Here is a 131,964-nt window from a genome sequence, read left to right on the forward strand (position 1 = left end):
GACATTATTTTGATTGCACCTCTAACAGCTACTGATTATGAGCATTTTATTTTTCACTTGTTGCTTGGCCATTCGAATGCCCTCTTTGGTGAAATGTCATTGTGACAGATTTTATATCAACTTGAACTTGTGTAGGGGGAGAGTCCAACCTGGCAATCAGGTCATAGTCTGATGATGCCTCCTGGGAGGTTTAGCCTTGATATAAGAGAGATGTGGTAGGTCCCTCCCCTCTCTCTACCATGTTTCCTTCTTGCTTGCTGGGACTCTGTGCTCATCTCCAGGAGCCAACCACATGGGCCACCTAACCCTGAGATCACTGACCTTCGGTCCACGCCACTCTGAACCCACCAGCTTATGATCTTCCTGCATCCCACGTCACAATTCTGCGTCATCAGCCTGCAACCTGCAGCTATGAGAGTCTAGGGAGGGCTCCAGCTAGCATCAGACCCATGAACTTCAGTTGTACTGAGCTGGACTGCCTTCTTGAGATAAAGTTCTTTCTTAGACAAATCTAGGAATGCCAGAAATCCCTACGCAGATGAGGAAGACAAGGATCCTTGATGGTAGTGAAGGAGGCAGAGCAGGGTGTCAGCCTCAACTCTCTGGTCAGGCTCCCTACAGAGACACCCTTTGTGGGATTCCGGTACATGCAGGGTCTGCTCCTCGGGTGGGCGGAGGAGCTGCAGTGTCTGCTCCTCGGGTGGGGGGAGGAGTTCCAGGCCCTATACAACAGCAGCCAGGGCACAAACTACGATCACTACCGCCTGGGCGCGAGTCTGTCCTCCTTCAGGCAGAACTTGAAGCTCCACCTGGATACTGCCACCTTGCCTAAGGAAGAGAGGCAGGTGGTCTCTGAGCTGGCCAACTGTGTCTAGGACTTCCTGCAGAAAACCAGCCAAGTGCTAAAGATCCAGGGCCCAGAGAAAGACATCGCGGCCTTGATCATCCTGGCCGTCATCAGGCAGAAGATGGAAGTGTGCTATGCTTTAACATCCGAGATGCAGTGGGCCTTCTCAGATGAGTGGCTCCCCTGCCTGATTAACAACTAGGAGCTCTTTTGAGACTCCAGGCTTGGTGCTAAAGCTGCTGTAAACCATGACAGACGTCATTACCTCCAACAGGGCCATTCCTGAGGCAAGGTACAGATCAAACAAGTGGTTGACTTGATCCTGGAATGTGATATGGAACTCTCACTGCCAGATAAGAATAAGGTCTTAAATACCCTTTGCCTCCTAGTTCTTTCCTCTATTTCCTTGTACTTTCCTCTTGTCCCACTCGCATGCTCAGCCTTGGTTTGGGTTTCAGCAATTCCTCTCTGTTACAATGCCCTTGATCCAGCCCTACCAGGCCTCTTATTCCATCCTCACCACTGGTTTTTGATCACTTGTTCCCTTCTCCGTGGGCTTGTTAACACCACTTCCTTTCCCCCACCTCCCCCCTCTTCCATGTCCCACTGGAACCATCGGTTCGATTGTTTTCTCCTCAACATTGTTTATCCAGACAGTCTTATCTAGATAGACCTGAAGAGATAATAACATGTACAAAAAACAAGACAGAGCAAAATGAAGCAACAAAAGAAAAGAAAACAACAACAAAACCCCACTGTAAATACATTTATATTCAAGGATGGAGAAATAGATCTACACACATATATTTACAGGCTTAGTATTAAGGTAACAGATGGACATTGGGCTTCTACGCAAGTACTCCCTCAATGCAAGAACACTTTGTTCTATGAAATTGGCATTCCATGATGCTAACCTTACCAACAGGATCGCTGAAGACAAATAGGTGCATAAGCAAATGAAGAAAGCTGATGGTGCCTGCCTATCAAAAGAGATAGCATCTGGAGTCTTAAAGGCTTGAAGGTAAATAAGTGGCCATCTAGCTGAGAAGCAAGAAAGCCCACATGGAGGAAGCACACCAGCCTGTGTGATCACTAGGTGTTGATGAGATCAGGTATCAGGCATTAAAGAACAAAAAATATCATATCATTGTGAATGAGGGGGAGGGAAAATTGGGGACCCAAAGCCCATCTGTAGGCAACTGGACATCCACTTACAGAAGGGTGGCGGGGAGGAGAGGAGCCTGTCAGGGTACAATGTAGCAATGATGAAACATACTACTTTCCTCTAGTTCTTAAATGCTTTCTCCCCAACACTATCATGATCCCAATTTTACCTTACAAATCTGGCTAGACAAGAGGATGTACACTGGTACAGATAGGAACTGGAAACATAGGGAATCCAGGACAGATAAACCCTTCAGGACCATTGGTTAGAGCAGCGATACCAGGAGGATGGAGGGAAGGTGGGGTAGAAAGGGGGAACTTATTACAAGGATGAACATATAACCTCCTTCCTGTGGGACTGACAACAGAAGAGTGGATGAGGGGAGACATCAGTCAGTGTAAGACATGGAAAAATAATGAGTTATAAATTACTAGGGGACAGGGAGAAAGGAAGGGAGGGGGAAATGAGGAGCTGATACCAGGGGCTTAAGTCTAAAGTAAATGTTTTGAGAATGATGAGGGCAACAAATGTACAAATGTGCTTGACACAGGGAAGAATGTCTGGATTGTGATAAGAGTTGTTTGAGCCCCCAATAAAATGATTTTAAAAAATAATAATAAGACCCTAGAGGACAAACACATGGATGACTTGATCTTGGAATGTGACACCAACCTCTCACAGCCAGATCAGAATGAGGTCTTAGAGGACAAACAAGTGGTTGGCTTGATCCTCTCACAGCCAGAGAAGAATGCGCTCCTGGGGGCAGAAGGGCCTCTCAGAGAAGCTGCTGGGTCCTTGTAGGGTTTCCCAGACAGTCTCGAAACCACTTTCAATAGCTCACCCAGAGTGCCTCATTGGAATAGGGCCTGGCCAACAATGTGGGCTCCGTGGCCCGGCTACTGACTCTGCACCCTGAAATCACACTGAAGATGTGTATGGGGTATGGCTGTCCTCCACCTGGGCACCCGCAAATTCCTGGCTCAGATCTCCAGTGCCTTCCCCGCCCTCAGGCTCACCTTCATGGTGGCCTGCCTTCAAGAAACCATCTGGGGGAAGTTCTTGACCCCTAAGGAAGAAAAGCCATCCTTGAAGTTCCTGAGCTGCCTGATGTGTCCTGTGAAGCCCCAAGGGATCCCCTCTACTGGAGTCAGAGGGGCTGAAGGAGTTCGTCTTGCCTTTCTTTCTTTTCAAAATACTTTTACTGGGGGCTCTTACATCTCTTATCACAATCCATACATTCTTCCAATGTGTCAAGCACATTTGTTCATATGCCGCCATCATCATTTTCAAAGCATTCTCTTCCCACTTGAGCCCCTGATATCGGCTCCCCATTTCTTCTCCTTCCTTCCCCTGCTTGCTTTCCCTCACGAACCTTTGATAAGTTATAGATTATTACTTTCATATATTTAAAAAATGCTTTTATTGGGGGCTCTTACATCTCTTATCACAATCCATACATTCTTCCAATGTGTCAAGCACATTTGCATATATGCCACCATCATCATTTTCAAAGCATTCTCTTCCCACTTGAGCCCCCGATTACCGTCCCCCCCGACTTTTTGGTTACTCGTCCCCCTGGGAAGGGGTTCTAGTTTGATCCTTGTGATGGGTGCCCCCCTTACCACCCCCCCCTTTCCTCTAATCCTCCTGGTATCTCTACTCTCAGGCTATAGCTCTTCACCCAGACTCTCCACTTGGGCCTGGAGGAGTCCGGGCTGCAGACCTGCTTCCCGTTCCCCGACATCTTCAGCTCTATTGCTTCAGCAAGTACTAGCAGCTCCACTGGGAGAATTGGCACCTCCCTCTGGACAGGAAAGACACCCTCTACCCCCACCCCACCACCCACCCTCCCACACCTGGACCAAGTCCCCATCCTGGCTCCACCAGAAGCTGGAGAGGCTGGATTGGACTGTAGGCCTGAGACTCAAGCATTTCTTCAAGGGCCACTTCAAGTGTGAGGTGCCAGCCACCCTTTTTGAGCCCTGTACGCTTTCCCGGGTCTGGGCCAGGCACAGGGCAGTTGGCCTGGATAAAGTGCTGCTGTGTCTCCCCCAGCCATCTGCTCGCAGATGCTCACCTTCCTGGTGGTGGACAGGAGCAATCCAGAGGAGGTCAGCCGGTTCAGCAAGGGCTTTCAGGTGACCCTGGTGCAAGCCATGCCTTGGTGCAGTCCGCAGGATTGGCAGTGCCTCCGCCAGATGGCCAGGAGACTGTTGGAGATGCAGCTCCTCCACTTCCCTGTACAGTCTGCAGTACATCCAGTTGGTGCCCCTGCTCAACCTGAAGCCTTTTGTCCAGGAGCTCCAGCTCTCCGTCCTCTTCCTGAGCATCTTCCAGTTTCTCTGCAGCCAGAGCTGTCGTAATTGGCTTCCTCTCGCTGGCTGGAGCCATGTGGTCAAGCTCCTGGGTAAACAGTCTGCCGAACCTCCTGGGCTCAGTTAGATTGATACAGTCTGTGGGCCCTTGGCACCAAGGGCAAGACAGGACCTGACCCAGGAAGCGCTGTTTGTGCTCACCCAGATCCTCCGTTGTGTTCTGCACATCACGGCCCTGCTCCTCTCTATGTCCTGGTCTTGGGAATCCTCCCCTGCTAGGAAACCCTGAGCAAGGCCAATTCTCCTGTGAGCTCCTTGCTCCAGAAGGTGAGCCAAGAGCATCACCCGAGAGGAGTGGCCCCACGCCGTGCTGCAGCAGATCAGCTGCTTCTGCTCTCTACCGACTCGAAACAGGCTGCACCTGGGCAGGGTGGGCCTTGTAGGGGCGAGAGTCGAGAAGCACAAACTCTTACTACACAACTTTGCAGACAAGATATATATATATATGGTTAGTAGTGTAAAGGAAATAATTTCTTGTAAACATATGAATTGTAATAAAATTCTCAAGTTTCAAAAAACAAAGTATTACAATGAAATATGCAAGGAACTGGACTCACAAAATCATAAGGAAGAAGATGTTCAGCCTGGTAGTTTTTGTGTGTTAGCTTAGCTGGACTAAGATTCTCAGGTCTGGCAGTTAAGGCTAAGCACGATGTGCGCTAATTCAATATAAACAACTCTTTAGTAAGAACTGCTCCGAGCTGCCATCAATACTAAAAGGATTAGGGTGGAATGTAGCCGGTTTCCTCAAGTCACAGACCAGATACAATGGAAGAAATTTTGCTCTGGGGTGTGATCCACTTCCTATATAAAAGAGCATGTGGAAAAGCTTCATGCTTTTTCTGGGGCTGGATTCTGCATCTGGCCCATTGAGCGCTGGTTCTTAGGTGACAGCGAACATCTGCAATATTGCCTGCGGGTGCCAAACGCCGTCTGTGCCCTGCTATGTGATCTGCCATCTGACGTACTGGCCTTGAGTTTACTTGTTTCTTTTGCTACCAGCCTGGCCTACTGACCATGGATGCCGCCCGCTCTACAGCCATCAGCCTGTGATCTTCCCGCCAGTCTTGGTTTCTTCATTTCCCCAAACTATGCAAGTCAGTAGAAGTTTCCATTCTAACATATGGTCTACAGACTTGGAACTTAACGCTGATGCAGCTTACTAACTCTTAAAACTGTTCCAGCCATTTTCCTGTTATAAATCTCTCTGTCTCGCTTTCTTTTTCTAATGAGTCTAACCCTAATATATTCAGTATTCCTCAAACCGAAAGCACTGTATAAACAATGGACCCCTCAAGTTATAATATTGAGAGATTCTATGAGCAAAGTATTGAGCAACAGAGAAATCTCGAAAGGAACGTGGAAGGGATAGACGGCGGCATTGCACCAGTAAGAACTGGTATTAAGTCCAGCCATTTCAGGGTGTAGCATATGATCGAGAGCCGACGGTACTGAAGGAAAAGGTTCAAGCTGCCCTATATGCTTTGGTGAAAGTAAAGCGCCAGGAATTGAGAAAATACAAATGAAAATGCTTCAGTTAATGTAATACTGGAAGCAATCACTCATCTATGCCAAGAATTTGGAGGACAATTATCTGGGCAGCCAACTAGAAGAGATCTCTCTGTGTCATCCATTCAAAGAAAGATGATACAGCACAATGTAGAGATTATCTAACAATATCATTAGTATGACATGCAAGCAGATTTTGCTGGAGAGAACAAAAACCAATAATTATTGAAAAACAGAGTTTCCAGAAATTCAAGCTAAGAAAAGGATGTGGAGCCAGAGATGTCATTGCTGATGTGAAGAGCGAGATGATGAATCTTGAACACATAGGATATTAGCAATATGGCTATGTTTTATTAACTGTGCATTCCATTGTGGGATTATATGAATTTTGGATAGCATTATGCATACCAAGAATCCTAAAAGATGTAATTTGCTCACATTGAGCATGTAAATAGAACAAAAGGACATTGTTCAACTAGTACGAGGACATGGCATACTTTAAAATCAGGAAAGGTGTGCACCAGCGCTAGAGTCCTTACTTCTTAAAGCTGTGTGCTGAGTAAATAACCTCAGAATGGATCTATACCAAGAAGAACGTGACATCAGAATTGAAAGAAGTGCACTTACAACATGCAGTATGTAGATTCAGGGACAATCTGTGTCCCTGAAAACCAAGAGGGTGGGGTTAAAAAAGAAATCCAAGAGGACCGGAAGCACTTGCTGATGAAGATGAAAATGGTAACGCTCGAGTTCTATTACAACTCCATATAAAGAACACAGAAACCCTCACACCCGGACCAATCCGCAATACAAGGATAACAGAGAAACTAGTGACATGAGTACGGACTTCATTTCACTTGGATGAAATGAAGCAATGGCAGGGGGTGTTGTCCAGAAAGCCCACAATGATTATATTGGGCACGTCTGAGGCCAAAGAACAGGAGCCCGGCTCCCATACAGAGCTGCAGCCAGACCCACCAGGTCAGCTGTCCTCTGTCTAGAGTCGCTCTCAGTCAGCATCCACTCCATGGCAGCAAGTGTAGTTTTAAGTTGTTTGGGCTGCAAAGGATGTCTTTAAAATGTTAAAGAGTAAAGTCACTTGTAATACTAAGGTGTGCCTGACTGACGCCATGGTATTTTCAATTGCCTCCCAACTTTGTGAAATTTGGAGAGATAATAAACAAGATCAATAAAAACAAACAAACAAATAGGAGCATCACTGGTCTCCTTTCTCTAGACAACACAGCCTAACACAGTCTGTTCCTGTCCTCTGCCCACTTGTAATTCAATCATTTGTTTCTTAGCTTTGAGCTGTTGAAATTTTCTATAAACTTTAGAGATTCGTTCTTTATCCAATATGTCATTGCCAGAAATATTTCCCCAGGCTGTTGACGTTGTTTTTATTCTTTTGGTGAAATTTTTCAATGTGCCCGAGTGTTTAATGTTTAGGAAGGCCAAGTCATCTAGTTTGTCTTCTGCTTCTCATTTATTTTCAGTTATATTTGGTACTGCATTTATGTCATGTAGTAGGGACCCTAAGTTTGTCCCTATTTTTTCTTTTACGGTTTTTGTCGTTTTCACTTTTACATTTAAGTCTTTGATCTATCTTCAGTTAGTTTTCTTACACAATGTAAGATATAGGTTCTGTTTCTTTTTTCCACACGTGGATACCCAGTTTTGCCAGTGTCTTTTGTTAAAGAGACAAACTCTTCCCCCACTTAATCCCTTTTGGTCCTTTACCAAGGATCAGCTGTCCGTGGGTGAATGGATTAACTTCTAGGTCCTCAATTCTGTCCCATGGGTCTATGTGTCTGACATTGTGCCTATCCCAGCCTGCTTAGAGGATGGTGGCTATATAGAATGCTTTAATATAGGCAAGTATAAGGACACATATTGGATTTTCTTTTTCTATAGTGCTTTGCTTACCCAGGGTCTCTTTTCTTTGTATATTAAATTGGTGATGAGTGTTTCTATATTTTTAAAGAACAATGATGGAATCTGGATTAGGATTGCAATATATCTGTAGATCATTTTGAATAGTATTGATATTTTCACCATTTAAGTCTTCCTAAACATAAGCATGATATAATAAATTAATTTATATCAGTATATAGTAATATTAATTTTATTAATGCTAATATTAATTTATATCAGTAGATATGTAGATTAGTCTACTGAAATGAGTTAATTTATATAAATTGCTTGTCATAGTGTTTGTAGTTTTCTTTGTAAAGACCTTTTGCTTCTCTGGTTAGATTTATTCCTAAGTATTTCATCTTTTGGGTAGATATTGTCAGTGCTTGGGAGTTTGTTTTTTTTTGCCTGATTTGCTTTTCAAAGTTCTGACTGAGGTTGCCTTTTCCCTCTGAAACATTGTGGGTGATGCTTCTGCCAACCAAGGGAGCGGCGGGGGCAGAACACCCACAATGGGTTGGTGTGCTCTCCCTGTTGAGGAGGACACAGGGTGTGGAGGACAGGCTTCTTAGTCCTAGAGCGAGTTCCTAATGACTCAGAAATGGAGCAGAGTCACGCCACGTGGTCCCAGAGTACCTGCCAGTTCCCAGTGTGGCTGTGGGCACGGTACCTGGCCCTGGCTGGGGGCAGAGGACCATCTCTACAACATGTTCTGCTTGCTGGCCCTAGGGGGACAGGAGGGTCAGAGAGGGTGCTTCCCAACGCAAGGGGAGATTGCACCTGATGCCCGGTCCACAAAAGCACACCTCTGACCTCTGGCGAGGTGAGCGGGAAGGGGGGTTGTCACTAGCAACCAGGTAGGTAAAGGGGGGAAAGACACACTTCTGGTGACTGAGCAAGGGGAAGACCACACCTTGCTGATTACCAGCCACCAGTGTGGCCCGCTGTTTGGCCCTGGGGGAGGAGGGTGGGTTATCAGGCTGTTTGGGGACAGGCCCGCTGAAATTCACTGTTTTGCTTATCTCCCTGTTTGCTGTGTTGGCTCCGTTTCTTCTCCCAGTCAGAATTTGGTCCACTTCTCTAAGCCTTTGCTCGGAAGCTCGGGGTTCCAGGATGATCACCGTCTCTGCTTCATGCAGTTTGCTGTGTCTTTCTTTTTTTTTTTTTAGTTTTTTTTTTAAAACAATTTATTAGGGTCTCATACAACTCTTATCACAGTCCATACATATACATACGTCAATTGTATAAAGCACATCTGTACATTCTTTGTCCTAATCATTTTCTTTTTTTTCCTCCTCTTTTCTTTTTTTACATTTTATTAGGGACTCATACAACTCTTATCACAATCCATACATATACATACATCAATTGTATAAAGCACATCCATACATTCCCTGCCCCAATCATTCTCAAAGCACTTGCTCTCCACTTAAGCCCTTTGCATCAGGTCCTCTTTTTTTTCCCCCTCCCTCCCCGCTCCCCCCTCCCTCATGTGCCCTTGGTAATTTATACATCGTTATTTTGTCATATCTTGCCCTATCCAGAGTCTCCCTTCTCCCCCTTCTCTGCCATCCCTCTCCCAGGGAGGAGGTCACATGTGGATCCTTGTAATCAGTTCCCCCTTTCCAACCCACTCACCCTCCACTCTCCCAGCATCACCCCTCAAAGCCTGGCAGCTTGCCCGCCATCTTACCCAAAGTGCCAGAACTAGCATTGTGGGGGTTTGTCTTCTGTTTTACATTCACAGAGGTGCTTAATTGATTATTCTTTCTCTATATCTCGATTATAAAAGGCTGGCTCATGCTGTGTGATCGCTAGCCAAAATGCTTCTCTTAATGGTTGGCTCCAAGAAAATTAGATGCTTCTGACTGGGATTGGAACCCAGTAGTTGGGTCACCTAATTCCCTAAACCCATAACCCAATTTCTTCGTATTAGAGGACTTTGGTTGTTTCTTTCTCAACGAGCTTTATTACCCCTAGGAGTTTACTCTACAGACTGGAGCTCTTACCAATGATTTTATAGCTTTGAAAATACCATCTCTGTCTTTTCAAGAGAACACAGCATCCACACACTGGGATTTCAAGCAGGAACGGTACCCTCAGCTCTCCAAGAAGCCCAGGATAGAGCTGATTATTATAATTTCAAATCAGCAACCCCTTCTTTAAATAGGAGTGATCAGCTGGTTGAAAACGCAGTGTGCTTTTCCTCTCTCTGACCTGGTCTTACTTACTTGTTTATATAAGTGCTTTGTGCATATTTGGTTTGCAAGCTCCTGTCTATCTACAGTCTTGCTTTAGAGCTGCACACTTCACTACATGCATTTCAGCAATGTCAGAAGGGTCACATGGAAAAATGGAACATGGGGGGGGGTTCAAAAATTTGGGAAAATATCATTGTCTTTCACTTCAGTTTTCCATGAACTTTTCGAAGTCCCCTTATTTTGTCCTGAATTACCTTTGACTTAAGAGCTCTTTGTCATAGCGGAAAGCAAAGGAGTTAAACATAAAGAAAACCACTCGGCAAATATCCACGAGTTCCTTTAAAATGCATAACTCTGGAAAACAGCTCCAAAACAGTATGTACCCACGGCTTGTTGCTGCAAACCTCGTTTCAGCTTTGTACACAAATGACAACGGTGGTTTTGTGGGCTCTGCCTATGCTGTCGTGACCTAATTTATCCGGTCAAAGGCTACATGGATGCAAAAGACAGGGCGAGTTAAAGTTTAACTCCCAGGAATTGTAAACCGAACCTAAAGCCACTGAACCTTTGGAGTTTGATATGATGATTAGAATATAACCAGAGTGACACGTTGAACTCGCCATAATCAAAGACACCTTTTCCGGGCGAGGATCTCTGAAATCACTCAGGTATGGGCCATGTGTTTTGCTTCTTCTACTTTGATTCTGTGAACCTGTGCATTGTGGTGGCCGTGGGGACGCAGTGTTCTATTACAGACCCTAAGCCACGGAATCGTCAGCTTGGCCCGTAGAGTAATGAAGTAACTTGGAAATTAAGTAAAAGGAATGGTCAGATCATCTCAAGAGAAGAAGATGGTCATGGATTTGATTCAGTAAATGTCTGAAGCGAATGTCAGCTAGTTTTACCCTGGCAGGCTTAAGAGGGCCACGAGTGCTTTGAGAAGTGTATCTAGCTCTAGCCAGAGAGCAGGGAGGGCGTTGTTTGGCTGCCTGTCCTAGATCTCAGAAAGAGAAAATGTAATGAATGAGAGAAATGGCCTTATCCTCGCGCGCAGGCTCTGACTTCTCTGTGTGGATCATAATTCCTACCTTTCTTTATGCTTCCTGTAGTCAATATTTCTCTCCTCTCTCTCCTTTATCCTGCACCCCCATCCCACCATGTCCCCTGAAAAGCACCATCATGGTGAAGACTTGCTATGTTCTCTATCAGTATTCGGCCAACTTAAAAAATATATCAGTCCTAAAGCTATTGCATTCGACTCTAGGGGCTAAAAGGGAAGAAAGAGAGGTGGGGAAATGGGGAGAAGAGAAATGAAGTTAAGACAGGTGTGGAAATGACTGGTTTGGAGTGTGTTAACTCTCAGATCTTTTCCTTGCGGAGTGGTTTGGGTAAGTGTTGCAGTAGATTTGCTTTTACATGATCATTTTGCTTGCTTCATAAAGATCATTCACAAGCAGAATATAATGGTATTTTAATGAATCAGGACACTTAACAAGAATATCCTCTTTTCACAAGAAATCACCTAATCTCTCAAAATGTAAGACTTTTGTTCCATGATTACAAAAGTGCGATCTTAGAAGGATTAGTTCCAAGGTAAACAGCTTTCTTTGCTAAAGTTTTGTTCAGAATACAGCGTGAGTTGTGCACCATATAGGGTTCGTGTTCTGTAAAACATGCACTGGTAAACTTGATGCTAATTATAATTTAGGAGCATCAAGCATGGGCTCTTTGAATCATCCTTTATTTGTGCTGAGAATGCAGTGGCATTAAGTCCGGAAAGAAAAATGAGGTCAAATTAAAAGTGAGACTTCTCCCCTAAATATTAACTCTGATTCATTTTCGGTGCAATATTCTCTGGAATAAGATTAAGACTGCCCATTTTAGACTAGTCTCACATATTTTGCTGGCCCAACTTATTATTTATTAAGTGTAAGGGGAGGAAGAAGATAGCTGACAAGAAAAATAAATGTATTGTTATGGGAAGACATCGTAAAATGATATACTGTTGTTGTAGGTACTTTTCAGTCTGCTTGGGCTCACAGTGACCCCACATGATGAAGTAAATCTGCCCTGTGGTTGGTTTGTTTCGAAGTTTACTTATCTTTTCCTCAAAATTAGCGTTCTCAACCTTGTCACTACTGACACGTTGTGTCAGGAAAAAATCTGGTTGTAGGGTCTGTCCTGTGCACTGTAAATCTGTAACCTTTCATTGTGGTTTGAGTGAAGGTTTACAGAGCAAGTTGGTTTTCAACTCAGAAATCCCTGCCCATTTAGTTTCGTGACACGGACTGTAGGACCCACAGTGCACCAGTATACTTTCCAGTCCTTTGCTGTTCAAACCTATTTCCATGCAGCCTTCTTTCTGATCCCTTCCTGCCTTCTGAGGTTTATCCAAAGGCAACGGATGCCCTTTTGATTTTGCATTGCTGGCTGCTCTAAGCGTGCGCACCGCCCTGCATTACTGCTCACCATAGAGCACTGTCTCTGTATCGCTGGCTTGTAGGTTGAACACGGGGCTGCACAGAGATCATGGGCCACAGTCTCCAGGGTTTCACCAGTCTTGGCCTTTTTTGTTTATTTTTTTTTATCATTTGAAGCCCTCCCCCCCCCCCCGAGGTTTTCTGGACATTCCATTATGATTTCCAATCGTGCTAATCCACGCGTTGGTTGATGTCCTTTTAAACATCAACATTTCCTGCACTGCGTTCGATGATGTCGATGCAGTTGGACAAGAGAGACGAGTTTAGGCAGGTTTTGACACTGCGTGAGTGCTTTGTCGGAGAAGAACCATAACAGACATTTACTGAGCACGTATTGTGCTCTACTTGGCCAAGTCCTGTTCAAAAACAGTGCATGAATTATCACATGCTATTCTCAAGACGACCCCATGAGGTAGACACTAATACTGTAATAGTAAACAAGGGAGAATACCAAGACATAGATAGGCTACCAAACAGGCTCACCACCCCCAGTTAGCAAGTGGCAGAACCACAGCCTGATCCTTTGACTCCAGAGCCCTGCTGGACAACCATGTTACTGTGCTCACACATGCTGGGGAGTAGTTCTCTGTGTGGCTGTGTTCTTTCAATTGCAGATAGTCAAGAACCTAGCAATGTTTTGTTTCCCAGGCTTACATCCCAACAGAACATCTTCTTCAGGAACATCTATTAGCGTCTCTCAGAACTGTTCTTCCTCAGAGCCCAGTTTAGGAACAAACAACTCATCGGTGTAGCCCAAGGCCAGCACGTGTAACAAGCAAGATCATCACCTTAACATGTAGGTGTCTTTATAGTCTAGTTATTTTCCATCTAAAAGGTCTCGCTTTGTGTTCGAGAGTTTTAAACTTAATTATAGGGAAAAGCCACCAGACCTCTCTGGACAGTGCTGGCTTGGCGGGCCTGTTTCAAGGCTCCCTGGGCTCATGACCTTAGGCGTATAGTCTAACTTCTTGGAACCTCAGATTCTTCACTGGTGAAATGTTAATCTGCCTTGCAGAGTTGCTGGATTAAAGGAGATTATAAGGCCGAAGTGTCCAGTACGTCCCCGGGGCACAGTGGGAACACAGATGGTAATGTAATGCCATCTTTCCATTTCCATTTTCCTACCCATCACAACCTCCAATACCGCTCCCAGGGTTCACACTGGCACCTGATCTCCTCTTTGTCAGGAACGAACAAACCCAAGCCAGATACTTTATTTTAAAGTATGAAGTTTTCTTAGTCATAGATATGAAGCCTATTCTATTTATTTTTAAGGGCATACTTTTGTTTTAGAGACGTTACTGAGGGAAAATATTTGTTAAAAGTCCAGAAGGTAATCTTTCATGGTGTGTGTTCATTTCACCACAGACTAGGTTGATGTGAAAGATGTGTTTCAATAATTGTCCTTCAGAATATTACCATCCCTTTAGATAGCTGGGTAGGACTTTGGGTACAATTGCTTAATCGTTTTCATTACCTGGTATGTCTCTAAATGACTCAATCCGTTCAAACAAGACACTATTGATCAACGGAGGATAAACACCATTTTATCGTATTCATGGAAACAGTAACCAGGCTCCTCTCAAGTGCTGTTCTAACAGCCCAAACTGTCCCCAGGAAAGGCATCCGTAACGAGCAGTCTACCTCAGGGACATCCTGCATTAGAAACCTAAATCCCATCTGTTCCTGGACCTGACACCGCAATAGCCAGACAATTGTTGTCAATAAATGTATGCTGCGGATTATATCAGAAAGGCCCATTTGTCACTTTATTCCATCAAAACCAACCCAACATGCTTGAAAAACTGTTTAGGAAATTTTATTTAATAAATGACAATATGACAAGGAATATTTTTATTGATCTCCTTAAAGATAAAAATATTTCCTTTTGAAAAACAAAAAGACTGTCTTGACTAAAGATATTCTGGAATTTTGAGCTTGTTCAATTGTTTTATTAAGATGTGTTCATCAAGATTGTTTTCATTTTTTTCTATGTGCATACATATATGAAAATATATATAAATATTCATAACCATGTGGAAAATGTTTTCCTACTTTGTTTATTCCAATAGGGCTCAGTCCCTTTATAATATTAAAAGAGAAGTAGTAATAAGATATAAAAATCCTTTGCAAAGTTATGTATATCATTCCGACTAGCCAATATTATGATCAAAGAGAATTAACACGTGAATATTTGTCACAAAAGAATGGCTAAGTGAGCAGAATAGTTTGAGATGCTATAAAAAGCCTACCTACAAAACACCTGCCTCCAATATAAAGTAATACCTTCCCTTCTGCCAACAAATAACAAATATATGTGTGTGATTTGGAATTTCCCATCAATTTATAAAACACTCGATTTAAGCAACAGAAATGCTTCCTCTAGTGGTTTACTTCCATAGAACGTTCTAATTTACAGATCATTTGATTCAGAGCACTTGATCTAAGAAAATTATTTTCTTTCATAGTCAATTATATAGACTTAATTTCTTCAAGGTAATTGAGATTTAATTCATCATTCTAATTATACAAAGCTCATTATTTGAAAGATCCATTGGCATGGATTTATAAGTCGAATCTTGCTATGGACCATGTTCTTGTTGTCGTCAGGAACTGTTGAGTCAATTCGGACTCACAGTGGCCTTTGGTATAAGAGAACAAAACACTGCCTGGTCTTTGCCATCCTCACGCTCTTTTCTTGGAAGTCACAGTTACAGCCACTGTGTCGTTACATCTTGAGAGTCTTCCTCTGCTTAGACCACCCTCTACACTACAATGCACCATGTCCTTAGGTGTTCTATTGGTCCCTACGGTGGCATTACCAAAGTTTTGCCATCCTTCCTTGTGAGAAGCATACTTCCTGTATTTCTCCAAAGACAGACTTGTCTGTTCATCTGGCAGCCCATGGTATATTCCGTGTTCTTTGTCAACAACATCATTCAAATGTATCAGCTTTTCTCCAGTCTCCCCTACTTATGGTCTATATTTTCTAAGTACGTGAAGTCATTGAAAATGCCATGACTTGGGGCAGATGCACCTTAGTCCTCAAGGTAACATTTTTGTTTTTTAATACTTTAAAAAGACCTTCCAGCAAATTTGCCAAATGTAATACATCATTTTATTTCTTTTTTTCTCAAACATTCTATGGTAAATTAAGTGGGGATATAAATATCAGGTCATCATTTATGCATTGAACAAATTAAACCACATATCACAACTGCTAATGGCTCGATCTATTTCCCACACAACCCCCTGTTTCTTATTGCACTCTTGTAGGGTAGTCCTTCTTTGCAATCTTGACTGCTGCCTCCATGGATGTTGATTGTGGCTTCTTAGAAAATGAACTCTTTGACAACTTGACAACTTCCGTCTTTGCACTGGGCATCATGATGTTATTTACTGATTCAATATGAGCATTTTTGTTTTCTTTACATTGAAGTAAAATACTGGATGCTATAGTCTTTCTTCTTCATCAGTAAGAACTTCAAGTCTTCTATGCCTTCGACAAGCAAGATTATGGCATCTGCATATTGCAAGTTGTTAATGAGTCTCCCTTTGATCCTGATGCTCCATATTTCTTTATGTAGGTCAGTTTCTCAGATGATCTGTTTAGCACAAAAATTGTTTCAGTATGAAGTAAGGATATGATGCTGATGCACAACTTCTTTAATTTTATTGTTATTTTGTCCAATTGATATTTCTCTTTTAATGGCCCTGTGCGATAGAGTAGAACTGTACCTAAGGTGTTTCTCTCAGTTGTGTTATTTATAAACAAAGATCAACATGTCTTTCATACTGCTGCTGCTGCTGGATTTCAACCTCCACCTTCTCATTTGCCAGTCAAATGCTTAGTCGTTGTGATAGCTGGGCTCTTTATGTAGCTCAGGGCTGATAATATCGTAATTAAGAATGATAATTCCATTACTATATGTACACTAACTGATTTCTCTCATTCACTTCCATCGAGTCAACTCTAATTCATAACAACTCTATAGGGCAGTAGCAGTGTCTCTGTGGGTTTCCCAGAATGTCAATTTTTACATTTACATTTCAAACGTCTAAGCTCAACTGATGTGTTGATCAGTTAATAAAGAGAAAAGGTGAGATAATAAAAAGGGGACGTAAGATCCACATGGAAGATAAGAAGAAGACCAATCTTATGCAGGCTGCAGAAAACAGCCCTACGACATTTAAGCCTGTTTAGGTACTATAACTAATATAGTGAAAGAAAGAAATGAAAGAGTGAGCTATAAAGTCTCTGAGCCGAATCCCATAAGAAACAGTACAGCAGGGCATTGGCAGAGTATTGTGTACAAATACGATTAGCGTTTCTTACTAATAACACATCTTTAGAATTAGTCTACCCAGAGCTTCCGCTGGGATGGTGGTTAGTGCTTATCTATCCAGCTGGGGCCTTCTGCATGAAGTAAATCTATTTATTAGAGCTATTGAAACCCTAATGCCTATGATTACTTGCTGGGAAGTCAGAAATCAGAATTTAATATCCTGAGGGAGAAAATCCCTTGGAATGTACAGGTGACAATTTGAAGAATCATCTTTTCAATTTCCCTCCCTGAAAATTCCTAACAGTGTCTCACACTTCAGACATTTACCACCAACCTATTAAAATCAGTCCCTTGTGAGACTAATGATGGTATAAATAGTAGTTCCTTCTCTTATATGAGAGCACCCCGAGTGGTACAAATGTTTAACACACTCTGCTGCTAACTGAAAATTTCCCGTTTCGAGTCCCCAGAATCATTTCCAGTAGCCTGGTGACTTACTTCCCCAAAGTTGTTGTTGTGTGACGCCATCAAGCCAGTTCAAACTCATAGCGACCCTCTGCACAACGGAACACAACACGGCCTGGCCCTGCCCCACCCTCACAATTGTTCTTCTGTTTGAGCCCATTGCGTCCATCCTTTCCTAGGGTCTGCGTCCATCCTTTCCTAGGGTCTGCCTTTGTTATGCTGCCTTCTATGTTGCATAGCACCACCTTCTCCAGGCACTGGTCTCTCACGTCCAGAAAATGCCAGGTGGGGTCTCACCAGCCTTGCCCCTAAGGAGCACTCTGGCTGCACTTTTCAAAGACAGATTTGCTGTTCTTTTGGCAGTTCATAGTACCTTCAGTATTCTTTATCAGCAACATAACGCAAGGGCATGGATTCTCCTTTCACCTCCCTATTCCGTGTCCAACATTCACATGCATATGAAGTGATTTAACAATACCATGGCTCGCAGGAAACCCTGTGTAACACAGTGCTACTTGGACACACATGTGGTCACCCAGGGTCAAAGCAATTCAGTGGCAAGTGGCTTGGTTCTGTTTTTCTGCATACTCTCTAGCTCCTATCCTGTGCCAAGCACACAGACGAACTCCGTTCATTTTCACCATGATTCTGTGGGGTAATGGCTATTCCAATGTCATTTTTCTGGTAAAGATACAGGCATCGAGCGTTGTAGCTAATAAGTGGTAGAAGCAGGAGTCCATTGGGCAGTGCAGTACTCACACCCCTGCAGGCAGAGCAGAAAGGGAATACAGAGAAACATTGGATTTTATAACTAGAAGACACCTTTGAGATTGTTTACAGAAAAGCTAGAGTTTCCCCAGGATACGATTGCTGTGTGCCTCAAGTGAGTCCCAACTCATAGCGACCTTTCGACAGCCTAGCACTGCCCCACAGAGGTTCCTAGGTAGTAATCTTTATAGAAGCAGATCGCCGGGATCTTTTCTTCTGAGGAGCTAGAACCACCGAGCTTTCGATGAGCAGCCAAGTGTTCAACCATCATACCAGTAGACATTTTCCCCAATCCCTAGAGTAAGACCCTTTTCTTTTAGGGTATACACCAGGTAGAAGACTGCCCTCAGGCAGGCCCTTTCCACGAAACTACTTTCCATTAGGCAGCATTTCTAACCAACTCAGCCTGGGTTTTTTTGTTTGTTTTGCACAAATTCTGGGAAGCAGATTCCCAGGACCTCTATGGTTAACGGGAATATTCCTTCCACTCTGGGTCCCATTCTCACTGCTCTGCCCAGGCGTCCAGAGCGATGTGACTGAAGATTCAGGAACTCTTTGGTGGAGAGATGCTCCTTTGTGACTTTAAGAGAACGCCCAGCCCAGATCACAGAGGACACGTGTACAGACACCATGAGCTAGTGACAGGATCAGTCATGGAAGCATCACTGAAAATATAAAGCCATTTTCCTGAATGACCTGACACCCAAATCTGTCAGAGACTGAGAAGGACACACCTGTCTCCCGATGGAAAGAGTAATTGGGCTGCTAGGTCTATGCCTCCCAAGGGAGTCCCATATTTAAACCAACCTACTTTGGAATTTTAAATTGAGAGCTAGATGCTCCCAAATAGCAGCTCCATCAGCCTGAACAGTTATTCAAGTAGGATCATAAGAATATGCTTCCCAAAATTCCTTATTAAAATACCAATTATTTGGGCTGCAGAGTGTGGGTGATTTCAACCAGGATCATGCACGAGCACTTCAGCCTAACCTCATTAAGCAGATCAGCTAGCCTGTCGAAGTCTGAGGATGGGTGACCAGAACAACTAAATTTCGAATTCGGGGAATCAGAGGTGCAGCGGATTGACAGAGGATTTGGGGAATCAGAGTCATGAGTAGCTGGAGGGGAAGAAAGGGGTTGTGAATGGCAGGCATTTAGCTGACTTTTTTTGAAGAAGAATTTATTTAATGTATTAAATGATGTTGATTTGATATTAAAGTAATTTGAGCATCCTGTTTACCAAATTCTCATTCCTCTATGACCCTTCTCATTATAAACCATTGTTGTTGAGTCAGTTCCCCCTCATAGCAAACCCATGTGTGTCAAGATGAAACGGTCTCCAGAGGGCTTCCAGTGGCTATATCCCCATGATGGATAGTCAAGTTCTCCTCCAGCTGTATCTCTGCACAGACTGCTGGCACCTCTAACCCGTAGGTTGAAAGTCACCTTGTTAATATTTGCAGCACCTGCCACAGGAAAACAAAATCAAACTCACTGCCATGGAACTGATTCTGACTCACGGTGCCCCTATAGGACAGAGGAGAACTGTAGGAATGACACTGAGTCTCCAAGACTGAACTGTTTCCAGGAGTAAAGTCCCGTATTTCCACCGAGGAGAGACCGGTGGTTCCAAACCTCTGGCCTTGCAGTTAGCAGCCAAACAGGTAACCACTCAGCCACCAGGACTCCGCTACCCCAGGAAGGGCCTACGAACTCAGTCTGAGTAGAATAATTTGAAGAAACATGGGTAATTAGCCGCAACAACCAAAAGAGAATAAAACCAGTGTCCTTGCCCCCGAATATACACCTCTCAAGTTTTGTCACGCTCACAGTCACAATGGGAAAGATGCAGATGAAAGACTAGGACAGAAACCAAGCACGAGAGGGAATCGCCTGCCTCCTGCCTGCGTCTGCCAGCAGACTCTCAGAAGAAAATCGCTAATGGAGCTGTCTAGGGTTTTGGTATGCAGTGTCGGGGGTCAGGACTTATTTGAAAGGAAAAGGACACTAAGAAGATTATTTCACAAGAGAAAAACGCTGCTTCCTCCACCCATAAAGACGCAGAGCCTTGGCAGCCCACGGGGCCAGTTCTACGCTCTCCGACAGGGTCACTGGCAGTGAGAACCGAGGCGCTGGCAGTGAGTCAGTCTGAGAAATGTCAGGTTGAGTGCCTCAGGCTGGGCCTAAAAGTATATGTCCTTGGACAGTTTCTGGGACTTTCTTTCTTTTTTAAAAATATATGTCCTTGGACAGTTTCTGGGACTTTCTTTTTTAAAAATACTTTTATTGGGGGCTTTTACATCTCTTATCACAATCCATACATTCATCCAGTGTGTCAAGCACATTTGCACATATGCCGCCATCATCATTTTCAAAGCATTGTCTTCCCACTTGAGCCCCTGATTTAAGTTCTCCATTTCTTCCCCCTCCCTACCTTGCTCACTCCCCGACTCATGAGCCCTTGCTAAGTTATAGATTATTTTTCCATATCGTATGTCATCTCCGTCACCCCTCTCCCACTTTTTCACCTACTGAATAATGGATCCTTATGATCGGTTCCCCCTTTCTCTCTGGGCCTTTCTTTCTTCATTCTCTTCACTACAGTAATGTTCTGTCCTTCTTTTGTTGTCCTGTCTCTTCAGCTTTTAAGCTGAAGGATATTTGAATTGTGTAGTGCGATAACCAATTTATCTGTCAACTTAAATATTAAACATACACGCAAAGAAATTCTGTTCTTGTTCAATTTTATTATTCCAGGATTTTCTAAATTCTTCAACTATCTTTGCCAGGCATGTTAGGAAAGTTGGAGATGGAGGAAGGGCTGGTTATCACGACGGATTGAGGATCGCACGATATCGAGCTGCAACCACATCCTACGAGCTCTAGTAACCTCACAGCCCAGAGAGCTGGGGCTCTCCTTTGGGAGGGTGGCTTATTGGATGGCTCTCCCTTTGCTCCCTCACTCCCAACCCCGACACATGCACAGTCTCTACTCATAAAACGTTCTCAAATTCCTTTTGGATTAAAAACACTTTTTATTATTCATCTCTGAATCGCCAGTGGTATCATGCACCGGCCACATAAATGGATTCCCATTTCAAAGTCTCAGATAGCTCTGTTCTTGTTGCAACCTGGTTGGAAGCTTTGTGAGGAAGTATTATTGATCGTGTTTGTTATGAAAGTAAAAGTCTGCAATGTAAGGCGTTAAGTACAGTATTACTACTAACTTTGGCTACCAGAAGAAGTTTATTTGCCCCTGTATTTAGAGACACATTCATGTTTACACATGAATACACACTTACATGCATGTTTCTAAACAAGCATGAATTCATCTTATCTTTGGGCTTAAGTGGAGAGCAAATGCTTTGAAAATGATGAGGGCAAAGAATTTATAGATGTGCTTTACACAATTGATGTATGTATGGATTGTGATAAGAGCTGTATGAGCCCCTAATAAAATGTTTTTTAAAAAACCCTCATCTTATCTTTGGAACTTGTGGAAGCAAGAATAGGACCACAGCTATGAGGAATGTGAGAAACAAGGTTAAATCACCTTAGACGTAAGAATCGGATTTCTAGAATACTTCATTGTGCTCATGTGGAACTTATATATTGATCAAGAAGGAGTTGTGCGAACAGAACAAGGGAATACGGCGTGGTTTAAAATCAGGAAACATGTTTGTCAAGGTTGTATACTCTCACCGTACTCATTCAATTGGATTATCTAATGAAGTATGTAGCATCGGGGCTGGAGGAAGGCTTATTTACAACCTGCAACATGAAGATGACACGACCTTGATTGCTGAAAGTGGGGAGAACTTGAAGCACTTGCTGATGAAGATCAAGGATGGCAACCTTCGGTGTGGCTTACAGCTCAATGTAAAGGAGACCAAAATCCTCACAACTAGACCAACAAGTAACACCAGGATAAATGGAGGAAAGGTTGAGGTGGTCTTGCTTAGATCCACAATCAATGCTCATGGCACCAGTAGTCAAGAGAACAAAAGACAAGTTGCATGAGGTAAATCTGCTGCACGAGAGTGCCTTGGAGTATTGAGAAACCAGGGGGTTACTGTGAGGACAAAGGTGCAAACCATGTTGCTTTCAATTGCCTCATATGCATGTGAAAGGTGGACACTGAGTTCGGAAGATGGAAGAAGAATCGATGCATTAGAATTGTGGTGCTGGAGAAGAATATAAAAAAGGACCATGGAAAATTTCATTCTACTCTTTGAACTAAACTCAGGTTAAGTCAAGTAAAGAAAGCAATCAGTATGAAAAAGACCCAAATCCAAGCACGGAGGTGTAACCAGCACTGGAGGCTGTTCCGGAACAAGAAGTTCTAAGAGATTGAGTAGTTTCAGAGAGATCTGCTCGCATGTTGGTTAACCTGACTGAGCTCATTTCCACACCTACTGCTTTCTCTTCTAGAAGGCTTCCTTCTTGCTCATTCCTCCATCTCACAGCTTTAGCTCTCCATGCACAGACCCACACAGGTGACCTTGTGCACACAGGGATAATGATGAGCACAAGTGCTGGGTCCTCGTCACAACTGAGTTGAAAACAGATCCCCTGAGCCAGATTACAATAAGAGTAAGATTGTTTTGTCAGTTCAAGGACAATATTGATAAAGATTATCAATTGGGAAAACAGTTTTAAGGAAATGTAATTCCCTCCTTTCTCCTGTAATCTAATTTGTACCTTTCTTTTATTGTCATTTTTTTGGGTAATAATTTTTATAGGAGTACCTGTCCCATCTATTTAGCAGGTGGAATTTTTAAAAAGCAATTCAATTGCTCTCAATAGTTTTCTTTTATATTTAAAGTGTGTAGACTGTACCTGTGCTAGACCAGGTTGACTAGAGAAACAACTCCAGAGACACTCATGTATGTGTAAGAAAAAGTTTGATCTCAAAGAGCAATTGTATATTAAGAAAACATCCCAGCCCAGTCCAGATCAAGTCTATAAGTCCAATATCAGCCCATAAATTCGATACTAGTCCATAAATACCTCTTCAGATTCACACAGCACATGCAAAGTACAGGAAGATCACAGGACTGTGCATGCAAAGTCTTGTGCATCCAGTGGCAGTGGAAGCATCTCTAGGGCTCTCACAGGTCTCCATGTGACAACATGTGCCTCTTCAACATGAAGGTGAAAGGAGGGGGGAGGGGGACCTACCTCCAGAGAGCCATTTATCTTGGTTGCCCTCCAATCAAGCTGCACCCTGATTGAAAGGCTAAACTCCACCCACCTGTTCTTACGGGAATCATGTTGGCACAAAAAACCTAACTATCTCAATATCCACAGACCTAAAAAGCAGCAGTTTAAATTTAGTTTTTGTGTTTGTTGTTTGTCACCTTTCAGCCCGTTCGTATAGAGTAGAACTGTTCCACAGAGCCTTCAAGACTGTGACCTTTCAGAAGCAGAGCTGAAAGCCCATCTTGCAAGGCATCTCTACTTGGGTTAGAACTGCCAACCCTTTGGTTAGTAGTCAATTGCCTAACCATTTGTGCCACTTAGAGACTATGTGGAACTTTGAAAGCATACCATTTCCTTGGCCCCACTCCAGACCAGTTGGATCAGAATCCCTGAAAGACAGTTTTCACCTGAAGAGGTTGACAACTAACCACGTGGTTGTTATGGACCATACGGTTGATTCCAGTTCATAACAACCCTGTGGGACAGAGTAGATCTGCCCTATAGGTTGCAATTAGATTGCCAGGGACTTTTGTCCTGATGGGTTCAAACCACTGACCTTTCGCAGAGCAGCCAAGTGCTTAATCCCTGTGCCACTGACCAAACAGATTGATCCTATTGTGCCACAAGCTGGGGCAGGAAACCTATTCCTTCTCCCTAACTGCTAGCTGATTGCTAGCATGAGGAAAATGCCTTTTAAGAAGGGAAAAAAAAAAAAGGTGGTATTTTAGAAAAAGTGCCAGTTCAGAAAATGTTTTCACAGTGATGCAATGTTTTAAGAATAGGGTCCTCCTTAGCAAATTACTGCAAGTCACCGCTAAATATGGAATTCACTGAAAATGGACATGTCCTCTACTTGAGCAGAAAATTATGGCGGAGCTGTTTTGGAGATCATGGTAAGAGAAGAGAAGAGAAAGGAGCGATCCAGTGGAGGACTAAACATGCTGAAATTTAGGAACCTTTCAGTTAAATCTCAAAGTCCATTTTTGACAACACTTGCTCGTGTTAATGCTTCCTCTTGTCTATTTTTGTGTGCTTTAGAGTTTCAAACTAAATCTCAGGGATTTAAAGGACTCCATCTGATATTTAAAGGGCTTTCTAGGCAAATACATTCCAAACTTTGAAATAGACCTTTATAATGTCTACTCTATGAGGTTATGGCTTAAAAGCAAGAGGCATTTTTATTGAATCAGAAATTTTAGAATTTGTAAACAGATTTTTGAAAAGAAAATACGTTTTTCTATTTGAAATTACTTTCTCCTCAAACAACACAAGGAAGTTTTCTGTCTGTTGGGCAAGCACGATGCTCTGTGGGTCAGATGAATACGATGAACTTTCCCAAGAGTTTGGGAAACTTTTTTTCTAATGAGATTCTTCTGATTCCTCATTTTGAAGTAGGAAAAAAGAAAAGTGGAAAATCATGGCCCCCTTGCATATTTATAATGTCCTGATTTAGTACACATACCTTATCATAGGATAATCCGTTTTCTACTATACTTGAGTTGCTTTTTTTAAAAAAATTATTTTATTGGGGGTTCGTACAACTCTTATCACAACCCATACACCAATTGAATCAGGCATGTCTGTACATATGTTGCCCTCATTCTCTTCTAGACATTCACTTTCTATTGAGCCCTCAGTACCAGCTCTTTTTTCTCCTCCCTCCTCCCTTTTATAGCCCCCGATAGATTGTACATTGTTATTATTTTCCAATAATTTCCCCTAAAAGGACAGTTTTATTTTTCTCTATAGCTATATTTTTACTAAAGTTAATTTCCTTAGTAGCTTAAATGTTACTTTATTTCTTAAATGTATTTTATTGCCGATCGGAGCCACAGGTCGACTGGTGGAACCTGCCAGCTACTCTGAGAGATAAACATGAGGCAGATCTGCTTCCAAAAAGACTCAAGGCCACGGAAACCCTATAGGGCAGTTCTAGTCTGCACGTTAGTCACTATGAGTTGGGATCAACTTGATAGCAATGGGTTCTTGGTTTTTCAGATGAATTAGGATAATTCTCAATAAGATGACATATGAACTTTAAATATGTCTCATCAATTAGGAGGTATTAAAGTATGGATCACAGACCCTCTAAACCTTAGCAAAACCAATTTCTCTAGAAACCTCTAAATGTGAACTGTTTTATTGTTATCTCTATTATTTAATGTATAATGTTTTGCCATGAAACAGCAGAAGAATAGTATCCTGTGCTGTGTTTTACTTAACTTTGCCCTGATTAGTAGAGGTGACCATTTTAAATCACGAGTTCATAAGCTACTTTTTTCTTCTGTTCATGTATCTTTCATACTTCATTCATTTATTGATTGATTTGTGAGCCTCTTTCCATCTTAATTTTCTATTATATGACTAGCAATCATTTTAGACCCTGTGGTGGCTTCCTTTTATGTTTATTTTACTACTACAGATGTTTGCAATTATTTTGTAATCAAATCTGCTAGCCTTTTTATTTATGCTGTCAGGTATGCGTGGGTAGGCCGCGTGTACCATAAAAACGTCTGCATTTCCTTCCAATAGTTCTTCAATGTTTCCCAATAGTTCTTCAATGTTTCCCAATAGTTCTTCAATGTTTCCCAATAGTTCTTCAATGTTTCCCAATAGTTCTTCAATGTTTCCCAATAGTTCTTCAATGTTTCCCAATAGTTCTTCAATGTTTCCCAATAGTTCTTCAATGTTTCCCAATAGTTCTTCAATGTTTCGTGGGTTATTCCTCTGATACTTACTCTTTTGGCTTATATTGGGAGATGATACACCAACTTTACTTTTTCTCAAATGTTTACATTCTCCTTGTGTTTTGAAATACTACCTTTTGGAAAATTCCAATGCACACAAAACTTTGGGTATAGATTTTTATCCCCTTCCATTAATCTAATTTTCTACTTGTATCTTTAGTTTAATGATGATTTTGATTAAGGTCATTCACCAACTCATCCTATACTTTAAAGATGCGTTGTGATATTTGTTGAACACTCTCCTGCTTGATGAACTATGGAATTGATGCATTGAGTTTAAAAATAATGTTATTGGAATACTGATTGAAATGATACTAAACTAATAATTTGGAAAGATTTATTAAGCCTTTCATTTATATTGGCTTTTAAGTCTTTCGGCAAACTTTTGTTTACTTCACACATGTCTTGATATCTCTCATTGAATTTAATTTTATATATAAATTTGGTTTATATTGCTCAGATATTCTCATATTTTATGTTATTTCTTTTAAATAAGAAGCATTTATCTTACAGCTGTCCTTGTAGTACTCTTCTTGTTATAATTTCATATAGCCAATTTATTTGTTTTTTTCAAACCATGACTTTCTCTGCACTTGGAAGTTCTGATGCTACACTATTCCCTCCTTTTACTTTGCGATTGTCTTCATTATAAATCATGCCTCTGGTTCCCTATTTTCAGCCTTGTAAATTTGTTTCACCTTGAATATTCCTATATCTAGGTGAACTTTTGGTTGGCGGTGTCCTGTATGTTTATCTCAGGTTGTTGTCTGCTCTTGATTCTCTGACCAAATAATTTCTTTTAGCATTTCTTGTAAGATTGGTCTGGTTTTTAGAAATTCATTTAATTTCTATTTCTCTGGAACTATCCCAATGTCACTGGCATGTATGAGGGACCATTTTTCAGGTATATGATTCTAGGTTGTCATGGTTTTCCCTTTCAGAATTGTATACATGTCATGCCATTTCCTTCCAAGCTACAAAGTTTTTGTTGAAAAATCAGAGCTTAGTCTTCTTGGGTCTCCTCTGCAGGTAACTTCATTTTCCTCCAGCTGCTTTCCGGATGCTTTCTGCATCTTTGGGTTTGCAAAGTGTGACTCTGCTATAGTTAGGTGATTTTCTTCCTTTTTCTTTTTAAGAATAGTTTATTGGGACATAATCCATATCTCATTCGATCCCATATTTCAATCCTACCCAGAAGGTAGTGCCCCTGCCATACCCTCAAGAAACCATTAATCCTGTGACTGTCACACCCATCCTAAAATAAAGAAAACCTCAATAAAGAAGAACATGGAAAATATTTAAAAACTAGAACACCTTTAAAAGGGGTCAAAGAGAGAGACAATGATAAGTTGTTAAATTTTACCCTACATACATTACCATAGTCCCCTTTCCACTGCATGATGGCAAGGCTATCCCATCCCTGGTCTGTTTTTCAGGGGACATTTACTGGAGGCTCAATCCAAATGTGGTTCCTGTTCACTAGCTCTGCCCCCTAAACTGATACAACTATTACATGGGTTAAAAGAAGGATCAAGTAAGATGTTACATTTCAACCTAACTGTATCTACTATAATAGTCTCTGCAAGGCTCTCAGTCTGATACCGAAGCTATTCATAACCCTTAACTATGGTCAGAGGGAATTCACCAGAGGCTTAATCTATGTGTTGATCTTGCAAACGGATTTTGGGCTTCCACTGTCATCTATACCTTTCTTCAAACAGGGTGTTCACAATGTAAGATCTGATACTATTCCCTCCTTCATATTTGGATTATATTATTTATAATCCTTAGCTCACACTTGGCTGAAGTGTGTCTTTCATGGGGATGTACTTGACTCTTCATTTGGATGACTGCTTGTTTGAAGACAAGCCTTTAAAACCTCAGATGCTATTCTTTCTGATAACCAGGCACCATCGAGTTTCTTCATTGTTTCCAGTTCCTTCTTTGCTATAGCACCCATATCTTCAGTGATACCTCCACAAGGGCAAGTATCAAGTAGGGCCATGTCATAAGAACTAATTGTTCTTAGATTGCAGCTAGAATTAATATCAAGCCCAAGATCCATTTATATATCTATCATTTATATATGTCTCTGGTTCACCATAGAGTTATCATTGTTATTTTGTTAAAGTACATCATCAATCATCTCCCTGGGGTATGAGGCAATTCCATTGATACCGTTATAATTTAGCCAACGCTGCAGAATTTAAAACACAGTTGAGAAAAGGAGATTATGCAAGTATAAACTGGGTAAGAACCACAATACATGAATTGTTGAGTTATACAGATTAAACTCTTAAGTGACTGGACACTATTTACACACAAAAAATGGGGGTTGGCGATATGGCAAAACTTCAATATGCATTTACAGTGGCAGAACCAGGCCTACCAGATTAATAGATATCTTAATAAAGCAAGGAGGGCATTAAAATATCAAGTATATGGTAGTCCCAGGCCGCTATTCGTTGTGTACCCTCACATCAAGAGCTCCTAGTGAAAGGTCTATGACTGCCAGTCCCATCCACTTGGGATCATGTGCTTGTCACACTATGATGTTTCAGCCTCAATCCCATAGGGCTATAGGTAAGGGTGATTTTCTGTTGGGGTATATCCTGTTGGAGGGTTATTCAGCTTCAGGAATTCATATATTCATATCTTTCAAATTTGGGGAATATTTTCTTCCCATGATTCTTCAACAATTTTCTCTGTACTTTTTTGTCTCTTCCCGTTCTGAAATTCCAACCACACATAAATTATGATTCTTTAGGGTGTCCCATATAACGTTTAGTTTTTATTTAGATTTTTTTTCATTCTTTTTCTTTATTGTTCCTCTAGTAAGTTGATACTGAGAGATGTCTTTGAGTGCACTAATTGGGCCTTTCATTGATTCAATTCCATTCCTTTATTCTTTATTTTTGAAATCTTACCATTTAATTTCTGAACCTGTGTGCCAGAGCACTTAAAAATTCTAGGTTTCCATTTGCTGTTTTTTTATGGTTGTTTATTTTTCATTTATTGTGTCAGTCCATTTACTGAATTCTACTGACTTTCTTTTGTGTTTCCCTTGACTTCATCTGCAGTTTTCTTGGTCTTTCTCTCAATCCATTGAAAGCACCTAAGTAACATTCTTTTGTTTTAGTCACCAGATAGTTCCAATGCCATATCTTCCTTAGAAAGGGTTTCTGGTTCTGTAATTTGGTCACCTGTTTGAGCCACTCTCTGTCTTGCTACTTTGTGTACATGAAATTGTTTATTGTCTCTGAGGCACTGTGGTGTTATATTTCTATTTAATTGATGATTATATATTCATGTGTTCTTAGGCATAACTCACCTGTCTCCTGGTAGGTGTGATAAGAGAATGTGAGCGTGTTGTGTGCACAGTTCTCTGTTTGCTGTTGTGCAGCACAATTGGGAATGGATTTGACTGGTATTGGACAGTGCCTTTGGATGGCCAGGTGATACAGGTGTGGATTGTGGCCATCTTCGGGTGGGTGTGACTGCAGGAGGTTTAAGCGTGGTGGCTTGGTTGCTTTTTTGTTGCCAATCACTGTGTACATTTGTGTTGTTAGGCCAGTGCTTCAATCCAATGCTGCTTGCAAAAGTTCACGATGACCACACCGTGTCAGGCAAGCCAAGTATTCGCCTATTCGTATCCTCTCTTGTTGCTTTAGTTTAGTTTCTTTTCCTAGCCAGTATTCAGCCTTTCTTCTGAAATTCTAGGTTCCAAGATTGTCATCTGTTTCAATTGGTCTCTCACGTCTTGTTGCAGAGGTCAATGTGGCGTGTCTGCATAGCCTTCCACCTTGTTGGAAGTTTGATTAGTAATTAATAAGAATGATCACGGTGTGATCACTAAATATAATGTTTTCTACCTGTTTCTGAGACATACTTTTAATCAATTTCAGGATATTTTATTCTACTGAGAACTCTCTAAAAGTATTGCTTTTTACAAACCAATGGGGCGTGTTGCAATTTATGATCATCTTGCATTGACTGGGAAGAAGCACTGGCGGTGTAGTGGTGAAACCCTCAGGAGCTAAGCAACAAGTTCCATAGTTTGAACCCACCTGCTGTCTCCAGAGGAAGAGGTGGCTGTCTGCTTCCCTAAAGATTTATAGCCCTGGAATTCTGATGAACCATGTCTACTGTGTCCTCAAAGGATCACTATGAATTAGAATTAGAATCAATTCAAGGGCAATATGTATAGGTTTGTTTGTTTTAAGTTTAGGATGATCCTACTTGTCTTTGTTAAAGTAAGTAACTACACTAATAGAATTGCTAATGTTAAATAACCTGGAAATCATATCTTGAACCCATTTTATTTATAGTATATGATTATTTTGTTACTTTGCTATATTAATTTCATATCAATACTGATATGGTATTGGTCACAAGTCATCTAAATTGTGATGGGTTTGTATCAAAGATATGCTGGGTTGTAGAAAAAGTCATGTTTTTCATAATTTTCTATGTTTCAAAATATGTTCTATAACACAAAAGTTGTCTGTTTTGTAAATGATTTTGACAACTTTCCTAATACGACCATCTGGATCTGATGTTATTTGGAGGATAAAATATTGAATATTGTTTCAATATTATTTAAGGTTATTTATTTACTTAAATGTTCAGCTTATCCTTGAAACACTTTAGAATTCACATCTGAGGCAATTATCTACTGTATTTATATTATCTCAAATTATAACTAAAGGTGTTCTCTTTTTAAACACCTCTGGACCTCTGATTACATCAGTTTCCCTCCTCTTGTTGGCAAATATATGTTCTTCTAATTTTTTCCTTCTAAGGTTTGTCAGAGAGTTGTTAGTTTGTTGATATTTAGATTTATTAAATCTACAGATTTTTCTGTTTGATTTATTCAACTTTTATCTTTGATTCCTTCTAATTTATTTTCTCCCATTTCGTTGTTTTACTGTTTTGTTTTGAATGCATAGTCATTTTATCTTTAGGACTTTTCATCTTCTAATAAGTTGCAAGCAATTTCCTTAGAATGGGACCTTGACCACATCTAATTTTTATATGACATGTCTTTATTGTCACCCATTTACTTGTGTAATTTAAATTTACTTTAATTAAATGGGGGAAATGTACATTGTAGAAAACTTAAAAGTCAAATGAACAAAAATTATAAAAATTAACATAATCTATTAAGCTACCACCTACAGGGAACCAGTTGGCACCTTACAACACAAATGAAATTAGAGTACACAATCTGTCCTGTAATTGGCCTTTCCTACTTAATTATATTTCAAAACTGTCTCTCTAAATCATTATATGTTCTTCCAAATCATCAACCACACAACTACATACTCCAATATATCTTTATCGTGGGATATTCAGATTGTGTTTCATTGGCATTACAACACTAACATTCTGACTGAGAGATAGCAGGCATGAATGGGTCAGAACTTTGAATTTTTTCGGCTGAGAAGAGCAAGAAAAAGTGAAATAAGTAGAACAATTATGAGCACAATAGGGATCAAATCATGGATTCAGGATGAATTTCTTTCCACCTAAGACAGCTGTTCGCAAGGCAGAGGAGCACAGAGAGCTAGCAGGCGACGGCGACAGCAACAAGTAAGGAACAAGACAGAAATATTACTGAGCACCTTCTATATGCTAAGAAGTGTGTGCAGTAGGCTCCCGTCCAGTTTCTTATTCATTTAATCTCTCTTTATTTTAAAAGTACACACACACAACCTTCAAGTTAGGTATCAGTGTTCTAATTCCTTATCTCCGAATAAAAAACAGGTCCTCAGAAAAATTAAAATCACAGGGGCAGTGTTCAAATGTAAATGCAACTTTCACCACCCCAAAACACAGAACGGATGACAGCATTAAGATTTTTGAAATCCAGCTAGACCGGAGCATGCGCACAGAACGGATGACAGCATTAAGATTTTTGAAATCCAGCTAGACCGGAGCATGCGCACAGGTACAGATAAGAGCTCTCAGCATGGAATCTAGGACAGATAAAGCCCTCAGCAACAATAAAGGGAGTAGAGGTACCAGGAGGGGAGGGGGAAGCTGGGGGGAGAAGGGAGAAAAGGGGACTGGTTCTAATGATCGATGTATAACCGCTCCGCCTCCCCCTCCCTGCCAGGGGACAAACAACAGAAACATGGGTGAAGGGAGACAGGGAACAGTGTAAGATATGAAAATAAAAATAATTTATAAATTATCAAGGGTTCACAAGGGAGTGAGGGTGGGGGTGGGAGGGGTAAAAAAGAGGAGCTCATACCAAGGGCTCAAGTAGAAAGAAAATATTTTGGAAATGATGATGGCAACATATGTGCAAATGTGCTTGATACAATTGATGTATGGATTGTTATAAGAGCTGTAAGAGCCCCCAATAAAACGTTTCATTCGTTTTAAAAAGATTTCATAACAATATAAGTAAAGTTAATGTACCTAATATTAATACCCTTTAGTTTCTTTTATTATTGGAAGCCTTGTTAGGGCCCAAATCGGCCGGGTCCAAATGAATAGGATTTTAAGTTATTTTTATTGTTGATAGGCGCTGTGATTCATAGGACCCCAGGCGTAGTGATAGAACCACGCTCTTCCTGGTCCTGCATGAGCCACAATGGTGGTTACGTTGGAGCCTTTTGTGTACAGCCCCTGCACCAATTCACCTTGAGTCTTCCTCTTGGTTTAAACACACCTGAAGACAAGACCACTCGGTTACAATCTCCTCGGCGTACCTTCAAAATAGCAAGCGCTGTGGAAGCCTTACCCCCTCTGCCCGACAGCTCTGATCTTGACCCTCCAGATTTATTTTCATTCCTCAAACTCAAAGAATGTTTACAGAGAACACAACGTGAATTCTGCGGGATGCCCAAACTTCCCTTTTGAAGCGGTACAGGCAGATCAAAGAGCACAGCGTCCCTTAAGGAAGCATTAGAGGGGTGACAACACTGCCTTCAGAAGAAGATAAATGTAATGGATGCCACGTTGAGACAAAGTATCTTCACATATTGATAGTTTTGCTTCCTAAGGGTTTTGTTATTTTGTTGCAATACTTTTTGGCTTGCCCTTGTCTAGGCATCCAATATCCCCTCTGATGACAAAAGAATGTCTGCTCTGCTCACCCTGACAGAAAGCCTTTCCTTCCTTCCTCCAGGGCACTTTCCAGTCCTCTCCAAAAAGGAAAAAAAATTAAATAAGTAAAATTAAAAAACATAATATTAATTATACCAATCCCAAATCGCTGGAAACCTCCAGTTTGCAAAGCAAAACAAGCCTCCTCGGGGTTTTCCTGGCGGGAAGCTTTCTGAAGCAGACCACCAGACCTTTGTGTCATGTTGCCCGGGGTACCTCTGAGCAATCAACCTTTGGGCTCCCAATACTGCAGTCAATCGTTGGGTGCAGGCAACCACCCAAGAGAGCTATAATACTAATAGAACGCTTCTATTACCTAAACTCTTTAGCACCGTCCCTGGTATCTAGCAATTATTTGAGTTATACTTGTTGATCTTTTTGGTAAAGTCAAGAATAATTTCTTCATTTAATTTTTTAAAAATTCATTTATTGGGGGCTCTTTCATCTCTTATCACAATCCATACATTCCTCCAATGTGTCAAGCACATTTGCACATCTGCTGCCATCATCATTTTCAAAGCATTCTTTTCCCACTTGAGCCCCTGATATCAGCTCCCCATTTTCCCCTCCCTCCCCCATCTAACCTCACAAACCCTTGATAAGTTATAGATTATTTTTTCCCATATCTTACATCATCCTCTGTCACCCCTCACCCACTTTTCCTTTATTCATCCCCCTGGGGTGGGGTTCCAAGTTGATCCTTGTGATCTATTCCCCCTTTCTCCCCCCACCCTCCCCTAATCCTCCTGGTATCTCTACTCTCCTTGTTGGCCCTGAGGGGTTTATCTATTCTGGATTCCCTGTGTTGAGGGCTCTTATCTGTATCAGTGTGCATGCTCTGGTCTAATCCAATTCATAAGGTAGAATTGAAGTCATGATAGTGGGGGGAAGAAAGCACCAAAGAGCTAGAGGACAGTTGTGTGTTTCATCGGTGCTATACTGCACCCTGATTGGCTCATCTCTTCAATTAATTTTTAACCAATGTACCATCCTGACTTGAACATTGTTTTCATCTTTCATCTCTTCTCTGTTATTGACAGCTACCACTTCTGTTCTTCCTTTTCCAAACTAGTCTTACTTCCTATGTTAAGTGTGTTTTCTTCCTCATGTATTTTTGTACCTGTGTGTCATGTTCTGCCCAAGTTTAATTTTAATTCCACTTTGAAGGAATTAAAAAACAATAAGTGTTTTCTCCCCCATTTTCTGTTTCCCGAGCAGCCAACCTATGACCCACTAAGGTATTAGGATCTTGCAACATTGTCAAGACTTCGGGCAAATCTTGGAAACAAAGCTGAGAGTCCTCTCATAGTGTCCTTCCATGGCTTTGTTCTCCATGCGGGATATTTTTTATTTACAAAATAAAGACATTTCCCCTTCCTAGATTATGTTTATAATTACAGAGCAGCCCACAGTATCTCACGGACAGATCTAGTCTGGAAGAATCACCAATTCCCTCCCTATGTTCTCACTGTCTTCTCACTTTCTTTATAGTTGTAATTCCCTGCCACTTTCCCTGAGTCAGTATCCACTGGCACCTTCGGCCAGTAGGGCCAGAGCTAGAAACTGTAGTCCCGACCTTGATCAATAATGAACTCTGGCAATTTCGACAGAGTAGTTTCACTCAACCAAGCGATAAAGTGAGCTGTTCTTTCAAGTACCTAAGTGCAGTCCAGAAAGGCAGAAATCATATACCCCAATCCAGCCTAGTCTTTCTTTTCTTGAAAGATAGGCACTAAAATTGCAAATATAACCTTAGAATGGCATGGAAGAGAAAACAAGTCCCTCTAAATGTCCAATCTATTTTCAATCACCGCTTTCCAGAGTCTCTGGCTCTCTCACTCTCTTGCAACCCAAGTTCATTCCAGGACAGAACTTCCGGGGGGAGGGGGGGGAGCCTGGAGAGCCTGGAACAAAAGAAGTCATTAGCATTAGGGCATTAGAGTCAGACTAACTTACTTTGGATTGGTAACAATTGACTGTAAATTTTTAAATGCTGCTCTGTGTTAGTCTGGGTAGACTAGAGAAACAAATCCATAGAAACTCATATGTGTATAAGAGTTTTATATGAAGGGTGATTGTATATTAAGAAAACATCCTAACCCAGTCCAGTCCAAGCCCATAAGTCTGATATTAGCCCATATATACGATACCAATCTATAAAGTCCTCTTCAGCCTCACGATACACATGCAATGACGCTGAGTGCAGGATGATCACAGGCCAGTGGGTGGAAAGTCTTTGGATCCAGTGGCGGTAGAAGCATCTCAGTGCTGCCAGGGGTCTCCACGTGGCTTCTCTAGTTCCCCAGGGCACAGTCTGTCAGCATAGTGCCATGTGTCCTGTCAGGTCTTGTCAGTAGAGCTTCGTCTCAGGGAGTAAACAGAGAGAGAGAAGTGTCTTCCGCCTCCAAGGAGGAAAATACCACATCTCCCAGAATTCTCAGGAGAAGGTCCACCCAGAGGCCTCCTTGGTTATATCTTGATTGACAGGCCAGACTCCACCCCTTCACTCATAATCCTCTCAGATTGACACCAGATTATATAACTACCACATGCTCCAATGGCCTTTATTTGCTAAGCATGTGTTTATTAAGCAATTACATTAACATAGTCAAGAAGGGCCCTAGTGGGTAGCAGTCACTCACTGGGGCAACATATAGTCAGCAGTTGGAAGCCGTCAGGCACTCTGCAAGAGAAAGACCTGGCTTTCTATCCGTGCAGAGTTGGCGTCTTGGAAACCCGTGGGGGCAGTTCCACCCTGGCCTTTAGGGTTGTTGTGCATCGGAATGGACTCCATGGCGGTGAGTTTGAGTTTTCAGTTAGCATCGTCAGGCTAAGCCTTCTGAGGAAACGAAGATGAAGACGAGGCAATCCCCGCCCTCAGAAACCTCACAGTTCCGGGAACGGCAAAGACACGCGGCAGAGCTCCTTATGCCCCCGACAACAGGGGGCACACTGGGCTTGGCTTTTTGTTTGCTTCTATCGCACTGAGGAAGCAGCAACTGATTTTACCCACGGAGGAGTCCACGGAAGCTTTATAGAGAAGACGGCGCTTCTGTAAACAGTATAGAGCCACAAGAAGACATGGTAACTGGAGGCTGACACTGGGCGGTGCGTCTCAGATCGAGTCCTGAAGGGAGGGTCTTTGAAGCTAACTTGGAACTTTCTCCTCCCCACACTAGTTCTACAACTCTGCCTCCTGGAAACACTTAGTGGTGAAGCATTAGACTAATAATTCAAATCATATAGCCAATAATTATTGGATAGGTATGAAATTCTAGGAGCCATTTAAATTATTTAAATGTGCCAGTATTTCATCCTCAAAAAAAATCCTGTAAGAGAAAAAAAATATTATTCTAATATATGAAGAAAGTGAGACTCAGAGACTTCGCACTGGGATGGGGGTTGAGAAAGAAAGGAGGGTGTTTCCGTAGAGAAGGTATGAGGATGCATGTCCACTTGAACAAGCCGTTCCACTGCTAAACAATCACTGCTAGGCAGCCTGGGACAGTGGCACCACAGATGAATGGAGGCTAGCAGAAACAAATGTAGGAAAAAGATGCTCTAATTTTTATATTTTTAATCTCTCTGCCATTCCATATTTAGAATGAGTTTCAGGAAGGCAGCAAAAGGCAAGGAAATAGCCCAGGAAATGCTGTCGTGTCCTTCTCTCCGGAATCACTTTTCTGTCCCGCCACTCAGCTTCTCTCCTCCAGGGTGAAGCATTAGCAGCGTCAGTAAGTCATGTTGGAGCGCTGGCTGTTTACATCTAAACTTCCCAGGCTTTTCTGACTTAGTCTTCACTACGAAATTGCCCACCGACCGCTTGTTACCTCAATTCACAAGTGGAGGAACCGATGCTCATGGAAGGCAAGTGAGTCTCTGGTGCAGCACTATTCCCCTACTCTAGCCAACTTCAATTCCAACTTCAGTTCCTTGCTCCTTTATCCTGTTAGCCATTCGCATTTAGGTAGTTGCACTTGTCCGAGAAATTGTGCTCCTTATTGGAGGACCTCTGGATTCAGCGTCTCCTTGTGACTTTGCCTATTATAGTTTATACTGATCTTGTATTTACCATATGCCAGAGTTAGGAGTGCTTCCCAAATCCCTTCAACGCATTTCCCCAGATGGTAAAAAGCCTGAGAGAGATTGCCTGAATTAATTATGTTGTGATACAAAGAAGTTTTATCAAGTGAAAATGTTTTAAAGCATTATTTTAGTCCTCAGACTTTTATTCTCATATTTTATGAGGATCTGAACCTGGGAAGTTTAGCTCCAAAATGAACATTCAGGCTTCATCTGACTTTTAACTTTAACATCATTCAGCCTATTCTGGAAAGCCTGTCTTTTCTTGTTTTCCAAACCACTTCACTCACCTGTCTTTCTGGCTGGCCTGGGTCCATCTCCTTTGCTGATTCTTCTTTACCTCTCTAGCCCCCAGAAGTTAGAGTGTTCTGAAATTTGGTACTTGAACCTGTTCCCCACCCAGTCACTGTATGAATCCAGTTTCATAGTTTTAAATACTTCTGGGTGGAAAACTTGTAAATCAGTATCTCCTGCTTAGAAACCTTCCATGAAATCTGGACTCATCTATAAAACTATCCTCTCAAGTCTTCCAGGTGCAGCTGCAATGAGCATCTCCAGACCAGCATGCCCCCGACGTGAGCCATGGTTCTCCCGTGTTTTCCGCCACACCCCACTTACTGCCGACACTCTCCTTCGGGGTTGCCCAGGTTAAAAAACCATGTCATTCCTGATTCCTTATTTCTCTCTTACACCACATTCAATTCATCCACATCCATGATTCAACCTCTTTACTACCTCAACTATTACCATTCTAGTCCAAGCCACTGCCTTCTTTGACCAAGATGTGACAATCGTTCCTGACTGGGACTTCTGTTCTCCCTTGGCAGCCCGCCCCTGCATATAGCGTGAGGCGAGAGAGGAATTTCTCCAGTGAAAATCTAAGGGGCACCAGAAAAGTCAGTAATCAAGATAAATAATATTTTAAGGAAGTATTTTAAAACAATCAACAGCAATGAAAAAATCCCACGAAAAACAAAATATCAACACAAAATACAGGGGTCCATTCTTAATTTCCATCACTTCCCTTCTTCGTTGTACTCCCTGAAACCCGCCCTGCTTCAGTTTTTCTCAATAGCCAGTAATCCTGTCAAAACTTAAGAAAAAGAAAAAAAAATCAACCTCCGGGCTTCAAATCTCAGTGCACAGAGCTCTTACTGTGACCTACAGGGACCTGCATGCTCATTTCCGATTACCTCTCTGTGTGGACTTCTGCTTCTCTTCCCCTTCGCGGTCCGCCTTGTTCTTCCCTCAGCAGGATCCCACGTAGGGACCCTTCCCACGGATGCTTTACCAGGGCCAGGACTTCTGTTTGGAATTCTTGGCCCCACAAGACACCCTCACTTCTCCCAGGCCTTTTTCCAAATTCACTTTTGAAGGCCTTACTGTTTAAACGTTTGCTTCCAAACACAGACTTCCTATTTGTACTTCCTGTCTTACTTTTTCTTTTTAGAAATGATCACTTATTTATATTGTTTATCATTCACACTCACTATTAAATTGCATTGGGTCTTGAGAGGGAGGGGCTGTTTTGTTTTCTGTTAAATCCACAGTTTATAGAAAAATTCTGACCACCCAGTGGATACTAAAAAAGTAATATTTGAATTAATTAATGTTCATACATGTCAGTGCTTTCTTCTAACTCTGAAATTCTTAATGCCTGTGATATATAGGTTCTAAATCCTATTGTCTTGCTAAACTAACTCGAGGCCTATGCTTTCAGAATGCAATCTTAAATCTGAAGAAATTATAAAATTTGTTTTATTTCAAATTGACCAAATTCTTAAACAATGGCTTGACTTTTTTTTTTTTAATTATCAGGGATTCAAATTGATCCCTTAGAGAAGGTACGGTAAAGAGAGGGATGAATGTTTCTGAGAAATAAAAATTTAAGATCAAGTCCCATTTCCAGAAAATTCTGAATCTTATCTTCATACCCAGATTTCTATGACTTGAGACTACATTGGAACATTAGACAGATTTTTCTCAATAACTTTGAAGTGAACTTGAAAGTGATCCAAAGGCCTTACTTGTGCCAAAATGTCCTTAACCCCTTTACTAATTATTAACCAAAATGAAAGTTGGGCTTTGCAAATAAAACCTTGCCATTTCACCAGGAAGTGTTATCTTTTGCATGGAAAAGATGAGGTTCAGCAAAGAGCCAATCCACAGGTTGGCCCAGAGACGATAGACTTGGCCTGCAAACAGTGAGACAACGGTACCTTACACTCTTAACCTCCTGTCCACCTTCGGCCTCCCTCCTCCTGGCAGGCTGAATTCAGCACCCTGGGAGAACTGGAGACTGTCCTGGGGAATTGGCAATTTTATTAACCTTTAGGAAAGTGGAAGAGTTAAATTTGGTCTTTAAAGACACTTTTCTAATCTACAAAAGGCCTGTATGGCTTTTTTTTTTTGTTGTTTACTCTATGAGAATACTAGCTTGATGTATATTGTTTCATGGAGATAAAACCAAAATTTCGCTGCAGTTGAGTCCATTCCAGCTCATCAAGACCATGTAGGACAGGGCGGAACAGCCCCTGGTGGTTTCCAGGACCACATTTTTTTAAAATTAATAAATCTTTTCATTGGGGCTCATACAACTCCCATCACAATCCATACATACATCAATTGAGTAAAGCACCCCTATACATTCGTTGCCCTCGTCATTCTCAAAATTCGCCTTCCACTTGGGTTCCAGGAATCAGCTCAGTTTCCTTTTTTCCCCCTCCCTCTCCCTCCCTGCTCCCCCCTTCCCCCTGCTCCCTTAATAGTTTATAAATAATTATTTTATCTTATCTTACACTGCCCGGCGTCTCCCCTCACCCACCTTCCCATCGCCCATCTCCCAGAGAGGAGGTTACACATAGATCTCCAACATCCGTTCTCCCTTTCTGCACCCCCTACCCTCCTGGTGTTGCCACTCTCACCGCGGGTGTTGAGGGGTTCATCCGTCCTAGAGTCCCTGTGTTTCCAGATCCCTACTGCACCGCTGTACATCCTCTGGTCTAACCAGGTCCGCAAGGTAGAATTGGGGTCATGATAGTTTGGAGGAGAGGAAGCGTTCAAGAACTAGAGGAAAGTTTGAGTTTCATTGTTGCTACACTGAACCCTGAGTGACTCATCTCCTCCCCACTACCCCTCTGCAAAGGATGTCCAGCTGTCTACAGATGGGCATTGGGTCCCCGTCACGCACTCCCCCTCATTCACGGTGATGTGATTCCTCCCCCACCCATCCCTGCCTTTGATTCTTTATGGAAATAGAAAGCCTCGTCTTTCTTCCATATCCACCTTCAGTTTAGGATTATAAACTGAAAACCCCACTCTCTTTAGCTCGATCTTATCATACCCATAGAAAGATTGTTTATACTGTAAGCGTCATCAATGCATGCTCTAACCTGGATTGCTAAGCATTTATTAAATCACAGGTGCATAGAATCAGAAAGAAATGTTCCGATCTTCTCTAGCCACAATACAAAATTAAGATATAAAAAGAAAAATTGAATGAAAGGAGGGGAGAGACAAAAAAAACCTTTCTCTTTGCAAAGTTCAGATACTAAAACTGTATGCTAACTTATATCCATGAAACGCAGGGCAGAAAGGTGGAAATGGCATGACTTACTCTTTCAACCTCCTGCCATTAAGCTTGAACTACATCCTTCTCAGAGGAATAATTGAATGAGTGGAACTGCCTAGAGTCAAAAGCAAGCAACAATGACCACAAAGTTCTAGCTCAAGATTGTTTTGTCCCTATAATAGCTAATATATTCATTCTCTATGGAATTTCATAGTTTTAAAATTTATATTTTAGATTATATGAAAAATATACTTTCTCAGTGACAATTGCCCATTACTTTGGGGGACTTTTAAGAATTCCCTAAAGCTTCATTTTACTGAAATGATTTTCTACCGTCCAATTTTTGTCCCATTTTCCTTTTATTAATACATTCCAGTATTCTGACCATCAGGTGATTAATGACCTATTCATGTAGACATAATTCCACTACGTAAATGAATTTTTAAATGACAGTCAGTAATAGTGCAGGAAATTTCAATGTACAGGACCAAATAAAATGAAGAAAGCAAAGACCCCAAAGTCAAATATCTTAGATTTGCATTTGTTTCATTTTACAGTAAGACGTGTTTCCTTTGCCTTGGTTGACAGGAAATCAAGCTGCATGCACAGTCAGCATAAAACCTCACTAGTCCCGCAGACACTCACGCAGCAGGTCAGCCTATACCCCTTTGCCTTCTCCATAAACCGGAACCTGTACAACAGTGCTGATCCTTTCCCTAGGAAAAGCAGCCATTCCTTTTGGAATGAGCTTCAAATATGCTCCCAAAGCAGAGGGAATAGACAATAAGATGCTAAAAACGTCATCTCCTTATCAAGAAACACAAGCAGTAGATGTCTAAACTTCCAAAATTTATCTTAGAGTTTACAAGTGGCGTCATATGTACACCAGGAGTTCCCAGGCAAATGGAATGAATGATAATGGAATTTTCCCATGGACTTTTTAAAAGCCTTCTCTCATAATCCAGGGTGGTAGGCCTGTCCAACACCTCTTCCCGAAGATCCACTCTTCTTGCTTTGCTAAAATCAATGTCATATTTTTAATACATAAAATAATTTGCCTGATTACACCTGTGCATGTAACGCCAGCACACCTGATTCTAGGAAGGTAACTGTGGAGAGTACCTGTACAGAGGTCATACATAGCTCAACCTCTGAGGATGTCAACACCCTGTCCTGTCTGGGTTCACTTGCCAACAGGGCTGTCTTCCTACATCTGCAAAAACGATTGTGCATAATCTTTTCACGGAAGTGAGCTAATTTTTGGGGGGGAGCATTTGGAGACTTCCTGAGATAATTGGATCGAGTTACTGATCTGAATTCTAATTGGAGCATGGATAGCATTCGTTTCTAACACCAACATTTTGATTGAAATGGAACATTTAAATAAGAAATCTCTCTTTTTTTAAAAATGAGAACAGAATATACATTTAACCGGCCTGGTTTGCGTGTGGCTGTTAGTTGCTCCCACGGTAATGATTCATTTATAGAAAATGTTTCCTGAAGATGTCCTTTTTGAAAAGGAAAAGTTTGGCGTGGGCAACCGTCATTTACTTAATTTATCTTAAATTTGGTTTCAGTGAGCAACCCTAATTAACCTGATTTTTTGCTGATAATCACTCTCAATGGAATCAAATCAAAAATCCGGGGATGGATTGAGCGGCACCCAGAAGGAAGCAGCTCTCCGCGCACTCATCCAGCGCACGGGATATAGCTTGGTCCAGGTAGGAACTTCTCCTGACATCTCCTGAGAACCACTCCGGTCGCAGAGTGGCGGGATGTTTGGTGTCCCCATGGTACAAAACGTGAACCGTCCATTGTAAAGCTCTCTAGGGGGATGCTCTCCTGGGGGAGGTTTGACACGTTTCCTAGGGAAGAGGACATTGCGTGACTGTACTTTTCCAGGTGACCTCGCAGGCAATGTCTCTCTCTCTCTCTCTCTGGCTTAGCAGCTCACTCTGAGCTCTTCATTGGAAAACCAGGTCAGTGTCTACAAATCGCAACTTTGAAAGACCTCTTTCCTACCGGGAATGCTGCCTTGAATTTACCACCCTAACCTTTATGTGCAGAGCACAGGGGGGTTACAGGAATCGCTCTAGCGCAATTACCCAGAAACTAGCCTGATGGCCCAGAGTGATTAATGCTTCACGGTTAACCTTTTAAAGTTTTATGTAAGTCACGAGAGATAAAATTTATGATTAGTTTTATTTAACAGTAAATTATTTTATTGGTCATTAGTAAAATTTTAAATGGTTTCCTCCTCTGAATTACTGTGCTTCAAAATTAACGACTGACTTCAAATTCTTATGCATACTTTTCCTGCATGAAGAGGTATTTTATAATGAACAAATCTGCCAAATTTATTGTTTATAAAGCAAATGTATAAAATAATATTTTTATATCTGCTTAGGTCAGAACTAGCTGAAAATAGCTTGTACTTTTGTCTTTTTTACAATCAAGTTATCCACACATTAAAAAAAAATAATGTTTTTGTTTGTTTTCTCCCTCTTTTAACTTGCTGGTGTTGTGAACCATTCATGAAAGCATAGTGATTGTGGAATGCATTCCAAAACCTTTAAGAAGCAATTTGTCCATATGTACATATAAGGATATCCCCTCTACTGGGAATATACCTCTGATAATCCAAAGTGTAATGATAGAAATAAACATAAACCTGTCTAGTGCAACCTTGAAGGACGCTCTGGTGAAGTAGAGGGTTACATGTTGGGCTACGAAGCACAAGGTCTGTGGTTCTAACCCACCAGCCACTCCTTAGGAGAAAGATGAGGCTTTCTGCTTCTAGAAAGATATACAGCCTCAAAACCCCCTGGGGCTGTTCTAGTCCATCATACACAGTTGTCCTATGTGAGTCTGAAGTGACTCAATGGGAGAGTTGAGTGTAAGTAACATCATAGTAACTCAAGATCGCAGACTCAAATGCATTCAATAAGGAAATCATTGAGCAAAATGTGGAGATACAATCATAATATTAAAAAATAGAATTTGTGGAAAATGATTCCAAAATAATCTACATTCTCCATTTAAGTTTATTCTGGGCACTGGGTCTTCCTTTTCCTCAGGTGAAATCCAAGCCAAGACTCAGGACATTTCTGGTTAACTTCAGACATGATGATGTGCAACTTTTTGCTTAGTAATAAAAACTTAATTTTAGTAGAACTGAAATCTAAACCCATTGCCATGGGGTTGATTTCAACTCCTAGCAAGCCTGTAGGCCAGAGCAGCCTGCCCGCTGGGCTGGTGAGACACTGAGTCTTCCCGGGAGCCGCAGCTAGTGGCTTTGTGCTACCACCAGGGCCCCTTAACGTCCATCTACATTGCAGCTAAGTCCCTTGTCCCAGTGATGCGGAGCTGAAGGGTGCCGAACCACTTCATAGCAGTTTGCTAACTGTAATTCTGACTCAGGGTTAAATGGAAAGGAGGGGTATAAACAGTGGCAGGAACACTGTTACTTGACTGACAGGTGCCGAGAGCTCTCTGGGCTGGGTAGGGTTGTTGCTCTTGGGTGCTATGGAGTTGCTTCTGCCCCACAGTGACTCCTATGCACAACTGGAAGGAACACCACCCAGCCCTGCGCCATGCTCACAATTGTCCTTCTGCTTGAGCCTATTGTTGCAGCCAGTGTGCTGGGTAGGTACTTAACATTTGTGGGGTACTTGGTAATTGGTGTGGAGACACATCTGCTCTCTAGGGCTTTCTCTCAGGTGGCTGGCATTTCCCTGACCCTCAGCCTCCTTCTACTGAGCTGTGTAAGTCCTCTTGGACAAGCTTGATGTAAAGATAAACCCTGACTCCTACATGTGACCAAACTCTAGCTCCCTGGAAACATCTTGCATTCCCTGACACAGTAAGATCTGAAGTGTAGGGGACACAGAGCAACCAGTACCGCTCTCCAACGTCAGTGCTACAGGTGAACCCACTAGGCATCTGAAATTATTCCAGTGACAAGTCAGACCCCCAGTCTGTGTGGTCCTCAAGCACGGGGAATAGCTACAAAGCTCTGTGGATCATTTCCTTACTAATCCTCTCTCCAGTGGCTGTGAATCACTCCCGATTCTTCCCACTTCAGGGCATGAGAACTCACCCCATATCAACAGCGCTCCTTTAAAAAGTCCTCATGTAAGTTGTAAAACTTTTCTCAAACTCTAGTTCCAGCTGGGAAAGGGAAGGGATTGTTTACTTAGGAATGCACTTAAGGACCACTTAAATCTTCTAAGCTCTTACACAAACCATTTCCACTCGCTCTTTTGATAAGACAGTGGGTAGTCCACTGACTGATTTGTTTCACATAGTGATCCCCAGGCCAAATGGAAGCTGAGAGAGTCCCATCCATAATAAAATATTCTGGTAAATGAAATTGTATTTAATAAAAAATGCACACTTAAAAAATGCTGCAGGACAGAAAATTGTGACACATTATTGAAAGTCCATAAAGACTACACAGATAAATATTTGTAAGAAATGGACTCCAATAGCAATAGAGCTGATTTTACAAATCTAACCTATGACTTAAAAGCATTTAAATTGGGGGGGGAGTCATTTTTTTCAAATGGAAGATTTCTAAAAATGTGTGATAGGGTTGCATATTGTTTTGATGTTATACAGAAAATGTTAATGAAGATTTATATCCCAAGTTAATAATAATAACAATAATGACAAAAACAACACGAGAGTAGTCAGGTATATTTGGCCCTGATAGTCTAGCTGTAATATGTCTATTAACTTAGTCAATCTATATAATAATGTTTGTAGGTAGCTACTATGAACATCCCCAGCTTCCAGGGGAAGAAAATAAGACCCACAGAGATTGGGTAGTTTGCTCAAGACTTGTAACAAAGGATTCTGTTTATAGCGGTCAAGATTTCTGGCAACATTTTTAAAACTAAGAGTTGTTAAACTATGATATTTTCATGAGGTGTCAATGGGATCAGGTATCAGGCATCAAAGACACAGAAGAAAAAAATCATATCAATGTGAATGAGGGGGAGTGCGGAGTGGAGACCCAAAACCCATCTGTGGACAATTGGATATCCCCTTACAGAAGGGTCACAAGGAAAGAGACGAGCTAGTCAGGGTGCAGTACAGAAACATACAACATTCCTCTAGTTCTATAATACTTCCTCCCCCCACTATCATGACCCCAATTCTACCTTACAAATCTAGCTAAACCAGAGCATGTACACTGAGATAAGAGTTCACAACACAGGACAGGGAATCCAGGGCAGATAAGCCCCTCAGGACCAATATCCAGGAGGGTAAGGGGGAACCAATCACAATGATCTAAATATAACCCCCTCCCAGCGGGGTAGACAAATGAAAAGTGGGTGAATGGAGACAGTAGTCAGTGTAAGACATGGAAAAAATTTATAAACTATCAAGGGTTCATGAGGGAGAGAGGGTGGGCGAGGGGAGACATTAGTTGATATCAAGAGCTCAAGTAGAAAGAAAATGTTTTGAAAATGATATTGGCAACATATGTACAAATGTGCTTGAGACAATGGATGGATGTATGGATTGTGATAAGAGTCCCCAATAAAATGATTTTTAAAATAATAAGTAAGTACAATGAAAACTGGGAGAACTGGGTAAAATATGATCTTTCACATCACAACACTAGAGATTAATATGTCAAGGCATGCAAAAAGGTAAAATGCTTTGTCGTAGACTAAACTTCGGAGCATGATTCATTTTAGTGGTAGAATAATTGTTGGCTCTTAAATTCTCCAGTAAAATAGAAACCCAAAATACCAACATTGGGTATCTAGATCAAAACCTATCATTAATATGCAAACATATAGAGATATAATTCAATTATATTGAATGGATTGGGAAATCTATACTGCAAAATGTGGAAAACCACCCAAGCCTTCCTGTGAGAAGACATCATCTTACCTCATCTCCAGAACCAAGCCAACCAAACTCACCAACTGCAGGAGAACTCAGAGCGACCCTGCAGGGCAGGATAGAGCTGCTCTGTGAGTTTCCGAGACTAACTGTTTATGGAAGCAGAAAGCCCATCTTTCTCCCTCAGAAAGGCTGCTGGTTTCAGACTGCTGCCCTTTTGGATCGCATCCCAACTCGTAACCATGATGCCACCACCCCTTGGCCAAATCCTTACTTGCTTGAAGCCTTCATTTCCAATAAAATTGGTGGGTCCTTCCCAACTCTGTTACTCTTGATTTTATTATTCTAGTAATTGCTGAATAAAAATCTAGTCACATATCAGCAGGCCGGACTATTTCATTGAAAGAGTACGACCAAGTCTGTGTCTGGACTCACCCTCAAACTTTAGCAATGAACATCCTTCAGCTTTCTTCTGACTCTTTTTTTTCTTTTTTTTTTTTGTTTTTTTTTTCTGACTCTTAATTATAGGAAGGATTCATATAATTATCGATCAAAAAGAGAAAGCAACTTTAGGTTGACTTAAATTTTTTTTCTGAATAAAAATAAAGTAGAATGAAAGGCTTAACACAATTTATGTTAAAAAATACAGCCATGACTCGCTTATTTTGAATGACTTTAGAAATCCCTACGGTAAAGTGTAGAAAAGTTATTCAATGCCTTCAAGTGAGGAAACCTTTCATCTTACCTGGTCTCTACCACCTGAAAGTTGTCATGATGGAGTCTACCCATGGGATTTTCTAAGTTTTGACTGGAAGGAATAAATGTTGCTGCACCTTTGCCATCTCTGATAGGTCATGCGGAGCGCTTGCAAACAAGAACTAAAAAACACAGCGTGACCGGCTGTGCTCTCTTATCACGAGCAAGGCAAATACAGCTGTCAAAGACGGGATAGCTTGTGGGTTACTCAATAACACGAGCCAGTCTTTGATATAGCAACTGATGCAACCGCTACTTGCTTGGGAGGGTTTTGAAATATATTTTGAGATATCACTTTTGTGTGATTGGTTATCTTTTGGTATTGATGACTAAAAAATTTATCCAAGTACTTCAGAGAATGAAAGAGACTTAATGCAGTACTCTGCACATAATAGGGATTCAATTGATAGTACTGAAAAAATGTTAAATGTAAACTTCATAATTACATTATACTACATAGAAGTATTTTTGGGGGGAAAGCGCACTGCATTGTTAACATATATATAGCACTTTTCTCCACATAATAGAATTATGTACAGATTTTTTTCTACTTATGTGTTTTAACTCAATTTACAAAACTCAAAACCAAAACAAACTCACTGACACCAAGACAATTCTGAATCACATTTGTTCCTAAAACTAGCATATGTTTATTTGATACCATGAAAAAAATCACATTATGATGGGCTTTTCCTCACAAAATGCAAGAGTTTTTTTTCCTGCTTTTTTGCTTTGTTTCTATTATTGAAAACAATGTTCTAGAGCTAGATCTTGATTATAAGAGAATAAAGCATAGAGTACCTGGTATAAAGTATGTATAATGTGGTTGGGATGAAAATGAATTTATACAAAATTAAATATGACAACATAAGGCAGCAACGAAGGAGCACTCCCATGCATTCTGCCTCATAGTAACCCTATAGGACAGTGCGAGCTACCACGTAGAGCTTCTAAAGCCGTAAGTCTTTACGGAAGTAGACACTCAACCCTTCTCCTGGGGAGTGGCTGGCGCGTATGAACCACTAACATTTCCGTGGGCGCCTGAGCAGGCAGCCAGCGCATCTCCAGAGGTCCTTTAACACAGCTGTACCCAAACCAGCAAACCCAATTCACTGCCATCGATTCAAGTGCAGCTCAGAGAGCCTCGGTTGGGTTAACTGCTATGGGAACAAACAGCTCCCTGCCTATCCCAGCTGGTGGTCTTCAACGACTGAGTGCGTAGCAGTCCAATGCTTACGCAACAGTGCCACCAGAACCAGAGTCACCCCATTGATTTGACTCAGAGTTACCTCACAGGACAGAGGAGAACTGCCCTGTGGGCTTCCAAGACTTGAAATCTGCACTGGAGCAACCAGTACTAGGTTTCTCCCATGAAGCGATTGGTGGTTTCGAACTGCTGACCTTGCTGTTAGCAGCCCAACTCTTAACCACTCCGCCACCAGGCCTCCTTCACAGCACCACCAGGGCTCTTTTATGATAGAAACACTTGCTGTCAAACAAAGAGGGTACCTCTGTGCAGAGGATCTTAAAATTGATCACACTCTCCCGTCCCCTAAGAATCGAAGGCAAACACTAAATCATAAAGTGTTCACAACAGTGGAATTTAGAGTGCTTAAAATTTTAACATACCCTAAATGGACACTAAACTACTGCTGCTACATGAAGTATGAGCGCCTATTTTTCCAAATTATATTATTTGAAAGAGGTTTCAAAGTGTGGAGCAATGTCCGTGTTTTATGTTTAATAAAAATCAGAATGCAAATTGTATATATATATGCTTCTAAACATTTAAAGAAATTCTTCGGACACAATTAAAAAAATGAAAAAGAGTAATAAAATGTCATCTCTGAATTTTGTGTTTTATGTGGGTTTTTGTTGTTGTTTTTTGTTTAGTGCCCTTCCTCACGTTCCACAACGAATATGTATTCTTTTTACTATAAGAAAAATTTCATAAAGTGGAAAAAGTTCCTGAAAAGACTATGCTTAGGGGTATAATTTCATGAAGGAAACATCATTCTTAAAGCTAGGGTATAGGTAGCTGGTTTCATTAGATTATCATTTCTAATTCTATATAAAATTGAATATAAAAGCTAATGTAGAATAGAGTCTGCAGCACTGTTCCATAAAGCCTAGAACATAATTCTGTACATAATTTGAATTATAGGGAGGGTCTGGCATTTGTGCAGTACTGGTAGTCCTCCATCCCTTCATTTGTCAGTTAGAAAATAACTCCTACAATTGTTCAGTTTCATTGAGACAGATACTAGGGGCCCCAAAGGACTGTTTTTATAGTGATGGCAAGCTATGAATGTTTCTTATTTCTAACAGATTGCATTTTGAAAGCCAATGAATGAATTCATAGGTGAATAATGAGGTTTTAGTGCTGGCCTTGGCATGCCGGGTTTCACTGTGTTGCAAGACAGCAAATCTCTGCAGCAGCGGCCAGCCTCCTCTTTCTCCCCGCGAGCCACTGGGGGCTCCAACAGCTGACCTCTCAGAAGCAGCCCACTGCCTGACCCGCTGCGCTTCAGGGCTCCAGAAGATTACAGAGGATGAAGAAGGGAACTGGCCTTCACTCGGCCCGCCCTGTCTGGATCAGTCACGAGCCGAATCTCCACAAATTGGGGAAAAAATAATCAAATCGCTGATCCTTAGTTGTAATCACTTTTAATTTTGACTTCCATACCTGTCTTCTTGTGGCTTCTCAATACGACCACCGAGTTCAATGCGCATTTGTTCCATTTACCAGACTGGTGCTAAAACAACATAAATCCAAGTAGAATGGGATCCTCCTTCTAAGATGGCCTCAAATGAACTCTTCCCCATAGGTTGGTATGATTCACACTTTGAGCATTTCCATTGAGTCGTTCTAAAATGACCTTCGTCCAACAAACAATATAACAAAAATAAATAAGCCCCGAGAGTTTACTGATGGGCCCCATTTAGGCTGAGTCGGGGAAGAGCAGATGGCAGAACACTGTGACATTGACATTCACTGGCCATCGCTGCACACAAATAACAGAGACAGAAATATGAATTTGACTTCATGGTAAAATATAGCTACAGGATCCTGCTCTGTTTTCTGTTGCCTGTTTTCACCACCTGCTCACAGCCCTGAAGTTCAAGGGCTTAAGCCAGTCACAAAGTGCACTAATACCAATTCTTTAAGTAGCAATTGCATGAGAACAGGGTAGGATAGGAACAGGATCATCCAAGGCATGTGTTTTCCCAAACTTATAATCCCACCACCCACAGGTCAACTATCTTTTAATACTTCTAGCAGCCAGAGATGCCCAGCCTGGTGGGAAGACCTGCTCTTTCTGTGAATCCTTTTGTGGAGAAAGCTTGTGCCCACCATGTGATGGGAATTTCAACATTGCGGCCAATGCACAGGACCGTGTTCAAGAAGCGATTTTCAAGCAGCAACGGGTTTCTCTTGATATAGCCAAATAGAGAGCTGATTCTGTGTCCAGGATTCTCAAGATCTTTGCAAACTGTGCCTGCTGGTACTGGGCTGCTTGCTAACTGCAGCGTCTATCGTTCAAACCCACCTGCAGCTTTTCAGGAGGAAGAGGCAGCTGTCTGTTCCCATAAAGATGAACAATCGCAGACACACTCTAAACCACAAGTACGAGTTTTCCATTTCGTTAACTTAAAAACTGCTGTAAATTTCATAATTCAACTCTATGAAAGCTATGGACAGAGTCTTTGGGGCCTTGAATCCTGCTTATAGGCAGCTTCAGATTTTCTAAAATGCCACTTATCCCTTACGACCAGCAACCCAAACTAACTGATTCTTCATCTTCAGATTCGAAAAGTATCAGGAACTAAGATAAGTTTCAAAGAAGAAAAAAGTGAGCATACAATACTGGAGTGATAGGAAACTTCAGCAGCCCTGAGAGTTCATAAAGCAGAGCAAAATGTTTACATGTAGTTAATGCGTATCGTGACAACACTGAATCACATCCTGACAAAATTATTCCACGTTCAATTATCTTTCAAGTTTTCGGATTACAAACTGTTAGATGTTCTAGGTTTTAACCACCTACCTACTCAGTCACTTCAAGTCTTTTTAAACAGAGAACGGGAGCTGGCTCAGTGCTTTTGACGGACCATTTGGGATTGGTTATTCTTCTGCAATTATTTATGATGACCTTTCATTCGTGGGAAATGATACTGATATTCCAATTATAAGAACAACGTGGATATGGATTTTCCTTCTCTTAACTAAGCTTAAGAACAGAAAAGAAAGTATAATAATTGATCGATATGAAATTAGAGTTACTCTAATTTTAAAACTTCCAACAATATTCTCTTTAAAGCGCTGTTAGAAGCCCAGGCAGCTCTTTGGGCTAGGCACTGTTCAAACCCAGCGGCTTATCCCGGCCAGATGGAGTCGCAGAAATAGTCTCTTGAGCTGCCTTCAGTCAGAACTGACCCAATGGCAGTTTGGTCTCTTTGCTTGTGATTACCCAACTCATTAAATATTAAATAATGATTTCCCAATTTAAATAGTCTCTCAAAATCCACTCCCCTTTCACAAGGATCCCCAACTGTAATAAGACCTTTGCAATCACCTAGCCAAATACATTCTTTTATAAATAGGCAAAGTCTGAAAACAATGGCTGATCAAGTCACTCTCTCGTCAGAAATTAAAATCCATAAGGTTCTTGTGAGGGGAGCAATGTTAGTATCAAACTTCTAATGTGCCGAGACCCAAGGGATGGACAGAGTTGTCTTTGGCATCTGTGAAACAAGTAAAGAAAGAACAATGATCGAAATGGGATGTTCTTTATGATGTCTTTATCTGGATGTTGGCAGTTTGACATAATGTAGCCAGGTTTATGGCTAGGAGAGACAATTCTCCCAGGCAAATGGTTTCTGTTAGTAAGAGCTTCAGATGGGCCTGTTGAATAAATGATAAACAATAAGGTTTCCAAAAGTTCGTGATAAAATTCCATTCTCTTTGAATTTCATGTTTGCACAAGCTGTTGTGAAGCACCATCAGATTACAATAGTATATAAACATTTCAAATAAATGAAGGTGTTACCAAGGCTTTCACTTAATTATTTTGGGACAGAATTTTGGGTCCTCATAGATCGCAAGGTCAAGACATATGTTCAGAGCGGGAGCTTTAAGAGTGGTAGTTGATATATTATCTCTTGGAGAAATACAAATACACATACACGTACACACAATATCCAGAAACTATCCTCTGATTTCTAATGTTATCTATGGATATTCTGAATTTAGCATTCTTATGAGTTTTCCTAAATCTTACATTAGAACAAGGTTTTACAAAAATTCAAGTTATTATTTTGGAAGTCTTATTGCTTTCAACATTTTTCAAACTTTGGGGTAGTTAATTCCTAAGGAGGAATTTGTAACACCTGCCCTCTAAGGGAAATGCATGCTTTTGATTCTATAAATTGGCTTCTGCCTCCATATAACCAAAAATAACTTATTATAAAATTCAAGACTATGTTCCAGGGCCTGAGAACTTCAATAATCAGGGTTCTGTGGGGGAAGAGAGAACGTGACTTGTCCTCTGCCCATAGCTGTCTCCACAGGACCGCCATTGCATACTGTGCTTCGATCAAATGTGCAGGTTTTGTGGGAGATGAAGCAAATGACCCATTTCAAGAACCAAAGTCAGAAGTCATTTTCATTTTTTCCATTTTTGTCATAATAGTAATGATTAATATCAATAATATCATATATGCAGAATTTGTTAAATCAGCCCACTACAAGGGGGGTTTACCAAATTCATGGGAAATTCCATTGTTTTTATTTCCCATGTTTCCACGAACTTTTTGGTGTTCCCTTTTCTTTCTGGTCAAGTTTATTTTAAAAATCAAAATTTCCACTTACATAAATGTACAAGCTGCAAGTATGTAAGGGATAATTATATTTAACTAGTGTACATTGTAATAAGTGAATTACTATGAAAAGAAAAACATATTGGCCTATAGACCATCTGATGGTAACTGTCTGAGAGATTAGACTAGATGATAACAAGGCTAAATTGATATTTGAGTATTATGCTTATGCCCACACTTTTTCTCTTTTGTAATGCTTATTTCTACATTTCTATAAATTTTAATATCCTATTTATCTAATTTTATATTGTAATTTTTATGATGCTAATTTTCTAAAAAGAAATCTAACATTTATATTGCATATGTTATAAAACATTATTTAATAAAGGTAACATCTACCTCTAGATTAAATTCAATGGTTTAAGCTTTCTAAAATGTCCCAGCCTAAATTATATTTTTACTAGCTGAAGATACCAGTCTTAAGGAGATGTAAAGGTGAGCAAATTAAATACATAAAACAAATTATTATATTTTACCCCCCAAAACTATCAAAATGAAAATTCCCTTGTAGCATTATCTGTTTTCAGACAAACCCTAACCAAACCAAATGCAAAATCTCATCTAAGACGGCTCTTCTGCTACATGTATTAAGGGCTCCTTAGAACCTATCTTTGAACATATCATGTCATGAGGGATCCAATATTTAGTTAGAAAGTAACAGAATGCAGAAATTGTCAAATAATATCAACAATAGCCCATGCAAGTAAATTTTTGCTCAACATGATTCTGAGAATCATCAAAGCCCACATGGAAGAAGCACACCAGCCTATCTGACCAGTTATCAGACATCAAAGAACTAAAAATCATATCAGTGGGTGCCCACCTCCCTGATATGATCAATGAAGACAAACGGGTGCATAAGTAAATGTGGTGAAGAAAGCTGATGGTGCCCAGCTATCAAAATATACAGCATCTGGGGTCTTAAAAGCTCGGAGATAAACAAGTGGCCATCTACCAAAGTCCACATGGAAAAAACACACCAGCCTGTGTGACCACAAGCTGTTGAAGGGATCAGGTATCAAGCATCAAGGAACAAAAAAACATATCATTGAAAATGTGGATGAGTGCAAAGTGAAGACAGACAACCAGACACCCTCTTACTGAAGGGTTATGGGAAGGAGATGAGCCAGTCAGGGTGCAGGGTAGCAACGATGAAACATATAACTTTCCTCTAGTTCTTTTTTTCTCCCCTCTAGTTCTTAAATACTTCCTCCCCTCACCCCCACTATCATGATCCCAATTTTACCTTACAAATATGGCTAGACCAGAGAATATACATTGGTACAGATAGCAACTGGAAACTCAGGGAATCCAGGATAGATGACTCCTTCAGGACCAGTGGTGAGAGTGGCAATGCCTGGAGGGTGGAGAGAATGTGGGATATGAAAGGGGAACTGATTACAAGAATGTACGTATAGCCTCCTTCCTGGGGGATGGACAGCAGAGAAGAAGGCGGGGAGAGACGTCGGACAGTGTAACATATGACAAAATAATAATAATTTATGAATTATGAAGGATTCATGAGGTAGGAGGGAATGGGGAGGGAGGGGAGAAATGATCCGCAGATACTAAGGGCTCAAGTAGAAGGCAAATGTTTTGAGAATGATGATGGCAACAAATGTACATATGCTCTTGACATAATGGACGTATGTATGGATTGTGATAAGAATAGCATGAGCCCCCAATAAAATGATTAAAAAATAAAGTACAACTGGCAAACAAACAAAAAAAACAGTTGCAACAGAATTTGAACAGGAAACTGCCATAAATTCAAGCCAGATTCAGATAAGCTGGACTGAGGGATATCACTTCTGGTGTCAAATGGATCTTCACTGAAAGCAGGTAATATAGAGAGCTGCTTATCTGTGTCTTACTGACTATTAAAAGGCATTTACTATACCACTGTGTGGATCATAATAAACTATGGATAACATTGGAATGAGAATTCCAGAACATTTCATTGCGTTCTTGTGGAACCTGTACGTAGGCTAAGAAGTACCCGTTCTAACAGAACAAGAAGATGCTACATAGTTTAAAATTAGAAAATGTGTGCCTCGGGGTTGTATCCTTTTACCACACATATTCAATCTGCATGGGGAGCAAATAATCCAAGAAGCCTGACTAGATGAAGAACATGTGGCATCTGTTTTGGAGGAAGACTCATTAACAACCTATCATCCGTAGAAGATACAACCTTGCTTGTTGAAAATTAGGAAGACTTGAAGCAATTATTAGCAAAGATCAAAGACTACAGTTTCAGTATGGATTACACTTCAATATAAAGAAACCAAAAATCCTTATAGCTGAACCAATAGACCCCATCATGATAATCAGAGGCAATACTGAAGTTGTCATTGATTTTATCTTACTTGGATCTTCAATGAATCTCATTCTCAGCACAGCCCTCAAGGGCAGAGCAAAACTGTCCCTGTGAGTTTCTGAGACTATAAGTTTTCACTATAAAGCCTCCCCTTTCTCCCTCACAGCCGCTGGTTGCTTTAAACGGCTAGCCTCCCGGTTAACAGCCTATGAGATGGAACCCCCACAATGGGAGTGAGTCTGATTTTTATTTTTCTTCACTCAATGTCCAACAATGCAGCAGTCAAGACACCAAATGATTTTCATTGGGCAAATCTGCTGCAAAAGATTTTTAAGTGTTAAAAAATAATAGTGAGAATATTACTTTGAGAGCAAAGGTGTGCCTGCCCCAATCCATAGTGCTGTCAATCACTCCAGATGCACATGAAAGCTGGACAAGGAACAAGAAAGACCAGAGCAGAATGGGTGCCTTCGAGTGGTGGCCTTGATGGAGAACATGGAAAGTACTGTGGACCACCAGAAGTGAACATCCTGTCTCGGAAGAAGTACAGCCAGGATGTTCTTAGAAGTGAGAAAGTGTGAATTCATCTCAGACACTTTTGTTCAAACTCACTAGTCACTAACTGAGAAACTAAGGCAAAACCTGAAAAGACACACTCCACAAAGAAGCTCTCCACACAGCACCAACTCTGGGAATGGTTAGTGGAACCTTGGCCAGAGCTTGCCGTCCTAGGAACTAGCAGCTCAGGGAGGCTAGAGACGCCATCAGGCATGGAAAGACTGTCCCTGAGAGGACGGGATCTTCTGGAGAAAGGATGAGAAGCCATCTGAGAGGAGATAGTAAGGAAAAAGAGAGAGAGAGAGAAGCCACAGCAATGATTATTGATTTAGAATAAACCTTTCCAAAGAACCATTCAAGGATCTATAATTTACCACTGAGAAAAAGCAGACTGAAGGAAGTTTATCAATTAATAACCTTCCAGTTTATGAATGGGTTCGTTTATGGCGGGAAGCAACCATCAAATCTCCCTATTTGGTGGAATTGAACAAGAAGGGCAGCATGTGAATTGCAGTGCATTGCAAGCGTAATCATCACAAACAAGGCCTTGGCCTTCACATTCCGCAGTTGGTGTAACACTGCACACCCTGTGGACCTTGCCTTTGCCATTTGTTAAATACGGGAATAGTATCATCCCCATAGGGTTGTTGAGGGAATGGAATAAGGCCATACGTGTAAAGCAGATGCGCTCATACGTGTAAAGCACTTAACACACTTCCTGGTTAGGCGAGGGTCAGTTGGTGCTGCTTCAGTAACTGCAAGTAACAAAAGCGAACTCTGGCGGATTGGATTAAAAGTGCTATTGGTTCCAGGGAACGCTGGGTTTGGAGAACCAGTTACAAGACAAAGCTTCTGGGGATGAAATCTGGATCTGGCATACAAAGAAAATGTATCTTCCATCGTGGCATACTCCACGCTAAACTTTCCACCCTGTTCATTTTACTTTATGATAGCCATGGTTGGACAAACTGCAAAAAAACAAAACACGCTAGAACAAGAAGTTCCTTGGATTTGTAACTCCTGGATGTAGCTGCTGGAAGCTTTGTCCAGGTTCCCGAGACCTGTGGAAGTTCAGATTCTAGGTGGCCCAAAATGGACTCAGTTCCTTTAACATTCACACTAAGAAGAATGGCTTACAACAGTGGTTCTCAACCTTCCTCAGGCTGCGGCCCTTTCATACAGTACCTCATGGTGTGGTGACTCCACAACCAGAACATTATTTTTGTTGCTACTTCTTAACTGTAATTTGGCTACTGTCATGAATCAGGCAACCCCTGTGAAAGGGCCGTTTGACCCCCAAAGGAGTCCTGACCCACAGGTTGAGAACCACTAGCTTAGAATGATTCATGAAAGTTAAGTGATTTTGTCCAAGGTCAAAAAGTACACCAAATCTGTTGAAGACCCTATAAAGGTTTGAGACGTCTGGACATAAGAAATTTCTCAATATTCTTGACATATAAACTGAGAGGGTAGGTTTAATATCCAATATTGAACGTCCCTGGGCTGATGTTTACAATTGGGCCCTCGATTTTAAGTGCACGTACTTGAGAGTTTTCACATACTATGTGACTGAGAAAGAGAAAATAGATTCCAAGTCTTCAAATGGAAGCCAACCAACAAACAAACACACTCTTTAATGGATATTAAACACTCTCCAGGGAAATAAAAAGCCACACTGCTCTCGGGCCTATTAATACATGTGCTGGAGGAAAGCATCCCATAAGAAGGATATCCGCTGGTAGGAGAAAGCGGTTATAACTAGACTTTATTTTAAATTCCATAACTATAAAAATACTGCCTAAAATGCCAGCCATCCAGCAACCAACTGTCTTTTCTGAGTAATGGACAGCTATTCTAATGTAGTGACTAATGCCGGGTGCCTGTCTTAAACTGGCCCGGGCCTTCAGCATGGTGCATTCCAAGGCTGGTAGGCGGTTCATTAAGCATTATCTCCCTTAGCATTTTCGCATTAAAACATCTCTGAACCAGTCTCAACTCTGCCATGTAAAAAAATTAGTGGGGAATTTTATTGTTCAAGTGTCCATAGAAACCCAGCAAGACTATTAAACTTTTCTGCCCATTTTTGGCGCATGAGTAGATATCCATGACAGCATAAAATAGTTTCCTTGGTGACATATTTAACAACTGTAGCAAAAAAAGAACGTATAAATGAAAAAGAGTACAAACAAACCTCAACACTTTTTAAATATCAATCAGCTGGTGGCCTGTTCATTTTCCACCAAAGTTGTCAAACTAGAATTTCTGGAATCCCTACTTTCCCTATTATGAGATGGAGGTTTGGTTGCCCCACACTGGTAAGCGTACATCCAAATTTGTACCAAATTTATTTCAATAATCTATTGGCTATCGTATCCCTGAACATTTAAGATATTCAGAAATTGGCTCAAAAGGCATGTCATCACCCAAATGTAGAAAGTGGCACCAGAGAGATGATGGTATTTTGGTAATTGATAGATGCCTCCCTACAGGAGAGAGGGAGGGAGGGAGGGATGGGAGAAAGGGGGATGGGAGGGGAAAAAGAGAAGCTGATACCAAGGGCTCAAGTAGAAAGTACATGTTTAGAAAATGATGGCAACATATGTACAAATATGTTTGATACAATTGATGTATGGAATATTATAAGAGCTGTAAGAGCCCCCAGGAAAAGGATTTTTTTAAAGAACGAAATATGCCTCTCTGTTAAAGACAGAGGTGACATCAGTTCTCCTCAGAGTTTTGTGTAATAAAATAATAAAAACTGAGAGGAGGGATTGAAATGCAACAGTATTTCCTACTTAAGGACACAATGGATAGTTTTTATAAAGAAAGAACTTCAATGTGTGTGTTTGCTGAAGAGGCCAAATGTCTAAGGCAGAAAAATATGTAGATTAAATTGATGGACCCATAAGCCACTAGATTTGGGGTAAAATCCTGGTTCTTCTATTTCACAACCTCATAACCTGATCTAGTTACTTCTCTAATCCTGTTTCTTCTTCTGAAAACCAGAACCAAACAAACAATCCCACTGTCATCAAGTCACTTCTGACTCAGAGTGACCACAGTTGACATAGTAGTACTGCATACACCATGAGGTTTCCAACATTGTGCATCTTTATATAGGAGTGAGCTGCCTCATCTTCCTACAGAAGAGTGGCTGGTGGATGCAAACCAGCAACATCTCAGTTAGCAGCCCACTACTTAAACCCACAGTGCCACCAGGGCACCTCTCTGCTGGAAAATGAGAATAATGATAGTCTTCGACCCATGCCATTGTTGAGCAGATTCAAATATGTTGTTATTAGGTGCCATCTAGTCAATTTTGTATTCATAGTGATCTGTGTGACAGAGTAGAACTGTCCCTTAGGGAGGTTTTTTAGGCTGTAATCTTTATCAAAAGGATCCCTAGTGGTGCAGAGGTTAAATATTTGTCAGCGAAACACAAGATCCATTGCTCACACCCACTAGCTGCTCCCCAGGAGCAAGACTAGCAGTCTGCTCCAGGAAAGCCTACACTCTTGGAAACTCTAGGCAGATTTCAAGGGTTGCTATGAGTTGGAATAAGTTTTGCTGTTATTGTTGTTTGCTTTGATTAATCTTTAGAGGGATCGATTGCCAGCTCCTTCTCATACAGGACAGATGGCTGGGTTCAAACTGCCAACCAGTTACCAGATGAAGGCTTAACCACTGCAACTCCAGAGTCCCTATGATACATAGGCATTTGTTAAGACGAAGAGAGGAAAGGGGGAAGCGGGGTCAAAATCGAGAACGAGTTCTTTGAAACAAAAATGTGTCAGGGAAAGTGGCACTCCTCCCTGGCATCTTTCGCTTTTGCTTCAAAGCAAGATTGCCTAAATCATTAGGAAGAAAGTGCCTGTGACTAGAGGCAGCACTGAAATACTGTGACCTGGAGATCCTTCAAGCTAACATAAATAATATCATGGCCAAAGAAGGCAGCTGGTAGTCTATAGATAAAGAGTTAACAATGGTACTCTGTCCTGCTCCACCTGGATTTTAAACAACTGATTTCAAAAACAGTGTCATTAAACAAAGAACATACCATTAAATACTTGGAAAATCAGACTAAAACATTAAACAATAAGTACTACTAAGTATGCGTACATAAGATCATATTATAGGAAATATCCCCTCTCCCCCTTTATATTTGTCTATTATGTTCTTCCTAACACCATGCACCATTTTAGAGTTTATAACATTGTCACATTTTATTTATAGAAGTTATTAACTAATACAGACCTCTGGTCTTCTCATATTTTCCTTTATTTAGAAATCCCAACAAAGCGTAATGACAAAAGCATGCTTAAGTGGACGATAATTGGTTTACAGATCTTCCCCAGGAAATTTAGTATTTTGTGGCGAATTAGACCTGTACTTCACCTGGGGGCCCCTGAAGTTACTTTTAGATCTTTAGTCTCTAGAAGAATAAGCATAGCATTGCAAAGATGTTATTTCTGTTGCTATATCCGCTGCTATTTCTCTACTGGAAAGGCCATTAAATGTACCCAGAGTTTGCTAAGACAACAGGAAAGAAAAATGTTAATTCCATTTAGACCAGTGGTTCTCATCCTGTGGGTCGTGACCCCTTTTGGGAATCAAATGATTCATGTCAGTAGCAAAATTACAGTTAGGAAGTAGCAACAAAAATAATTTTATGGTTGGGGGGTCACCACAACATGAGTGACTGTGTTAAAGGGTCATGGCATTAGGAAGGTTGAGACCACTGATTTAGACTGAGAACAGCATTGTTCCCACAAAGAGGGAGATCCAATATTAGTATCACCCATTCTCTAGTCAGCAGAGTAAGTCCCTCACTAGCTACCCCAACAATTAACCTGCTCACACCTTCAAATGTTAATCCTCATGAATTTCTATTTAGGAGACCATGTTGCCTTGCTCGGTTGGCACGGAGAACAACCTCATCCTAGGAAAATAAGAAAGGAATGCATATATCCAATATCCATCATGTGCAAGTGTGCCAGGAACATTTTATGCATGTATCCTTTAATCCAAGACTTGTGTTATGCCCATTGTGCATATGAGCAAACTGAGGAGTGGCACGCTCAAACCATCTGCCCACGGCCCCTAGCTAGTGAGTGAAGGCCAGGCAGTCTAGCTCCAGCACCTCTATCACCGGACTATGCAGCCTCAAATTCTACGAGATGCCCTAACTCAACTGACTTTTTTGGAGACTCCAAAGGGGTGATTTTGATAGCTTTTCTTGAAGAACAAAGAATGATACTGAGAACTTCTTATGAAGAAGTTTTAAGAAAATTGAAAACTGCATTGGTGAGAAAAATGCCAGGAAATTTACTCCCTCATGTTTTTCCCCATCACAGAAATGCACCTGCTCTTTTTCTGAGGGTAGCAAGGGAGGATTTCATTGGGAAAATGTACAGCTATAAATTCTCCTGCAAAATCCTTTTGTTCCCCAAACTTAAAGAACGTTTCAAAGGAGTGCTTTGAGTCCCTGGAGGATGCCAAAGTTGTGATTTTGCTAGGGTATAAATCAGAGTGCAGAATTCTTTATGGATAGGACAGAGAGAGGGAAATCTGGCCTTCAGTACTATATAGACTTACCTGTTGAAAAACAAGAGAGTCATATCTTGATATTGTTGTTTAATTAAGTTTTCTAGTACTTTGTAGCAATACTTTTTGACTCACTCTCAAATTGTCCAGCAATGTTGTACGTTTTCACACTGCCTGTGCTTTTCTAAGACTGTAACTCTTTACAGAAGTGAAAAGTCTCCTCTTTTCCTGGGAACAGTGAGTGGTTTCAAACTGCTGACCTGGTGGTTAGCAGCCCAATGCACAACCTACTGTGCTACCGGGGCTCCTCCTATGACTTCTTATTGACAAATATCCTCTTTATTTTGAAAAAGATCTTGAAAAATAGCCTAGGAAATCAAATATAAAGAGTTAATCATTTTATTCCCCCCCCTTACAACTCTGGGTTTACAGGAAAATGGACAGAGAAAATATGGCGGCCCTCCACCTGATTGGGATGCTGCACCTCCTGAAAGGGGTTGTGAAATTTTTATTGGAAAACTTCCCCGAGATCTTTTTGAAGATGAGCTTATCCCATTATGTGAAAAGGTGAGTCCAAAATTATATTTGGACATGTACTTGTATTGAGCATATGAAAGAGGGCTTCAAAAATTCATGAAAAAAAGGAAATAGAAGATACTGGCATTTTTTCAGAAGTTCTTTGAAGCAGGAAAAGCACTACTCTCTGTTTGCTTTCACTTCCTTCTTCATCTCCAATTGGCTCCTTCCAGTTGTCCTCTTCAGTCCTGGACAACTTGAAGTCCTTTCTAGCTATTAGCTAGAATCCCCACATTGTCCCTGACTGTGCTCAAGTCTTCATCTTATTACTGATGGCTTCAACTGCCTTCTGATGACTTTCCAATCTGTCCCTCTATCCTCCATCTCTCTAACAACTGAACCATCTTCCTACAAACTTCATGTGCCATCCAATCTAGGCTAACACTACAACCCGTCTAAACTGTGATGCTGCTCCTACTTGACATTTTAATATGATTTAATTAAGATGCAACACGTTCACTTAAAAAGAATGTGAATGTTCATCATGGCTCAAATATATTTCTACATGCATGTTGACTCAGAAGAAATTTTCTTTTTCCAGTCTGAATTTCTCCCGTGCCTTAATTTATCTACAAGGTTGAAAATTCAGTTTCTCAGAGCCACTTTATCCTTATTAAGGAAAAAGTTTCCTCAGTTTTAATTCCAAATGATATTTTATTACTAAATCTAAAAGAGTACAATATTAAAATGTACTCTCAATAATTTACTGTGATTTTTAGAAATAGCTACTTGCTAGAAAATTTTAGTAAAAATGAGTAATTAGCTCTTTTCCCTCTAATTAACAAATTGTGTATGTGGTGAGAGAGCGAGCCTAAGATTAAAAACTCTAAACTTTATTCAAAATATTATAAGTATTATAAAATATGAGTTTTAGTGAGAATTGTATGTCCTTAACCTGAAACACAGAGATGAAACATTATTTCCCAATAATCTCAGAATAAATTATATTCATCACTGAAGACATTGGGATGGGTGAGGTGGGATGAACCAAGAAATAACTAACCACTCAGGTAATGACACATGAGCAATGACACCTCTTCTGCCTGCACAGGCCCCTTCCCACTCTTTGAGACACTCCTTCTTATTTATAATAGCAGCCAGCGCTTATAAATGGCTGTATTCTTAAACTTCTAGCAAAGAGTGAGAGAAGGAAATGGTATATGGACCAGCACAGCAGTTAAAGCCATGGAAATTGGTTTTTAGTATATCCCTGTAATGGAGGTTCTGGCCTTGTATTGGTTATCTGAAAATTCATTTTTGCCTTCAAGCCTACAGATTCAAAAACAACAAGGTTCCCCACTTGTCCTCCGCAGTACATCTTCTATGCTTATTTCACTTACACGGGGTGTGGGGAGATCGCTAAAAAGTCCAATTAGCCATGTGTCAAAGGAGTGCACACTGTCATTGTTTATCAAAGTATAACCAAGCAGGAGCATAAATCTGAAGACTTCAGAGGCCTAAATGAAAGAGCAAAAAAAACCAAAGTGTCTCAAGCAATTGTACTTTTAATGGCAAATGTGTCTATTAGATCCCTTGAACATTGTATGAATCTCCAGATACTTGTATGACAAAAGGTTATTTGCTTGTCAAAAACATACTCTGTTAACTCAGGCTGAAATGTCACTTGTACAGATTTTCTATATTGAACTTGACTTTGCTTATGAATCAGAAAACGCATCTGAGCACTGCAAGCTATTCCACATGGACTGCAAATGTCAGATGCTGGCAGACTAGAAAATAGCGCGCGTGTGTGTGTGAGTGTGTGTGTGTGTGTGTGTGTGTGTGTGCGCGCGCGCTTGTATTGAGCATATACAAAGGGGCTTCAAAAATCCATGGAAAAAGGAATTAGAAGATAATGGAAATTTTCCAGAAATTCTATGAAGCCCTAAGTATGTTTGTTTAGAAGTAAACATGCACAAATAAGAATTTTCTCTTTTCTGTTATTTATAGATCGGTAAAATTTATGAAATGAGAATGATGATGGATTTTAATGGCAACAATAGAGGATATGCTTTTGTAACATTCTCAAATAAACAGGAAGCCAAGAATGCAATCAAGCAACTTAATAATTATGAAATTAGGTAAGCCCAACCTCTTCTGGACAGAAAGTAAATCAGATAATGCAACTGTATCTATTTTTCTGTCAAGCTTATCTAATATAATGCATGCAAAACCCAGCTAAGTCAGAAAGAAAATAGGATGGTGCTTTCTCCCTGTAAAAATCAATTTTTATGAAATATTACTCAATAGGAATACTACATGAAGTACCCAGCTTCTAAGTCCTGTGAAATGTCCAAAGAAATAAAGTATGCTTATCTATTTCATACTTAGGTGCTAGTCACTCTCCAACATCCTGGAAATATATCAAGGAGCCATTTCCAATTCTGATCACTAATCAATAGGTCAGACTATTTAAGAGAGTATGGAAAAACACAACCAAGATGCAGGGCGAAGTTGCGGAGATGACTACATGACGTGGCAGAGTTGAGAAAATGCTCCGAGAAATTTAAATTGGATCTGAGACTTGAGTCCCCAGAACAGACAGACCTGTGGGAAGCTTAACTCCTGACAGAGAGTCAGGGCTGACAAAGAATTTGGGTCTCCACGCTTGTGGATGTAGTAGTGTCCCTAAGAGATGTCAAAGATGGGGAAGAGCAAAGAACACGTGGTGGGCTCTGTCCGGGGCATTTTCCATTTGAGATGCGCAGGAGCCCTGCGTTAGCCTGCACACGTGGGGAGGTGGTTGGCTGTACGCATAAATCTGGAATAAAGAAGTGTCAGATATCTATAGCACTTCAAACCCCAGCACTAGAGAAGGGTAGCAGGATATAAATGACCCTGTAATCAAATCTTATAAATTGGAGATGGGGCTAGGAATAAAATTTCCGGAGTTCTAAAGTCTTCCTTAGAGAGGTAAAGATCATAAATCACGTAGCCCCGTGCACCTGGGAGACAGACGGGTGCACCAACTGGAAAATACCAGCTTCTTACCACAGCGGGGTCATCGGAGTCCCGGCAAGTGGCTTCGTCTCCCGGAGCCTCAATTTCCTCATCTGTGAAATAAAGATAATAGCACCCATAACACAGGTCTTTGTTCTGGGGATACAATAAATAAGTATTTTTAAGTGTGTTCCCAGTGGTCGATATGGTCGAGGTTTTACTTCTTCTGGTGTTGCCAGGGGCCATGAAGCTGGTTCTGACATGTGTGCGATGTACAACAGAAAAAAGCACCTGGTTCGGGGCTGTCCTCTGAATCATGACGATGCTTGAGCCCATGTTTGCAGTCACGGTGCCAATCTATCAATATTACACCCGCCCAGCAAGATCACGTCAATTCCATGATGAGGTCTGAACAGCTATTTCCTTCCTGAACTAGACATGCATTTTAAAACTGGCGGCCTCTTAAATTTGCGAAAGGAGATCTCCCATCGTGGTTTTTCTCTCATTTCCTATAGGCCGCCCAGAAAACACACATGATCCTTATCATTCTGTAAGTCAATTCGTTGCTGGTTGGTTTTTTTTCTTCATTTCCGTCGGCACAGGAAGATGCTTGGAGTAAGCAAATACTCGTGGCCTAGCGGAGCCCTCCTGGTGTAGTGGTGACTGGTGAGGCAGCAGCCTCCACTTGCCCCTTGGGGGGAAAATGAGGCTGTCTACTCTCGTCCAGAGCAGCAGTCTCAGAAATGCACGGGGGCAGTTCTCCCCGGGCCTACAGGGGCACCATGAGTCAGCATGGCGAGACGGCAATGAGTTAGCGAGTCCGTGGATGGCTCAGATGGCTAAACCTGCAACGATTAGCCAACGAGTGGACGGTTCGAATCCTTCTGGTGTTACCTCACAAACCCGTCCAGGAGAACAACTTTGAAAGCATGCCCCCTTGAAAACTCGATGGAGCAGCTCTTTGTGCACAGGCGGGGCGGGCAGGGGTTGGAACTGCCCCATCATCCACCAACAACAGTGGTCTCGGCATTCAGGCTGGCGGGAAACTCTGGAGCACGGACGATTCTTGAAGGATCATAAAGAACACTCCTTGCTCATCTCTGCCTCTGCGGTTCCCGAGGGACTTTGTGTGGTATGTGGAGGCTTCTAGAAGACCTGAGGTCTATCCCAGGATCTTTTGAACTAAGCTTTAGCCTCTTTGATGAACGCTTATGGCATAGGCCAGGCGTCCTGCTGCTCCACGGGAGAAAGATGCGGCTTTCTGCTCCCGTTCAGATTTACAGACTTGGAAAACCACGGGGACCACTTTACTCTGTGGGTAGAGTGGATGCGAGTCTGAGTTGGCTCCGGGGCAGGGAGCGAGTCAGTCTCTCTGAGCATCACATTCATCATTATCCAACAATCTTATTCTGAGCACCGACTACATAAAACAATATATAGTAAAGTGCTTTGCAAAAAGCTATACAACACTATAGTGTTTATATATACATATATATATTTAATATTAAAGCTGTATGATTTCAGGGATTGGAAAGGTCCTTGGATTCTTGGTCTTTCATGGAACTGGACATCCTAATGGTAAGGGATATTCCCAAAATGGCTGTTGAGCTGAGATGGAAGTCAACCTGGTTATGTAGAGAATTTAGCATGTTTTTCTGGTTCGACCTAACACATTTTTACACACTGGGATCTGTCTCCAGGCTTTGAACATGGAAAGCCATGAATAATTAATACAATTCTTTACCCTGGGTCATTGAGAAGTAATTGATCCCTATATCAGTTTCTTCATCTATAAAATAGAGATTACAATATACCAATCTCACAAGGATGTGAAACATAAGTGACATAATGTAGGTAAAGTTCAGGTCCTGACATGCACAAGTGTTCCTACGTGTTTTTTAATAGCCACGGTGGTGGTGATAAAGAACGAAAAGAAAAGCAAAAAGAGAAATATGACAAATTTGGGAAGAGAAAGTTATTGACCAAGGTCATGGTCAAGGGTCAGGTGGAAGCCAGGAGAAGGTGAGGCACAAGGACCCTAAAAATCAGAGGGTTTGGCAAATGGCATATGAATCACATGAGAAAGACACCAGAGTCGACCTCCCTTCCTTTCACTCTTCCAAGGGCAATCCTTCTGGAGTGAAGACCCCTTTTCAGTGAAGAAAAGTGACCTTCAACTTTCATTTAGCCACCGCTTTTCTGAGGCTAGCAACTCAACATAAGGCACTTATCTGGAAAAGACCCACAGCTATTATATCATCATCAAATATTCACCAAGAATTGCCTAAATGCACAGCTTCTGGAGATATTAAAGTCTTGCCAGCTTTTAAGAGACAGCTCTGTGTCTTCGAGTAATTCTGGGAAATGTGCCTGAAAAACCACACAAATTAAAAATAGGATTTGGAAGCGCTCATTTCTACTTGGTATTTAGTAATACATGGCTGGCCCCCAAACTATCAAAAGCAATATAATTTCCAAGTTGTATTGTTATGTGATTTTGAAAAAACCTGAAAGATCCCTTTCCCCTCCCTTCACTACCCACCCTTACTCCAAGAACAACACACCTTCTTGGTGCAATGCCCTCACCAGACTGGAATGTACCTGTTGTATATCTGGTACCTAGTCCTTTCTTCTTCAGCAAAGCATAGGCCACTAAGGACAGTGACCCAACCTTGGTCAAAATGCCTGCTACCCAAAACAAGAGTCACTGATTCCAGGAAATCAGACAAACTCTCACTCACCTGGATGAGAGCTTGTGTTCATGATACAGACATAGTTTTTGGCAAGACCACTGTTCACTTTTAATAACTAGTATTACAGAAATATTACATTAGTCTAATATACAACACACAAAAGATATCAAAAAGCACAAAGTAATGAAAGCTCCAGCCTCTTCTTCCATGGTTACATTTTACAAAGATAAACCACTCTGCTGATTTTTTAGCATCTGGCATTCCAGACGATTCCATGCATTTAATAAAAATTCCATATATATAATATAAAATAATATGTATTGACACCTGCTTTTTCTATCTAACAACATCATGTTCCATTTCTAACCAACAAATCTTCTACAATATCATTTTGAATGGCTACAGAATATTCTATGATATAAATCTCCACACTTTATTTATCAGTAATTGCTCAACAAGGAGAGGGTATTCAGAAAAATGAAGTCATTTTGGGTTGACCCAGGAAGTGACTGTTGGCATTTAGTATGCAAAGGCTGGAGAGGATAAAGACACCCGAGTACACAAAAGGACATTGATTTGGATAACTCTGTGACACAAGACCTCTTCACAGTGTTGGAAAGGTTGGGGGTTACTTTGAAGACTAAGGTGCCCTGACCCAAGCATGGTATTTTTAGTTACCTCGGTATGCATGTGAAAGTTGGAAATGAATAAGGAACATAGAAGAATTGATGCATCTGAATTAAAGTGCTAGCAAAGAATACCGAAAGTACCATGGACTGCCACAAAAACAAACACACAAACCCAAGTCTGTATAGGAAGAAATAAAGCCTGAAGGTTCCTTAGAAGCAAGGATGGTGAGAATCTGTCTCAGACTTTGGTCATGTTGTCAAGAGAGATCAGTCCTCAGAGAAGGACATCATACTTGGTAGAATAGAGGGGCTGTGAGATGGATCGACATAGTAAAACCATTCATTAAAAATCATGGGCTCAAGCATAAGAACAATTGAGAGACAGCCAGGACAAGGCAGCATTTCTTTCTGTGGTGCATGGAGTCGCTATGGATCTGCACTGACTCAAGGGTCCTTAACAACCACACACACAATAAGGAAATATCCGAGTATCACCTCCTTTAAGATAAAGTAAGTCAATTCTTTATGAAATGCATTTCTCTCAATTCTAATTTGAATGCTTATATACATTGCACATTAATGAATATCATAGTTCATACATTTCTATTGTCTTCAGACATATTCTTGGAAGAGGCATTATTTGGTCAAAAGTTATATACACTTAAAACGTTTGACACATTTTGCCAAATGTCCTCTAGAAAATCTTAATCAAGCTATACTTTGTCAATGAAATCATATTTCAACTTGTTAATAAGCAATACTATACAGTGAAAGAAAAGTGATATAAGGAGCCAAAGCTCATTTTATACTTTAAACCCCATTCTCAAGCGCACTTAATTTCTTTTCATCTATAAAATATAAATCACACCCATTCTACCTACCTCACAAGTGCTTTGTCTGGATAAAATAAAACAAGGTGTAAAATTCTATTCCCTTTTTAAGCAGAGGGAACTGGAGAAAAATTCAAGACTTGAGTTGCAATATTGGAGTATTTTATGAGTAAAATGTTGAACAATGCAGGATGCACCAAAAATGGAAGGAATACACAGACTCCCTGTACAAAATGGAATTGGTCAACACTCAACCATTTTAAGAAGTAGCCTATCATCAAGAACTGATGATGGTGAATGAAGAAGTCGAATCTGCTCTGAAGGCATGACTGAAAAACAAGACTCTAATGATGGAAGGACTATCAACTGAGATGTCTTAACAAATTGATGCAACACTAGAAATACTCACTCAACTATGCCAAGATATTTGGAAGGCAGCTACCTGGCCAATCGACTGGAAGAGATGCATCCCTATACAGGCTCATTATAAAGAAAAATGATCCAGCAAAATTTGGAAACCATTGAACAATACTAATAAATAAAATTTTACTGACAATATTCAAGTCAAGTCAGATTCAGAAGAAAACTTGAAATGAGGGACATCACTGCTAATGTTGGATGGATCTTGATTGAAAGCAGTGAACATCAGAAAGATGTTTGTCTGTGTTCCATGAAGCATGCAAAGGCATTCAACTGTGTGCATCATTAACGAACTTAATGCAACATTTGAAGGATGTGAATTCTAGTGAAGTTAAGTGTGCTTGTGCAAAAACTTTGTATGGTCATCCAAACAAGGGACTACTGCACGGTGTAAAATCAAGAAATACGTGCTACAGAGTTTTTTCCATATTTATTCAATCTGGATGCTGAGTAAACTATCAAATAAGCTGGAGTACATAGGAAGAACATAGCACCAGAGTTGGAGAAAGATTCATCAAAAATTACAATCTGCAGACGCAGATCACACTTCCTTGCTGAAAGGGAAGAAGACTTGAAACACTTAGTGAAAAAGACCAATGACTACATATAATCTTTGATATCCATTATACCAAGGCATAAAAAAACCCCACAGAAATCCTCAGAACTGAACCCATAATCAACATCATGAAAAAAGGAAAGTTGACGTTGTCAAGGATTTCAGTGCTCCCTAGAGGCAAAGATGGCAAAATTTGGTCTTACATACTTTGTGTTTGTCAAATGTGTTAGTCTGGGTACCTTAGAGAAACAAATCCACAGAAACTCATGTATAAGAGGGAGTTTTATATAAAGGGTTTAATTGCACATCAAGAAAACATCCCAACCCAGTGCTGTCCAAGCCCACAAGTCCAACATTAACCCATAGGTGCAACACCACTCCACAAAGTACTCCTCCATCTCACAAAATAGACACAATGATGCCGACTGCGGGAGGAAAGCCAAGTCAGTGAAGGTGTAAACACCTCAGCGCTGGCAGGGGTCTCCACATGGTTGCTCCAGCACCCAGAGCTGCATCAAGGTAGGTCCATGTGGCTTTTCCTTGAGATGTCCTGCAGGAAGTGAGCCTTGCCAGCTGAAGCAGGGAACTGGCTAAGGCAGCTGCACCCTGGTCTAACCATCAGAAAGCAAGACACCCGAGAACTAGAAAGGCTAGGCTCACTAAGCCATTTATCCCTCCGCCCTTCAATTAACCCCACATGTGTTTATCGGCCAGGTTGGCACAAGAAACTAACTACCTCATCAAGAGAGACCAGTCCCTGAAGAAGGACATCATGTTTGGAAAAGTAGAGGGCAGTGAAAAAGAAGGTGACCTTCAAAGAGCTAGAGTGACACAGTGGCTACAACAATGGGCGAAAACATATCCTGTGATTGTGAGGATGGCACCGGATCGGGCACTGTCGTTAGTGTGCTGGACATAAGATGGCTATGAGTCCGAACCAACTCACTGGCACCTAACAATAAACAAATCTGTTCAATTCTAAGAGTCTGTTTTTAATTCAATCAGGACAGGTTCTCGATTTGCCTGGAAAAGGAAGGGAGCAGTAGAAGTTGCCAGTACAAGTGCTCCCAGAGAGGAAATGGGCCAGGGATGAAGGCAATGGTGTGTGGCTTCAGTGTCGGTGAAGCAGTAGGGAGTGCTGCAGGTTGGAGATAACTTATCTAAAGAGGGAGGAGGGCTATGCAGCTTCAAATAAGTTTCGCTATAAAACCATAGAATTAATTGACAGATTTCCCAATTTCTCTTAAAACAAAAAATACAACTCTCCCAAATCAGGGGCTAAGCACTATGAAGAACAAACATATGACCTGTGTGGGACCTATCTGGCGCGGGCTGTACATTTTGACTGCCGTTTCAAATCGTAACCACACAGGGCTTCTCTCTTTGCAGAAATGGGCGCCTCTTGGGAGTTTGTGCCAGCGTGGACAACTGCCGATTGTTTGTTGGGGGGATCCCAAAAACCAAAAAAAGGGAAGAAATCCTATCTGAAATGAAAAAGGTCACAGATGGAGTTGTTGATGTCATTGTCTATCCAAGCGCTGCAGATAAGACCAAGAACCGGGGCTTTGCCTTTGTCGAGTATGAAAGTCACCGGGCCGCTGCCATGGCCCGAAGGAAACTGCTGCCAGGTTTGCACCCCCTCCTCGAAGATGGGCCTCTTACCCATCCATCCTGCCTGTGGCTGGCGTATGTCTCAGCGAAGAGAACAAATACTTCTTCCTTGGGTCTTGCTCTATGCTTTTGTTTATGCTATATTTTAAACTCCTTGCCTTTCTTAACCATCTCACAAGAGATTGGTATCCTTGAAGTTTTCCTAGATTGGGTTCTGAAAAGTATTCATTTGGTACATTGAAATTATGTGTTAGGCCGAGTTGACTAGAGAAACAAATCCAGAGCCCCTCATACCCAGAAGACCCCAGAGACTTCCTTACGCTCATGTGTAAGAAAGAGCTTTATATTAAGAAGCCATTATGCATCAAGAACACATCCCAGCCCAGTCCAACTCAAGTCCATACATCTGCTACGAGTCCATAAGTTCCTCTTCAGACTCACGAAGCCACATGCAATCATGCAGAATGCAGGAACCTCAGCAGCCAGTGGGTGCAGAGTCTTGTGGATCCAATGGTGGTGGCGGCATCACAAGGCCTGCATAGGTCTCCGTAGGAAGGTGAAGACAGAGAGAGAGGGGAGAGAGAGGGGTTGCACCTCCAAAGGCTAAACTTCACCCCTATCTTCTTCATTTTTGAAATCATTTTATTGGGGCTCTTACAGCTCATAACATTCCATACACCAATTGTATGTTGCCCTCATCATTTTCTAAACATTTACTTTCTACTTGAGGCCTTGGTATCAGCAACCCCCACCCCCTCAGCCCCCAGCCCTGCTTCCACAGCCATGAACCCTCTGTTTTGTTGTTGTTTTCTTAATTTTTATAAATCATTTTCCTGGGGGCTCTTGCAGCTCTTATAACAAGCCAGACATCCATCATATCAGGCACACTTATCCATATGTTGCCATAGTTTCTGTATTGGCACAAAAAAACACCACAAACTAGTTTACATTTGCACCAGAGCATCGCAGGGCTTCCACATTCCCTTAATGTACTTTCAGCTACAGCAACATTACAATGGATCCTGAAAGCGATTATCTTCTCTAAATTACACTGTTTTGTATACAGATTTTATTACTGTGCTTCTTTGAAATAAGGCACACGCGCTATGATAATAAAGTAATAAGAAACCGCCAAGAGATACATTATCCCAATGACGATTAGATAACATACTTTCATGTGACTCCCAAGTACCTAATCATTTCTTTCTAACCTGGAGGAACAGAAATAATAGCTCTCCTTTGAAAAGCACCTTTCTTAAGTGCTATACCTGTCGAATAAGTTCCATTTGGGAAATAACCATCAATTCCTGAGTGTGAAAGATTCTGTCTCAGTCAGATACTGTCTCAATCAGTGTCAGATCAACTTAGGGGGGAAAAAAGTTGTCTTAAAGTTGTCAACTTCTAAAATACTCACTAAAACTTACACAAAGTAAAGTATTGGTATTACTTTTCTAGAACTGTAGAAAAAGATCACACATTTAAGACAAAAGAGATTTATTCTCTCACAGTTTTGGAGGCCAGGGGCCCCTGATCAAGATGCTGGCAAGATCATGCTTTCTCTTAAGACCCAAGGGAAGAATCTTTCCTTGCCCCTTCCACCTCTGGCAGACACGGGCGTCCCTTAGTTTGTGGTAGCAAAACTCCAACCTCTGCTCAGTCCTCTAGGATCTTCTCTGTGTGTTCTCTTCTGTCTAATTTGCCATTGTCTCACTGTTAACAAAGCCATTAACCATTAGACTTAAGGCTCACAGAAATAATCGAGTATGATCTTATCTTGAGATCCTCAATTACATCTGCAAAGACCCTTTTTTCAAATAAGATCATATTCGCAGATAACAAAGTTTGGCTTCCACACATCTTTTGAGATCATCTTTTGTCAACAGAACACTATGCTAAAACTCTAAGACAAGTTCAAGAATGATAGATTCGGCCCACCCATTGGTATTAAACCTTCTCATTAAATAACTCACAAGAGCCACCAGAATAAAAAACAAACATGTCCTTAAAACCGAAACTTGCCAATGGAAGTAGGCTTAGCTCTGCAGAGATTTACAAAATTGGGAAATGAAGTCTGGGTTTAGGGGATATTTTCAAATAATGTTTGCATGAAATTAGTTTAAAGTAAATATATGAGAGAGCTTCAAAATGCGGACTCTGTTAGAAAGGTGGCCACTTTTTCTGTTGAAACTTTATCCACTGCTTCTTCATTCTTCTCTAGCCAATGGTCAAGTCCTATGACTCGCAGGCCCATAGAATCACTAAAGGTCCAGGAAGGGAACTCTCTCTCAGTACCCAGGTTTACTAACACGTTGCTATCTTCTTTAACTCTTCTCTCTCCTTCAATTGCAACAACTCTGCCAGTGAAAAGTTCCTGTGTTCATCCTGTTCTCAGACTACCACTGTGGTCTAAACATGTATTCTCGCTAGATTATTTTCCAAGATCTCCTCAAGGGTCTCCCCCCTCTACTTCTTTTATACACCCCATATTCTGCCTTGGCTGTGGTGAGTATTATCAGCAGATTCATATTTCTAAAATATCATGTCATCTTTTCAACAATTTCTTGCAAATATTAGGATCCAATCTTAACCTCTTAGAAGTCTACATGATGTCACTCACCTGTCTGTTCAAAAATATTCATACCTCTTTTCTGTCTCAGAGCTAAAGATTACATCTCTGAGCCCATCATTCAAGATCGGTCATCATGGCAATTCTTTACAATTCTTTATAATAATATTTGCTACCTTCTATTTCTCAGTAAAAGAGCTCTCCTGCTTACCAAGTTGCACCCCTCAAGGTCCTAGACACCAGCATGTTCATTTCTGTGTCCTTCATTTCTAGTACTGCACAGTTTGCTGGAAAGCCCCGCCCACTCCTCGCTGCTCATTCATTGCCTTCAAGCTATCACCTCCTTGAGAAACAGTGACCACTGTTCGAGTCAGCAGTGAACACGTGTCACCCTCAAATGAGGCAGCCACTTATCACCTATGAAAACAATATGTACAATAATACTGGGGGTGGAGAGAATGTCAACAAAAGAATACAAACCCCTAGAGTTTCTCAGGAGTTTGAGCCTCCCAGCATCTTCTCTGCCTCTTCAAAGAACATAGCATGCTAGCCCACACAGAGACTTTCTGTCAACATAACTCGGATTGACTAGGTGGGACAAGGCTGAGTAGAGGGATGTGTTAGTCTGGGTTGACTAGAGAAACAAATTCATAGACACTCATATGTGTCTAAGAAAGAACTTTATATACAAGAGCAATTGAATACTGAGAAAATATCTCAGCCCAGTACAGATCACGTCCATAAGTCTGATATTACCAATCTATAAATTCCTCTTCAGACTCACAAAACACATGCAATGATGCTGAATGGAGGGAGATCACAGGCCAGTGGGTGAATGGTCTTGTGGATCCAGTGACGTGGAAGCATCTCAGCACTGGCATATGTCTCCACGTGCCTCCTCCAGGTCCAGGGCTCTGGCTACCTTCAGCATAGATCCACGTGTCTTGTCAGTAGAGTCTCTCAGGAAGTGAGCGTGTGCCCCGCCTCCAAGGAGCTATTTATCTACTTAGCACCTCCAAATGAGGTCACCAAGCTGTAATCTGATGGACAGGCTAGGCTCCACCCCTTCACTCTTAAGCCTCAAATTGACAACAGATTATGTAACTACCACACTGGGCCTCAGAAATTCTCAAACACTTAGTATTCTTGCACCCAAGAGCCTAGGTTTTCCTATAGCTTCTGTGTCCTAGATATAGATTTTGGGTGCTAACTCACTCTCCCCATCCACCACCCACCTTCATCATGCTCCAAGGTAGTGGTTCTCAACTTTCCTAATGCTGTGACCCTTTAATACAGTTCCTCATGTTGTAGTGACCCCCCAACCACAAAATTATTTTTGTTGCTACTTCCTGTGATTTTTGCTACTGTTATGAATTGGATGACCCCTGTGAAAGGGTCATTCAACCCCCAAAGGCATCACAACCCACAGGTTGAGACCCACTGCTCTAAGGAAACATCCCTCCCCCACAATCCTTTGCATTGGCCTCCATTGGCTTTCGCTCAACCAAATTTCACTCAGGATACCTTGTCAGCAAACAAGCTAGCAGAGGCATGATGGTTCATGAGTCATCCAAGTCATCCATGTTCCATGTCTAATAAGGCCAAAATGCAAAATCTATTACCCATTTGGATAAACGCACCTATGTAAGCCTCCATGGGAGATTCAGTAATAACAACAAAGGATTTCATAATTGACAACCCTCTGAAAAGCCCAATTTTAAAGAAGGAGGAGATCAGCAAGCATGATAAACAAAGACCATAAGAAGTAACATAAAATTAGCCTCCAAGATGTAGTGCAGGAGGCGGTAGCTATGGGATGAATTAGCAAAAGCCAACCTTTCTAGGCTCAGCATATAACTCATTAGGTCCTGGCTATTCTCTACTGGATTTTAAGACAGCAATGCGACAGATGCTTTAATTGACTTCTTTTCAGTGTTTGATTGAAAACAATTGCCTCTTGAGTGTAATAACTAAGCCCTTACCAAATTCCTGACTTTGTTCTTTCAAGCTCTTTACTGCTTACAAGATCGAGGGTGTTCCAAAAGACTAATAAGAAACAAATGGGATTTCTAATCGAATTTATGACTTGAATCTTCTCTAACCCCCTTTCAACACCTCCTTGTGGCTAGGAATGTGTAGGGACACAAAGGAGTCCCTAGATGGTAGGTAATGTGCTTGGCTGTTTATCAGAGCACTGGGGACCTGAGCCCAACCAGAAGACTGAGAAGCAAGTCTTGGTTAACTTCCAAAACACCAGCCACTGAAACCCCTGGAGCGCACAGTTCTCCTCGGACAAACTTGGGCTAGAATCATCTCAACAGCAACTAAGGGTGTGTGTGTTCGGGGAAGGGGTGATATGTGTACAGGTGCTGAGTCAACCAAAACAAAGGGGAGAGGTTGGACGCTGTCTTCTTGAAGCCATTATTTCTTCTCCTGAACACTTGGGAGAGTCATTGCCCTCCCCACAGGATTACTGCGAGGTGGATCCGAGTGCCTGGGATATTCATAATCCGTTGCACGACACTGAATAAGCCGTAGATACGGGAATATGAAAGTATACTTAAACACAGATACCAACCCTTTCAAGAACAGTTACATTCCTCATCACAGACTCTTCCTTGGCCCTTTACCTGTCTTCTTGAGTCATTGTTTTTTCTTCTGATTTCCAAGTTATACTTTTTCTGACAGAGAACTAGGAGGCAGCAAAGTTGGCCTGCGCCCTGGCCAGGGGTGAGAGTTGGAAGATAATTCAAGGGTGCTTGAGTCCCACCCAGCTTCTGTAGACACCAGTCTTTAGACCGTTCAGTGGCAATGGCTGGCCAATATAACAGCACATGACAGTAGCATCTCCTTGTGACCATCTTAATGTTTAATGGAGTCAGACTGTAACTGCTTTCTTTTCCTCTTGCCTTCCTTCATCTCTCTTCAACCATGATCATTTGTGAGAGCCACCCCAAGCTCCAAACACTCTCTGCTGCCTTACTTCAGCTCCTTTGTAAACATCCCCAGCTCCCTTGTGAGGAACCTGTACTTCTAGGCACGCTTATTCTGAATACGTTTATTCAGATACTTCTAGATACCAGATACATTTATTCTGAATGTTGCTTATGCTCAGTAACCACCTCCTTTCATATTGGTCTTCTTACCCATTCAAAGTTTCCACAATTGGTTCCATTTAAAAGGCCATCATTATGAATCAACGTAGTGTCATCCTGATTGCTACAGTATCAATCACGTGTGATCCTTTTCAACAGGAAGGATTCAGTTATGGGGACATCCTATTGCAGTAGATTGGGCAGAGCCAGAAGTAGAGGTGGATGAAGACACAATGTCTTCTGTGAAAATCCTTTATGTAAGAAACCTTATGCTGTCCACATCGGAAGAGATGATTGAGAAGGAATTCAACAATATTAAACCAGGTAGGATTACTTTTTCAAAATATACTTATAGATCCTTTAAATTGTATGATTTGTGTTTATTATACATATAAGTATATGCAAACTTCGTACGCCATATGTCTCTTTTGGGAATGTACACTAGGGAAACACATGGATATTCACAGAGCAATTATCAATATTATAATATTGCATTAGCTGGGTGAATATTTAAATCTGTAGGTGGCACACAGAAGCCCTGCTTGCACTGTGGTTAGAACACTCAGCTGAGAAAGAAATAAACCAAAACCCAAAACCCGATAGCTCGAAACCACGCCACCAGGAAAGCTGTGTCAGCACTAGAAAGTCTCGGGAATGCTGTGGGGCAGCCTGTTCTGTGTTATATCATCACTCGGAGTTGAAGTGGACTCGATGGCAGTGGGTTTTGCGTAAGATCTATGTGACACACAGCGTGTGCTAGACCGTCAACCTGAAGTTACTGTGGAAGAAAGGCCTGGTGATTTGCTTCTATTAAGATTACAGTCCTGTACACTCTGTGGAAGTTATACTCTGACGCTCAGGAGTCAAAATCAACATGACAAAAACTAACCACAACAAACGTGATCGTTTGAACTGCATCCATCTAAACTTCTCGCTGAGCTATCATTTCCATGAGGCCTTTTTGCTCCCAAAGTCTTCTCCAGCCTGTCTCTGCACCTGGGGGATCTTAGCCGCCAATAAATATTTATCAAAACAACAAATGCATGGTCACAACTATACGTCCAATGCAGAGTTTCTTACCTTCTAAAAAACTCACACTCGCTGCCGTTGAGTTGATGGAGCCTCTTAGTGACCCTATAGGACAGGGTAGGCCTATCTTGTAGGTTTCCAAGTCTGTCACTCTTTATGGGGGTGGAAAGCCTTCTCTTTCTCTGTGGAGCAGCTGGTGGCTTCAAACTGCTGACCTTGAGGTTAGCAGCCCAATATGTAACCTATTTTGCCATAAGGACCCTTAACATTTTGAGCTACATGATTCCTAATTGTAGACTGCCTGTGCATTGTCTGATGTTTGACAGGACCCACGTAATAACAATACATTTTTTAAATCTCCAGGTTGAGAGTCACTGGTCTAATGGAATTTAGCTGTGTTTTTAAGTATATAAGAAGGCAACAACGAATTTTCCAAAACTCACTTGGGTGAAAAGGAAGGAAAATAGGGTTGGGGAAGAATTAGTTACTTCGCACCTTGTCTGTGGTATTTTAGTGCCTCTATTAGACTTCTAAGATGGGAGATTGACTTCACATCTCTTTCTTCTCCATATGGAAGCTATGGAGCTGGGGAAGGTAAAGCATTTCAAGAAACTCAACCCAAGGAAACATTTCCCCAAGTCCATAAAGTGTTAGTACGGGGTACTGATCAAAGGGATACATGGGGAAATACATTTACACACAACAGACTCAGAACTATTAACCAGATTTCGTAATGTAGAACTTATCAGTATTTCATTCACCTCTACTGTACTTTGAAAGTCTCCAAAAGAAAAGGTACACCAATCTCAATCAGACTAGTACATCTGGTATTTAAAATTTTTTTAATGATTTTCAATGTTTTCCTATATTTTTATTTCACTTTGTCCATGAATTTTTTTTCCTTAAGTCATTTTATTGGGGGCTCTTATAGCTCTTAGAACATTCCACACATCAATTATATCAAGTATATTTGTACATATGTTACCATCATCATTTTCAAAATATTTTCTACTTGAGCCCTTGGTACAAGCTTCTCTTTTTCTCGCCTCCCCCACCCTCATGAATTCTTGATCAATTATATATTATTATTATTATTTAGTATCTTACATGGCCTGTTGTCTCCCTTCACCCACATTTCCATTCTTCATCCCCTTCGGAGAGAGGGGGTGTTATATCTCTAACCTTGTGAATGGTTCCCCCTTTCTCTCCCTTCCCCCTCCCTGGCTATCCCCCTACCCTCCTGATATGGCTACTCCCACTACTGTTCCTGAGGAATTTATCTGCCCTGAATTCCACATGCCCAAAGCTCTTATCTATACCAATGTGTGGTCTCTGGTCCAGCCAGATTTGTAAGGCAGAACTGGGTCACGGTAGTGGGGGGGAGGAAGCCTTCAGGAACTACAGGAATGGTGTGTGTTTCATCAGTGCCATACTGCACCTTGGTTGAATCACCCTTCCTCATAACCTCTCTGTGGGGGGGATATCCAACTGTCTACAGATGGGCTTTGGGTCTCCACTCCAACCCCCCTCATTGGCATTGATATAGTTGTTTGTTTTGGCTCTCTTGATACCTGATACCTGATCCCGTCGACACCTCATGATCGCACAGGCTGGTGTGCTTCTTCCATGTGGACTTATTTGCTAGATGGCTTCAAGCCTTTAAGACCCCAGACGCTATATCTTTTGATAGCCATCTGCTTTCTTCACCACATTTGCTTATGCACCCATTTTTGTCTTCAGCTATTGTTTTGGGAAGGTGAGTATCAAAGAGCGCCAGGTTATCAGAACAAAGTGTTCTTGTGTTACAGGAGGTTTTGAGTAGAGGCCCAAAGTCTGATTGACATAGGTGTCCCCTCCCGAGATTATGGCTCTTAGACACCCTTCACATCTGAAACTAAACTCACTCAAGGAGATAACTATTACTCTAGCCAATGTAAATGAAACAATAACCCCATTCCTCTGTGCTCCTCAGATCAACCGGAGGCGACCAAATGAGCAACAGTTGCTCAAAAATCAATTTTCCAGGGCAGGAAGCGATAGGAAAGGACAAAGGGAAATCAGGGAGGCATGAAACGAGTGTTGCTTGCTTTAGGAAATTACAACTAATGCCAAAAAACAGAATGTGTATAAGTTGTTGAAAGGGAGTCCATTTGCTCTGTAAACTTTCAGCCAAGCCACAGTAAAATGTTCCAAACATTTAAAAAGAAAAGATACCGAATGCTTTATTTTATATACCTGTGGACTACAGATCCTCTGCTTAGCAGAGCATCTCGGGGGACTGGTGTGTCCTGGCGCACAGGCCTGCCAGTGCTAGCCCAGGCTTTAGACAGCAGCAACAGCCTCTTTCCAAAGCTGGGAATTTCCCCAGCCCATCCTTATTCCATTCATTCATTCTGCTGTCCTGCCTGAAGTTATCTCATTAATGCCCGGCATGGTGGGAAGAACTCACAAACGTGATGCCCAGGGCGAAGGAGGTTAAGCTGCTTCAGAACCACTATGGCAGCCCACTGCAGGGGCCCCAAGGAGCCTCCCGCTCCCAAGTGCCATGTAAGCTGCAAACCGAACATGGATGCAGTTGTAGACACAGAGACGGAAGCGCTTATTAATACTGCTGCGTGAACATCCCCGCTCCCTGCCCTGCATTCTGTGTTGACTCCCAACCTTCCCAGAATGAATAATACTTCTTATTTTTATCGAATTGAAGCAGGATTTTCTTTGGGAAAGGGCAACAGTGAGCACCACTAACAGGCTGCTTCCATGCCCAGTCACTGGCTATCGACGTCCCCGGTCTGCAGACGGCAGAGAGACACGGCGCAGCACAGCCGCTGCTGATTATAATGAAAATCATGAATGCCAGACCTGTTCGCGTGCTCGCTCTGGTGCGCTCTCTCTTGACATTTCCCCCTCGGGCCTAAAGTGTGTCAACTCTCAGGACACATGCAGGCTGACGGCAGGGCTCTGGGGCTCCATAATGAGGTGTGGCTTGTTCTCTTTCACACTCTGCAAAAGAATGTGAATTGCAGAAGTTGGCTAACTGGCCAACGCCTGCTTCATCAGAGGTAAGGGGATAGTTTGATGGAAACAATGTCGTCAATGAGCCTGTATTTGCTGAATAAAACTTAGTCCCTGCAGAGAAACAGGCAAAAATACTCTGGCAACTTTTGGATTTTAAACTTTGGTTCTCCAGAGGGACCTGAAGATCCCCTGCAAATGCTTGACAATTTATGACCTGAGAATACATTGCTGCTCTGAGAAGCAAGTGACAGAACAGAAACTGGGGCTTGGAAACCTGATTTCTTCCCTGGAGTAGCCTAAGGACATCTGTTGGCCTTCCAATTACAGTCCCACGGCCATTTAGCCGCACCAGAATCACCTGGAGGGCTTGTTGATAACAGACTGCTGAGAATTTTAGATAGGGTATGTCTAAGAGGAGCCCGGAGGCATAGTGGTGTTAGGCTGCTAGCCACAAGGTCTGCAGTTCAAAACCCCTATCAATGCTCAGGAGAAAAGCTGAGACTTTCTACTCCTGTAAATTGTTCTAGTCTTAAAAATCCACAGGGACAATTCTACCCTGTCCTATAGGGTCGCTATGAGTTGTAATCAACTCAATGGCAGTGAGATGACTTGGGCTCCCCAAAGATGTGGCAGTCAGCTTCCATAATTACTACAGCCCCAGAAAGCCTACTCAGTCCTGCGTGGTTGCACTACATCAGGACCAACCCAATGGCAACAGGCTTGTATTTTAATTTTTAAATCTTTATGGGAGAAAATCTGCTCCCTGGGAATTTCTCGGCTGTAATCTTTATAGAAGCCAACTGTCAGTACTCTTCCAATGCACCACTGGATAGGTTGAACCTCCCAACCCTTAGCTTATTATGCTCTCAGTTGTACCATCCTGAGACCTTGTCACATGATTTTACATTATGTGAAATGCAAAGTGAGGTGCTATTCAAGTCCTGAAAGATCTTGTCATCTGTGAAATACCTAGGACACAAGTCCATACTGATTTTAATGAAGTATAACATAAGTATTATTTTTAAATTATAAACAGAAATTTCTGTTGAATGTATAGATTTTAAACACAAACATAGGACCTGTTCTTGATGAGATCTTTACTACTACATTAATTGTCTAATAAAAGCCAATCCAATAGCACTAAATATATCATTTTCAGTCCTGTCTCAAGTTGTCTAACGGGCTACTTTCATTCTCTGTCTAGGTGCTGTGGAGAGGGTGAGGAAAATCCGAGATTATGCTTTCGTGCACTTTACTAACCGAGAAGATGCGGTTAAGGCTATGAAAGCTTTAAATGGGAAGGTAAGGTAGTAAAATAATTAACAATTTAAAACAAAAAACATATATATATACTCAAAATTTTCATCCAACTTTGGTGTGGCTATTCTATTTTTTTTTTAAGTCAGGTCCGTTTGTCTCCCTGAGGCTTTCCCCATCTCTGACACACTCATCTCAGCAGCTAGGAGATAGATGCGTGCAACTGATGACACATATTATGGAGCTTTGGCTTAGATGTTCAATTCTCCCTCTAAGCTTCTCCAATCCAGGAAAAGCCATTTCCTACAACTTCTATAGACAGAAGGTGTTCGAGGAAATGGCCTAAAGGTGTTTCTCCTAGTTCTTGCTACAGGAAAGAGTTTATCATTGTTAGTGCTTTATTTTGAAGGCTGATGAGCAGAAAAGATGTGAAGGTAATTATTACCATTCTCTATTGAAATTCAAAGTTGGGTGTCTCCATTCTAGAAGACTGAGGCTCTCTCACTTGGCCAAATTTGAGTCTAGGGAAAACTGTTTTCTATATCCTTATACTTTCTTGTCCATAAAAAAACACACAAGATACTATTTACATATCAATCCAATGAATATTGAAAAACTTCTATAGGCCACTCACAATACTATGTAATGTCTAGAATACACAAACTAAGTCAAAAATACCTTTAAAAAAAAAAGAACTTGATGTCTGGCAGGAGAATAACAAAAATAGGAAACATATTTGAAAAGTTAAGCCTTTGCAAAGTTTAGGTATTCCTAAAACACATGAAAGTTTAAGTGTTCCTAAAACACATAAAAAGTGATTAGAAGGTTCAACAGAAGTGATTTCAAATATAAATTAAAATTTTTGTTTATATTTATCAGAAAATCCTAATGAATATGAAATGACCGTATCTAATCCATGGAAACTGGACAGAATTTCGAAAGACAAAACAGGGAAAAGAAGAAACAGTCTTAGAGGCACAGAATTTGAGACAATGCAAAATATGATTGCAGAGAGCAGATCAATTTGGTTGGAGCCCAGTGCTTTACCCATCAGGCCTTGAATCAGCAGGGTTTCCAGCAGGCAAGAGATAGGCCAGGGATTGACCACAAAGGTGAAGGCAGAGGGTAGTGAACTTATAATAGGGAATCCTCGAAGCTTTCACAGCTCCTGGAGTCAAAGGGACCAGGGGCTGTGGAAATAACTAGACATTTGGAGGAAGAGAGAATCATGTTAGAAGATCTTTTTGAAAGAAGTGGCATCCCTCAGTGAAGGGACACAGCCCGAGTGGACCGTTCAGAGAGGACGTCAGGAAAACACATTTCCTGAACTCATTGCTCTCTCTCTCTCTCTCTCTCTCTCTCTCTCTCTCTCTCACACACACACACACACACACACACACACACACACCACCCCCACCCCCACAACCCCCACCCCCTCCCCTTGTCAGAGCTGAATCTGGAGGGCATAGGAAAATCACCAGCATGGGTCATTCTGACAAGATGCTGCCAGGGGTGTTTAACTCTCTCAGGAGCCTCCTGAGAGGTTTGTATCTTCAGGAGAAAATAGTTCCAACTCCAAAATATAAAATGAAAATGGAAAAACAAAACGGGATGGTTATTTAAATGCCTGAAAAAAATTATGTCAGCCTCATTGATTATTAAATTTAGTACTGGAAAAATAATGTGTAAGTTAGATTTTCTCAATTAGAAAACATTCATGAGTATGAATGATGATTGCCAAGAAGACACAGTCAATCATAAATTAAATGGGAAAGCCAAGTAGTTATCATGGGAAATTATTGGAAAGGTTCCAAATTTTTACAGCTAGTGAGGTACTTTCAAAAATTCATAGGAATTTTTCATGATCTTTTTGTTCTGTTTTTCAAAAAAACTTTGAATACATCTGATATATTACATGGTTCAATATAATGTGTACTAAAGATCATATTTACCTTTAAAGTGGCATACATGTATATACACAAGTTTTATACTTATTTTAATATGCACACTGAGACTTGAAAGGGGTGTGTGTGTGTGTGTGTGCAGGAGAATAATGATTAGCTCTACACTTTAGGAAAGTAAACTTAGTAAGAGTTGGTATTTTATAAACTCAGAAAGGAGATGGAATGGAGAGTCATCAAAAGGCTCTTAGAGTCATCCAAATGGAATAAGTAAGAGTTTGCCCTAAGGTGAGAATGGAATGTGGGAGTGTGCTCTCCAAGGGCCTATGAATGGATTTGCTCATGGGTGAGAGAGAAGAATGAGTCAAGGGTAGTTCAAGTTTTCAATATGGAGACTAAGAAAAGGCTGTTAGGGAAGTCAGGAAGGGGAGCCTGTTAGTACAGAAATATGATAAACTGAGCTTTGATTGTGATTACTCATTTAGTCCAGAAAAATCTGTGGGTGTCTGTTAGGTGCAAGAAATTTTTGTGGTTTAGGGCTAAAGAGATTAATCACATATCATTTTAGGTCTTAAGAAGTCCACACCACTTAACAAAACAACCAAATGACGGTTTTATTTTCCGGTTTGGTGCTGTTTTGTTCTCATTGTTAGCTGGTTATGTATAATACACCAAAAGAGTTGCGGCCAGGGTGTCCAGCTACCTCTCACTGGGGTCTTCCTCTGTCTTTCCGACGCTCCACATTACTAAGCATGAGGTCTTTCTCCAGGGCTGGTCGCTCCTGATGAGTGACATAAAGGCTCAGCATTCTCACTACTAAGGAATAAACTAGCTGCACTTTCGCCAAGACAGGGTTGTTTGTTCTTCTGGCAATCCACAGCACTCTGAAGGTTCTTCACCAGCACCACCGTTCGCAGGCGTCCACTCTTCTGTGGTCTTCTTATACCTCATCCAGTTTGCACATGCATGGGAGGCACTTGAAATTACCATGGTTTAACACAGGCACACCTTAGCCCTCAAATTATCATCTTTCTGCTTTATAAAAGTCTTTTGCAGGCAATTTTCCCAATGCGATACATCATTTGATAACTGATGCTTTTATGGGCACTGGTGAAAATCCAAGTAAGAAGAAATCCTTGACAGCTTCAATAGTTTCTGTTTATCATGATATTGTCTATGGGGCTAGTTACAAAGATTTTTGTTTTCTTTATGTCAGGTACAATCCATGCTGATGAAGGCTACAGTCTGATCTTCATCACTGGATGCTTCCCCTTTCTCTTCTGCAAATAAGGTTGTGTGGATCTGTCAGGTTGCTAATGAGTTGTTCTCCAGTTCTGACGCTGCTTTCTTCTGAATCTTGTCCAACTTCTTAGATTATTTGCTCACCATTTAGCTTGAATAAGTGTGGTGAAGTAATTAAACCCTGATGCATACCTCTTCCAGTTATATACATTACAGTATTCCCTCATTCTGTCTGAATGACTGCCTCTTGGGCATAAACACAGGTTCCACATAAGTACGATACTGAATTTAAAGTGGAGGCAAGCAAAAAGAATGGATTAAAATAAAAATCTGGCTTTTCAGTAAGGAGCCATTCCATTCAAAATGTCTCTGGATGCAGAAGTATCTATTTGGGCCTCTTCTCTTCCTCAAAGGAGCCTGGGAGGTAGAGTGGTTCTGGGTTGGGCCACTAATCATAACTGAAGCCGTTTGAGACCACCAGCTGTTCCAGAGTAGAAAGACCAGACTTTCGACTCCCCGAAAGAGTTATGGCCTTGGAAACCCAGGATGGCAGTTCTAGCTTGTCCTCCAGGGTCACTATGAGTCAGACTTGATTGGATGGCAGTGAGTTTTGTCTTTTTTTTTTTTTAGTTTCTTCAAGATACAAAACCTATTTTATTCAAAGTTAATCCTTTCCTTCAACACAAGTCTATTTCTTCTCATGAGATCAACATAACTACAAAATAGCCAAAGATTAGCTGGCTTCTGACTATTACCCAATGTGTCCCATTAAACTCATTTGTCACTCACTCCTGCCACTTAAAAGTTGAATAGATACATGAAACTCAGAACACAGTGCTCCAGAAGCTGACCGATATGGCCAAGACGATCATGAAACACAAGATTTGCCTAGCCAATTTTAATGATCCAGGAACTACTAAGTCACTCACAAAATTGGGTAATAACAGTACATACTCAACTGCTGTCAAAGGGAAATTTTGCAGGAAATTTTTAATCATTTATTTATATAAAACAAAGGCCCATCACATTCTTATTTTTAAAAAGCTACAAATGCTTTTACACAGTTTTTAACACCTTGTTCCTTTGGAAGAAGTGCATGAGTCTATCAAGTGTACACCGAGAATCGTGTTTGTCTTTTGTATATGCCAGCAATTGCATCGAATTGAAGTATCTGTTTAGATCTACTCACAGCAGCTCTCTCTTCAACATCTAGAGATGCCCAAACCTTCTGTCACAAAGTCATCAATCCAATAATTCTTAAGAAAACTAATACAGGCCCAGTTATCTCTATCTGTCAGCTCTTAACTTTTCAGCAAAGCGTCCTCCAAATCAAAGGTTGTTTTACAAGGAAGTGCCTATGGTAGGGGCTGTTAGGGTGTGCTGGGGTGTTGAGAAGGGTGTGGTGAAGTTAAATTGCTTAATAAGGCTCTTATATCTCTAATCTTTGTAACTCCCACTCAGTGAAGGGGTGGTAGCATGTAAATAGGTATGATGAACTCTAACTTGGGGATTAATTAGTTTTGCCATTCTGCTGATTGTAAGGGTGAGCCATCTCAGAAAGAGGAACAGGAAATCTTGTGGCCATCAAGAAAGAAGAGTCATGAGCAGATGGCCCGTGAGATCCCTGTCTGAAGTGATGGAGGTAGCAAAGGACCTCAGGCACCAGAGGTTGCAGCACGGAGCTCCTGAGAAGGGCTGCAGAGCAGCGCTGACATTGGAAGGAGAGCACAGTTGGGCTGCCAGATTGCTGCAATGAGGCAGAGGCCATGAGGCTGAGTGTCCGAGGGACACGTCAGCCAGCACAGCTAAGAAGAGGCACTACGGACAAAAGAACTATAGCCTTATCATTTTGTCATCTGCTAGCTTCTTTATGAACCCCTATTATCATACATATTGTCTGTGAGGTCTGCCTGGTCTTTGAACTGAGCTATCAGAGCAGAGTGCCAGCGGAGAAATGGGCATTGAGAAATGAGACACTAGAACGACCCGGAGGGGACTGCAAAAGAGGTATAACCATTTTATCCTGGATTATGAATCTCCAGGGGGCACCGGATTTTAAAAAAATGTTGTTGCTGTTAAAGGGGCAGTGGACCATGTAAGTTTGAGAGCCCAGGTTGTTGTTGTTTAGGTGCCAACAAGTCAGTTCTGACTCATAACAAGATTACGTCCAACACTACCTGGTGCTTTGCCATCATCACCATTCGTATGTGCGCGCTCATGGCTGCCACACCCGGGTCAATCCATCTTATCAAGGGCCTTCCTCTTTTTTTTTTGCTGCCCCTCTACTTTACCCAGCACGATGTCCTTCTCCAGGGACCCTCCTGAGAATATGCCCAAAGTATGTGAGACAAAGTCTTACCATCCTGGCTTCCAAGGAACATTCTGGCTGTACTTCTTCCAACAGAGATTGGTTGGTTCTTTTGGAAGTATGTGGTATATGAGAACCGATGGAATAGAATAAGTAAGGATGGGAGGTGGAGCCATGTCTGGCCTCTGCCTTGTGACAATTAACCTTGACCTAGCGTTAAGTGGTTTTTCCTCCCTACTGAAGCCTGCGGAAGTCAGGCACAGCCCCTGTGCTATTTTCTCAGAAGGACATTTAATAACCTGGTAGATTCCCCTGCCTTGAGCAGGTCTCTCTCACATTTCTCTTCTTCCCCATTGAAAACCTCTCTCTTATGTAGCTGCACTAAGGGACAAGACTGGTATCTGGCTGTCAGCTTGAAAGGCTTGCGTAAGCTGCGTGAGCTAAGGTATTAATAATTGCTGTTGTTGTTGTTGTTAGTTGCCCTGAAGTTTATGCTAATTCACGGTGATCCCTTATGTGCAGAAAAGAATTGCTCCATAGGTTTTCAAGGCTAAGACCTTTCAGACCATCGCAAAGCCTGTCTCCCATGGTGCCTCTGAGTGGGTTTGAACTGTCAATCTTTAAGTTAGTAATCAAGCACTTAAACATTTGCACCATCCAGGGATGCCAAAAGAACAAGTTAAAAGCTCATTTTTCCCTCTAGCACCCTTACTAACACTTGGATGAACTTTCGCAAAACACGCTCCTTATAGGCAGGTCCTATTGTCCTTTGGCCCTTCAGAAAATCAAATAGCAAAATGTCCCAAGCATCCCAGAGACTGCTGCCATGACGGTTGCTCTTAACTATAGTCCTTTCACTTTAACTGGACAACTTCCCCCTTTCGATAGACATACCTTTGACTGTGCTTGGCCTTCAGAATCCTCCTGGTAAAGCCTTGTGTTAGCTCCTCTGAAAATTCTTTGAGGAAATACTTCAAGTTCTTGATCTTACTTGTTGAAAGTCCCCATTGGAACCTCCCCCCTTCGTTTTTGGCACATGCACAGAGCCAAAAGCCCGCTCAGCTTTCATGTTTCCATACATTGAACTAATTGAAATCTCAAGGGCATTGGCTATTATTTCTACTGATCACCATCCCCAAACTCACTGCAACCAAGTCAATGACAACTCACTGGCACGCTGGGTCTCCCAGGCTGTAAGTCTTCACAGGTGGAGAGTCTTGCCTTTCTCCTGAGGCACAGCTGGTGCTTTTGAACCGCTGACCTTGTGGTTAGCAGCCCAATGCTTAACTTCCCTGTCCTCTTCAATGTAGGCATGAAGAAGAATGATTGTTTTCCCCTCACAATTTAATGTAGATGCTCTGCTGATACAGACTCATCTTCCACCTCGTCTTGTCCCTGCTTCACTTGAAGACTGCTGATTTCCCTGGGGCATTGTTCCCACCCAAGCTTCACAGTGAATGTGATGTTTGTTCTCAATGTCATTTTACCAGAATGTATGTTGCTCTGACTCGGGCTCGTCTCGAACTGAAATCTTGCTCTTCTTAGTGCCTCAAACTAGATCCCGTTCAGAGTTATAGTAACAAGTTAGCACGAGTTCATTGTGACACAACAGACTTTGGAAATCTAAGCAGACTTTTGTCATACTACAACTTTTCTCTGATTTTTTTAGACTCCTGGTATCTTCTCACGTTGCCTTCTGCTTGCTCTTTCCCACAGGTCGTGGATGGCTCCCCCATTGAAGTGACCCTAGCCAAACCAGTGGACAAGGACAGTTATGTTAGGTACACCCGGGGCACAGGTGGAAGGAGCTCTGCATTGCCAGGAGAATACACCTACTCTTTGGGCCACGTTTACGATCCCACCACAACGTACCTTGGAGCGCCTGTCTTCTATGCCCCGCAGGCCTACACAGCAGTTCCTGGCCTTCATTTTCCGGCAACCAAAGGCTATCTAGGCAATAGGGCCATTATCCGGGCCCCTTCGATCAGAGGTAATCCCAGTGAGCACCTGCCCTGAGATTTCCAATGGTTTGAATTACAATGCCTTAGCCAAATTCTCTACAGTGGGAGAAAAGGAGGAAACTTGATTATGAAAAATAAGATATTATATCAATAGCATTCCTTTCCTAAGGAATCTCTCCCCCACCCTGCCCCCACATTACAACTGGTTATTTTACAAAGTTGGCCAGAACATCGGATGAGTTAGTCTAAAGCATACATTGGATGCATACTTTATTTGCAAAGACCAGTAAGTTTTCACTAACAGAAAGGCAATTTCACAACGATGAGTTCCTTCTTTATCAATAAACAGCCACCTACGACAGAGACTCGGTACAAAGGTGCCTCAAGGAGCAGCGGGTCCCACCGCATATCTGTGTCAGGTGGTGACTCAGTGGCACCATCTTCCCGTATAGAACACAAATGATCATGAATGTATTTTCCAACAGATATCGAAAACGTCCTCGTCTAACCTCCCCCACAGAAATATGTTTGCCCCCTAAAGAGCCACAGTACTACAGAAACCAACTGTTTTCTCCAGAATATGGGGAACTGAGTCGTAAGCTCCAGATAGGGCAATCTTATTGTCCAACAATGAACATTTCCTGTTTGAATTCTGTAAATATTCCAAATGTTCAAGTCCTTAGGGACATCTATCTGCTTAAGCAATATAGGCAATAAGAAACACAGTTTTTTCTATTCTTGAGATATCATTTAATCTCTCTCTTGTGGCCCCCTTGAGGAGGTGTCTCAGATCAACAGAAGCCTAATCCTGGTTTCCAAAGATGGCAACAATCTGGGCTAGTCAACAAAGACAATGCACATCTAAACCTATTCTTGGTCCGAAATCTAATCAAAGGGGCACCAGATTGCTATAGAAATACTTGTCATGCTGTAGGGTTTTTTGTGTTGTTTTGTTTCTCAGGAAAGTCACTTTGGGTATCCTAGGAGCTCTAGTCAGCAGCACCAAAAATGTCATAATCTTAGTATAATTACTCTTCCCAAAATTTTAATGATGTAAAAAGGAATCAGAATTTACTTCAGGGTAGTTTTCTGTATGGTGGCAAATTAGGTCATTGAACTATTAGTCATTTATAATCTAAAAACCACCTTCTTCAGGAATCTACACATTAAATATAAGTGGTCAACCAGTTGCAATGTGGGGGTGGGGAAGAGGGGGGAAACAACCCTACTACAAGGGGGAAACTATATATGTATATATTTCTTATCACAAGAAAGGAATCCGCGAATGATATTCATGAATGGAGGGCAATCAATCTAATTTTTCTTATCTCTTTATGTCACCCATAGGAAATCAAACTAGCAATGTGGCAAAACAAAAATCAAAAGGAATCTATGCATGAAACTCAATGGAGCTTAAGCCTCGCACTGACAGACCCTAAGAGAGAATGGTGCACTGAATAGACTGAGGGGGTGGGAGTTTTCGAGAAGCTGGAACTCATGTCTGATTTTCTGGTTAGCGGCTTCCTCTATGCGAGACTGCTTTTAATACCTGTGGTCTTATTACATTGGGATGGTTTATTTCACAAACACCTTCCCAACCTTAATTTAGCCTGTAGTAAGACATCAACCGAAGGCTAAGTGAAGGGGGAAATTGCAAAATTTTTCACTGGACCAAAATTTGACTTGCTCAGGCATGCACCCATCATTTTGATGGTGTTGCTTTCTCCACAGAGAATGGGTTTAAAAGAAATCTTAGAGGATGCCTATGGTGAACCCCACTTTATATTGAGTTTCATTATGTAGACTCCTAGAGTTTTCTCCCCATCTTCAAGACAATAATCAATGTGCCGGGGGCTAACTTTTCCATTACAGTAAGATTCCGGGTGATTTTCTGGTGGTTTGATTCAGTTCAATCGTTCTTACATTCCTAGAAATTTACATGAATGTACCTGTAGGGGCTGCGGGAGTCCGAGGCCTGGGCGGCCGTGGCTATTTGGCATACACAGGCCTGGGTCGTGGCTACCAGGTCAAAGGAGACAAGAGAGAAGATAAGCTCTATGACCTTTTGCCTGGGATGGAGCTCACCCCAATGAATCCTGTCACCGTAAAGCCCCAAGGAATGAAACTTGCTCCCCAGGTAGGTAACCTATTTCAAAGATCGCTTCCCCAAATTAGGTCAATGGTCCTCATTTGTCTTTCATTCGATGGCTTCATTTGATCTCTATTGGGCTGTGTGTTAGACTGAGCTGTCCAGAGAAACAAAACCAGTGGTCCCGTCCTCAAATGTGTACGGTAAAGAACTTTACATCAAGGAGTCATCTTAGGTGAAGAAGGCATCCGAGCCCAATCCAACACCACTCCACAAATCTGATGCAAGGCAGGGCCCTCTTCAGACTCATGTCGTCTCCGGCTGAGGGCACAGGAAGTTGATGTAGGATGCAGGAAGATCCGAGGCTGATGGGGGCAGAGTCACGTGATCCCAAGTTGGTGGAAACATGCCAGGGAACCAACAGCTCACAGGTTGCCCACATGGGCCTCCCTGGGAGGCAGGCAGAGTCCCAGCCAACAGGTAGGTGATGGGCAAAGAGAGTAAAAGCAAAAGAGAGCTATCTATGTTCCCCATTTCTCCCTTATAAAAAAGCACACCCCCAGGGAAGTAGCATCAGGCTGTGATCTTGTTGACAGGTTGCCTTCTGACCCTACATTTCCATCCAAATTCAAGTTGACACAAAAACTAACTGCCCTGGGCTGTTTGAGGGCAGAGGATGTTCAGTGGTAGACCTCTTTCCTTTTGTGCAGGAGAGCGGGCTTTATTCCTGGGCAGTGAAAATAAAGTAGAGTCACCACTCCTGTCAGGGAAAGCTCGCATGGTGCTGAATGGGTTTCAGCAGAGCCTCCAGATCAGAACAAATTAGGATGTAAGGTTTAGTGATCGACTTCAAAAATCAGCCAATAAAAAACCAAATCGATGGATCACAACAGTGCCATTCTGTTGTGTCCAGAGGTCACCAGAAATCAATGACAAATAACAACAACTGGGACTAGTGATGTAGGGGGTTAAGTCTTGAGCTGCGAACTGCAAGGGCAGCAGTTTGAACCAGCAGCCATTCCCTGAGACAGAAGAAGAGGCAATCTGCTCCTGTGAGGCTTTACAGCCTCCCAAACCCACGAGGAGGGTTCCACTTTGTCCCACATGGTCACTATGAATCAGAATCGACTCAATGGCAGGGGATTGGTGTTGGGGGTTTGGATGTTTATTTTAAGAGAAAACGTAGTCATGGTACCTAGGCGAACCTTTAACCATGGAGGCCTCCTGTCATACCGAATTAGGTCTTCTACAATGGCTATACTTGGACAGTGGCAATGCTGATGGTTTTCATTTCACAAATCAAAGTTTCAATGTTTCGATATTCCGTTGTCGGAAACTCATAAAAGCTGTCCCAATATGGAAACGGAATAAGAAAATCAAAATAAATTGGGATCTGTCTTAACCCTCTGGTTCCTGAGCTTATACAATGATCTCTCTGAAATACCCATTAGCTGGATGATTACTGTCTGGTTGTTCAGAGTTATGGTTTTTTTGTGTATCCTCAAAAAACCCTTCCTACTCCCACTCCACAGGAATGAGTCTTAAATTTATGAAAGTGATCCAAATAATTGCAATGAAGTAAAAAATGTGGTTTTCTAAAAGCTCCTTTTGGATATTTTATTATCGAATGAATGCCTTCACAGACCTAAAAACTACTAGTAGTTTTCTAAGATTTCTACTAAGACTTCTGCTAACTACCTAGGTAATTTTTTTTAATTATGTGATGATTTTATGTATGTATCACATTTGTGGGCATCTATTATGCACAAAGTATCATGTTGAATACTGATAATGAAACAGTGAACACAATATAAATCGTTGCCTTCAAAAATATCACCTGGCAATCCAGCAGGAGATTCTTGACACAGAAAAAGATCATTATAAGAAGCTATGCTGGGGCTTTGTGCAGGGGATGTAAAAGCTAGACCTAGATTCTTGTGTTAAAACCCAAAATACCAGTAGAGTACCAGGTTACCAAGAAATCTTTTAAGGGAAAAAACATTTTTTAAGTAATCATAAATTCTGTGTAAGCATGAGTCAAGCATGAGTAAAGATCTCTGATGTTCATTTTAAACTCAGGCTAAAATTGGGTCATTCTTTATATTCATTTTTATAGTAATATGGGAGAGCTTCAGAAAGGAATGAAAAAATATGTATGAATTGTAGAAAACTTGGTCTGCTCAGTCAACTTCCCCCTAATTCACCATAAAGGGTTTTTTAATGCAATGGGAGGATCATAGAATTATTCATAAACTTTTTGAAGTCCCCTTGCATTTAAACTAGACCTATAAGCCTCCGAAAATTCTTGAGTTATTTCTGAATTTCCACAACTCTGACTTAGAAGTCAATGACTATGCCAGCCCCGACCAATAGATGGCGCCTTAACAACTACAAAGCACAGTTCCGAATTTCCAAGCAGACAAACCATGGGCCTTGCAAAGTGAATAGTTGCATGTGACTCTCTTGTAACAGGTGTTAGTAGCCCTGGTATATACAAGCAGGCAGCTCATCTGCCAGCTCAAAGCATTTACTGTTACCCAAGAGCCTTCCGGGACATTTTGTAGGTAGTGCAAAACTGAGAGTATTTGAAATGTTTCTAAGAAAATAAGAGTAATTTGCAAATTTAAGAAGCTGGAAAGTTTCACGTGATGACAGTTAGATAAGTGTTAAGTGAAAGAAGCAAAGTTCAGGCACCTCCTGGGGCATTGTTTAACCCACAGGGTTATTGTCTCACACATGTGCCTTGTTTGTAGTTTACTGAATCAACTGACCAGTCAGGCCTCGTGAGCCACCAAAAAATTATTCAAGATGAGGAAAATATATGGCTGATTTTAGGTTTCATGGAGTCAGCTAAAACTCATAATGACCCTATCTAGAACAACTGAAGACACCGCCCCATCGGCACCATCCTCAGCCCATTGTCAGAGCCACGGTGCCAATCTGTCTCATTGAGACACAATGGTCCCTTGCAGGACTTGCCCTCCACCCCTCACTCCCCCTCCTGCCCCAATAACATGTCCAAAGTCTCACCATCCTCACTTCTAAGGAGCAATCTAAGGCTAATCCCTCAGAAAAGGACCACCTGTGCCTATTTCCTCTCTTTGCTGACTGCACCCTGGATGGCCCTGCTGGGATTTGCAGTACCAGCGGAATCACTCCCAGCGTCAAAGCCGCGTGCCATCTACCACAGCATGACAATCTGGTAGGCAAGTAGTGCGAGGAAAACTTTTGGTTTAGAGTAATTAATGGCAGAAAAGGAAGAGAAAAAAATGCCTGCGGATGCTCAAATTTGGATAACTATGAAAATTGGAAGTAGTATCATGCCAATCAGATAAAGATTATAACTGGCAACAGCCATCCACTAATGCTCATCAATGCATACTAGCGCCTTAAAAATAAGTTTAATCTCTATTTTTATGAAAATGTCAGGCTAAAAGCCTGTGGATGAATGACATGAGAATATGAATATATTCCTAGGTTGCAATCTCTGAACAACAACAAGCAGAGGGACACACTATGCTAGAGCATGAAATGTTTAGAAATGAAATCAATTTTTAAAAAAGAAATCCTAAAATTAAGCTCTGATTACAAAGTTACAGCTAATGGACTGAACTAACACCATATTAGAATAAATGTGAAATTTATTTTTATGAATTAATAGACATCTTCAAGGGGGTTCAAGCTGAGTTCAAATTTTGTGAATCACTAAACTATGTAGATTTTATATCTTTTATACTAAATTTTGAAGACTGGTGTTTAAAAACCTGAAAACTAGAGAAATCATGCAAATGTGACATTTGAAAAGAGACTCACTTTTTTTTTGAACTGTAGATACTAGAAGAAATTTGTCAGAAAAATAATTGGGGACAACCAGTGTACCAGCTGCACACTGCCATTGGACAAGACCAAAGACAGCTCTTCTTGTACAAAATCACCATTCCTGCTCTGGCCAGCCAGAACCCTGCAATGTGTGTAACTCCTCCAAATGGCTGAACATTGAGATTTTAGAATTACCATTGTTTGTGAATGAAGTGTATGCAGTCACTCAGTATTAAAATCCACTAAGGCATTTTTTATTTAAATGCAAACGTTGTGACATGTAATTGGGATGGCTGTGCTCCCTATGAGGGTGGCACCCACCATCCAACCAGGACCCCTGATGGTGTCATAGTTACAGGTTGGGTGGCTAACCTAAAAGTCAGCAGTTCAAAACCACCAACTGCTTGGGGGTGGGGGTGGGTGTGGGGAGGGGAAAAGACCACCTTTCTACTCGTGTAACAAGTTGCTATCTTAGAGACCAGTTCTCCCCTGTCCTAGAGGGTCACTTTAAGTCAGAAGCAACTCGATGGCAGTTCAGTAAGCTGAGCTGCTTCATTTTCAAGTGCTAGCAGGAACTTAGGGTTTCACCCGATTCTGCAGCATAAGTTTAAAATGCGTTCCCTGCCTGCCTATATTTTATAGCCACCCTTTCACGCCTCCAAAGCTGAGTGCCTTTGTGGATGAAGCCAAGACATACGCAGCAGAGCACACCCTGCAGACCCTGGGGATCCCCACGGATGGAGCCGAAACGGCAACAGCTGCTGCTTTTCCAGGTATGGACATATTTACCAGAAGCAGGGCCTTGCAGGGGTATTTGGGAATTGCTCCATGGTACCATAGCCGCTGATATTTCCCCACTCCATTTCAATTCATTCCAGCGCATACCTTCTGTAACCAACAAGTCTGACAGAGTGGGCCATTCAAGTCTGTGATATAAGAGAATTCGTCTGGGCAGCAAAAGTGGGTTCTGGCCCCAGCTCAGTTTTAAGCAGCAGCTTCATCTTTTAACAGTGAAATCTCTTTGTATCTGGTTTGCGTTTATTTTATGTTTTTAACTTTAGGTAAGAGAATTGTGGGTAACCAGCAACCAGCTGATATTTTCTTGAGCTCTTATTTTGAGCTCCATACCTGCCTGCTTTATAGTCTCTCCCCATCCAATCACTAAGATGGTGTTATGCAGGCTATTGTACAGAGAACGAAATGGAGTAGCAGGAAGTTCTAATAGCTTTCCAGAGCTCCAACCTCTTTTAAATGATCCTTGGGCTCCCTACCTCCAGTTCTAATCCTCGATTCTACTTTGCTTTCTGAAAGAAGTGCATAGATCAGAGTTTTCTTCGGTGTTTCAAGGACATGTGACAGGAGAGAAAGGTCTGCTCAACAGGTGAATAACAGGCCCTGACTGAGCTCTTCTGTAATTCGGGTAGGGATCATGTGCTGTAGCTGAGGATCCACATGCTCCCATTAAAAAGACGTTCCCTAGTTATGATGTACCCACCATAAATGCAGAAAATTACAAAGTGAACCTACTAGAAATTAAAGGGAAGTAGGCACACACAAAAAATTCTGTTTCAGAAAATCTTCCTCAGCAGGTGGAGCGATTGCGTTGTTCTAGGAATAAATGTTTCTTACTTTGTCACCCTGACTTGTCATGGCATCGGCAGGACGCCCATATGGCAAATTAGTGAGCTCTGACCAGACCTAGAAAGATGGCATTCCTACGGATTGATTAATCCAGATGTTGGCTGTGTGTAGGTTATGAGAACTTCATAAATCACGTCCACAAAAACTTGAGTTTCTTTCTGTTTCATTTCTCAAAAATTGTAAATGTATCCTGGATCCCAGCAAGTGAGAGTGACACTAATCCTGCTGCAATGTGAATGTGACCTCATTCTTGCTGTGTCCCTGGAAGAAAAGGCAGACCCGTGGCAAGTCTCTGCACAGTTACCCAGGCAACCGTTGACACCGGGTAGGGTAACATCCTCCTTTTAGCAGTGCCAGAAGCAGACTTGCTTTCCGTAGAACTGGTGTTCCAGTGTGCATCCGGTGGGGGCTCATGCCACGATCTCTGTCTTGGAGGTCAAGTCCCTATCTGACAGAAGCTGCACTGGAATGTAAATAAACATAACTGAGCCACTGTCGGGGGGATTTTAAAGTTGACTTTCACGCTGGAGAGGATCTGCTTTGAGTCAAGAATGTTCCATGTCATGCTCACTTCTGTCTGCTCCTGCAAGAAGCTGAGCCTATTGACGGCATGAGAGCTGTCTTGGGGATGACCGAGAATTGGCAGGCCTCTGGAAGAACCTTCCTGTAAAGTCAAGCAGAGCTTAGGGGCTCCAAGGGAAGAATCTGTGTGAAACACGAGTCCCTTGTACTTCTGAAACTAGACAAAATATAAAATTCCCAGAGATAAAAATGTTTGATACACACAGTACTTACTTTAGAATTACTGTTTACCAAAGGATGACAGTAATTACTAACACATTGTTCATATCCTTAGAAAGTGTACCAAACTTCAATAGAGTATTAGTCAGCAGTACTGCCCAAAGTGAAGAAACCGAAAAATGATTTAAAAAGATGGTGGGTTTTTTGTCCAGCCAGTTTCCTGTCGCCTTTTCCACAGAAGCCACCAGAAAAAAATCAAACAAAACTAAAGAACAAGCAAACGACTGTGTTGGGCAGACTTCCACAGAACATAAACCAAATGGATAATTAATCAAACCTCTGCTCAGTACCGAAGTACACATCTACCTGTTTCTTGTCACGTTTCACAGTTTTCGGATAGCCTCTGAAATATCCAAGTTTGGGGTCTAAGGTTTTTACAGCCAAAAAAAAAAAAAAGATTGCTTTTGAGTAATAGTGATTAAATTCCCTCCTTCCAGAGAGAAGGTTCATTTAATTGGGAGGAAATGTGTGATATGTTTATGACAAAAACTGAACAGCTGCTGAAGCTGCCTGTGCATGACCCCATACCCTATGCATGACGGGATTTGGTTCCTGGGCTTAGACATGTAGGGCCGTGGTTCCATGGGACATCCTAGTCAATAAACTCACTCACTGCCAGCGAGTCAATGTTGCCTCAGAGCAACTGTCCCAGTGGGTTTCCAGAACTGCCTTTGGGAGTAGAAAGCCCAGTCTTTCTCCCGAGTTGCTGCTGGTGGTTTCCAACTGCCAACCATGCTGATCATAGCCTAACACGTCACCACGACACCACCAGGGCTCCATATCCCACTTAATAGGCCTCATATGATATTTAGTGTCTCTGGTCTACATCTTAGTTTGTTGTGTAGACCTGGGGCCTGCAACAATTGGGCCCCAACAACTGGCCTCCACTCACCTGGAGCAACTGAGGCAAAAGGAGAGATGATACAAGAAGGCAGATATGGTCGGTGAGGCTAATTGCCTCCATGACCAACTGAGCCTCCGTCATCGGACCAAAAACTGCATGGTGTCCGGTTACTCTCACAGAGTCTGTGATCCCAGATCCCAGAGCAGAATCCCCATCAAAGGGTGGAAAATGCAGTGCAGAATTTTAAAATTATCAAGGACACCAGACTTTATGGATAAACCCTTGAAACTACTCCTCTGAAATCAACCTTCCACCATGTAAGCCCCTGCCACCTAACAAGAGTTTAGCTGCACTACTGAAAATGACCTGCCTTGACTATGTCACTCTTTTAAGAACGCTTTACAGGGGAACAAATTGACAACAGCACTCTGAAAAACTAGGGGACAGAAAAGGAGGGTGAGAAGAATGATTGCCCACCTCAAAGGACGCCATCCCTGGCCCTCACCAGTACGTGGAGATGCTGTTGATGGTGAATGCCTTGCGGTGTACGTTCCCAACAACCACAACAAAATACAACAAATTTAGGGCGGAAGGTGAAGGTCAATCAGCTAGACACGATATGAAAATGGAAAACCACGCGTGATTTCCTTGGCTTTCCAACCCTTGGGCTGTCAGAGCAGGAGCGAATCCACAAAGAGAGGGTTCTTGCTGGGTCAAAAGAAGGGGCTTTGGCCATTCAGGGGATCAGGCTCTCTGGTCAAGTAGGTCATTTTCCTTTCATGCTGATTTCTACAAACACAAGAAAGACTTTTATAGTAGTTACCCTCCTGGTCTCCCTCCTTCCTACACCTTGGAACAATGGCTTGATCGCCCACCTCAAGGTTTGTATTTCTCTACTTGTGAGAGCATTCCGACACAAGTAACTTCACCCAGTTTGAGAACTCCTGTCTGAGGATTTTCAAATGCCGCTTTTAAAATGTGGAGGTATTATTTCTTCTGAAAACGCCTTTTAAAGTGTCTTGTTCAATACTTAACTTTAAGCAGCGCTGCGTTTTCATATTACTAAAAGACACGATGTCATGAGCGAGTCGATTTGAGTGCCTTTCATAAACCAGGCTCTCCTCTGCCTTCTTCTCCAGGATATGCGGTCCCGAGCGCCGCCGCGCCCGTGTCTGCAGCGCAGCTCAAGCACGCAGTGACCCTAGGACAAGACTTGGCAGCATATGCCACCTATGAGGTCTACCCCACCTTCGCAGTGGCTGCCCGAGGGGACGGATATGGAGCCTTCTGAAGATGGTTGTGACTGAGGACTAAGCCAAACAGAACTCCCCGTGACAGCAATGTACCTCTAAGGCAGCCCCATGATGATGACAAAGTAACGCTTTTCCTAAAGTAACCGCTCCCGAGCCACATTGCGGATCCTAATTATAGACTCACAATCTGAGCGTATTCTTCCTAAATCAAATCAAATGGAAGCTTCTTGTCTGACACAAAGCTAAAGAGCCATTGTCCTCACAAGCTGTTCTTCCAGGGTTCTTGGACGCCCTGGGATTATGTTTGCAAATCCTGAATGAATGGGGAGAGACCGTTTAACCAGCACGGGATTGGGGCAGATCAGCCCATTGGCACACCAACGGGAATCAAGTAAATTCCACTGCCTTAACCCCTGGCTGCCAGAAATGTTTGTGATACACAAAGTTACAGAGGAGCAATGGGTAGTTGGTGGGACTATTCTGTTAAACTGTGTTCACTATTGACTACTCTGTGGGCATCCGATTGCAGACCTGAGTTCATGAAAGGCCATCAAAGATGTTAAAGATTTAACATCCCTTCAGTCTGAATATTCCATCCTGTCAATTTGTTACAAATTTGGATCACCCTGTCCCCTGCAGAATCCCCCCAGAAAGTGGAGGGATATATTGCAGACATGGTGACACAAACCCTGCGTAGTGTTTAGTAAACTCATCAGCGCACACACTTGCCCCTCGAGCTCCCACCCAATGGTTCTCGGGATGCCCCCGGTGTTCCAGTCTTAAAATGACTTGTTCTCAGTTCTCAAAATGTTGCCTTGTCCACCTTGATTTACTTCCAACCCAGCCCCATTCTGCTCAACTCCGTTATCATCAAAGATTGTCGCTCTTAGTTGCTGTCAAGTTGGCCCTGCCTCGCGGGGACCTTATGTAGGCAGAACCAAGCGCTGCCTGGTCCGGCGCGGCTTCATGGCTCTTGGCACGTTTGAGGGCATGCTCGTGGCTGTTCGATCGTTCATCTCATTGGGGGTGTCCCTCATTGCCCTTGGCCTTCTACCAATTATGGGAGGAGGGAGTAAAAATAAGTCCATAGAATATCATATGATATTTTCTCTACTCAACATGTTGATTAAGAAGTCATTTCAAACAAAGTGAGCCGTGAAGATTTAGTCTTATTTCTATGATCTTTCTGCAGTTCCCAGGACACCCTTCTGCCTCCTGTGAGTTTTAGTAGCTCGGGCTTAGCTACGGACTGTGAGATCCACGGGTATTCAATCTGCCAAGTAACCCCCTACCTTCCCTCTTACCTTAAATACGTATCAAGTACAAGGAGCTTGGCCATATCTAAGTTCTTTGGTCTTGAAATTGCCATGGGCAAACCATATAGAGATCCCCGCTGAGATGAAGCTGTTTCTTCAGACACTTAATCAGAGTGCTATTTACCCAAATCCCCTCCAGTCCTAGGCCTCTTCTCCAGGAATATTTGAGAGCAGGCTGTGATAAAAACACCAGGAGGCATGACTGTCTGAGAGGCATGATTGTCTTACCAGACCTGTAAATGATTGCCTTTATTTTTTTTTTCAAAACTGAAATCATCTAAATTCAAAGTACCGAGTATTACCACTGTGGTGTTATTAATGCATTAAGACATACAGTAGAAGACGCTCCATTTATATATATATATATATATATATATATATATATCAGAATTCCATAGAACTCAGGGCAAACTGAAATACGCTATGGGACAGAGAATGTTGTCAACACCTGGGTTGAATTCTATGGTCTAATAATCACAGTTTCTACAGACCCGCTCTGGATCTGTTTTCTCCAATCAGGTATCAAAAGCTTGGAAAGTACAACTGAAACTAGGAAAACACCTGTGCTTTCCATTTCCCACTCGTGTGACTTCTCGTGCGCATTCCAGGCCGTGGTTCCCAAACTGCCTGCACCTAGGGATCACCCAGGGAACATTTTAAACTGTTGAGGACGCTCCTCAGACCAACGCCATCAAAATGCCAAGACGTTCAGACTGGAGCTGAGCAGACGTCTCTTCCAAAAGTCCACAGATGATTCCAGAGTGCAGCTAAGTTTGGGAACGGTCCTGCTCTGTGGGTTCACTCTGCTCCTTAAACGTTTTCTTTCCTATTTCACTTTTGTTAGAAAACTGAAGCAACAAGGTGTCTAGACGAAAACAAATAGCCAAATCACATTTTTGCCTAACTACATCTCACTTAACAGTATGAATCCGAATATAATTTAGAATGGCTTCAGACAGAGTCATGGGCCAAAAGGAGTCAAATGAAAAATTCTCGATTAGGCACAAATTAGCACTCACCCAGAGACCTGAGCTTGTGTTTTATGTTCCTTACGTGTTTGACGATAAACAGAAAAGGGGCATGGCCAAGTGTAATCGGTGCGAAGTAGAAGGTGTCACCAGAGGAGTGTTCAACTAATCAAAATGAAAAGATTTATTCATCTTCTATTTGCCTTATAAGAAAAATTACTTTGGATTAGTTTGTTATCCATTTGTAAAAGTACACGCATAGAAACCGAAACACAAGACAATGGTCAAGTGTCCAGGAGATGCCACCTGGAATTGCCACTGCATGATTTGTGTGCTGGGGCAAGCAGGTCATTCAAGTGGCTCAACCTGCTTGGTTTGTTTCTTTCTCATCGTTTCCAGAGAATGATTTTCATTCCATTAGAACATTCTAGATAATGCCCATGAGTCTACTTTCAGTAATGTAAAGCATGAATTTGAAACTATTTGGAAAGGGAGTGTTTTCGTTTGTTTTAAGTCTAGAACCAAAGGTTTACTTTGCATAAAATTTTGGTTTTTGAGGTTTAAGAAATTATCACCCACTTAGCAGCTTCTGTATCTTGTTGCTTCCCCACTCATTTTCCTGTTATTTCTTCCTTTACTGCTTCCTAAACCTTGGTAGGAAAAAAAAATGAAATGAGTCTGCTAGATGTGTAATAATAAAACACTCAAACCAGTCAGTTAGAAACATCTAGTCAAGTAGCATTGGGGTTTGAAATTTTATCAATTGATAGTTTGAGAATTAAAATCAGTCCACTGTTATTTAAGAGAAAAGGGAACAACCATGAGTTTAGATAGCCAATATTTGACCCTGGTAAAAATTCTACCTCTTCCCAAATTGCAACGCTTCCCTCTCACTGCATTAGACCTCCAATTGTCACAAAATAGTTCTCCCCAAATGATCATTTTGCCCCACCTCTACTCTGCATCATGTCAAACCGCATAATGCTTATGTATTCAGATTCAACCACTGCCATTGAGTTGGTTCTGATTCATAGCGATCCTGTAGGGCAGCGTACAGCTGCTTCCGTGGGGTTTCCAGGCTGGAAACCTTGACAGGAACATATAGTCTCATCTATCAACTACTAGCCTTGAGATGAGCAGCCCAGGGTGTAGCCCACTACACACCAGGGCACCACTAGATGTAGGTGGCATTGCCCCCAAACATGCTGGGAAGCCACTTCAGGTTAAGGAAACAATGATGTCAAAAATATCTAACCAAAGATGCCTGCCCCATTTGCAAACTATAAATCATTTCCTTTTTATGATGAGGTGGAAATTAAATTATAGCTTATTTATCAGTGATTGCTTGGCAAGCGATTATGTTGAGTTTTACTTAAAGGTATAAAACATTTTTTTCCAGTCAGCTTTTCACAAATATTTCCCTCAACATGATTTCAGATGTGTGGATTTTCACTGTAATTTAAATGACTCGATTTTAGAGTTCAGTTTAGAAATCCCTAAGGATTTGGAGATTCTCCAGAATTCCATTTGTAAAATAAAAGTCAAGAGAGAAAACTTTAGTTTAGGTAAATTTTTTCAGCATTCAAAGCAAGGAAGTTCGATATAGTTTATTAGTGTTGAGAAACTTCATCCCTGCCCAAGATTTCCTAAAACAAATGGACAAGTAAAAGTGAACACTGATCCAGGTGTTCACACAAAGCCACGATATTTTACCTTCTCCTTGGCCTCATCTACAAGTTCCCAACTGGGTAAAAACATATAAACCTAGCTAGCAATATGGCACTTTTTGTATTTTGTAAATATACTTTTATATACTGTACATATGTTTGTTGAAGGCAAAACTCAATACAACTATACCACTCTAAGTGAATTTTGTGATAAATACTTTTTCAAAGAAAATATTCAGATCACCCCTTAGTAATCTTAATGTAGTTATTGGAAGGCAGAAAGGAATTAGGTGACAAACATTTTTATCTAACTACAACATTTTCCAACAGAGAGGACAGTACCCAACTGAGTTTAGTGACCCAGCTAAAAATGATTGTTGGATTTGTTTTCCTTATTATCCTGGCATCTTGAAAACATCTGCATTGTGTGTATTTGCTTTACCAATATTGGAATTTTTCTGACCTCCAAACCCTGCCTCTTTTTTTATAGATTAAACATAAAAATTATTTTTGAATTGATTAGATAGCAAATACAGAAGAACATTCCATAGTTCCTAAAATGTATAATGTCTTAAAAAGCCAACTTTTTCTTAGAGTTGATTTTTTTAATGAATTCATGGGGTTACTATAGAAGCAGTGTTTATCTTGAACATTTAGAGTCATTTGATAAGACTATAAGTTTATGTGCCCCTAATTCTCCTTGATTCTGCAGGAAAGATAAAATAAAGTAACAGAGTAAAAATGAAGAGGCATTCACAACAAAATCAGAAGTGAAAAATAAAAAATTCTGAAACCAAAAACCTCTATAAGTGCTGAGAATAATCTGTAGCAAGATTTTTTGCATTTGTCTCTCCTTACAGAATCTTCTCCTATGTTCTGATATTGAAATCAAAATCGAGAAAAAGAATATACTTTATCCCCTCTTCACATAGATTTCCTTGGCAAAGGGAAGATGAAATACAAGACATACCCAAAATCAAATTCACTGTCATCCAGTCGATGCAGACTCACAGTGAGTCTACAGGTAGGACAGGGCAGACCTCCCCCTGAGAGCTCCCAAGACTGTAACTGTTGTATGGAGTAAAAGAGCTCATCTTTCTTTGGCCATGTGGCTGGTGGTTTCAAACTGTTGACCTTGCAGATCACAGTCCAATTCTGCCTCTAGGGATTCGTTTTAAGCAAACAGCACTTTAAAATATGTAAACTACCAGCACGAACTCCTTAGAAATTGAAGTATCAACCCCACGCAAGGTTTAGGCATGTCCATTTGGGTGGCAATGGGATAGAGCGCAGAGAACAGAGAGGAATACACCACCTTCTCCACCAGGATCATCCCAATCCACTCCCCATACAGGCCTCGGGCTATCCAACCTGCTTCTGGTCCTAGTTTCCCTCACACCCTACCCAGGCTGCGGGCCCTGGTTTTGTGTTCAGCTGACACGTGACACATACTAGGCCACATTGGATGGAACACAAGATGAACAGTACCTCGTGGGGACTCGTGCTTGACCTGTTCATAATCACAGGTCCTCAATCGACTCAGGATTTGTTGGTTCCTCTCTCTAAACCAAGCAACTTAACAGAAAGGCTATCCTGTGGAAGCCTTTAGGAAAATGTTGCCTTCTTCCCTGCTGTATTTCACAAACTAAATTCCTTTCTATTTAACTTTTACCATATGGTCTGACCAAATATTCTTCACCAGAAACCTTTGAATATTTCCAAATAAAGGTATTGTTTTGTTTATTAAGATAATATTTCCTTTCTTTTTTTTTAACTTTCCTACGATTTACTTTTTATTCTTCCTCTGTTCACTTCACTGTTTGGACTGCAGTTTAGAGAGATGCTGCTTTTCCTTACAACTCAATGACTAGCAAGCCATTAACAAAATGTATTTCTAACTTCCAGATGTTAAACTATGTCCTACTTCTTTTCCTATCTGTTATTCTTGAATTTATTTATGTGAAGTTTCTTAGCTGAGGGACCAAAACAAAGAGATAAAGACAGTATTAAAAAGAGTGCATAAAGTACTTGGTTTTGTACTTTGAGTACAATGTTTTATAAGACTCTGTAACCTACATGAATGAATTAAGTGAAATTATACTATCCATTTATTGACAACATAATCATTGATTTGAAATAAACAAATATGTTGGGAACCTTAGAAACAAATCACATAAAATGATCAGCAATGCAATCTTGTGATGATTGGCATAATGGCAGAGGATGAAATGGTTGTAACTGAATTGTCAAGCATTGCGATATAAAATGTTTAAAGTATCAACATGAGTTGCTGATTTATTTGTTTCAATCCTGAAAATTAAAGGTGTTTTATTTTTGAGTGAAAACTTTTATATTACTAACCCATCATTGCAATGTGCTTTGGATGACTTGTTTACATTCACAAACCATATAAAGTTCTCTCTGCATATTTTCTGAGAATAAAGGCAATATTAAATATTTAAGTGCATCACTTTCTAGTCAATAAGGAAAACAGAAGAATTACTGAAAAACCAACCACAACAAAAGAGTATGATAGATATACTGCTTCTGGAGAATCTGCTAATCCCTCATGACCTAGACCAAGAGTCCACTGGCTATCATAATCCAAGAGCCTCATTTTTATTGGAACTTGACCAATAAACTGTTAAGTTTTTAAGGGATTGAGCTAAGAATAGTTTTAAGATGTTATTTAAATGAGATCATAAGATCAAGACTATAGACCAAACAAAAAACAAACTCAGTGCCATCAAGTCAATGCCGACTCATGGCCACACTACAGGTTTCCAAGACTGTAACTCTTCACTGGAGTAAAAAGCTGCATCTTTCTCCCAAGATGGTTTCACACTGCTACCCTTGTGGTTACAGCCCAGTGCATAACCACTACACCACTAGCGTTCCCCAAACTATATACATGGCCTCTAAAACCTAAAGTATTCACTATCTGGCCCTTTACAGAAGTGATCAGGGGACTGCTGTACTAAAATACTGTCTCATATTATGCTACATGTGGGACCCCACTTCCGGATTCCAATTTCTGAATTAGCTAGGACAAAGTTGACTGCCAGCATCCAACATAGCAGTGATTTAGTAAGCAGGTTACTTATTCAGTAAAAGTAAAATACATAACAATAGTAAAAAGCCATAGAAATTGAGGAAATAAAGTTATCCTGTTGTAGTTTTCTTAAACAAGATCTAAAGGAGTATAATAAACCTTGAATGTAAACTGTGCCGGGTGAAAAATACATACATAGATATGAGTTATGGTCGATTGGAGCCCTGGTGTGATAGTGGTTACGTGTGAATTACAAGGTCAGCAGATTGAAGCCCCCAGACAACATTTTCTATGCATGTGAAGAGTTACAGTGTCAGAAACATAGGGACAGTTCGACCCTATAGGCTTGCCGTGAGTCAGGAGTGACTTAATGGCAATGAGTTTGGGTTTTTTGGTTTTGATGGTCAATGACTAGGGGGGGTCTTCTGGCCATGATTATTATAGTCCCAGTTTGGAGGTCTTCTCTAGATCCGTTTCTGTGGTGTGAAGGGACTTGCTGTTCTTAAATATGTGTTCCGCTTCTAACAGGGTATGATACTATATCTTATTGTTGACACAAATCCACTGCCATTGAGTCAATTCTGACTCAGAGAGACCCTATGTAGTGTTTCCAAACCTATAAGTCATTGTAGGATCAGACAGCCTCATATGTCATCTACAGAGCATCTGGTGGATTTGAACCACCGACCTTGCAGTTAGCAGCCCAATGTCTCACCCAAATGGCACCAGGGTTTGCTCACATAGGGTTCTTCAAAATAGACTTTTAAAAGACTGCTCATGGGCTTCCTCAAGAACGTTTAAAATTCATATTAGCCAAAGATATGAGTTTGTCTCATTTTCTACACTTCCGGGTTACCCGAGAAGGGCCCATGTTCTCCCCAAATTGTGAATATTCGCAGAACAAATGCACAAAGCTATAAAACGTTTTAAAATGAAACCTCAATTCCCTTATCTTAGCAGCAACTCACCAACATAACCCTGGAAATAACCTTCTTCTGTGCTAATGAGGATACAATCATGGAAATCTAAACGTGAGAGATAATTGCCCTTTCCCTGCTGGGTAATGTGAGTAATTTTAGCCTACTCGTCCATTTGGTAGTTATGAAGCTTTAGACCTGTGTGTTTGCAGGTACGATTACATTGGAATTTATTAGTACTCAGTGCTCTTGGTTGCTTTTTCTGATAGAAGCTAAGCTAAATCCTGGCCCTTGGCTTATCTTACTGATTTCCTGCGAGAGGCTGAATATGCAATGCCTCTGCTAAGTGCCTGCAGAATCATATCCAGTAACCAGCCACTGTTCCATCACCCTCACCAAGTGATTCAGGACAAAAAATGCCCAATTTGGTTCCCACCTGAAAGCCAGAATATCCTGTGGTTTGTGATTGGACAGAATTTCAGAAGAAAGAGGCAGGGTCTGGTAATGATGTCTTCACATCTGCCTCCCTATGAAATGTACTTTCCTAAAGGTATATACCACCTTGATAGCTCTGGTCCAATGCCAATGACTTCACCTGGTTGCCAAGTCACCCATGCTTTAACCCCAGATCCATTACCACCTCAATCTGTGCCCCTCGTCATATTGTGTAAACTGTCCAAATGGTCAGTCTCCCGCAACTGTTAAATGGTCTCAGGTACTCCCTTGAGGAACCACATGGCCAACCTAAAGGGTGCACCGGAAACCTAAAGGCATTTAAATTCTGTTTAAATTGGAAGGGTAGGGGGGCAAGTAAACCATGTGCAAAACAAAATGTGACCTGTGGCCTGAATTTATAGTTTGTTTGAAAGCTCTCCGAAGCCTAAAACTGCCAACCCAAGTTGTGTTGTGTGGGTGTGGGTGTGCGCGCGCATGTTTTCACTTAGATCAAGTGTGACATCCAGTGGCCTATTTAGCTAATGACACATGGAGTTTTTCTTGTTGCCTGGGGAATTCTGACCTCTTAGACACTTGCAATTGCTGTAAAGATTCTGTTAGATTCCTCAGGTTAGGGATACACCTCGGTCCTTGGCTCCACGCGAGAAAGAATTCACGCTGAAGCCTGGTTTGTGATCCAAGCGAGTTTTATGAGTGTTGGAAGAAGTTTCAGGTTTACAAAGGCACCCGCAGGGCTCCTCACCCCATGCAGCCTCCCTAGAAGCTGCTCTCAAAGTCACGCAGTTGGCTCCAGGCTCCTGCCTTTTTCAATTATCCTGCAGGAGGCGTGGTGGATGATCCTGGTTGACCCCATTGGCTGAGTTGAACTTACCTGGCCTAGGTGGGCCAATTCAGGTGCAGCGCCCACCCAGATGTACTTCCCCTTCCTGGCCAGAAACCTAAGCCTCTGAGCATGCGCAGTGTACCACTCCTTCGTGGGCAGGTAGTTCGGACCTCGGGACCTGTGTCATGGACGCCCCAGTCCCTAAGCTAAACTGCCTAACAATTCCAATTGAAAAAAAGGGAACCAGAACAATCTTCTCCATGGCTGCAGGCACTCAACGGAAAGCTGTGAGGCCAATATTCTTATCTCCCAATGGAACAAGGAAACAGGAGACATAGACGGTAAGTAACTTACCAAGCTCATAAACAAAGGGAACTTCAAAGGGACACTGACTCCTGAATCCATGCTGTATCCATGCACTCTCTAGGGGGCTTCCAAGAACATGGTCCCAAGGTTCTCACTTTCTAAATATGGACATCAGTATGGGAGTTTTAACCAAAAACATACGTGGTTATGTAAGGGAAGAGCTGAGACTAGAACCCAAATTGCAGATGACCCCCAGGTACTTATCGATTCCAGACCATAAAAGAAATATCCTTTACCTCCCCCAAATACCTCTTAGAAGTCCACCCTAGCATCATAAAGCCTCTTTGGCTTTACCTCAAAGGGCAGAGCAACCATCAAGCCTCTACTCTGACAGCCTGGAAGATTAGAGATATACCAGGGGACTTCAGATGGTCATGGAAAAACGCCACTGTCTTTCAATCCCATTTATTTTACGAACTTTCTAAATACCCTCCTCATATCACTTTGTATCAAGAAGAATCACTGCATATCAGGAGTGTGGGAAGGAAGAAGACAAACAAATAGCCACAATATTATTAATCTTGAAAAGATGGGTGAGTTCAGGGGAGAAATATCTGGTACACTGTAAGCTCCAAAGGTTTTGCCTTATAAAACCTGGCATAGTAATTAATGAATATAATGACTATAATGATTCTGAGTCATTAAGAAGGATTAAATTATTCCTAGAGCTCTATGTTTAATAACATAAGGAAATGTGTAATCTAATTCAGAAAGAGTAACATCCAAAATGAGAGTGAGCATCTTCGGCACAGTCAAATATCTAATCTTGAGGACTGGCTTCGATGCACCACATCCTAAATACCAAGCCGATTCTAGATAGGTAGTTAACTGCCACCTCCTATCTGGCCAGAATATTTTCTATGGTGTATGCCACAAACAGAAGGGTATTAATTCCACAGAAGGACTATTTCCAAGCCTCACTGTCAGAAATGGTCCAAGAAACAGGCTGCATCTTGGGGTTTGAGGACAACTCACCACCGAGCTGGAAAGAACTCACTCCCACACAGGATGTAGGATACAGAGAATCTCTGGCACAAGGTAGTGGCCTAATCGCTGAATATTTCAATAGGGCTGACTTGGGGAAATGCCCTGAGACAGGGGACACCCTTGTCCATATGATGACTCAGGCATTGGAAATATTCTGCCTCTTTTTTGTGGGGCTGCTGAGGTGACAGCCTGCTTCCCCACAAAACTAAACGTCTCCTTGCCAGCCACTGGGTGCCAAAAACTCATTGAAGTGGCCAAAGAATGTAAATATTTCACCTCTTTTGAGAAGCGAAGCGTCACAAAGATTGCTGCCCATGCACTGGATTGTCCTCATCCATGGTGAGAATGACAGCAAGGTTTTCCCATGAAGCAGCACCTCTTGACCTATGTCCACATCCACTTGCTACTGAGTAAGGTTGTGGAAAACTAACACTGAGGGAAATATGACTAGGACTATATTCCCTAACAGAGGGAATCTGGAAAGCTAGTATTTTACCATAGGAAAGCCACCACTTTGGTAAGTTAGAGATAAAGTCTAAGTATACTGTCCTGCATTAAATATATTTCCACAGATTCTCCCATAACAACTATGCTGCCTTAAAGTGAGCACATGGTTAATTCTATCTCCCTGTAGAAGAAGACATTCTTGGTATCTCCTCCCACCACACTGCTCATCCCCCTCATCCCTTTCCCCAATGCAGGTATTGGGTTTCCTCACCTGTGAGCTCAGAGACTTTACTGTGGTTACCACCCACCTTGTGACATATGTAACTACTGAATGTGCATGTTTTAAGGCTACCTATAAATCTCCCACAGCAGTAAAGTATCTCTGAGCTGACCTAGCTGCGGAGGTCATGGTCGTGTCAGAGGTGAGCATGCTACTATGAAATGTGTCTGACTCCCTTTACTCCCTCTCTTCTCTCTCCTATTTTCTATGGCCTTACTATGATTTATATATATTATAACCATACAATTGCCCAACAGACCCCTCAGTTGTCAGAGGCTGGTTTACTCTGACATAAGGGGCCCTCTTATACAGCCCAAGGAGACCTGGGGAGAGAAAAGGCAAATTTTGTAAGGGATTGAATTGTTGAAGCCAATCTGAGCATTCTCAACTTGGTTATTATTTTAGAGAGAGAGAGAGAGAGAGAGAGAGAGAGAGAGAGATATTGATTCCAGGACTGACTGAAGCAACTATGTCTAGTTGCCTGGGGTCCAAAAGAGCAAGCAGAATCCACAAACACTACAGTCTGTCTAAAGACGAACACGTTGTTGTAAGAGAGCCCCTGAAGAAAAGAAACCCAGGACCAAAGTGCCTAAGATTTAGCATCATGTGTTTCCACATGTCATGCAATACAAACACCAGCACATCGCTCTGAAGAAAGAGCACACCAAGCAAAACAAGAAGGAGGCCACCAAATGTGCCAGGCTTTTGGTCAAGAGAGTGAAAGTCGGCAAAATAAAAGACCGGGAACTGATGACCAAGAGATGGACAGTGTCCTTTTTGAGAGCCTCTAGCTCCGAGTCAAGGGTCCAGTCAAAAATAAAATAGATTCAAGTGGAGAGCAAGTGTTTTGAGAATGATGAGGGCAATGAATGTGCAAATGTGCTTTGCACAGTTGATGTATGTGTGGATTGTGATAAGAGTTGTATGAGCCCCTAATAGAATGATTAAAAATAAAAAGTAGATATCTATAATGGCAAATAAATAGACTCGTCTATTTTTAAAGAAAAGAAAAGATATCGGGGAAGCAATTTTCACAAAGACAGCAAAACTGCTCCGTGATTTCCAAGTGGTATCATTCTCCAGCAAAGAAGAGTGTGAAACAGTGTTAAGAGCGAAAGGTGGAGACAGTGCATGAAACAAACAACACACATGAAAAGCAGAGTTACCGAACTGAAAACACTTAAATACTCAAGCAAGGAAGTTCACTTAAAAGGCCAGAGCTGGGAAAGCATAGAGTTCTGAAATATGGAACAAAAACATCCAAAGCTGGTGACTCTGCAGACCACCTTGAACTGGTAGCGCTTGCTAAGGTGACCTAACCTCTGCAATAAGACAAGACACTGTAAAATCTTTTCCTCTGCAAGGCAACAGGTGTCTTTCTCCAGAGCAACCCCTATTCCCTCTCCTGACTGGTAGGCCAATAGATTGGACTGATCAAAGAACAAAGAGGTTAAGAAGGCCAAAAATTAATGAGCAGATGCAAGCAAGAACCAAACATGGGGATTGGACTGTAAAAGGGGCTTGATCAAGTGGTTAGAACTAGGATCTGTTTGACCCTTGCTGAGAATTTGCATTCCTACCCTCAGATAGACTAGATTAGAATCTACATTGTAATAAGACACTCAGGGCGGTGTATACCAGAATGCATATTTTCAGAGAGAGGTTGAACCACACTCAACTAGTTCAAAGTCATGGTCAGAACATAAGACTGGATAAAAAATTGTTTTCTTTAATTCATTGACTCTGACAGGAAATGTCTTCAGACATGAGATCTAAAGCACACCAGAGATCTGAAACAGATGGGGACTCCAATGCATGTGCGCCATATTTATTCCAGCATCGTTGACAATTACCAATGGGCAGGAACAATCTAAGTACCCATCAGTAGATGGCTAGACACGCACACACACACACACACACACACGGCCTCCAAAAAGTCTCTGGGGGGGCGGGGAAATGGAATTAAAAGATCATGGAATTTTCCCATGAATTTTTTGTAAGCCTCTTTGGTGTGTGTACGCAGGAGTGGGGAGTGGGAAACCAAAAAATTACTGCTAAAAGATCATAGAAAACTTTAATAAACAAAAAATAACAAAATGTGGAGTGCTTGTTTCTCAACATGTCTTCCATTTGATTCTAAACACCTCTGAAGGTAATGTTTAGAACACCCCCTTTCTAACTCTTCCTTGAAGACTTCAGCATTCTTGGGTTTACTCCATTGCAAAGATCAGTTAGGGCACCCTTGGATGACTAAACTCACGTTCTTATTCAAGGTTACTTGAGCTTTACGTGCACAAGGAAGCCCGAAAGGAAAGATCAGGCTGTGGGGAGGGTGGGTAAGGTTTCTCAATGGAATTCTCAGTGAACAGTCCTTGCTGCCCTTGAAAGATAGGAGGTGCATTGTTGGGATGGGGGAGATCATAGCAACTTTCCTGTCCTTTTACTTACCAATTAATCCTTCAGTTTTCTTCAGACTTCTTTATAATAAACCCCCAGGAGAGTCAAGAAAACCTTTTCTGGGTCAACAAAAAACTTAATTTCCTGAGCTGACCTCACTGCCTTGAACTTCACTGGCCCGCAGATATCTTCGAAAGCCACTCTTGAAAAATTCTACCATATGATCTCCAGCTTTCTTCTCTCACCAACATCATATTTTTCCATGTTTCTTCCTCTTGGTTTCTAACTTTTGCATTCCAATTGCTAATCATTGTCAATGCATCTTGATTATATGTTTGATCAATTTCAGAATGAAGTCACTGGTTAAGTTATTCAATATCTGCTAGCTTTAGTGGTTGGTGCATAAATTTGAATAATAGTGGAATTGATTAGATTCTCTTGAACACAGATAGATAATATCCTAGCACAGACTACATTGTACTTCAAGAGCAATCATGAAATATCCATTTTGTTGAAGAAGGTGATGTCATTCCTTTTGAATCTGTCATTCCTAGCATAGTAAACCATATAATTTTCTGATTCAAAATGTTTAATACTGGTCCATTTTAGCTCCCTGATACCTAGAATGTTGACTTAACATGTTCCATTTCATTATTTACAACTTTCATTTTTTCTAGATTTATACTTTATATATCCCAATTGTTAATTGACATTCAGGGCTGTTTCTTCTCGTTTGGCATCATACTACATCAACAGATGAAGGTCCTGAAGACTTTTCTCCCACCAGTGTGATCAGCTCTCCTTTGAGAAGAGAGGCCTTCCTCAGTCATATTTCAGACTTCCTTCTGAGCTGAGGGGCTCATCTTCTGGCACTATCTCCGACAATGCTCTGCTTCTATTCATGAGGATTACCATAACTGACAATGTTTTGATGCTGTCCACTGGGTTTGCAGTGGCGAATGCCTCTGAAATGGACAGGCTAGTTCTTCTTCATGGTCTGTTCTTAGTTTGAAAGCTCTGGGGCAACCTATTCACTGTGGGAGGCCCTGCTGGTATTTGAATTAGTGACATCACAGCATCACAGAAACCCACATTCCCACCAGTACAACAAGCTGTCTGACAAGGGGTTGTTGAAAGCCTTATTTAGTCACAAAAAGACAAATGTTGTAGATTTTCAATCCCACTTCTATGAAATACTGAGAATAGGCAAATAAATAGTAACAAGAAGCTGTCAGCAAGAGTGAATAGAAATTATTGATGAAAAGCTGCTGAATTTGTTCAGAGTAAAGTGAAACATTGGAAATGAATAAAATAGATGTGACTAATGTCACTGAATTTTATACTTAAAATGCTTAAAATGGAAAACAGACTGTTTAGATATAAGCTCAGAGAGGTGACATGCTGGATGGTTGTATTGTGATTGCAGCATATCACTGCTCAGAGCCTTAGGTGGTCCTTAACTACCAGGGGGCAGCAGGTGAACTGGAGCTGCTGACCTTGTCTTAGCAGCCCAGCACTTACCCAATGGCATCAATAGGGCTTCTTCTTATGCCTGCAGAAACTCTAGATTGTATTAACAATCTCTAAATTCTGTGTGACTCAAGCCTCCTGGGGTTGTTCCTCTGATGATATTTCTAGCTTTAAAGCTAATTTCAGCTTCTTAGTTTGGGGTGTTGAAAAACAAAGCAAAACTGTTATGAATCAATCCTGACTCACAGCGACCCTATAGGCCAAGGTATAACTACTCCCTTTGGGTTTCAGAGACTATGCATACTTGGGATGTATGAAGTTAGAATGTACAAAGTATATACAGTGTCAGAAACCCGCGGGGTATTTCTACATAGAATATCTCTAAGTAGAGTTGTAGCAATGGTTAATATACGATAGCATCTCTATGAAGCATATGAAGCCCCATTGGTGCTGCTGGCCAAATGTTGGACTGCTAAACAAGGTCAGCTGGTCAAATCCACCAGCTGCTCCACAGGGGAAGGATGAAGGTACCTGTTCTCATAAAGATGTACACCCTCGGAAACCCTACTCAGGGTCACTATGAATCAGAATGGACTTTGAGGTAGTTTATTGTGCCAACCTGGCTTATAAACACATGTGGGGTCAATTGAAGGGCAGAGGGATAAGTGGCTCAGTGAGCCTTGCCTTTCTAGTTCTTGGGTCTCTTGCTTTCTGATGGTTGGACTAGGGTGCCTTAGCCAGTTGCCTGCTTCAGCTGGCAAGGCTCACTTCCTGCAAGACCTCCCTGAGGAGAAGCCGCATGGACCTACCCCGATGCAGCCCTGGGTGATGGAGCAGCTGATGGAGACCCCTGCCAGTGCTGAGATGCTTACACATTCACTGATTTGGCTTCCCTTCTGCAGTCAGCATCATGCTGTGTGTTTTGTGAGATGGAGGAGGACTTTGTGGATTAGTGTTGGACATAGGGGTTAATGTTGTACTTGTGGGTTTGGGTAGCACTGAGTTGGGATGTTTTCTTGATGTGCACTTAACCTTTATATAAAACTCTGTCTTACACATATGAGTTTCTGTGGATTTGTTTCTCTAATGTACCCAGAACAATTCAGGCTTGATGGCAGTAGGTTTTGAAATGGGTTTTACGAACAAAATGAATGGGCAGTCAATGGGGATGCTGTGAACAAGTATAACCAGAAAAATGTCAAGAAGCGAAGAGCAGAGCTCAGCAGCTAGTGCCTTCATAAGAACCCATGATCCTTTGCTACGTCCCCAGACCTGGACAATTTTTCAGGTCGAGATTCCATTGACTTAAGAAGTGATTAGGTCCCCGGAGGAGGGCTTTGCAATAAGATGTACTGCAAAGATTCCTTTTCCAAAGAGACATGGCCACTTGCTTAGGGGACCATACACTGAAGAGAAGAATACCCAGAGGGTCTAAAAGCGACTGGACACAGAATTGGAGTCAATATTGATACCCAGAGACCCTAAAATGTCAGTACTACCCTCTGGTAGTGTAAGGTCCATGGCATAATAAGCTGATATTGGAAATATCAGACTTATACAAGCCCACCCAATGGCCATTTGAGCTAGTGATGTGCTGGTAAACATTCAAAAACGTGCTCTTTGGGAGAAATGAAAGTACATTGTCTGCTAGGCATCTTTGAGTTCTAACAGTGTATTCTACACCCCGAAATACTGTTCCAGCCCATATCCACAGTGTCACAGGGAGCTGAGAACATGGAATGGGGCCAGAAGTATGGAAAGGGTCTGAGGCAGGCCCGGGCTGCAGTACAGTCCTGCCACTAAGAACTTATGCCATTGGAAGATCCAATGGCAATAAGGGGGGCACTTTGGAATTTATGACAAGGCCTAATTTATAATGTCCCTGCCGTCCTGGAGGCAGTCTGTGCCATTTGCAGTGAAGAACATTCACTTTTTGAAGTTGATATTCTGCATAGAGTTTAGCTCTCAGCATGTTATTGGGACCTAGCAGAGACGAAATACTTGGAATCTGTTTCTCAGATCATCTGAAAGGATGCAGTCACTTTAAATGAATCACTTGTTTGTCCTCTTACTAGAGGATATTACCATAAAGGTCAAGCTGAGGTAGTCAGAAGCCCTGAACTTGCAGCTGCAACCTCATTGTGAGACTAGGATGATGCCTTTCAGCTCCCCAGGAGAGTGAGAATCCTCCCTATGGAGAAGAGGTTTTGCTGTTTATGTGATTCCACGCCAAAATTAAGAAGAGCTTGGTCAAGGAACTAGAACTCCAAGAGTCAATTTTCCCTTCACCAAGTGCCTTGAATTCCTGGGCAGATTTCCCCCTCAAATCTGTGAGGTTTTGAACCTTGTTCACTATTTTGCCATTCTACACCAAAGCACCAAATCCTCCCTGAACCTCCAAGCACCCCCTTCTGCCGCACTATCAAGGAAGGCCAGAGGAACTTAACAGCACGTTCTGAACTTGAAGGATTACAATGTCCATTTGAAAGTCCACATCAGGTCCAGTTCACTTCTAACCATACAAACCTATAGCTTCTACTTGGAGATACAGGAGCAAAAAACATCATGCTACTCGGGTACCCTGGAGGGAAGGAGAAGATGAGCAAGCCAACACAGGCAATTCATTTCAAACCAAGCACGCACTGGGAGGAGACACAACACATATTCATTTATGTCATACAAGTTGGTTTTCTTGATATTTCATGGTTATATTTGTAACCACATAAAAAAGTCTAAGCTTTCTTCCCGTGTCATCCACCCTTTTAAAGCCACCTTTTTTTTTTTAATCTACCATTTGGAGAAAAGTATAAAATATTTAAATATATTCCACAGGATGGGACAGACACTCAGATTTCCTCTATAGCAATTTTAAAAATCTTGGTGGAGAGTCAAGATGGCATGGAGGTATAATCACTCCCCAACCCCCCTCCAGTGCTCCTGTTGTAAGATCAGAAATTTAAGAGGTTAATAGGCCAATATTGGGAGGCTGGGCGCTAAAAATATTTTCAGTGTACTAGGTCTGATGCAGACCTCCCCCAGTGGTTTTCACCCATGGAGCAATTTGAAAATTCACTGACAGGCTCTAAATTCACCACATCTGCCCTAGGGCTCTGCTAATCCCTCACCAGATCCAGTGGTATAGTGCCCACCACCCCTCCCTACACCCAAGATCCAAGATCCCAAATCCCCAGTGTGCAATAATTTCCCCAGATTGCTGTCAATAACTGGTCTATTTGCATAATATTAACATAAAAAGACAAGCAGAACTTTAATCCCCAGAGCACAGCCTAGGATATTAACATAACAAAATGGGAAATGCTAGGGGCTGAATGCCACAGCCCAAGCCCAAAACTGGCTCTCCTAGTTTGGGGCTCCACAGGGAGTCTTGAAGACTGAAATTTGTGGCCAGAGAGTCCAGACCAGCCCATGCTCACACTGCAGGCCCACCCCAACCGGACCCAGTGGCATGCGTATGGTCACTGACCTCAGCCCACTCTCCAAGTTCCCCCAGTGCAGTTGGCCACTGAGGTGCCACAGCACCTTGCCTACACAGCAGTCGGATCCACCCCCATAGTAGGCCATAGGTGGTCCCCAAAACCACTATTACCACTCAACCACTCATACAGAGAAAGAGCTCAGGGCCCCTCAGTCTCCTGGGAACAAGGCACCCAGTTCTTTCAAAATGACACAGACAGCAGCATAGCTCAATGCCCTCAACAAGAAAAATGAAAGAACTGCTTCAGAAGAAGTCCTAAACCTAACAATGCTTATAGAAGAAAGATATTGTTCTGCAAGAAAAGAAATGTTCGGAATGCTGCTTGGAGTAATACAGAATATGAGGGAAGCAACACAGAATAAAGACACAAATGATACGGAGAGCAAATGCTTTGAAAATGATTAGGGCAAAGAATGTACGGATGTGCTTTATACAATTGATGTATGTATATGTATGGATTGTGATAAGAGTTGTCTGAGCCCCTAATAAAATGTAAAAAAAAAAATGTCTTTTTTAAAGACACAATGATAGAAGAGATGAAGTCCATGATAGAGGGGATGAAGTCCATGCACCAAAGGGAAATACATGAGGTAACAGAAGCAAAACAGAAGATAACAAACCTCACCAACAGACTAGACAAGGCAGAGAATCATACCAGCGATCTCAAGGACAATTGTGCAGACTTCAACAAATGGGAAAGATAATAAAACAAGATAATCAAAGAGGTGGAAGAAAACATGAGAACAATGACAGAAACTATGAAGAGAACCAGTATTCAAATAATTGGTCTTCCAGAACAAGACAGAAAAAAGAAGTCAACAGCTAAATTAGCAAGGGAATTCCTGTAAGCAACCTCCCCACCTAAATGAATGCGAATTAAACATTCATACAGGAAGCAGAGAGGACACCAATTAGTCTAAACCCCAGGAAAAAACTCAACAAGGCAAATAGTTAAATTATCCCATTTCGAGGAAAACTAAAATTTTAAGAGCAGCAAGAGATAAAAAGGAAGTGGGCAAAAGACCTGAACAGAAGTTTCACCAGGGAGAAGACTCGAATGGCCAATAAACATGTGAAAAAATGCTCCAGATCATTAGCCATCAGAGAAATGCAAATTAACATAACTATGATATCAACTAACACCTTTGGGGATAATCCAATCAGAAAATCAGGGAGCAACAAATGTTGAAGTGGATGTGGCAAGATAGGAACTCTCCTCCACTGTTGGTGGTCATGTAGATACATGCAGCCTCTGTGGAAAGCCATATGGTGCTATTTAAAGCAAATGGGAATTGAGTTACCTTATGACTCAGCAAACGCTCTACCGGGCATATAAACCCAGAAGGGGTAAGAAATAGGCTATGACCTGTTATCTATTCTCCAAAGTCTATTGTGGCACAATTCACAATCACAAAGAATTGGAAACAACCTAAATTTCCATCAATAGACGAGTGGATTAGAAAACTCTGGCACATACACACAATGGAGTACTACCCATTACTAAAAAGCACTGATGATCACATGAAGCACATCATCTCAAGAGAAGAGTTGGAGGAAATTATGCTAAGTGAAGTTAGCCAATCACAAAAGGACAAATATACCATGAATCCACTGAGGTAAGTATAATCAGCACAGTAGGTATAGAAGAAAAGCCACTTATCTCACATTTTACAGGTTGAGGTACAGGCAATTGGGCAGGGAACAGACCAAACCCAAGGATGTACATGTCCTTCCAAGACAAAGAAGGGAAAAGGGGGGAAGGAGGGAGGGAGACAATGGCACCAGGGGAGCAGGGCCCTAATCCACCCAGGAGGAGGGTATTGTGTATGTCTCCACAGAAATGGGAATACAGACCCCACCATGGCACACCAGTCCTAGAGGGCAACGTAATCACACAGAGCAACTCATGAACAGAGAGGCCTACAGAGCCAGCCCCAATCAGAGCCAAACTGACCCCTCCCTAGAAGTATGTGCTGTAGAAGACAACACTAAACCTACAGGTTGGGGAGAGGGGCCGGCATGCCACACCCACACAGAAACAAACCAAGAAGGAAAAAGAGTGACAGAGTAGGCCCCATACTGGCACACCAAGCCCTGAGGATGACAGGCCTGCATGGAGCTGCTGAAGAACAGAGAAGACTACAGGGCCAACAGCACCTTGAGATGTGATGTCCCCTCACTGGCGCACACTGTGACAGAGGCCAGTACTGGGGACACACAGCAGAGAGTGAGTCCAGTCTGAGTCCAGTGGAGAGTGAGTCCAGTGGAGAGTGAGTCCCACAGTGGGTGAGCCAAGAAGGGAACATAACAGATCAATAACAGGAGCAAAGCAAAGCCATGAAACTCCTGAAGATCCCCCAAAATAGACTTCAGGCTAGGAGGCCAGTGGGGAGATAGTCAGAAAGGTCAGCAGACACAGCTGGAATTAAATATGGGTTTTTTTGAGGGGGCATTGCTAGTTTTCCCCCTCTTTTTATTCAAGCTTTTGTTGTCTTTTTGTTTGTATCCATTATTTTTGTTTTGCCTACCTATATAAGATAGGCATGGGAAGCAAGCCCAAGGAGAAAACAATGGGAGAGATGGTTCTGGAGGGACCTGGGAGGAGGAGGAGGCAGGGAAAATGAATGGTCAGCAAACAACGCCATGGACAGGGAACAACTAGGGAATTAAAAGCAACAATGAGGAAGAGGTAGAGATCCTGGTGGTGGTGGTGGTGGAGCAAGAGCAATCTAGCTGACAGCAATCGCTAAGAGGCAGAAGGGTAAGCATGATGGTGGAGCAGGAGGAAGGTAAAAGGAAATAGAAGAAAGATCTTGGAAGCAAAACTGTGGCTAGAGGTATAAATATAGGTGTGCACTTATGTTAATATGTTAATTTATTTTTAAAGAGGTAAGGAAGTGGATACACATGTCTGACTTAGCCTGACTTACAGACAGTTCCCACTTGCTCTTTAATGTTAGGCAGATTTGCCCTCAATTGGAAAAGTTTGCACTACTCAACACAAATTCCTCATCACAATACTTTTCACTTACTCAAATGCAGTTTTTAAATAATTGAAAAGGCTTTGAGCCTTTTTCATCTTCACAAAAACCAAAAGATAAACAAACAAACTCACTGCCATGAGTCAATGCCAACTAGGACAGGGTGGAACTGCCCCTAGTGAGCTTCCAAGAATAAAACATTTTTTTTTAGCTCATACTTTTCCTGATTTTTACATCTTGCCACGAGTTGTGTCTTCATCTCTATTGCCCTCACCTCCTTCATTGCTTTCATTTTTTTTCTGTTTTTTTCTGTTTTTATTTTTTTTAACAATTTATTGGGGCTCATACAATTCTTGTCACAGTTCATACATATGCATACATCAATTGTATAAAGCACATCTGTACATTCTTTGTCCTAATCATTTTCTTTTTTTTCCTCCTTTCTTTTTTTACATTTTATTAGGGACTCATACAACTCTTATCACCATCCATACATATACATACATCAATTGTATAAAGCACATCCATACATTCCCTGCCCCAATCATTCTCAAGGCATTTGCTCTCCACTTAAGCCCCTTGCATCAGGTCCTCTTTTTTTTTTTTTTCTCCCTCCCTCCCCTTTTACAGGAGTAGAAAGTCCTGTCTTTCTTTCCTGGGCTGGCTGGTCATTTCGAGCTGCTGGCCTTGCTTGTAGCAGCACTACACCACCAGGAGTCCTTTCCCTCTAGCAGATGGAAAACTGCCCTTGTGGGTTCCCGCGGGTGTAATCTTTATGATGGCCAGGCTCCTTTTTACACTAAAACTAACATGCAAACAAACAAAAACCCACTGCCATTGAGTCGATGCCAACTCTTAGTGATCCTACAGGACAGGGTACAACTGTCCCTCTGAGTTTACAAGACTGTCTTACAGGAGTACAAAGCTCTGTCTTTCTTTCGTGGACTAGCTGGTGGATTTGAATTGCCAACCTTGCAGATTCCAACTCAATGAGTAACCACTACACCACCTGGATTTCTGTAACTAAGGCCGAGAATCAGATGCACCTGTTCTGACCTACCTACACATTTGACTTAAAGACATAATTAGGAACACGTCTCCTTCTTAACCTGGAAATACTGTAATACAAATAAGCCCCAGTCTAGTTCAGAAAAACAATGTTCTATATCTTAATTTGGTGAGTAGCAACACGTGTCTTAAAAGTTCATGAGCAGCCAACTAAAATACAATTATTAGTCTCTCTGCATCCAAAGGAGAGTGACAGAAATCAAAAGATACATGAAAGCAATGGACTAATGAGCTACATAACCAGTAATCTCCACAACCCTGACTCCAGAAAAACTAGATAGAGCTGGCTACCACCAACTCTGAAAGACATTACATTAGAAAGTCCTGGGTAGAGAGGGAAAAATGGAACAGAGCTGGAGATCATAAAAGGAATGGGCTTACTGGTGAGATGGAAACTGGAAGGGTCCCAAGATTATAGCCCCTGCCCTTCAGCTCTGGAATTGAACTCATACTTGTGTTATAAAAATCAATCATTTGAGATCAAAAGGGCAGCCTTTCCCCAAGGACAAAGCTCAGAAAATTGGGAAAGAAGGAGAGGAGGGTTGATAAGATGAATCATAAAGCCTATGAATTGTTGAATGCTCTGTTCATCTCCACCTAACTCAAAATTTTGTCGTTGTTGTTAGGTGTCATTGAGTTGGTCCCTGCTCTATGCACAACATAACAAGGACAGAAGTCTTGCCCCATCCTCACAATTGTTGATTTGCTTGAGTCCATTGTTGCAGCCAGTGTGTCAATCACCCTCTTTTCACTGCCCCTCTACTTTACCAAGCATGATTTAAAAAACAATTTTTTTTAAAATTCAGGACCAGTGCCAAGAATGGCAATACAGGGAGAGTGGAGGGAGGGTAGGGTGCAAAGGGGGAACCAATTACAATGATCTACAGATAACCTTCTCCCTGGGGGACGGACAACAGAAAAGTGGGTGAAGGGAGACATCGGGCAGTGTAAGACATGACAAAATAATAATTTATAAATTATCAAAGGTTCATGGGGGGAGCATAGAGGGAGGGAGAAAATGAGGAGCTGATGTCAGGGGCTTGGGTGGAGAGCAGATATTATGAGAATGATGAGGCCAATGAATGTACAGATGTGCTTGACATAATTCATGTATGTATGTATTGTGATAAGAGTTGTATGAGTCCCCAATAAAATGATTTTTTAAACCCATGCTCAACAGCTTAGAAAATATTGAATTGAGTTCAATAGCTTTCTTACCTTAAAAGCCTCTCCAACTCAAAAATTTCATGTGCACTGTGAATATGTGGGAAAAGGATTGAGCCTCTAGTAGTTCCCAAACTTATTGGCTCATGGAATTTTTTTCTCATAAACCATGTCAGGAACACTTATGTCAAGAAAAATGTAGTAGGTCCTTACCAATTGTTTTCTCCTCACTCCTTCCACCCTGACTTATCTTCCTTCTAAAGGTAATATCCAAAATAGATACTCCAGTCTTTATAGCTATAAGACTATCAGAAATGTACACTGGGGCTTGGGACTTTTAATCTTCAACTCCATCATTTGAAATACTAATATTTTTTAAAAGAAACAAATGACTCAACATTTATTGACAATTTATTCACAACTGCTCTTTGTGTTGATTTAAGGATGCCTGTGAATGTGTCTCAGAAGAGATCACCTTACTTGTAATATACGTTTAACTAATCTATATTACGAGTTCAAACTACAGAGCCTTAAATAGAAAGCAAAAAATGTCCTCCCATTCTCACCCCGCATACTTTCACATCTGTGTATTATTTCTTTTTGGCTTCAGTAGGTGGCACTGTAGATTTAATGGAAGGAAAAAGCCAGCAGAGTAAGTTTAAGCTCATCCTAATGTGAATAGTTTATTTTCACCCTCCCTAATATCCAATGTTGTCTATCAGCCTAGAGAAACTTATTATGCTGGTGGGTGTAGTGCTGAGACAAGGGTAATGCAATGAAGATATAAGAACTGGGTTTCTCCGCCTCCTGGAAAAAGTCTATTTGTGTATCTCACCACTTTGAAGAGTATTCACAGAATTCCATTAATCAGAATGCTGTTCATTCATACCCAGCCTGTATCAGATAGTACTTGTCCATCCCAGCAATCTTTCCCTGTGGACAACAACACTGGCTCTCAGTCATTTTTTAATACATTACTCCAAGTAGCTACCCTGAATCAATCACCAAAGGCACCAAAGATAAGATCTCTATATAATACCTGTCATAGAGTTCAGAATATCTCAAGGTCAAACTCTTGATGAAACCTAAAGTTATTAAGAAACTTACCCAAAGCTTGCTAGGTGACTTATGGCAGAACCAGGACAGGAACTCAGGATTCCTGCTGTCTTAATCCCCTATTGCTATAAGCCCTTAGACCCAAGTGCAGATAATTAACCTCAAGGGGTCTCTCTGATCTCAAATGGCCCCATTCCTTATTGAGAAAGGGGGAAGGGAAGAACAGGGAAAGGTTCAATGCAAAAGCAGTTGGTGGGGTCTGTAGAAGGTGTGAGCCTAGCCTGGGAAACCAACTTTATCGTATCTGAAAATAATCTTGCTTTGTTGACACCAGAAGGCCATGGCCCTCCGTTCGCTCCTCCAGCAGAGCCTGCAGTCCTCCACACACCAAGGCTCTTCATCCTTTGGCCCTTAGGACAATTAATTAGGTAACAATTTTTAATCAAGTGGAAGGTCTCTTCCTTAGTAGTTCCTTTACAGCAGCGGTTCTCAACTTATGGGTTGCGACCCCTTTGGGTCCAGTGGGCTTCTGGTGAAATAGGGCCAAAGTTGGATTTTTTTGAAATCATATTTGGGGAGGTCATACAGCTCTTATCACAATACATACATGCATCCATTGTGTCGAGCACATTTGTAGATTTTTAAAACATTTTCTTTCTACTTGAGCCCTTGGTATCAGCTCATTTTCCCCGCCCCTGCTTCCCTCCCTCAAGAACCTCTGATAATTTATAAATCATAATTTTTTGATATCTCACTGACCGATGTCTCCCTTCACCCACTTTTCTGTTGTCCCTCCCCCAGAGAGGGGGTTATATGTAGATCATTGTGACTAGTTCCCCCCCTCTTCCCCCACCTTCCCCTTCCCCTCCTGGTATGGCTACTCTCATTATTGGTTCTGAGGGGGTTATCTGTAGAGCCCAACTTTTAAAGCCCACACATCCAAAAGTCTTGCTGTCATCCGACAGCTCATTCCTGATGTCCCTCTAACAATTGGAGACTCTTTCAAAGGCACTGCTGTATGTCTGGATTGTGCCAACAGATAACACACTTAGCTGTTAACTGAAAGGTTAAAGGTTCAAGTCCAAGTAAAGGAATGTCAGAAGGAAGGCCTGGTGATAAACTTCTGAGGAACAACCAGCCATCGAAATCCCTTTGGAGCACACAGTTCTCCTCTAACACACTGAGTCACCATGAATTGAATCAATTCAATGGCAACTGATGTTTGTTTGTTTTGTTTTATACTCTATCATGACTCAGATTTAAAATGTCAATCTTTTCAATCCCTCTATCTTACCCCATTCCTTGCAGTCATACTGTCTTCTGTGTCTTACATTGATTCTAAATATGTGCATCTGTCAACTGGAATTCTCAATGACAGCCAAATCAATTAACAATGTAGTGAATTAAGCATTTACCATATGCCAAGCATTGTGTCAACAGGTTTGCCTGATTTCATTCTCACAACCTAAAGAGACTAGTACTATTGTTTTCTCATTTTATAGATTAAGAAACGGATCTAGAGATGGGGGTCAGGAGTGGCAGAGGAGTCAAGATGGTGCCCAGGTAGAATGAACCACCCAGTGCTCCTGTTGTTAGATCGGAAAATTATGAGGTAACGAGGCCAAAAATGGGAGGACAGGTGCTAGAAATAGAATCCTAGTTAACTAGGATATGTGGCTCAGACCTCCCCTGGTGATTTTCACCCATGCAATAATTCAAGAGCTTGCAGCAGCACTCTTAGCTCAGCAAGTCTGTCTGCGAGTTTCCCTCATCCCTCACTGTGTCTTGTGGGATGACGTTTGTCTGCCCTCCTGTGCTCGAGATCTGAGAGCCACAGTATGCAGCAAAATCCCCAAACTTCTGAACATGTGTGCTCATAATTCTAGGCCCACAGAGAGGATCCAAAAGCTAGACAGAAGAGCTCACTCCAGAGTTTCCTCTGTACTCCCCTCGCCACTCATGCATTCACAGGCTTTGCACCTCCCCTCCTAGCAACTTACATTAAAAAAGTAGACGTTGAACTGCCACAAAAAGAAATCTTCAGTATGTTGCTTACAGGATATGAGGGAATCAATACAGAAAAAAGGATGAAAAGAGAGAATATAGAGCTTGCTTACCAAAGGGAAATATAAAAGTTAAAGAAAAACACAGCAGAAGCAAAGCCAAGGTAAAAGACTTTACCACTAGGCTGGAAGAGTTGGAGAATCATATCAGCAACCTCAAAGATAGCCAAGTAAAATGTGAAAGACAATCAAACAAGATAATCAAAGAAGCTGGATAAAACCTGAGAACAATTAGCCATACTAAGAAGATAAATAATATTAAAATCACCAGATTACCAGAACAAGAACCAATGAGCAAATCAACAGCCAACATAGCAAGGGAATTCCTGGAATAAAATATCCCCAACTTAATGAAACAGAATCAGACAATTATCCAGGAAGCAGAGAGGACAGCAAGTAGACTGATGCCCAAGAAGAAAACACCAAGGCACATAGTAGTCAAATTATCCAACTTTGAGGAAAGGGAGAAAATCATAAGACCAACTAGAGAAAAAAATGCACTCACCTCTAAAGGTAACCGAATAAGAATATGCTCAGACTTATCAGCAGAAAGCAGGAACAAGAGGAGAGGATGGAATAGCATCTTCCAAAATTTTAAGGAGCATAACAGTAACCCAAGAATCCTCTATCCCGCCAAGCTATCCATCAAAATAGACGGAGAGGTAAGGGTTTGCCCAGACCAGGAAAATTTTAGAGAATACGTAAAACAAAACAAAAAATCACCTCACTTTGATCAGAAGGCCAACATCCACAGAGCAAAAACATGAGACCACCACATAGTGTAACATTATCCAGAAGTCAGAGTACTGAAAGAAATATAATCTGTTGTCAATTTGAGGCTTAAGGGTGAAGGTGGAGTATAGTTTGTCACAGCTTGATGACCTCATTTGGAGGCTCTATGGAGATAAATAGCTCTCTGGAGGTAGGACACAGACTCACTCTCTATGAGACATTCCTGCAGACAAGACACATGGAGCTACACTAGAGCCCTGGAGCTGAAAGAGCCACGTGGAGACTCCAGTCAGTGCTGACATGTTTCCACTGCCACTGGATCCACAAGACTTTCCACTCACTAATTTGTGATCTTCCTGTATTCAGCATCATTGCATGTGTTACATGACTCTGAAGAGGAATTTATAGATTGGTATTGGATATATAGGCTAATATCGGACTTATGGGCTTGATCTGGACTGGGCTGGGATGTTTCCTCAATATTTAATTGCTCTTGCATGTAAAGCTCTTTCTTATGCACATATGAGTGTCTATGAATTTGTTTCTCTAATCTACCCAGACTAATACAACAGAGTACTGAAAGAAATGCCGAAGACATCTCTGACTCAATGGTGAAAAGAAGGCTAGTATAAACCCATACACATATATATAACACAGTGTTAAAGAGCAAGAGAAGAAAATGTCTCTCAAACGGTATGAGATGACAGCAAAGAATCCAGATGGATGTAATCACTGTGAACATAAATGGTCTGAATTCCTCATCAAAAGACAAAAGCTAGCAGACTAGTTTGGGAAACAAAACTCTGTAATCTGTTGTATGCAAGATACACATCTCAAGTTCACAGACCAAAACAGGTTGAAGTTCAAGGGTTGTCAGAAGGTATATCAAGCCAATGGCAACCTAAAAAAAAAAAACAAAAAAACTCGCAATGCTAATCTCTGACAAAATCTATTTTAAGGTGCAGAACATAACAAGAGATAAATATGGGCATTATATAATGCTTAAGGGATCAGTAAATGACTATCCAGTGAGCATACTAAACATATACACACACAATGAGAGACCTGTGAAATACGTCATTCAAATCCTTCAAAAAAAAGAAATCACAAGATGGACAATCATAATAGGAAACTTCAATACACTACTCTCCAAGAAGGATAAATTAGTGGGAAAGAAATGCAACAAGGAGCCTACAGAATTAAACTCTATAATTAGACAGCTCAACCTGATAGACATATTCATAGCTCTCCACGCAAATGCAAAAAAGAAAAATCACGTTCTTTTCAAGCTCACAGGGCACATATTAGAAAATAAAGCACATGCTAGGACACAAGTCAAGTTTGAGCAAATTCAAACATATAGAAGTCTGAGTGACTTCTCTGACCACTATACCACAAATCTGGACATCAATAAAAGAAAGATCACAGAAACAAGAGCAAATACTTGGAAGATGAATAACCTAGTTCATCAAAAGGAGTGGGTATTGACCCAGATTAGAAAGTTTCTAGAAACCAATGAGAATGAGAACACAACATAACAAAATCTATGGGAGACCGCAAAGGCAGTTATCAGAGGATACTTGATAGCGATGAATGGGCACATTAACAGGGAAGTGAGACCTATGGCAGATACCCTCTCACAAACCTTCAGCAGTTGGAACAGAGTCAATGGAATAATCCTTCTAATAGCAAAAGAAGAGAAATTATAAAAATCAGGGTGGAGATAAATGAGTGGGAAAACAAACAAATATCACTGAAGAAATAAATACAGTAGAAATTTGGTTCCTTGAAAGGATTAACAGAACGGAAAAAGTTGGCAAACCTAATAAAGTTAGAAAGGAGCAGATGTCAATATCCAGGTTGAGGGATGAAACAGGTGAAATTATAATGGGCCCCAACAAAATTAAAAGACTACTTACATAATACTACGAAGGGCTGTATTTCAAGGAATACAACTTGGAAGACATGGGCAAATATCTAGAAAGCAAACCCTCCCCAATTTATCTCATGTAGACATCAAGAAATTTGAACAGAGCCATAGGAGAAAAAAAAAGAAATAGATAAAGTTTTCAAGGAACTACCAACTAAAAATCTGCCCTGGGCCAGATGGCTTCACAGGAGAATTCTACCAAGCACTCAGGGAAGGGATGATTCCAATTCTGAACAAGCTTTTCCAGAAAATAGAAAAGATAAACTCCCAAACACATTCTATGAAGCTAGTATAACACTAGTATAAACCCGGGAAAGGATCCAACAAGAATAAAGAACTACAAGCAATATCTCTACTGAACGTAGTTGCAAAATCCTCAACAAAATCTTGCCAATAGAATACAAAAGTATAAAAAAGAATAATTCTAAATACAGGCATCGATGTATGTAAATATAATTATATATAACAATAGGGAAATAGATCTAGGTGTGTATATATATATAAAGTATTAAGGTAGCAGACAGACATTGGGCCTCTACTCAAGGACTCCCTTAATACAAGAAAGCTTTGTTCTAATAGCCCAACATTATGTGATGCTCACCTTCCGGACAAGATCGCTGAAGACAAAATGGGTGCATAAGCAAATGTGGTGAAGAAAGCTGATGGTGCCCAGTTATCTAAAGATATAGTGTCTGGGGTCTTAAAGGCTCATAGTTAAATAAGCAGCCATTTAGCAGGAGAGCAACCAAATCCACATGGAAGAAGCACGCAAGCCTGTGTGATCATGAGCTGTCAACGGGAATCGGTATCAGAAGCACACAAACAAATAATCAAATTCACATGAAGAAGCATAGACAAAGTGGAGACCCCAAACTCACCTGTAAGATAATTAGACAATCATTCACAGAAGGGCCATACAGGAGGAAAGATATATCCAAGGTGCAGTATAGCATTGATGAAACACGTAACTATCCTCTAGTTCTTTAAATTTTCTCCCCTTACTACTATGGTCCCAGTTTTACCTCATCAAGCCTGCTAGACCTGCAAATGTTCATTTGTATAATGAAGATAGTTTGTTGCATGAATTCCCAGATAGATAAACCCATGAGAAATAATAATGGGAGCCATGATTCCCTGGAGAGACAGAATGAGGGGGGGAGGGGCACTGATAGTAAAGATGACACTATCACCCCACTCGAGGGGAACTAATTACAGAGTTGTAGGGAAATGGATACAGTGCATAGCATAAGAGTTGGAAAATAATAATAATAATAACTATTTATAATATAAGAATAAGGGCCCCTGGGGGGGTAGGGTAGAGGAGGGAGGGGATAAAGGAGTGCTGATATCAAAGAGTTCAAGAAGAAAGAAAATGTTTTGAAACTAATGGTGGGAGTAATTGTACAATGATGCTTGATCTAATTGACTTATGGATTGTTATAATATCTGTCAGAGCTCCCCATAAAATGAATGGAAAAAAACTGTTAAGATGGTGCTCAGGCTTTAAGGAATTACATCATTTACTCAGGCATTGTCACTAGATAAATGGTAGGATTCAGAGCTGAATCTGCTCGTTTTGAAAATGCTGTGGTTAGCTTATGCAGCC

At 41.5% G+C, this 131,964-nt stretch overlaps 1 protein-coding gene and 1 pseudogene across 2 annotated transcripts; both read left to right on the top strand.

The window, feature by feature from the left end:
• The first annotated feature begins 560 nt into the window (after positions 1–560).
• LOC142428623 (gem-associated protein 4-like) lies at positions 561–5,402 on the top strand (annotated as a pseudogene).
• Positions 5,403–42,351: 36,949 nt separating this feature from the next.
• Positions 42,352–100,760, top strand: A1CF (APOBEC1 complementation factor). 2 transcript variants are annotated; one of them, XM_075534161.1, is made up of 11 exons: positions 42,352–42,450; positions 62,079–62,213; positions 64,173–64,303; positions 71,680–71,918; positions 77,722–77,886; positions 82,811–82,908; positions 90,031–90,304; positions 92,207–92,412; positions 96,196–96,332; positions 96,826–96,956; positions 100,609–100,760. In XM_075534161.1, the coding sequence occupies exons 1-11, from the start codon at positions 42,352–42,354 to the stop codon at positions 100,758–100,760; spliced, it is 1,767 nt and encodes a 588-aa protein (XP_075390276.1). The 2 variants fall into 2 exon arrangements, with proteins under 2 accessions (XP_075390276.1, XP_075390277.1); XM_075534162.1 differs by having other exon boundaries at positions 92,231–92,412.
• Positions 100,761–131,964: the final 31,204 nt, after the last annotated feature.

The sequence above is a fragment of the Tenrec ecaudatus genome, chromosome 16 (genome assembly GCF_050624435.1).
Source record: "Tenrec ecaudatus isolate mTenEca1 chromosome 16, mTenEca1.hap1, whole genome shotgun sequence".
Taxonomy (NCBI): Eukaryota; Metazoa; Chordata; class Mammalia; order Afrosoricida; family Tenrecidae; genus Tenrec; species Tenrec ecaudatus.

What these genes read in the sequence shown, in the direction of transcription:
- A1CF (XM_075534161.1), top strand. Translation starts at nt 42,352, where the DNA reads ATGGAATCAAATCAAAAATCCGGGGATGGATTGAGCGGCACCCAGAAG. An exon ending in TTATCCCATTATGTGAAAAG is followed by an intron (nt 62,214 to 64,172) that starts GTGAGTCCAAAA and finishes TGTTATTTATAG; the next exon opens with ATCGGTAAAATTTATGAAAT. An exon ending in GCCAGCCAGAACCCTGCAAT is followed by an intron (nt 96,333 to 96,825) that starts GTGTGTAACTCC and finishes TATATTTTATAG; the next exon opens with CCACCCTTTCACGCCTCCAA.